General features: G+C 38.5%; 2 protein-coding genes across 2 annotated transcripts in view; both read right to left on the bottom strand.

The window, feature by feature from the left end:
* DNAH11 (dynein axonemal heavy chain 11) overlaps positions 1-30,176 on the bottom strand; it is a 360,125-nt gene extending 329,949 nt beyond the window's left edge. The window contains exons 1-8 of the mRNA XM_040260639.1: positions 29,841-30,176; positions 28,440-28,583; positions 20,894-21,090; positions 20,480-20,678; positions 19,626-19,725; positions 16,189-16,400; positions 8,433-8,666; positions 6,121-6,288 (exon numbers count right to left, since the gene is read on the bottom strand). Of these exons, the coding sequence (XP_040116573.1) occupies positions 6,121-6,288; positions 8,433-8,666; positions 16,189-16,400; positions 19,626-19,725; positions 20,480-20,678; positions 20,894-21,090; positions 28,440-28,583; positions 29,841-30,176 (1,590 nt within the window). The remainder of the gene's footprint in view (positions 1-6,120; positions 6,289-8,432; positions 8,667-16,188; positions 16,401-19,625; positions 19,726-20,479; positions 20,679-20,893; positions 21,091-28,439; positions 28,584-29,840) is intronic.
* A 15,362-nt stretch (positions 30,177-45,538) lies between these two features.
* SP4 (Sp4 transcription factor) lies at positions 45,539-123,402 on the bottom strand. Its single transcript, XM_040260636.1, has 6 exons — positions 122,661-123,402; positions 122,130-122,245; positions 120,072-121,623; positions 80,557-80,785; positions 71,730-71,929; positions 45,539-48,971 (listed from the first exon to the last, which is right to left on the bottom strand). The coding sequence occupies exons 1-6, from the start codon at positions 122,665-122,667 to the stop codon at positions 48,724-48,726; spliced, it is 2,352 nt and encodes a 783-aa protein (XP_040116570.1). The 5' UTR covers positions 122,668-123,402; the 3' UTR covers positions 45,539-48,723.
* Between the last annotated feature and the right edge of the window lie 20,777 nt (positions 123,403-144,179).

Here is a 144,179-nt window from a genome sequence, read left to right as displayed (position 1 = left end):
ATGGTAGCTCTTTTTCACTCCTGACATTGGTAATTTTTTTTTCTTTGTACTCTTACTAGAGTTTTGTCTTTTCAAAGAACTAACTCTTAGTTTTTCACTGACTTTATTATTTGTGCTCAATGTCATTGATTTCTGCTCTTCCCTTCTGATTTTTCCCTTCTTTCTGATTTGTATCTATTTGCTCTCATTTTTTTCTAGGTTCTTAGGGTAGAAACATTACTGATTTGATATTTTCCTCTTTTTTAATGTATGAATTTAGTGCTATAAATTTCCCTCATAACTGCTTTAGCTGTTCCTACAAATTTTGAAATACTGTATTTTCCTTTCATTCATTTTCTTTCAGTCCTCTATGTTTTGTTTCCCTTGAGACTACTACTCTGATTCACGGAATACTTAGAAATGTGATCTTTAGCTTTTAAGTGTTTAAAGCTTTCCCTGTCAGGTTTCTATTATTGATTTCTAGTTTGATTCCACTGTCATCTAAGAACACACCCTGTATGATTTCATTCCTCCCACAAGCAGTGAGTCAAATAAGAAATCACCTGGGAAATTAAGAATACTTTGACATAAATGGAGGAAAAAAAAAAAAAAGCCCAACAAAGTCAAACTTAAGGAATACATCAGAAACAGTATTAAGGAAAAAATTATCATTATAAACATTTACATTAAAACAGGAGGATCTTAACTGAATAACCTAATTTTACACATTACGTGAATTGAAAAAGAACAAACGAATACCAAAGCTAGCAGAGGAAAGGGAAAAGAAAATCAAGATTAAAGTGGAGATAAATGAAGTCAATAACAGAAAAACAGAAAAATCCACAAAACCAAAAAGTTTATTCTTTGAAAAAAAATGAAATTGACATTTAGACAGACTGACTAAAGAAAAGAGGGAAACTAAGATTACTAAAATGAAATCTGAGTAATTACTACCAATTTTATAGACATAAAAAGAATAATAAAAATGTTTTATGAACAATTGTATAACAAATTATATAACAGATGAAATGGACAAAGAAATACACAACCTACCATGACTGAATAATGAAGTAACAGAAAAACTAAATAGGCCTATAACTAGTAGAGAGACTGCTGCCAAGTCACTTCAGTCATGTTCGACTCTGTGCGACCCCACAGATGGCAGCCCACCAGGCTCCACCATCCCCGGGATTCTTCAGGCAAGAACACTGGAGTGGGTTGCCATTTCATTCTCCAATGCATGAAAGTGAAAAGTGAAAGTGAAGTTGCTCAGTAACTGTCCAACTCTTCGTGACCCCATGGACTACAGCCTACCAGGCTCCTCCGTCCATGGGATTTTCCAGGCAAGAGTACTGGAGTGGGGTGCCATTGCCTTCTCCGAGTACAGAGACTAGTCATCAAAAAACTTCCAAAAATAACAAATAAAGCCTAGGACCAGACAGCTTTCTGGTAAACATTACCAAACACTTAAAGAAGTATTGACACCAATCCTACTCAAAAATCCTCTTCCGAAAAAGTGCAGAGGAAACACTTCCTAACTCATCTTATAAAGCACGTATTGCCCTGATACCAAAGCCAAATAAAGACACGACAAGAATATTACAGACAGGGATCCCTTATAGATAATGATATAAACACTCTCAACAAAAGCTAGCAAACAGTATCCAGCAGCATATCAAAAGGATCACACACCATGACCAACTGGATCTATTTGCAGAATGCAAAGATGGCAAATAAAATCAATAACAGACCATATAAACGGAATGAAGGAAAAAGATCCCAGGATCATCTCAATTGATGCCGAAAAAAATGACAAAATTCAACACCCTTTAATGATAAAAACACTCAAACTAGAAATGCTACAGGTCACCAACATGATAAAAGGCCATCTATGAAGATCCCACAGTTAATACCACACTCGATGGTGAAAGGCATAGTAGTCCCGATAGGATCACGAGCGTGACAAGGATGTTTCACTTCCTCCACTTCTATTCAACAAAGCATGGGAAGCACTAGCTAGCGCAATTAGGTGAGAAAAAGAAAGGAAAAGTAATCAAACTGGAAAGGGATAAGTAAAATTGTCTCTGTTAACACATGACATGATTTGACATACAGAAAACTCTGAAGATTCTGCACTGAAGATAAAACATGCAGCAAAGATGCAGGGTGCAAAATCGACATGCAAAAATCAGTTGTACTTCTATATACTAGTTATGAACAACAAAGGTGTTCATATAGTTTTCTTCATATACCTTACAAGATACACAAAAAATAGCTCAGTATTTACCAAATACCTAAATGTAAGAGCTAAAAGTATAAAACTATGAGGAGAAAATATTGGAGAAAATCTTTAGGACATTGGATTTGGTAATCACTTCTTAGATATGACACTAAAAGCACAGACAACATAAGAAAAAAATTTGACTTCATCAAAATTAAAAACTTTTGTGCATGAAAGGACAGTTTCATGGGTATTAGTATCCAATAACCCATGGAATGGAAGAAAGCATTTTCAAATCATACATGGGATAAGGGATTAATGTCCAGTATTCTTTCACTTATTTTTTTTTTTTTGGCTCTAAAATTCCAATTTTTTTTTATATCTTCTATTTCTTTGGTGAAAATTTCTATTTCTTCACTGAGGTTATTTTTTATTTGTTTCTTTATGTTTCATCATAATTGCTTACCAAAGCATTTTTAGCATGGCTCTATAAAACCTTGTCAGATAATTCTAACATGTCTTAGCTTGATGCTGCCATCTATTAGTTGTCTCTTTTTGCTCAGTTGAGATCTTCCTGGTTCTTAGTATAATAAGAAATTTGTCATTGCGGGGAGCTCCTATTATGGCTGAGTGTACCAGTAGGCAAGACATGAATATCCTGTAGATGACTAAGAAGAAATTTATGTAATTAAAAATTTTAAATACTACATACTGTAATAGCAAAAGAACAAAGAGTTAAGGAGACGAGAACAGATCTGAGAACTAATTGTAGAAACTGGAACACAAACTAGTATAGATTAATAATTACTTTCAAAGTGAATTTTAGATCCTAGAGTAATGATGGGCTAGGCATCTGGAGCAACCTTCCTACTACAAACTAGCAGGTAGAAGGGACATAGCCACAGCATCACTCCACCTCAGGGTACAGGTCCCCAGCCTGAGCTCCCCCAGTTGCCCCAGATGAACTTATTGACTTCTTTTCTATGAGGATGCAATGAGAGAGACAAACACTAAAGAGCGAATATGGCACAGCAAAAACAGAAAATATGTTTTTGCTAAATATAGCAAAAACTCTCTCTAGGCTGAGAGTTCTGAGTTGGAACTTCTGTTTCACTCCCTGAGAACTGTGTAATCTTTGGTAATTTACTTGCCTGTGTGGTTACTCTCAGGGTTACAATAAGAATTGAGCAGGAATGTGTATAAAGGTTTGGCACGGTGTCTGGCATCCAACATTTGTTCAGTAAATATTAACAAACTCCAAATAATTGACTCTAGTGGAGGCAAGGGCTTACTTTCAAGAATATCCACCATCCTTGTGTAGCTATCTGGGGAATTTTATTTAATAAAGCCACACTTCAGAATGTTGGTTGAACCTAACCGTTGAACCTAAAGTCACCTGTCCATCAGTTAAACACAAACAGTTAAGAAAGCATTCCTCTTGTCAAGTTCAATTTAATACAGTATCACTATGTATACTCCCTAACATCAAACTTGCTAAGAGACTACAACTTAATGATTTCCACCACTAAAACTAAATGATAATTATGCAACATGATACGGGTGTTAATTATCATTACAATGGCTTTAAAAATATATAAATGCTTCCAATTAGCATGTTATATACCTTAAACATCTACAATATTCCATGTTTCAATTAATTAATTAAGAAAGCAAGTCTCTCCCCATAATTGCCTAGATCTCAATTAGTCCCATAGGAAGAAATCAAAGCAAATGCCTAAAGTGACCTTTATATTCTGTATTAATAATTCAGAAACCCAAGGACACGTTAATGGACACACCTGAGGCCCCCTCTTCTGTAAACAGACCACAGTGGCAGAACTTCTGATAAATAAAGGCTCAAAGCCTGCCTGATAGGCTTGAGATTAATGGAGAGAGAGAATTCAGTAACAGCATTTCTAAACACATTCTCTTTAATTTACTGGAACATATGTAAGCACTTCTACACCAAAGGGCAGGAAGGCTGGCATGACACACAGGACGGCTGCATCCGCACTGCTCGATGGGCAGCAGGGAGCACAGAGCGGGGTGCGCAGCGGGAGAGGAAGGGCGTGGGCTGGGCATGTGTCAAGGAATACAGCACTATGAATATGAGTTTGGAGGCAGTTTAGTGGCTACAGTATTGTCTCCTAAAAATTACCAACTGATTTCATTATCAAATTTCAGTGACTTCCCTGGTGGCTCAGACAGCAAAGCGTCTGCATACAATGCGGGAGACCTGGGTTCGATTCCTGGGTCGGGAAGATCTCCTGGAGAAGGAAATAGCAACTCACTCCAGTACTCTTGCCTGGAAAATCCCATGGACAGAGGAGCCTGCTGGGCTACAGTCCATGGGGTTGGGCAAAGAGTCGGACACGACTGAGCGACTTCACTTTATCATCAAAACCAGAACACAACGAACTCAGCTGTTCAACAAATGAACAGCTTAGTCAAGCCAAAATAAATAATCATTGGAATATTCTGAGGCAACACTGATAACCAAGACACATTAAACAAAAAGAAAGGTCATCTTTGACATAAGCACACCAATTAACTGAACTTTTAGTTAATTCACATTTTGATTTCATGGAATAACCAAAGTCAAGATAATCAGACCAGAGGTTGAAAGGGAACTTCGAGGGAAGGCTATACAGATGTCTCCAACCTTTGGCGATCTGAGGTAAGCCTTGCCCTTTTCAATTACAAAATAAACGGGGCTTCAAAACACTAAATACCAATACCAGGCAGATATACATACCTGAAATATATATAAAATATGTATTTGTATATATATTAATGGCATGCTGAAAACCTACCAGGATTTGTAATCGTGAGTAAATCAAGACCCTCCTGCAACTCGAAGGCACCTGAGGGTCTGCACACCATGGGTCTCACACTCCACTGCTCAGTTGCTCAAAAGAGCTAAACCAAGCCCCCCAAGAGTCTCATTCTGCCCACATTTCCTGAGTGCCTGCCACGTGCCAGGCATTTTACCAGGCTCTGGGGAAGAGCTCAGGCTATTTATCACCACAGATCTGGGTTTCTCTTGCTTTTCCACAAATTAGCAGGACACACAATGGCTATATCATTCTTATTATTAACTCCACTTTCCAAAAGCTGTCAACAGTTCAGAGGGATTCACTTTGCAGACCACGTTCTTACAAAGCTAACACACTGTACTTGTACATTTCAAAGACTCAATTATTTGACCAAATATAAACATAATAGTGAATAAATTCACATTCCACAAAAAACAGTGAGGGTGAGAGCTAATTGTTACTTTTTGTTTTTGGTACCTGGGGTTCACTATCATGGCAAAACACTAAAATGAAGCTATTTTTATCCCAGAGCTGCAGGGACATTCACAGGGAACTCCTGGCCCCTAACCTGCTGTCAGTAACAGAAAACAGAAGCAGCTTAAACCTGAAAAGCTTCCCTCTTTTCCCTGAGATTAGTAATATGAAATTAACAATTATCTCTTAAGAATAACAAAAAGGAGACTATGTAATATTAATAATATATGCAACAAATGAGGTGAAACTAAATATTCAAGTAGATGAAAAATATACTTAATGGTCCAAGAAAAGACTAAAATAAAACATGCCAGTTACACAGACACCAGATAATCAGATCAAGATGAGTTAATATGGTAAGTTTTCAATACACATCAATAAGAAACAAATCCAGATGGAGGTCCACTGTTCCATTATTAGAAATAGTTTAAAATATTCCCAACTGAAAATGCAAAGGCCTAAGTCTAATCCCTGATCTATCATGAAATAGACGAGAGAATCTAGGCAAGCCATTTTGCCTTTCATCCGAGAGAGGCTGGACTGGAGAGAACCTAATATTACTGTGACCTACTGTCCTTCCCAGCTTTAAAGTAAGATCTATGAAATGAAAACACCAAGCTACAACATTACCATATTATTGTAATCAGATGGGTCATACGTGCGCTGTTTAAAAATCTTCCAGTGTTTCATAAATTCTTCACTCATCTCATAGATCTGTCCATTTAAAATTGCTCCCTTGGTACCGCCAAATTCAAGCCTTTCCAGCTTTTCAAATTCCAATATGGTGACAAATATATCCTTTGAAAAAACACAGTAAAGATCTTTCCACCCTCTTGAGTAGGAGAAGAACATTTTAAAGATTCAAAGAAAGAAATTTTCCAGCATTCAAAATTGGTGAGTCAATAGATATTTCCGTGATGGAAAATGTTATTATGATTTAAATCAACAAAGTAACTGCCTACCTTTAAAATTATACTCCCATTTTCACATGGACTGAAAATTATTGAGCAGTATAGGTGACATCTAACTTAACCACAGCCAAACATTTAACTGTCTCATTTCACTTCCTTCTGATCCTAAGTCAGATGCCCAGGCATGATCCACCAACACTATGGTGAATGGGCTGTTAAGAAAGCGTGGTGCAAGCTGCCCAGTGTTATGCATTTGGCACTCAGACTTTAAAAGTCATTCAGAAGGACTTCTCTGGTGGTTCAGGGGTTAAGACTCTGTGCACCCAGTGCAGGGGGCATGGGTTCAATCCCTGGTCAGGGAACTAAGATCCCACACACTGCATGGTGCAGCCAAAAATTAAAAGGCATCTGGGCTGCTTAAATGATGAGAATTTTCAAGACATAAAACTGTGATTTTGAATGAAATTTGACAAATCTAACAACAAAAAAGCCCAAACTTGGTAGAAAGAGTTTCATAAAGAAAATAAGGCAGTTCAAAACTTAAAAAAAAAAAAATCGTGGCCAGTTGGCTCCATAGAAACTGGTGTTTAAATGTGTTTACATGTATGCATTCATTCAATGGCTTCCCAGGTGGCGCCAGTGGTAAAGAAGCCTCCTGCCAATGCAGGAGACTAAGTCACCCTGGTTCCATCCCTGGGTCCAGAAGATCCTCTGGAGAATGGCACGGCAACCTGCTCCAATATTCTTGCCTGGAGAATCCATGGACCCTGCAGTCCATACGGTCGAAAAGAGGACCCAACTGAAGTGACTTGGCACACAGCAGTTCATTCAGTGTTTGACATTTTGGTATTTAAAACATGTATACAGAGCACATGTTTTCTCATTCTTTTCACCTATTTTCACGGATAGCTTTAATATTTTAATAGTGAAAGTGAAGTCTCTCAGTTGTGTCCAACTCTTTGCAACCCGTGGACTCTAGCCCACCAAGCTCCTCCGGGAAAGTGAAGTCTCTCAGTCGTGTCCGACACTTTGCGACCCACGGACTCTAGCCCACCAAGCCAAGCTGCTTCATCTTGGTGGGCTAGAGTCCACGGGTCCCAAAGAGTCGGACACGACTGAGAGACTTCACTTTCACTGTTAAAATATTAAAGCTATCCGTGAAAATAGGTGAAAAGAATGAGAAAACATGTGCTCTGTATACATGTTTTAAATACCAAAAAGTCAAACACTGAATGAACTGCTGTGTGCCAAGTCACTTCAGTTGGGTCCTACTCTTTTCGACCGTATGGACTGTCGAGCATATTTATTTATATACTAAAAGTTACCATAATATTTAGATGATCAAATGGGTTTTCAGGTATGGAATCCCAATAAAAACATCAAACATGTAAAAGGGAAAAAGGGATTATTTTATAGCTTCCCAATTTACAACTGTCTTCTAGGAACTTAGTATGTTGTAGGGCAAAGGTCAATTCAATTCAGATCAGTCGCTCAGTTGTGTCTGACTTTGTGACCACATGGACTGCAGCACACCAGGCTTCCCTGTCCATCACCAACTCCCAGAGTTTGCTCAAACTCATATCCATTGAGCTGGTGATGCCATCCAACCGTCTCATTCCGTCATCCCTTTCTCTTCCTGCCTTGAAACTTTCCCAGCATCAGGGGCTTTTCCAATGAGTCAATTCTTTGCATCAGGTGGCCAAAGTATTGGAGTTTCATCTTCAGCATCAGTCCTTCCAATGAATATTGACTTATTTCCTTTAGGATTGACTGGTTTGATCACAAGGGTCACAAAGGTCACTGATACCTAAAGATTAATGAAGTTTTGAAAAAAGAAACCAAAGCTCTGTAACTAAAACTTTTACTGTATCTTGACAGCACTGGCCTTGTAAGCTCCTCATGAAAATCACCAAGGAAGCAAACTTCTCACCTCCTACTCAAATAGAATAAATTATCTGTTCCCTGAATCATATTATAGGGCTTTTGAATTAACGTACAATATAAATCAATTAGAAGCCAGTAAGTAATTACCTCTATTTTCATGAAACGATCAAGAAATTTGTCAAATCTATGAAACACCAGATAAGACTGGAAATCCCATGGTTTCAGTTCCTTATTTCCCATAAAATAGCTTGCCAATCCTCTTCTATAGTTGAAGAAACAATTTTTGAAAGTCTTTAAGATGTTAATGGTCACTTGAACCTTTTCCAAACTGTCTTCAATTTCCCCTTTCAAGAGATCTTCAGGTGAAAGGTAAGCTATTGCCTAGAAATCAAAGAAAGAATGATAAAAAAATATGTTTAATAGTTTTCCTGAAAACATCCGTTTCAATGAAATGTTTTATTTTTCAGTGAGTGAAGTGAAATCAGTCAGTCGTGTCCAACTCTTTGCAACCCCATGGACTGTAGCCTACCAGGCTCCTCAGTCCATAGTATTTTCCAGGCAAGAATACTGGAGAGGGTTGCCATTTCCTTCTCCAGGGATCGAACCTGGTTATCCTGCATTGCAGGCAGACGCTTTACCGTCTGAGCCACCAGGGATTTTCAAATAACAATGTCTAGAATTGGGCCAGCGATGCTGTGAAACAGAAGACACAAATTCTAGAAATTCAGGTAACTAGGTTTTAATGACATACATGTATACATTAAAGAAATCTACAGAAGATGCTGTAATTACTGGAATCAAACATTTAACCATGACTGTTTTTGCTAAGCTTCAAAGATAAAACAATGTGTAATCAGAATTTGCATGGCTATTTGAGCAGCAAATACTCTGTACAATTTTTTTTTTTCATATAAACAAATGTAGCAGCCAGGAGGGAAACCTATGAGATCATGTATTTTAAAAATATGGTCATGTTACCTGGCAGCACAGGGTCACTTGCAAAGGTGAGGAAGAGCTGACAGAGGTGATTATACCACTGGCAATTCTTTTAGGTTAACAAACTTCTCTTCTGGGAGCTCATTACAGGACATAAAATCTAGCTAAGATAAGCAGCTTGAACTGGTTCTCAATAGTTGAAATGCAAAGGTGAGAACGATTAAAGAGAAACCAGCAGATTCATGTAGCAGCTCTCATAGTACCATCATTCAGTTCTTCCCTTTCCCCTGTTTGTTACGAATCTTCACAATTTCCCTGTTTAGGGACCTCAAGAACCTATAAATTCTAATCCTGATGCATCTTCACAGCATATAAATTAAAGGTAAAATTGCATGCCTTTAATTCTACAGTTGTTTAGAAAGCTGTAACAGATCTCAATAGAGAATGTAATAAAAGCCATTAGGTTCAACAGTCAATTGAAGGAATGATTTCTAAATGCAGATGTATTATCCTCCTTCTCCCATAAAATGGCTAGAGTTTTACATGCAGTGGCTACAGTTTTACCAGAAATATAGACTCTGAGACATAAATGTATAAAGTAGTAAGAATATCATTCACTTGGTGTCTAAAAAGCCTACTGACTAATTCCTTCAACTCTGGCTAGATTCCCAATCTATACTCATTTCTCACTCAGGCTGGATGGAAAATTAATCTCTCCCCAAAGGTTGCTAAATTTCACACAGAACAGGGATGAGAACTCCCAGGAATCCCTCAGTAATTTGAGTTTTGTAAGAGTCTTCTCATTGGTATGGATTAGGGATTCCATCAGAGAAGGCAATGGCACCCTGTTCACTCCAGCACTCTTGCCTGGAAAATCCCATGGACGGAGGAGCCTAGTAGGCTGCAGTCCATGGGGTCATTAAGAGTCGGCCACAACTGAGCGACTTCCCTTTCACTTTTTACTTTCATGCACTGGAGAAGGAAATGGCAACACACTCCAGTGTTCTTGCCTGGAGAATCCCAGGGACGGGGGAGTCTGGTGGGCTGCCGTCTATGGGGTCGCACAGAGTTGGACACGACTGAAGCGACGCAGCAGCAGCAGCAGGTCCCATGTCCAAAGCCTTATAAAATAAAAAATGACTAACCAGTTTATTTTATCAATAAGCCAATCAATTAATGAATTTATCAATGATAGCATTTTTAAAATTTTTATTTTACATTGGAGTATTGTTGCTTTACAATGTTGTATTAGTTTGATGCCCGTCTCCCAGCTTTTTCATCTTATTTATGTGATTTTATGGACTCTTGCTTAATTCTACCATCCCTTTTCCAAGCTCAACCTTGCAGACTTAAACTCTTTGTCATCTAGAATCTTGTGAATAAGAATATCCCCGAGAGAGACACTAAGCAAGCTGTAGAACAGAGTGGAGGCCTAGAGTGGTAATGACTCACAGTGAACAGGGAGCAGAGTTTGGTAACCATGGAAGAAAAGCAAGGCACTAAAATAAGACACCATTACTGTGCCATTATCCAAAGTGTGCCATTATCCAAGGTGGTCAGATGATGCCTTTTATATGCCTGGCCTAAATGACTATGTTAACAGCCACTGTTAGAAAACAAGTAAAGAGAAACACATTTGCTTTTAAAGTAACCAAGGATTTCTGACCATGCCGGGAATGCCTAGAAAGATCGGGCAGACAAGGAAAATGAGTGAAGCAGATCAGGAACAACAGCGGGATGGTGGAGACCAAGGTCACCTGGACAGCACGTGGCCCATCTAAAGGTGGGAGCTGAAGCTCTAGCAGCTGACTGTGTCAGTGGGGATGGAAGAACCAACATAGCGAGACCTGACTTTTCAGTGGAGGCTAGAATGCTGGAATTTAAATAAGACCTAATTAATTTAAGCATTAGCAACATTTTTAATAAAAAATTCCAAAATACTATGCAAAATAAAAAGACTGCATTGATCCATTGGCCAAACACAGTCAACAGAATGCCAGCTTATGACTTCTGATAATAAGCTAAGGGTTCAAGGGTTCCAATGTTTCATAAACACAATGAAGTCTATAGATTCACAGAAACAGAGTACGTAAAAACTACGTAAGGAAATTATAAAAGACACATAAAATGTGTAACTACACAAACTGTGCAAAGTACAAAATTAAAAGAACAACATGGTATAATTCTATTCTATACCTACAAATCACAGCAAAATTTTAAAAAATGGTAATGCTAAAAGCTGGTGAATTACAGTAAAACTTGTTACACATAATAATAGCAATGCACTTAACATAAACCTTTTAAAATAATTTGTATATATCAAATATTGTTCAAGAGTCATGAAAAGATCATACTCCTTAATCAATATCAGGAATTTATATTAAGCTGATTATCCAAGTTAAGGAAAAAGGATTTTTGTATAAAGTTGTTGTCTACATATTGTTTAAAATACAAGTGGCTGGAAGCAATCTACATATCCATTAAAAATAAATTAACTTTTCAAGAAGACAGTTTAAAAAATTATATGATAAAATGTATTAATAAGTATAAGTTTTAGAGGAAGGAAAATTCTTTCAATGCTGAATTTGAGAGGGATGGAATTATAGGACTACTTCCATTATTATAAACGTCATACAATATTTTACAGATATCACTGCTGCTGCTGCTGCTAAGTCACTTCAGTCATGTCCAACTCTCTGCAGCCCCAGAGACAGCAGCCTACCAAGCTCCTCTGTTCCTGTGATTCTCCGAGCAAGAACACTGGAGTGGGTTGCCATTTCCTTCTCCAATGCATGAGAGTGAAAAGGGAAAGTGAAGTCGCTCAGTCATGTCCAATTCGTGACCCCATGGACTGTAGCCCACCAGGCTCCTCCGTCCATGGGATTTTTCAGGCAAGAGTACTACAAGTGCAAAATAAATATATAAAATGAACAGATAAAATCCAGATGTCAAAATCTCCTCAAAAGTCACTACACATAATAGGTCCAAGGTTTGTGAAGCCTGGTTTGTACTACCTCACAACATCCATGGGAAGAGGGCTCGGTCAGACCCACCGTGACCAGGCCTGGCTGCCCTAGGTGGGGACAGCGGGAGGTCAGTCACCTGCAGACAAGCGGGTCTCTGACCAGACCAGGGAGCTTGAACAGGTGGCCTGGGTCACGGCCCCATATTTTACAGATATCACTAGTATACCACATATTACATGGTAATTAGAAATAAAAACTTATTTTAAACTATGGAGCGTAACATAATGGGTAAGAGCTCTTTCTTACAAGCTGGATGACCTTGGGCATGCTATTTATCCTTTCTGGACTTTGGGTGTCTTTTTTTTTTAAATATAAGCTGGATCTACTAATAAATAGTACCTATATCATAGTGCCACTAGAAGATTAAATTCATAGATTTTTGTAAAGGGCTTAGAAGAATTCTGGCAAATAAAAGAAACTACACAGTGCACGCTGGGGCTTCCCAGGTGGTACAGGAGTAAAGAATCCACCTGCCAGTGAGAGAGACACAGGAGACACAGGTTTGACTCCTGGGTTGGGAGGATCCCCTGGTGGAGAAAATGGCAACCCATTCCAGTATTCTCGCCTGGGAAATCTCGCGGACAGAGGAGCCTAGTGGGCTACAGTCTGTGGGGTTGCACAAAGTCGCACATGGCTAACTGGCCATGCACATAGACACTGTGCGTTAAAAAGGCGTTAAAAATCAACTGCACAACAAACATCTGGAGGTGGTGATGGGTGTGGCAGAGTTTAGCTCTTCAGAGAACCCAGGTATGAAAGTTTACTCATTGCCCATTTTTGATTCCTTCCATGTTAGGACAGATTTACTACAAAGTCTACTTGGAGAATCTAGGAAATTGGGTCAACTAAACCTTTGGACATAAGCCAGGAATAGTAACTAAGGAACAAGGGAAGCAAGGTTATTTCCTCAGGAGTTTGGCAAACTTTGACCATGGACACTGACCAGGGGCCAGGGATAACAGGTTAACAGGCTTACAGGTAACCAGGGCTCTTTGCAAGCCATCTATAAAAATGAATGACAATCCAATCTTTGAGCTTTCTACACTAACAGGGCTTTGCAGTAAAAGTTTGGATCATTCTCAAAATGAGATGACGATCCTCAAAAGGGGTTTGGGAGCAGCTGTGGTCACAGTTGTTAAAACCGCAGTAGGGATCAAAGCCTTTCACATGAGATATGTCCATTAGGGCCCAGTGCGCTCACTTAACAAAAGGGCAAAACTGAGTTTGCACAACAGAGAAACAGAAATAGAATGAAGCGAGAGGAAACACTAAAATAGAGCAAGGAACTGATCTGTTATCTCCAATCAAAAGCTGAAACTAGTTTGTAAGTCAACAGTGTGGAACTTTTACTGATTTCTATTAAATGTTGCACTGAGCATTTCATTTAGGTTCTCTCCTTTGATCCTTACAACAGCCCATGAACTAGGCACTTACAAGGGCAGAAATTGAGGCTCTAAAAAGTGATTTAACTCCACTGTGTGCTGAGTCATGTCTGACTCTTCTGCGACCCCATGGACTATAGCCTGCCAGGCTCCTCTGTCCCTGGAATTCTCCAGGCAAGAAAACTGGAATGGGTAGCATTCCCTTCTCCTCTAAAATGGTTCAATTAGATTTGAATCTTGGTCTGAGTCCAAAGCACTTTGCATATATTCTGTCTCGTCAGAAGCAGAGAGAACAACACACACACCCACACCTCTACCTCAATCTTATACTCCCCAAACTCTAAACTGCAGGTCAGAAGACCTGTACTTTAATTTGTCCCCCTAAATTCTCAAGGAAATTGAGCAAATGATATCTTTCAAGTTTCAGTTAATTCATCTGAAAAAGTATCAGGGATTGGAATGGAACCCAGTTCCCCAGCCAGTTTCTCCTACAACACCCTTCTCTTGAATGCTTGGGACAGCAAAGTGCTGGGGCCTAGGGCAGCAGAACTCCGAGCTGCTTGCCTTGACTATGAGCAGATTTTCAGGGTTCCCAATTTCCTCCAATTTACCCCACTGTGCAATAAAATTTTTTAATTTTCAATATGAGTCATGAGGTGAGAAGCATTAGACTAGATTGGGGATTTATTTAGGTCAATCATAGTTGTCCACCCTTCCCTGAGCTAGTGATCCAGATCTGTCTAAAATATCCTATTTTCCTGGCCACAGAATTGCTCCAGGAGAGAAAATAAAATGCTTTCAGTTCAGTTCAGTCGCTCAGTCGTGTCCGACTCTTTGTGACCCCGTGGACTGCAGCATGCCAGGATTCCCTGTCCATCATAAAACCCATCGGTCCAGAACTAAAAACAAAGTCAGTCTCTTTCCAGGGAAGTTCTAGTAGCAGAATATCCCTCTAGTGCTACCAAAAGCCACCTTACTTACATGTGATGAGAGGCTAAGAATCAAGTCAATCGAACAGACACGAGCAAAGTGGAGTTTTGAAATTATCATCTGATTCTCCTGGAGAATGCTAATCCTCAAGTCTCTGCACACTGAGACTTTCCAGTTAATGTGAACTTAGGCCCTTCTTTCTGTTCCAGTTTGCCAGTTACAGGTAGAAGTGATGCAACTCTCGTAAGAGGAGGTCTTAGCAACACAAAGGCTAAGCCACACGCACAGATTCTGATTCTCCGGCATCCATTTTACAAAAACCCCTTAGGGGTTCAGACCCCCACCCTGATACAGACCCTGCTATGGGCTGAACTGTGCCATACCCTCTGAACCAGCGCCTGTGTTAGAGGCCTAACCACCAATGTGACTGCCCAGAGACGGAGTCTTTAGCAGGCAGTTCAGGTTCAATGAGGACAGGAGGGTGGACGCGGAGGGTGGACGCCGATCTGACAGGACTGTGGTTTTGTAAGAGGAGGAGGAAGATCTTTCTCTCCACCACATGAGAGCACAGAGAGAAGGCAGCTATCTGCAAGCCAGAAAGAACACTGGCCAGAATACACCAATGCAGGAACCTGGACTGGTCTGCCAGCCTCCAAAACTGTGAGAAAGCAATTTCTGAAAATAAAGCCACACAACCTGTGGAATTCTGTTATAGCAACTCAAGCAGGCTTACACACACACACACAGACACACACACACGCACCCTTAGAGAATCACTAGATGATACGCCCTTCTAGTATCTTTTAGCTCTGAGATTATGAAATACTCTCTGATATTACGGACACAAGAGGAATTACAACTTTCCACTGGATGAGGAAGCAATCTAATTTTTTAAAGTACTTTGTAATGTAAGTAAAGAGTAGAGAAACAATTATAAGCAAGAGATTTTTAAAGATCACCCATGAATCAAAATTTTTTTTAATTCGACTATTTTTTAAATTCAACTACTATTTTTTTTATTCGACTACTATTTTTTGAGGATCATTCTTGCTTCTACCCAGTTCTCTACTTTTCAAAAGTCTTCCCTCAGCCTGCATTTCCATGGAAACCAAAAGGAAAGATACAAAGAAAGTAACTACACACGTGCGCCCTGTATTAGAAGCTACCTTAAATCTCTGAAGAAAAGTAGGGTATTAAACAGAATCCAGTAATACCCTGCCCTATGATTGTATTTAAGTTAATTCTAGTGCTCCTTTGCCATTTAGGATAGAAAATCACCTGGTCTTTGTTACCATAAAAGTCCTCTCTGAAAAAAGAGGGATAAAGTGATCTCTAACTGGATTTATTCATTCCTCATTGATTTAATAAAGCGATAGTTTTGCCCAGTTGTGTTGGACTCTCTGTAACCCCATGGACTATAGCCCGCCAGGCTCCTCTGTCCATGGAATTCTCCAGGCAAGAACACTGGAGTGGGTTGCCATTCCCATCTCCAGGGGATCTTCCCAAGGATCAAATCCGGGTCTCCTGCATTGCAGGCAGATTCTTTACTGCTGAGCCACCAGAGAAACCGCAATAAAACCTACCACATGGCAATAATTCTCACTGACTCTATTTTTTCATGCTACATACCTGGTCAATGAAGAGATTACAAAACTCCTGCAATAAAACTATAACCCGAGCAGGGGTATTATAAAACTTGGAATGAGTCCAGATCAGACAGATGGTATGAAATAACGGGGCAATTAATACACCAGTCTGTGGGAATTCCGTCTCCTGCAGACACTGAATGTGTCTCCTCAGGGGTCTCAGGTAAAGTTCCACATCTTGGGCTTCGAGCAGAGCTGAAAGGAAACCACCATTACTGTGAGGCAGTCTCTTCTATCTAAATTCGCTTCACAAGTTCAAGACAACAATGCAAAACAACATGGTTATACTTAAATGTTGCCTCTTTTTGGATTATTTATCCTACAATTGACACATGACAGGTTAGGAAAAGCTTCACATATTGTCTGGCTGTAAGAATCCTTCAAAAGAGCCCGGCCATATTCACCCTTACAGCACAAGTAAATTGTAAATGAAGACGCATAAGCTTCATCAGCAGAATGCTGATTCCTCCTAGGTACTTGCTACCAGCACAATTTAATCATTTATTGCTTCATTCTTCTATCCTAGGAAAGTAACTTATACAATGACTGAAAAATTTTCTACTACATTATTATTCAAAATATAACTACTGGAATTTTTAAGCATGGGTAATGAAAATATTTTGGACACAGACGGAGGCAACAGCTACAGAATACTGTGAATACACTAAACGCCACGGAACTGCGCTCTTTAAAATTTTACGTGACGTGAATTTTACCCCAAGTTTAAGCATATCATATTGATGTTTGGTAGAAACCAACACAACACTGTAAAGCAATTATCCTTCAATTAAAAATACAGAAAATTTTAAAAATTGTTACGCATGGTAGGAATAAGGTATATTTTTTAAAGCTATATAAAAAAAATTTAAACAGTTAACTATTAACTCATTACTGCTTCATCTAATTCAAATTTTCTCTTAAAACTGGCCCTTTTGATGGCCCTAAAAAGATTTCCTTCAGACTCCATTTTACTCCTGAGGCTACAAATACTTTTACTTAACTGAAAGGCATCTCCTATGAAAGCAGGATACGAAGGAAACTAAATTCTTGTTTTCTTGTGTATCCCCAAATACTCCTGTTAGAGATTAAAAACAAAATAACCTGCTACACTTTTTTTTGGCTGTTGGAATCAGATCTCTACCCACCCAAAGTACTCTACTTGACAAGTAACTCATATATCTGTCCACCTAATAATAAAGACCTGGGAAGAAAGAGAGGGTCCAGGAACCATTTTTATCCCAGATGCACTCATGTTCTGAAATGAGTGTGTTTTCAATATTAATTTCAAAATCAAATAACTCCATGTAATAGGTAAAGTGCCCTTAAAATGTGATAAGTGTATCTAGTGACTTTACAGAGCCTTCAGTAAATCTTTGGGAGGGCCTTCTAACTCTAACTAACAATAGCTTTGGGCCACTTGCTCTACTCAAAGTGTTTTTTCCCCTCAATCTCTAGGCTGTATGCTCATAAGCCTCTAAGGATCCCTGGATTTATTCCTGCAGACCTTGTATCCAAAGAAAATGTTAAATCTTACTAACGGAAAAAAACACAAGCAGCTTCTATTTGTGGAGGGTATACTTACTGTGTGCCTAGTATTTTGTACTTGTTGCTTAGTTGCTGAGTCATGTCAGACTCTTTAGCGGCCCCATGGACTGTAGCCCACCGAGGCTCCTCTGTCCATGGGATTTCCCAGGCAGGAATACTGGATTGCCATATCCTTTCCCAGGAGATCTTCCCAACCCAGGAATTGAACCCATGTCCCCTGAATTTCCCGCATTGGCAGGCGGACACTTTACCACTGAGCCACCAGGGAAGCCTGGTACTTTGTACCTTATATATTAAATCTTCAGTTCAGTGGTTCTCAGCCAGGGGAGGTCTTCCCCACTGAGGGTCATCTCCTGCTGCTGCTGCTAAGTCACTTCAGTCGTGTCCGACTCTGTGCGACCCCATAGACGGCAGCTCACCAGGCTCCCCCGTCCCTGGGATTCTCCAGGCAAGAACCCTGGAGTGGGTTGTCATTTCCTTCTCCAATGCAGGAAAGTGAAAAGTGAAAGTGAAGTCGCTCAGTCGTGTCTGACCCTCAGAGACCCCATGGACTGCAGCCTACCAGGCTCCTCCGTCCATGGGATTTTCCAGGCAAGAGTACTGGAGTGGGGTGCCATTGCCTTCTCCCGGAGGGTTATCTAGCAACGTCGTAAGTTTTTTTGTCATAATGGGCATGGGGGTAGTGGGTAGACTCCAGCAATGCTGCTAAATATGCTGCAATGCATAGGGCGGTTCCCTGCAACAAAGAATTATCCTGCCCAAAGTGTCAGTGGTGACAAGGTTGCAAAACAGTGTTTCAATCTTTGTAACAATTTGCAAAGTTTTAATGTACCAGTTTGGCCAATGGAAACCAGAGACTCAGCAAAAAGATGTACTGAGTGGATCTGCAGCAGAAACTCAGACCTAATTCCCTCTGTTTGAAAAGAGGCCTTAAGACAACAGTTTATGGAGAAAAGTCTAAAGAGTTGGCATAACTTTCTCAAAGTAAATTTTAAGTATTTTCTAACCTTCCATGTATTACACATTAAAAATTAAAAAATAATTTTCTAATGTCAGAAACAAAAACAGGAGTTCCCTGGTGGTCTGGAGGTTAGGACTCTGTGCTTTCACTGCCGGGGGTCTGGGTTCAGTCTCTGGTCTGGGAACTAACATCCCACAAGCTGTGCACATAGCCAAAAAAAAACAAAACAACCAGCTACTGGGCCATGCTATCTTACAATTTTTATCATTTAAAACTTTAGAATCATGGATCATATCCATATTTGCTTACACATGCCTAAAGAAACATGAACATCAAAAAACTATGGCGGGGGTTACTCCTGGTTGAGACTGAAACTGGGTACTGAAAAGATAAGGAGAATTTGCACTTTTATATTTTAAATTATAAATACCATCTTATAATTTCTGGCTTCAAACAATGTGCATGTATTATCTGTTGGAAATTCAACAAACAAACCCTCCTCTCTGTGTGTTAAATCTTCAATGATTATTTTGCATTCTTAGGAGTTAAATAAATGGCGGAACTTAAGCAAATTCCGAGATTCTACTGGGGAATAACTGAACTAATTGCAGCCCAACTGTTGATTAGAAAATCTCCATGCTGGGCATTCAATGACTTCCTGATAAATACCAAAAGCCTTTTCCCTCCACACAAGCACTCTCACTGAAAGTTCACTCGAGATCCTCTTTAGTAAGTACTTCAATGGTTTACTAATAGCTGAAGAATAAATTGTTGATGATTAAGATGGATTTACCATTAGAAGAGTCAAGTGCAACCATTTCAAGAGCATACTAAGGGTAGAAGGAGGCTGAGCAAACAGGCAGGAGTCAGATCAGGAGGGACCACTGATCCACGCCAAGGAACACAAGTCTTACCATTTTTCACAGCCATGAAAATGTTCTTCAATGTTGGAAAATAGCTGCTTTGCTTATTTTTCAGGATCTTAACCATTTTGAGGACAATAGGAGTCTGAAGCTAAATTGAAATATATATATAACCTAGATTAATGACTAAATAAATGCATTCTGCAAAAAATATTTAAATTATATTCCATTAATGCACAATACACACAGTATTTAATACTCAAAGATGTACCTGGTTTCACATTGAAAATAATTTTTAAAATTAACATTTTTTCCTTAAGCTTGTATTTCATTTTACATTTATAGGTCTTTATTTGACTTTTTAAAAAACCTAATTTACATTTTATTATATATGTAAGATAATAAATTTTCATATAAAATCTGTTTCAGAAAAATCTCTAAGAGACAGATGAACAAGTGAATGAATGTCTTAGTTTTTAGAACATTAAATTGAATAACTTCTAAGGCAAACATTAGCAGAGGAATCAGTTCTTCCAAAGTTGCATCTCTCCACTAAGCAAAGCCTACTCCTTTCCCAAATCAATTATATCAACTAGATTAATTAAATCATAAAAATCTTCAACATTTCCCTTGGGAGCTACATTTCCTAAGCCACAAAGTGCTTCCAATTACTTACATGCTGTCAAAATATTTTCAAAAAGGCAAATTCACCTTTAATACCCATTAATTAAATTCACCTTTAATACCCATACTATAGAGAATTTTGCAGTAAGAACTGAGTAAGTCATTCAAAGACAGTGTGTTAAATCTTTAAAGTTATTGGAAATCACTGCTTTGGGGCACCAAATTCAACAAGTGACTTTGCTAATTCAACTGACAAGCAATTTCTAGGGCTCTCTACTTACTTGATCATAAATGCATGATAGGTTCTCTCTTCTCATCGTCCAGAAATCCAGTTCAGTTTGAGGATTTGAGTGAAGACCATTTAGCAAAGGCTGCACTGAATCTTTCTCTACGATTTCTTGGATTTGATGTGACCATTTAATAACCACTGATTCAATTGCATGGAGTACTTTCCTTTCATTTGGCTCCAGTCTGCAAACACTGAAATGATTAATAATATAATACAAAAATGAATCATTTCATCCAACTAAGGAGAGGACTTAGTATTTTAATAACTTTTTTTTAATTTTTAAAATATGCTCTCATTACACTAATATTCCTATACTGCTAACATGGGGGTGTTACGGGGGTGTGATATTAAGTAGGTATATAAGCTCTCCATTTTGACATCTTGTGTAAACTGTATCATTACGTACTTGGTCTCTGAATATTTCTGATCCAGGTCAATGTTTCCTGCAATAGTGGGAATTGGTAGAAGAGTTCTTCTCAACATTTTGCCCCTAAAAATATGCATTTTACTTTTCATGACTTCTATATGATGTTCCATGTCTTGTGAAATAAAGCATGACCAGGATGCATGGTTGTTCTTATTAGAAATAATTGGCACTAAAATCTAGAGAAAGAAAAATATTTTAAGAAGCAGAAAAATTAATTTACAGACAATGTATTCCTTCAAAGATTTTCTTGTTACACAAGATCGGCAACTAAACCACTCAATTTCAATTTCATAAATGTCCTCCTGCGACATCAAATCTACAAACAGATGACAAAGTCAGTGACCCATTTAGACTTAATCAATTAGACAAATTCTTTCAAAGTGGAAGTACTATACTGCTTGTTCATTCATTTACATATTTATCAAACATTTATGGAGGCTCCCAGTAACTCAGACCCTGTATGAAATAAGCAAAATCATGTCAAGTAAGTAAACTGCTTTCTTAATGCAAATTGAACACATTGGCAGGTGTACTAATGGAAAAAATCTTCTTCAATCACATGGAGGCAAAAGCAAATTCATCTTGTCCAGCTCTGAGGGACATCCTAGTGGATTAAATTTTGATAGAAAGATATTTATTAAATCATATGAACCTTTTTTGGAACTCCTTCCACCATTAAGTTGGGAATATCAATGAAACTATATGTGTGGGAAACCTCCAAAATTATTTTTTGTGTTCCCAAAGCCCAGCATTATGTTAAGTAATTATAGTCTGTTGAGTTAGTGAAGTTAGTCTCTTCTTGCTTCCTCACTCTCTTCCAATATGTACTAATTGTAAACATTTTTTTCCTGACACAATCTGTCTAGACTTTCAGCATTAACCATAAAATTTCCATTAGCTAAAATGCTTAGAAAACAGCCTACCTTTTAAAAGTTGATTTTGAGAACTACAAACAAACTGAAAATTCATTTCATTTTCCAGTGGCGATAAAACAAATATTTCCAAATTGTATTATATTTTCCTGCTTTGTACCCACTACTTCTTGAGCTAGGAGATTAGTAAGAAATAGTATGTCTTTCAGTGACAACAATCTAAATGTCCATCCACAGATGAATGGATAAAGAAGATATGTATATACAATGGAATACTACTCAGCCATAAGAAAGAGTGAAATAAAGCCACTTGCAACATGAATGGACCTAGAGATTATCATACCGAGTGAATTAAGTCAGAAAGACAAATGCCATATAGTGTTACTTATATGTGGAATCCAAAATATAAGGCACATGAACTTATGTATGAAACAGAAATAGACTCCCAGGCAGAGAACAGGCTTGTGGTTGCCAAGGGCTGGGGAGGAAGGTACTGGGAGGGCTGGGGAGGAAGGTACTGGGAGGTGGAGATCAGCAGATGTCAACTATTCCTTAAACAATGCATAAGCAATCAAGTCCTACTGTTCAGCACAGGGAACTACACTCAATATCCTGAGATAAACCATAATGGGAAAGAATATATATATCTGAATCTTGCTCTCTCTATATATCTGAATATATATATATCTGAATTTGCTCTATAGCAGAAACTAATACAACACTATAAATCAACTATACTTCAATAAAAACAAACAAAAAAACTAGCTTGTCGAGCTCTGTGGGTCAGAACTGCCATGAGAGGCACATTTTCCTGTCATGTGGAAAACACAGGAAAAACACCCATCTCTGACTGGGAGGGGGATTAGGGAAGACTCACCAGGAAAGTTGATACTTGGTTTAAACCTTAAAGATGAACAAGTAGGGCAGCTAGAAGCCTGAACACTGATGCAAAATCACTGAAGGCTAAAGGACTACATTGCTTCTGAGAAAGTTCCAGTCTGGCCTGCCTGAAACTGGAGCCAGCACCCCTAAGGAGAGGAGCTCTGAGGAAAGCACAGGGGGAGGTTCATGAAGAGCTTTGGAAACGAGACTGAAGACTTAGGCTTGCTGGGCTGCCCATGCACTGACCCACTGAACAACTGCTTTCTAGATTAAATTCCTAGTAACAACAGCTTTTTCTAAAAGTCAGGGATAGGGATAATTCTGGTTCTTCAACATTGCCAGTTTACTGGATACTGCTTCAAACTTTCACTTTATTTACTGTTCTGTGACAAGACCAACTTCTTTCAAAATTAAGTATTTGTGTCATAAGCGATAGATAAAACTGTTATGCAGTTCTGAGCCACATGCTTGGTAGAGCAGTTAAGCAGAGGGCTAGAGTATCTCCATGAACATCATTTCAAACAAGTTGACCTGGGATGTGCTCTGTAGTGAAAATAAACCTCGTTAGCAACAAACATATACAAAGGTTCAATTAATCTTCGGTTTTGTTTTTAGCTGGAAGTTTTTTGTCTAGGTTTTATGCTTTATAAGAAAAATCCCCAAACTTTCTCTGAACCAAAATAATTTGGACATGTTTACTAGTGGATATATAATTACAGGTAAAAAAGTCTCTGCTAGCATTCTCAATGGCACACCACTCCAGTACCGTTGCCTGGAAAATCCCATGGACGGAGAGGCCTGGCAGGCTGCAGTCCATGGGGTAGTGAAGAGTCGGACACGACTGAACGACTTCACTTTCACTTTTCCTTTTCATGCACTGGAGAAGGAAATGGCAACCCACTCCAGTGTTTTTGCCTGGAGAATCTCACGGACGGGGGAGCCTGGTGGGCTGCTGTCTCTGGGGTCGCACAGAGTCGGACACAGCTGAAGTGACTTAGCCACATTCACTTTATCCTGTTTGGAAACTTGGCATCTTCCTTTTAACAACAGTTCTTAAATCAGCAGAGACTATTATCTGGTCAACAATTTCAAAATACAGGAGTCTAGGTCTCTGCTAGACTTCTTAAATTGAAATATATAGGAATGTGGTCCAGATACTGATTGCAAGAACCAAATCATACTTTCATTCTGGCTTTAGAAACATTTACAGTTATTGTTTCTTTCAAGATATGGGTCAACATAATACTTAAATAACTGCATGACATTTTTAATACTTTTGCTAAATTATATAATATAGTCAAAATAACAGCATATAGGAACACATGATAATATTGAACAGTAGATCAGGAGTAAAATTTTGCACACGTTAAATCTGAGATGTCTATTACACAGCAAGTGTCAAGTCCAGAAGGGCAGTGGAAGTCCAAGCTTAAAGTTCAGGAGAAAGATCAGAGCTGGGAAGAGAAATTTGGGAAAGCCTAGCATATCAACATAAATTACTGTTCATCAGTGTATATCTGTGTCAAACTTCAAAGACTATACAACACTGAATATAAATGAGAGTATATTAGGTCATTAAATGAGAAAAAAATAAATATGAAGTCATAAATGACTTTTTCTCTTCTGTTCAAACACCTGGTCCATCCCTTTATTTTACTCCAGTATAAGAACCACAACACTGGAAAATTCCCTCAACACTTTTCAACCCAATCACTATTTCAGTAACATAGTCCCTCTTCGGTCCTTGATTGAGTTACGGATTCACCAATCCTTGCATTAAATGTTTTTCTTCTTAATGTACCAGAAAGTACCCAGAAAGATAGTAGTTAATTAGTTTGGAATGCAAGTCACAAATGGCCCATTTGATTTCAAACTTTTAAATGAAATCTGTCCTAATAAAAACCTTCAGAGAATGCACATAACCATTATCATCTTTCAATAAATACATGGATGCAGGTTTGACAACTGGCTTTGGTGGCAACCACCTGGATGAACAAGTTGCAGGGTGTCAGTTTTCTAATCAGCCTCTCCAGCTTTATTCCTCACCCCCCTCCAGCTCTTCTTCCCCGATCTAACTCTAGTAATGTACTTTGTTTTTAAAAATGCAATCGGCATTTCCTCACCTCTCCACACCTAGGTACTGCTCCTTGTCCTTTAACAAACAATTTACCAAATAATTTACAATGATTTACCTTCAATAAATAATTTACCATGCAACTGTGGATGCTTTGAGAGTCAAAACAAACAGTAAGAATTAGCAGATGTCATCCCATCTGTAACAGAGGAGACTAGATCCAACTCGGGCAAATCAAGACCTGTAACCTATTCGAGCTGAGACTTCCTACCTTCCCTGACAACTCTGTAAGATGTCACAGCATCCTGCTGAAACCACAATGCCCACCACGCTATATCCTTGTTGTTCAGCTGTCTGCCTCCCTAGTCAGACCGCATGCTTTCTGAGGACAGAAATGTCATCACTAACTGCCAGGTATGTCCTGTCAGTGGTACCAAGTAGGTATTAAAAAAGTATTGACTAAAGGAACAAATTCCAAGTGAAAAGCCCAAAGGGACACTTGGGAAATTGTATGGTAATAGGCCCACAGTTGTCATAAATGTCAAAAAAATTCAAATGGAGATATCAGAAGTCATACACCAAATGCTTTTCCTCTATAAAAATATCATGAGACTCTGTTGTTTTGTTCCTTAGAAGAGGATATCTTTAGCCCTTATTTAACTTTCATTCATTTAACAAGTACTTACTTAACTGTTACTATGTGTCAGGCAGAATCTTGGGGGTTCGGGACTCATCGCTGGTGGCTCAACTGGTAAAGAACCTGCCTGCCAATTACAGGAGATGCAAGAGTCGTGGGTTCAGTTCCTGGGTTGGGAAGATCCCCTAGAGAAAGAAATGGCAACCCACTCCAGTATTCTTGCCTGGGGAACAGGAGCCTGGCAGGCTATGGCCCATGGGCTCGCAGAGAGTCGGATATGACTGAGTACGCAAGCACACAGTGAGGAAAGATTAAGAGCTGGGATGAGGGTAAGGCAAGTAAGGCGCTCACCATGGAACAAAACAGAAGAGGACACAAAAGAACCCCACAAACAGCAGCAGCTTGATGTGTTGTTTAGTCACCAAGTTGTGTCCGAATCTTTGCAACCTCATGGACAATAGCCTACCAGGCTCCTCTTTTTCATGGGGTTTTCCAGGCAAGAATACTGGAGAGGGTTGCCATTTCCTTCTCCAGGGGATCTTCCCAACCCAGGGACAGAACCTGAGTCTTCTGCATTCCAGGTGGATTCTCCACCCCTGAGTTACCAGGAAAGCTCAACAACTCAGTAAGATGAATTATATTTTAAAATATTTTTTAAATAAAAATTAACCCAAAACTGATGAACAAAAGAGACATTTTTTTAATAAAGATGAGTGTTACTGACATTTTAGCTTAGGCTCCAATATGACTTGGCATGGCACTGTTAGTGATCCTATTTTTAAAGTGATTTATTTGCATTAATTTTTATTTTTAAAAATATTGCCTTAGGGAATTCCCTGGTAGTCAGTGGTTAAGACTCCATGCTTTCACCGCTAGCACCTGAGTTCAATCCCTGCTCAGGGAACTAAGATCTTATAAGTCTTGTGGTACAGGCAAAGAAAAAAACAAAACACAAAAAAACTGTCTTAAACTATTATTCATCTTGATTAATGAGTTGTTTTTGGTTCTCATCTCCCTGGAAGTTCTCCTCTTGAGCTGGGTGCCTCACTTGCCTGACCCTAGGTCCGGGCCCTTCAAAGATCCCTGTTTACCAGGAGGGTGGCTTCACAGACAAGAGATATTTGAGCAAAAAGACTTCAAAGACATGAATGGGTTGGCTGAGTGGATTCTGGGGAAGATGAGGAAACAAGAGCAAAGGCCCCAGGGCAGCAGTGTGCCTGAAATAATTAAGGAACCACCACAAGGAAGCCAGGAGTTAGCAACTGAAATAAGTTGAGAGGTCACAGGGAGGTCAGACCACAGAGAATATGGACTCTGACCAGGCCTTAGGGCCTCTTCATTCCGAATTTAAGTCTTGTCCACAAAGAAACCCAAGGGACAAATGTGATGTCATCAATTTTTTCGTCTCAATGCTCATATCCTCAAGCATATTTAAATAAATTAGAATCTTCCAAAACCAGCTACACGCATGAGCTTCTGAATGTTTTATGTCTTCTATAGATATACTCATGGACAGTTTACTCTTTCACTTGAACTTCTCAGAGGGCTATGCAGAGAAAGGTCAGAGAAACCGGATAGGGTTTTATATCTTTTGTCACAGACGGTAGAGAAAGCATTCCAACAAGGAGTGTAACTTTGCACTTCTAAGTCCAGTTGATGGCAGCCTGGATTCCCATGACCAAAGGTTATTTACACTCCATGAGAAACCCTTTCATCAGATTCAGTTCAGTGAAAATCTCCTGGACACCTGTGACATAACAAAAACTGTCTCAAGTGCTTAAGATAGAAAACTCTCTTCCTAGTGTCTTCTGGAAATCAACTAACACTACAGAAACTCAACAGAGCGAAACCATGGTAGAACTGAAGTTGGGGGAGAGAAGCCCTAGCTAATCCAGAGACGGCAAGAAAATACTTTTCAAGAAGAAGAGCCTCAGGAAGTAGAAGAGGTGTGAAAGACGGAGGCTGACCAATCTTCAGTAAGAAATACGTACGTTGGCAATTACTTCTACATTAAATATCGGTCTTGGCAAGACTGTTTTGAGGACTTGGACCTAGTTTAGTGATACTAACCCAGTTTCCCCCCAATTTGGTGTGCATTAGAGTCACCTGGACCTCCCGGGAAGCTCAGAATGCAGGAAACCTGGGTTGGATTCCTCAGTCGGGAAGATCCCCTGGAGAAGGGAATGACAACCTACTCCAGTATTCTTGCCTGGAGAATTCCATGGACAAAGGAGCCTTTCATGGTCCATGGGGGGTCGAAAAGAGTCAAACACGACTGAGTGACTAACACAACCCCACAGAGACACAGAATCACTTGAGAATCTTTAACCACTACTGCAGCCTGGCTTCCACCCCAATGATTGGTATTATGTGTCACCTGGGCAGAGTTACATTAGCTCCCCAGGCGATGCTAATCTTCAGCAAACAACTTCAGTTGAAAACAACTGCTCTGGTTCTTCCAAATTCAGTCATTTTGTATCTTATTCCTCAAAGCTGGTTTGTGAACAAACAGCATCAGCTCCACTACAGACCTACTACATCAGTTTGCCTTTACCAAAATCCCTAAGTGGTCTTAGGAACATGAGAATGCCAGTAACATGGGTTTGGAGAGTAGTTCTCTGATTGAAGGGGAGAGAAAAGGAATTTTAAGGCACTAATTCCTAATACTTTGTGTCTGTTATCTTTTTCCATTATCTCACAGGAGTGCACTTAGAAACAAACAGGAATCTTAAAAACTGATAACACACTTTCAAAGTGTGTATATCTATCTTTACTCTAAACAGGAAGTTTAATACTGTAGCTAAGTGCAGAAGCCTATTCCAGTTGCTTTTTAATTTCCTTCCATTATTTAGAAAGAAAGAGGTATAGGATGATCCTACAAATTACCACCTGTTGAATGTCAGGGTCAGCTCATTTCAGGAACAATCTAAATGCTATCATTTTCCATCCACCTGGCTAATGAGATGACGAGCTGCTACATTCTTTTTAATAGCCAGTTATCCTGAATTAATTTCAAGTGTCATGAAGATAAATATTAAAATATTAAGGATAGACCAGTACCTCGTCTAGGAAAGCAGTTACGTGTCCAAGAGATGAGGCAGGTAACTCTCCAAATAAAACTATCTGAGAGAAGTCATTTACTCCAATGTTTTCAGTAGTCTTCTTGGCAATATAAACAAGTTTATGTTTTACATCTCTCGGAATCTGAAACAAGAGCAACATAATTAAGTCCACAATGTAACTTCCATGTTAACAAGCAAGATGTACTATATCTAACTTGTAACTGGATTACAAGCATGAGAAACAAAATCTGGCATCCTGCCCACCTTTATAAATAAGATTGTTCCACTGCTCCTCTGCAACGTGTATACAGTTTTCTTTGTTCTTTTCTAAAGCTAATTTCACAGTATTATTGGTGTGAAATATCACCTTTCAGAAGATTATATACCATAAAGTCTCATAATTAAAAACAAATACAGGGAGAAATTAGTAATGTTTCCATCTCAGCAAAGGTTATTCTTTTGTATAACCTTTTCCTGTTAGAAATAAGCCCAACTGAGATAAAGACCAAGAGGTTACATTTGATTATTATCCTCAAAGCAAAAAAACAGATGTTTAAACAAGATACTCTAGCATTTTCATGACTACCAAGTCATTTCTTCAGATGATATGACTACCCTAACACTAAAGTGTTCTCTTTGCCTACTCTGACAAACTTTAAAAACTAGAAGAGTAGCAAAAGAAACAAAATTCGGAACTTGTCAAACTCCAGTTATTTTTTCATCTGTGGGATCCCCGCCATTATAATCGACCACATCTCGCGATGATGGTACCACTTTACAACGTAACAGCAAAGCATCTCAAGACTATAAATCTTGCTCCAAAGTCTAGAAGTACAAATGCTGTATTCGTAGAAGTACAAATACTGAACTCGTTAAGGTTCAAGTGTACTAGAAGTCAAATTGAAAAAGGAAAAAGAAACACTGTTCTGAGCGCAGAGTGCCGGCAATCCTTTTTTTTTTTTTTAAAAAAAAAAAACTAAGTATCAGTATTATTCCCTGGGATGAAGTGTGGTTGACAGGCAGCCGGAGCCATGACAAGCTTTTTGGGCTCTGCCAAACACATGTGGCTCCAGAGTGACCCAAGAACAATTTAAAGTAAAGTAATCTGGCACAGAGAATTCACCTTGCGCCTAACAACCAGGCAGCTAAAGAACGCGCGGCTTTTGCAAGCTCAAAGGCTGACCTTCTAGAAAACTAACCAACAGCCGCTCAACAGCAGAGTGGAAGCACCTGGGGGATTCTGTGGACTCCGGGGGCAGGCACGTGATAGAAGTTATTTATTTATTTTAAAAAGCCCTAATACCTGTCCCGAAGGAACCCAAGGAGGCGCGACTGGCCAGTCCCGCCCGGGTGTCCTTAGGCTGGACGCGAGGTGTGGCCGGGTCCCCTCACCCCTTACCTGGTGGGACGCCTCGAGCTGCCCCTCAGTGGCGACGCTGAACAAAAGGCAGCAGGCTGGGCTGGGGCTCTCCAGAAACTCCCCCAGAACCTGCCGGTTGTCTTCACTCTCCAAATGCCGGCTCCATTTCTCTTCCGGGAGGCCCAGAAACTGCTCCAGGCGGCCGCCGACGAAGCGCACCCGCGCGTCCCGGGCAAAACTCCGCGCTCTCCTGGCCGCCGCCACCTCCTCGTCTTCGTCTTCCTCCTCCAATTCCACCAGGCCCGCCGCCTCCGGGCCGGCGCCCGGGGTGAGGCGAAGAGTCGGGGCTTCTCGAGCTGCCACCTGGGCTGCCATCCGGCACGTCCGAGTAGGCGCGAGACCGGCCGGCTCCTCCTGCGCGTCCCTCCCCAGCCCGGGGTAGGCTAGGCCACCTCCACACGCGCGCCCCGGGAGGCGCCCACCTCCTCCCGCGATCACTGCGAGCGCAGCCGCTCGTCCCACACCTGCTCCCACCCGGCCTCCCGCGTCTGCTCTAGGAGCTACGGCGCAGCGGGACGGAGTTCCCGAGGGTCTTTAGCAGCGCGTCCCGTTTCCAGGGGAACGGCGTCCCCGCCCCGGCCGGCTGAGGGCGGAGCGAGCGCCAAGCAGAGCGGCTTTCCGCAGGGGAGGGGCTTGCCCTCCGCCGGTGTGAGCTCGGTGGCCTCTCCGCTTCCTGGCACACAGGGCATCTCCGTGGGGGCTCCCGGGGAGGGAGTCCAGTATTGATTAATTGCTGTGTTTTGAGCAATGCTGCCGTGTGCTGAACACCATGCTAAGTCCATCCTCTTGATTAATTTAATACCTGGAAAGGCAGGGCTTCAATTGGTCAGCTTATCTAACGAGCAAAGAAATGTCACAAAATGACTAAGCAACAAGATGATGGATTCATGTCTCGCACCCAGGGCTTTTAATTCACCTTGCCCACAGTGGTTAGGTGATTCCAGAAAACCAACACTGCAATTCAGCTTTCTTAGTTGTGGGAATCCCAAGACCTAGGTATTCAAAATCCTGATTCCGAAATTCACCTGCCACTTACAGGGATGTTAATACACACAGTGAAAAAATGAATGACGCTCTTTGGAAATTTCAAAGTGCTCTGAAATATATAGAGAATTATTATTCAATCCAAGAGTAAAAGGTCACAGGAGAAAAGTTCCAGATTAGTAGCAGTCTCCCTCATGTTGAAATGGGATTTCAGTACAGTCTGTTAATGACATTTGTTAAGACTGAAGGAGCCAGAATTTTAAGAGGCAGTCCTCGAGTTAAACCTTTTTTAGTCCTTTCCATTTAATTGTTCATTTGAAAATAACAACTTCAAACTTCGTGTTTCCCAAGGAAACATGAGTGAGTGTTGCCCTTAATAATCCATTGTAGTAACTGATTATTGATAAATAGGTTGTTTCCAGCAAGACTTGGTGCCTCAACAGTTTTTTTTTTTTTTTTCTTCAGGATATCTGCGATGTCTGATAACCACTGTAGGTTTTTCTAGTTGTATCATCAGAATCTTGAATGCCCACAGGCTCCTGGAAAGTCTTTATAATGACTTCAAACTGCAAGGCTGCTTTGTACTGGCCAGGGCAATCCTTAGGGTACCCAGGAGCTGCTAAGAAAGCCTAGAAATCACTGAAAATACTGTGTGATGCTTTCTTAGTCTTTCCTCTCATCCCTGTGTTCTACCTTTGCATCCTCTACCACAGGGAAACAGGAATTCTGTAAATAAAAGAGTTGAATTAAATTCAAGTGGAAAACCACTTTAAAATTCAGTAGAAAATTTGAAATCATAATGTTATTTAACTACACTTTTCAAAAAGGTACATGTGTAACTTATAGAATGAAAACACATCAAAGATGTATTAACTTATTAATGAGGAAATTGAAAAAATGGTGAAGTTGGTTCCAGGAGAATCAAAGAAAAAAAGATTCACAGGCAGCAGAGACTGTTGAAATAAGGTTGTTAGATACAGTACTCCCTACTGTCCTACAGAGCAATATAATCATGACTTTTATCTTAGGGTTTTAACAAAATAATTTGTATATTTCAAAAATAATTTACATCAGTAGTGAAAAAAAATTGTGATTAACCACGATTAACAGAAAGCCCAAGTAATAGTGGCAAACAATAAAAATATTTATAACCTCACCCAAGAAGTCTAGTTGTAGGAAAGCCGTGGGTTGGTTAACAAAATGACTCTGGGATGAAACTGTTGTGTGTCTCTCTTTTCTGTGGTCTCCAGTTATTCTCCCGTCACGAATCCTAAGTGGTAGTGACGGTTTCTAGCATTCCTTGTAGGTGATGATGCAAGAAAACAGCATTTTCATTTTTGAGTAAAGAAAACTTTAGGAAGCTGTTCAGAAGATGTTCCCTTTCATCTGATTTGCCAGTATTTCATCATGTCTGTATCTAAACTTTGTGTTCATCGCGTCAAGATCCACCTCCAGCCTCCTCTTAAGGATATGTCCACTAGGAGGAGCCTGAGCAAAATCTGGATTCTGCTAGTGAAGAAAGAGAGAAAAAAAATGTCCATTTGGTAGTCAACCGAGACAGGACTGAACGTGCTTTTGTTCTCAGATGTCCCTCAGTTCAGTTCAGTCGCTCAGTCGTGTCCAACTCTTTGCGACCCCATGAATCGCGGCACGCCAGGCCTCCCTGTCCATCACCAACTCCCGGACTTCACTCAAATTCACATCCATCCAGTCAGTGATGCCATCCAGCCATCTCATCCTCTGTCGTCCCCTTCTCCTCCTGCCCCCAATCCCTCCCAGCATCAGAGTCTTTTCATTGCATGAGGTGGCCAAAGTACTGGAGTTTCAGCTTTAGCATCATTCCTTCCAAAGAAATCCCAGGGCTGGTATCCTTCAGAATGGACTGGTTGGATCTCCTTGCAGTCCAAGGGACTCTCAAGAGTCTTCTCCAACACCACAGTTCAAAAGCATCAATTCTTTGGCACTCAGCTTTCTTCACAGTCCAACTCTCACATCCATACATGACCACAGGAAAAACCATAGCCTTGACTAGACAGACCTTTGTTGGCAAAGTAACGTCTCTGCTTTTGAATATGCTATCTAGGTTGGTCATAACTTTCCTTCCGAGGAGTAAGCGTCTTTTAATTTCATGGCTGCAGTCACCATTTGCAGTGATTTTGGAGCCCAAGAAAATAAAGTCTGATGCTGTTTCCCCATCTATTTCCCATGAAGTGATGGGACCGGATGCCATGATCTTCATTTTCTGAATGTTGAGCTTTAAGCCAACTTTTTCGCTCTCCTCTTTCACTTTCATCAAGAGGCTTTTTAGTTATTCACTTTCTGCCATAAGGGTGGTGTCATCTGCATATCTGAGGTTATTGATATTTCTCCTGGCAATCTTGATTCCAGCTTGTGTTTCTTCCAGCCCAGCGTTTCTCATGATGTACTCTGCATATAAGTTAAATAAGCAGAGTGACAATATGCAGCCTTGATGTACTCCTTTTCCTATTTGGAACCAGTCTGTTGTTCCTTGTCCAGTTCTAACTGTTGCTTCCTGACCTGCATATAGGTTTATCAAGAGGCAGGTCAGGTGGTCTGGTATTCCCATCTCTTTCAGAATTTTACACAGTTTATTGTGATCCACACAGTCAAAGGCTTTGGCATAGTCAATAAAGCAGAAATAGATGTTTTTCTGGAACTCTCTTGCTTTTTCCATGATCCAGCAGATGTTGGCAATTTGATCTCTGGTTCCTCTGCCTTTTCTAAAACCAGCTTGAACATCTGGAAGTTCACAGTTCATGTACTGCTGAAGCCTGGCTTGGAGAATTTTGAGCATTACTTTACTAGCGTGTGAGATGAGTGCAGTCGTGCAGTAGTTTGAGCATTCTTTTACATTGCCTTTCTTTGGGATTGGAATGAAAACTGACCTTTTCCAGTCCTGTGGCCACTGCTGAGTTTTCCAAATTTGCTGGCAGATTGAGTGCAGCTTTCATAGCATCATCTTTCAGGATTTGAAACAGCTCAACTGGAATTCCATCACCTCCACTAGCTTTGTTTGGAGTGATGCTTTCTAAGGCCCACTTGACTTCACATTCCAGGATGTCTGGCTCTAGGTGAGTGATCACACCATCATGATTATCTTGGTCGTGAAGATCTTTTTTGTACAGTTCTTCCGTGTATTTTTGCCTTCTCTTCTTAATATCTTCTGCTTCTGTTAGGTCCATACCATTTCTGTCCTTTATCAAGCCCATCTTTGCATGAAGTGTTCGCTTGGTATCTCTAATTTTCTTTAAGAGATCTCTAGTCTTTCCCATTCTGTTGTTTTCCTCTATTTCTTTTCATTGATCACTGAGGACGGCTTTCTTATCTCTTCTTGCTAGTCTTTGGAACTCTGCATTCAGATGTTTATATCTTTCCTTTTCTCCTTTGCTTTCTTTTCACAGCTATTTGTAAGGCCTTCCCAGACAGCCATTTTGCTTTTTTGCATTGCTTTTCCATGGGGATCATCTTGATCCCTGTCTCCTGTACAATGTCACGAACCTCATTCCATAGTTCATCAGGCACTCTATCTATAAGATCTAGTCCCTCAAATAAATCTATTTCTCACTTCCACTATATAATCATAAGGGATTTGATTTAGGTCATACCTGAATGGTCTAGTGGTTTTCCCTACTTTCTTCAATTTAAGTCTGCATTTAGCAATAAGGAGTTCATGATCTGAGCCACAGTCAGCTCCTGGTCTTGTTTTTGTTGACTGTATAGGGCTTCTCCATCTTTGGCTGCAAAGAGTATAATCAATCTGATTTCAGCATTGGCCATCTGCTGATGCCCATGTGTAGAGTCTTCTCTTGTGTTGTTGGAAGAGGGTGTTTGCTATGACCAGTGCATTTTCTTGGCAAAAGTCTATTAGTCTTTGCCCTGCTTCACTCTGTATTCCAAGGCCAAATTTGCCTGTTACCCCAGGTGTTTCTTGACTTCCTACTTTTGCATTCCAGTCCCCTCTAATGAAAAGGACATCTTTTTTGGGTAGTTTTCCACTTGAATTTAATTCAACTCTTTTATTTACAGAATTCCTGTTTCCCTGTGGTAGAGGATGCAAAGGTAGAACACAGGGATGAGAGGAAAGACTAAGAAAGCATCACACAGTATTTTCAGTGATTTCTAGGCTTTCTTAGGAGCTCCTGCGTACCCTAAGGATTGCCCTGGCCAGTACAAAGCAGCCTTGCAGTTTGAAGTCATTATAAAGACTTTCCAGGAGCCTGTGGGCATTCAAGATTCTGATGATACAACTAGAAAAACCTACAGTGGGCATCAGACATAGCAGATATCTATTCATGGTGAATAGATGGGGAAACAATGGAAACAGTGAGAGACTTTATTTTTTTGGACTCCAAAATCACTGCAGATGGTGACTGCAGCCATGAAATTAAAAGATGCTTGCTCGTTGGAAGAAAAGCTATGACCAACCTAGACAGCATCTTAAAAAGCAGAGACATTACTTTGCCAACAAAGGTCCAACTAATCAAAGCTATGGTTTTTCAAGTAGTCATGTATGTATGTGAGAGTTGGACTATAGAGAAAGCTGAGCACCAAAGAACTGGTGGTGTTGGAGAAGTCTTTTGAGAGTCCCTTGGATTGCAAGGAGATCCAACCAGTCCATCCTCAAGGAGATCAATCCTGAATATTCACTGGAAGGACTGATGCTGAAGCTGAAACTCCAATACTTTGGTCACCTGATGTGAAGAACTGACCCATTTGAAAAGACCCTAATGCTGGGAAAGATTGAAGGTGGGAGAAGAAGGGGATGGCAGAGGATGAGATGGTTGCATGGCATCACCAACTTGATGGACGTGAGTTTGAGCAAGCTCTGGGAGTTGGAGATGGACAGGGAAGCCTGGTGCTACAGTCCATGGTGTCACAAAGAGTCAGACATGATTGAGCGACTGAACTGACAGCTCGTGTACAAAACAAAAAGAAAAAAAAAACAAACAGAGTTATTTGATATTTTTAGAGAGACCATAATTACTTTGAGGGTATTCTGAACAATGCCAGAGTTAAAGACATTTTATTTTTAGTAAGAAGCATAAATATTCAAATCACAAATCTAATCAGTATTTCTATTAGAACAAAATGTATAAACGGAAGGCAGATATTTTATTTAAATGTATTCACTAGTGATTACCACATCTTTTCTCACTGCATCAATTCTTCAGAGAATTTGTTAAGATCGTGGATTTTAATAAGAATAACACTTAAAGAAAATATTTTAAAAACATTTTGCAAACAAGGTATATTTTTCCTAATAATATAGAACAGTATATCTTAGATCTGCAAAATTATCAATTTAGTAAAATTCTCTAGGCAGGTTCACCCTTTCTCTTTTCCTATTTTATGTCAAAGTCTACATTACAATTGGACCCAAGAATAAAAATATTCCCAATTACTTATCTAATTGGTGAACACATTTACAGAGACTTTTTTCTCTCTATATTATTAAATATATATATATATATTTGAAATATAGTTGACTTACAATGCTTCAGGTGTACAGCAAAGTGATTCAGCTATACAGATACACATATATCATTTTTGAAAACATTATCCATCATAGGTTATCACAAGATATTGACTCTAGTTCCCTGTGCCATACAGTAAACCTTTGGTGCTTCTTGCATATCTATTTTTTAATTAGAAATCTAGGGTTCTATTCCTACTAAGTCAAACTAGTGGGATCAAAATATCATAATTTTTTTAGTTAAGCAAAAATTCATGTTTTCTAAAATATTTATATATTATACATATATATGTATACAAAAGCTTTTCTACTACACTTGCTAAAGGCTTGAGAAATAATATTTTAAAAAAGCAGAGACAGAGAAATTGGACAACATAAACTAAATGGAATGGGAGCCCTGAATATAAAATAGAAAAAGTGAAACAAACTAGATAAAAGACTACCATATAGTCCAGTTGTTTTTAAACATGACTACTCATTAGAAACATATCTGGAGGTCTGGAGGCAAAAAGCAGTATCTGAGCATTTGTAGTTTTCAAAACATTTCAAGATACTTCTGACATTCATCTGGATTTTAAAAAGTGATTACAGGTTTTTCTATTAGATCCTGGTTTGGGTGATAGTTTGATATTTGGTGATATTTTGATAGTCTGTAGTGCTTCAGTTGGTAAAGAAATCACCTGAAATTCAGGAAACCCAAGTTTGATTCCTGGGTTGGGAAGATCCCCTGGAGAAGCGAATGGCAACCCACTCCATCCTTGCCTGGATGAATTCCATGGACAGAGGAGTCTGGTGGACTACGATAGCCCATAGGGTCACAGAGAGTCAGACACACCTGAGTGACTAACACTTTCGGTAGTATAGAGGTTCTATTATTTTTCTGTTGACCAGTCCTGAGACAATGGTATTAAGTAATAGTTACCTAATAACAACAGTAAAAGATGTTTATCAGTTTTCACAATCAATAGCCAGACAAAAAACAAAAGATAATCACAACTGCAAGTTACAATGGGAACATGATTAACAATATAAAATAATTACATACAATTTGGGGGGGGGGATCAAGCAGAATGATATAACAAGAGGAAGTGCATACACGCACGTTTCCATCCACCCAGTCATTCTATGTCTTTTGGTTGGTACATTTAATCCATTTACATTTAAGGTAACTATGGATACATATGATCCTACTACCGTTTTTTTAATTATTCTGTTTATTTTCTGTAGGTCTTTTCCTTTTCTTGTGTTCCCTGCCTAAAGAAGTTCCTTTAGCATTTGTTGTAAAGCTGGTTTGGTATGCTGAATTCTCTTAACTTTTGCTTGGCTGGAAAGCTTTTGATTTCCCCATCAAATCTGAAGGAGAGTCTTGCTGGGTAGAGTATTCTTGGTTGTAGGTTCTTCCCTTTCATCAATTTAAATATATTATGCCATTCCCCTCTGGTTTGTAGAGTTTCTGTTGAGAAATCAGCTGATAGCCTGATGGGAGTTTCCTTGTATGTTATTTGTCACTTTTCTCTTGTTGCTTTTAATATTTTATCTTTCTTTAATTTTTGTCAGTTTGATTACTGTGTGTCTTGTTGTGCTCCTCCTTGGGTTTATCCTGCCTGGGACTCTCTGTGCTTCCTGGACTTGGTTGAATATTTCCTTTCCCATGTTTGAGAAGTTTTCAGGTATTATCTCTTCATATATTTTCTCAGGTCCTTTCTCTCTTCTCCTTCTGGGGCTCCTATAATGCAAGTGTTGGTGTGCTTAATGTTGTTCCAGAGGTCTCTTAGGCTGTCTTCATTTCATTTTTTTTTCTATATTCTGTTCTGTGGCAGTTATTTCCACCATTCTGTCCTCCAGGTCATTTATCTGTTCTTCTGCCGCAGTTATTCTGCTATGGATTCCTTCTAGTGTATTATTCATCTCTGTTTGTTCTTTAGTTCTTCTAGGTCTTCAGTAAACATTTCTTGCATCTTCTCTTTCTTTGCCTCCATTCTTTTCCCATGATTCTGGGACATCTTCACTATCATTATTCTGAGTTCTTTTTCTGGAAGGTTGCCTGTCTCCACTTCATTTTGTTGTTTTTCTTGGATTTTATCTTGTCCCATCATCTGGGACATAACTTTCTGCTTTTACATCCTAATTAACTTTCTGTAATATGGTTTTTGTTTTAACCACTGTGAGACTGTGCTTCTTGCTTCTTTTGTCTGTCCCCTGATGGATGAGTCTAAGAGGCTTGAATAAGTTTCTTAATGGGAGGGACTGGTGATGGGAAAAACTAGGTCTTGCTCTAGTGGGCAGTCTTGCTCAGTAAAGCTTTAATCCAATTATCTGCTGATGGGTGAGGTTGTACTCCCTGCCTGGTAGTTGTTTGGCCTGAGGTGACCCAGCCCTGGGGTCTACAAGTTTTAGGGTAGGATTAATGGTGAATTCCAAGAGGGTTTACACCAAGGGGAACCTTCCAGTGCTCCCTGCCCCCCACCAACCCACACCTCCACAGGAGGCTCTCCAACACTAGCAGGTAGTTCTGGTTCAGTCTCTGGGGTCACTGCTCCTCTCCTCTGGGTCTTGGTGTGTGCAAAATTTTGTATGTGCCCTCTAAGACTGGAGTCTCAGTTTCCTTCAGTCCTCTGGAAAGCCTATAATCAAATCCCTCTGGCCCTCAAAGCCAGATTCCTTGGGAATTTCCAGTCCTTTTGTTGGATCCCCAGACTGGGAAGCCTGATGTGGGGTTCAGAACCTTCACAAGAGTATGAGAACTTCTTTGGTATTATTGTTCTCCAGTCTGTAGGCCACCCACCTGGCAGGTATGGGATTTGATTCATCATGATGGCACCCCCTCCTACCATCTCACTGGGGCTTCTTCTTTGTCTTTGGATGTGGGGTACCCTTTTGTGTGTGTGTGAGTTTCATCGTCCTCTTGTCAATCATTGTTCAACAGCTAGTGGCAATTTTGACGCTCTCACTGGAAGAGATGAGTGCACGTCCTTCTGCTCTGCCGTCTTGAACCAGAAGCCCCTCTTTTGTTTTATTAGCTTGTCTGATAGATTTTTTTAAGCATACATGACCTACAACACTATGTAAGTTCTGTGTGCACAACACACTGATTTGATATTTCTATATGTAAAAAACGATCAGTGCTTACAAAGATTTTTAATGCAAACTGATGTCCCCAGTACAATTGGTATTAGCAACTGTAATTGGTAATTATGATTAGTACCAACATTGGTATTACCAATACCAATACAAATTGGTATTTTGAAAAACAAAACAGGAAAATAAATGAAAACCTGAAGCTCTTTCCATAGGACACACAACCCTGTACTAATCATGATTTACTCCATAAAGATGAGAATTAAAGGTTATATATCATCAGAATAGGGCTTAATTTTCTAACAATACTATCTTTCTATATAATTATAGAAAGTGAGAGGAAGCAACTCTAATACAAAACCACAGTAACTTATAAACTTGATTCTGACTTATAAACTGTAATTAGAAATATTATATATTAATATGATGCTTCACCAAACTTGCACACACATACTCACCACATATACCTATAAAAATCTGATAAAGAATAAGCTAACATAAAAGCTTTAAAGACATAAAAAAGTTAAAATTGTAACTATTTACAATATTGTTGAATTGCACTGGAATCGTTATTCAGTTAGCTTCCTCTTTGCCTTTATACTGTTCTCTTCAACACTGGTTTTCCAGACTTGCTATGGTACCCAGACACTTCAAAGCCATGTTGCCCTTTACACTGCACCATGAATCACTGATGTGTTTAATTCCAACATAAAATTATACAAGCTAGCAATGATTTTGCCAGCAGAAAATATAACTTTATTATGGCTTCCACATCTCAAAAATAATACTACCATCAATAAAATATTTATTAAACCACATTTCATAGCAAGATAATAAATAACACAATTTGAGCCAAGCTCACCATCTAGAAAGACATGATTCAAAGACGAATGAGTATATGAGACAACTGCTCAAGCTTAACTTCCTCCTCTTAACCTGTAATTTGCTTTTGTCTGATCTTAGCTCCCAGGGTCTGACTTCTTGGCTCTCTGACTCCAACTCGAGAGTTGTTTATCTTAACCTGGCCCAACATGATCTGAGTTGGCTCTTTCCCATACATGTGGGTTTACTGCACTCCCATCTCTGCAAGTGCTGGCCAGCCCATCTTAGGAGCAGGGGAAGGGGATTTTGAGGTGCTCAAGAAATCCAGCCAAGGAAGAGACTCAGGGAGGCAGGGTTACTACAGAAAAGAGGAACAGCACCCTTGTGCCTGAACCTGGTTAACACAGTGAGTGGTAAATGTACTAATCGATTGGAAAAAGTTGCTCTATAGATTAGCTTGGGAATGAAAGGGGCAAGTCAGAGTTAAGAACAGGATCTGTAGCCCAGTTAAGGTAGTAAAAAAATGCATGAGGTGCTGGAAGTGGAGGGCAGAAGCTAGTGGTGGGGCCTCCAAGCCTTGAAAGGAATGATGTCAGTTTGGACAATTTATTTATGTCTTATTCTACAAAGAATCTGAAGAGTTAAGTGAGAGTAGCTTAGAGCTCATTAATGTAGAGCACCTGATTCTTTTCTGAACCTTCTGACAGGAAGTTGTCTAGGATAAGAAAAGTTTTGGACACTAAATACGCTATTTTCTGTTCATGGCCCCAACTTAATAGGGAGCTGAAAACAGTACTGTTTGCCCTGTAAGTTCAGGTTCATTTTATTTTAGTGTATCTCTTTTTTGTTAAATTTTTAATTGGAGGATAATTGCTTTTTAATATCGTGTTGGTTTCTGCTGTATATCAACATGCATCGGCCATAGGTAAACAAATGACCCCTCCCTCTTACCAAGTGTATCTCTAAACACGGGAGATGATTTCAGATATAGAAAATTATCCACACACATCCCCCCCAAAATACTGAACAACGTATGAGAAGCCATTTCTGTTCTTAGTAGTCGATTTCCTTCTTGTTTGGTTGTCTGCTGTCAGCTATGTAAGTAGTCAAAATTAAAATTTAAAATTAGAAAATAACTAAGATTTGAAACTTTACCTTTGCTTAGCATTTGGAAAAGATGACCATCATAAAATACTCAGACAGAAACTAGCTTCATAGGTAGTCTGGGAAAAAAAATGTACACTTAAATTCTCACTGAAATTTCTTAATGGGATATTGAGCATTTTCAACCTATTGGTCCCTCAACTGGGAACTTCTCCATCCTCCCTGCCCCCTTTCAGGTTAACCTAAAATTAATAGTAACTTCTATCTATTGAACACTATTGTGTCAGGGGCTTGAGAGTTACCTTAGTTAATCCTCTTAACAGACCTGTGAGATACTATTTCCTTATTGCACAAGAGGAAAAGAGGATGCAGAAATGGTAGATAATTTGCCCAGGGGTGTGTATTAAGTGGCAGAACCAGGAATCAAGCTCACACTTCTCAGCCTCCCAGTGGATGATCTCTGTGTTACAGGCTTTACTTTCACCAGGATGCTTGACCCTCTGCATTGCAAGCAAGCCTTTATCTCCATGGCAAGGATGCACCACCAACTCTTACCTCTCTGCTGCAGTCCTCATTTTTGGTCCCTCCAGGCTAGTGTGCTTCAGCCCTGGTCCAGTCAGGCTTTAGGGTTCATCCGTTTCGCTGATTCCTCTTCCCTGTTTCTCCTGATACTGACTGGCACAGCTTGCTTCTTCACTTCGTTTTGCTCAGACATCCCTTCAGGAGGCTTCCTGAACCCCCTAATTATAATCACAGCCCCAGCATGCCTCACCTTTAGCTTACTTGTCCCCCTTGCCCTTAGCACTTTCAAATGTGCATGAACTCTGTGAAGGCAGGGGATAGGGCTCTTTGTCTTATTCTTGGTCTGACACTTGGATTAGCACCTGGTACAAAATAGAACCTCAGTACTCACCCAATGAGTGGAGACTCAAAATACAAGCCTATCATTCATGGCTATCATTAAGTCCTGAAGCAAATTAACATCCAGAAGTAGGAGGGCTAGATAAACATGTAGTTTTATGGAAACTATTGGTTCAGTTCAGTTCAGTTGCTCGGTCATGTCCAATTCTTTGCGACCCCATGGACTGCAGCATGCCAAGTTTCCCTGTCCATCACCAACTCCCGGAGTGTGCTCAAACTCATGACCATTGAGTCGGTGATGCCATCTAACCATCTTATCCTGTTGTCCTGTTCTCCTCCTGCCTTTAATCTTTCCCAGCATCAGGGTCTTTCCCAGTGTCAGTTTTTCCCATTAGGTGGCCAAAGTAGTGGAGCTTCAGTTTCAGCATCAGTCCTTCCGATAAATATTCAGGACTGATTTCCTTTAGTTTGGACTGGTTGGATCTCCTTGCAGTCCAAGGGACTCTCAAGAGTCTTCTAAAACACCACAGTCCAAAAGCATCAATTCTTTGGTGCTCAGCTTTCTTCATAGTCCAACTCTCACATCCATACACAACTACTGGAAAAATCATAGCTTTGACTAGACGGACCTTTGTCGGCAAAGTAACGTCTCTGCTTTTTAATATGCTGTCTAGGTTGGTCATAGCTTTTCTTCCAAGGAGCAAGCGTCTTTTAATTTCATGGCTGCAGTCACCATCTGCAGAGACTTGGGAGCCCCCCAAAATAAGGTCTCTCACTGTTGCCACTGTTTCTCCATCTATCTGCCATGAAGTGATGGGACCAGATGCCATGATCTTAGTTTTTTTAATGTTGAGTTTTAAGCCAACTTTTTTCACTCTCCTCTTTCACTTTTATCAAGAGGCTCTTCAGTTCTTCTTCACTTTCTGCCGTAATGGTGTCATCTGCATATCTGAGGCTATTATTTCTCCCGTCAACCTTACTTCCAGCTTGTGCTTCATCCAACCTGGCATTTCTGCATGTAAGTTAAATAAGCAGGGTGACAATATACAGCTTTGATGTAATCTTTCCCCAATTTGGAACCAGTCTGTTGGTACAAATCTTTTATACAGAATTTTAGGAAATGTGTGTATATTTATGCCTATCTGTATTTCTTGCAGTCTTTCAGCAACTTTAAAGACAAAATAGTTTTATGTGGAAGTTTGAACTTCCTAACCGAACCCAAATGTTATATATTAGTATATATCTAAAATTGTATTTTCTCTATATGTGCTCCTAATTTTATTAAAATGCATACAGGAAACAAAAATCCCATGGATTATGTTTTCACTGAACAAAAATTTTAAACAATGCCATAATTATGCAAAGGGATTATTGTTAATTGGAAATGCATCTCCTGTTTCATTGTGATACAATATCTTTTAATGAAATGTTTCAAACACTGCAAGCTCATGTGAAAATTTTGCTTAACTGTCACCAAATTTTCCTGGTTGAATTCACAAAAGAATGTACAATGTACTTAAGGCTTGAGCATTTGTACCTAGCTGTGGGCAGCATAGTGATGCATGATTTATCATGAAAATACCTTTCCTAGTTAAAAAAAATAGATTTTATGTCAGTACAATCCAATCCAATATATGTAATTTGCTAACTCATTTGCTAAATCAAATGCTTATTGTAAAAGCTGTTATATATATGTATACACATAAACTGCTTTTCTGGGCTAAAGTACTATAAATAGCATATTGATTCCTTTCTTTTTATACAGGAAAACTTGGTTACTAAAATTCTGAAATCCAGAAACTCTATTAATTGGAACATTTTCCTCCAGGAGAAATTATCCTAGCATTTGCCAAACTGTTACTTTAGACAAAAACAAAGATTTGTATGATCTTTCTTCCTTTCTTACTATTTGCACTTGAGATCAGCTTCAGGCATCCAAAAATAAATTCATTGTGACCTTCAAGGAAGAAGAATATAGCCTAAGACATACACTAATTAGCAACTTTTAGAAGCATCGAATACCCTGTCTAAAAAACCCTGCTACATAATTACAAGTTGGTTGTGTGTGAACTGGACATTAGCATTTGGGCAATAAATACAGTAATGAAAGTCAGATGTACTGAAGAATAAAGTATTTCATATGTTTTGCACATATCTGAAGTCTCTGCACCCTTTTAACCATCTTAAGTTTTAAATTAAAAAAAGCAAGCTATACAATCCTTTCTTTATATTTTGAAGTTATCATGAATAGCATTATAAACTATACCATATTATACAGTGTTATACTTAGAACGGCTTCAACTTTCCTAACTTATTATATCAACAGTTTTATGTAGGATAAGATAAAAAGCATTACTTTTTTTGGGTTCTGATTCAGTCTAGGTTCTTGGTTCCTGGTTGAGACTGAAGCTCCTAGTTCTGTCCAAGAATCAAACTGGTACTACCACATAAGAAGTTTACCACTTGCATTACCCCTTTAGTACAGTATCATCCTGATGCTTCCAAATGTGAATTTTTCAAATAATTGAAATACATTTCTAGTTTGATACAAATATTTTGAAAAATTTAGTAAGACCTCTTTACTGGTCATTTGGCAGAGTAAAATTTACCTGTTTTTTGATTCAGGAGCTGTTAATGAACATATATTATTACACTAGCCATGACTTTACCTTACAGTTTTACTATAGAAGGCATCTACCCAAACACAATGTAGGCCCTGTAATACAGATGTAAAAAGAATTTCTGGCATCCTGTGGACCAAAGTATTAATACTTACCTGCTGCCTAAAATTCTCTGCTCCTCACATGATGATATGTAATATAGCCTGGGTTTGGAAATCTGGTAACTAAAGTTGTTAAAGCAGTACATTTATTATGTTAGTTAAGATTCTGTATGAGATTTGCAGAGGTCTCCCAAGAGGAAAAGCAAATAGCTCTTGCTTTTAGACTGTGTCATCTACATGGCATGCATTGCTTCTTACTGCTTCTGTAAGCTTAAATAATATTTTAATTATGTTTTCATTTGCAGCTCTTCCTACAATTTCCTAACATTTACTGCTTAAAAATATCTAAGTAAAAAATGTACCTAAATCAAATTTTAATTTCCACAAATGTCTAGAGCAATGGCTACAAATTAACATGAAATTTGAATTGGTGTTCTTTGGTGATATGTTCAGAGAAATGGTGACCATATCTTAATACTAGGAATTATGAAGAGTTGCCAATACATTTTCTAGTGAGAACATTACTTTACAGTGTTCATCGTTATAAGAAGGTTGATAGTTCAAACAATTTATTGCTGCTTTATAGTATACATAATTAAATGAAGAAACATGTTAAACTCAAGAGAATTTTTAATAGGTTACTTGCAATTGTTATTGCAGGCAACAACTTGTACATGATTTTATTTCCAAATCCACAAAAAACAAATTTTATACAAATCAGCACTGTAAAAATGTCAATTACAGCCCCAGAGGCTTTGCTGGCAGAATAATTGTCTAAATTCTAGGATATGGGAAACAAGTTCCTTTCTGGATTCATCTTTTTTCTTTCTTTTTTTTTTTTTTTTTTTTACAAAAAAAAAAAATTTACAAGTGAAATGTTACTACAAAACTTTTTATAAGGAATTTTTGCAAAACATTTACATTTTACCATCAACTATTTCTGTTTTAAAATCATTATGTAGATTTAATACTCTATGCTGCACATCAATTTATGTGGGATGACAACTTAGTGACATGCATAAAAAAACACCACAAGGCATTAAAATGAAGACTTAAATACAAATATTGTTGCAATAAAACAGTTATAAAATTGAAAAATAGGATCTAAACATCATGCTTATCTAAGTTTGACAAATTAACTTTTTCTCCTAGATTACACACTTTTATTACTGCTCTCATGAGAGTGTGATAAATAATGACTTAACATCAAGTTCTAATGTAATCAGCAACACATACACAAACCTAACCAAAGAAAGTATACTGTAAGAAAAAACTATTCTAACACTGGAGTTCTACCATGATAAATACATAGCTTTGCACTGATAATTACAATAAAGAAAAGTTTCATAACAGTGGCAAAGGGAATGAACAGTGAAATGTCATTAAACAAGACTCTACTGCACATCTGTGCCCTATTACTTATAACAGCTATATCCCACTGAGTCAAATAAAGGACATTGAAATTTACGATTCTTATAAGACAGAAGAGTGGATTCAGAATGGTTTGCAGAACAGACTGTCAAAATATTTCTAATTTCAGTGGTGAAATGTGCACCTGCTAACACAAATTAATATACTTTATATGCTATAAAGCTATCCAGATTCAGTTTGTTAAATTTATAATAGGCCTCATTGTTGATTAAAAAATAACTTCCATTTCTGAGGCGCATACATAGGTATGCATTAAAAATGGTTCGTAGAATAATGGTGCAGAGAGCTCACACTCAGTATTAACAACAACAAAAAGTGTCACTCTGAGGAAACATGATTCAAACATTAGGAAAGTTTCTTTGCATAAAAAAATTTATAGCACTGATTGTGTAGCATAATGATAGATAAAATATATATTTGATGTTTCAGCTCCTATATAATAAAATTAAAATTAACACTACCAAATGCTCCTCTGTACCAAACAAAACAACAAACTGATTCTGATGTTTTAAAGCCAGATACATCAGTTGTTAAGAGTACATTAAATAAAATATACAAAACAATTTACAAAATCCAACTAAAATTTAAAGACTTTGTTACAAGTCTACAAAAGCTTTAAGAAACTTGAAATTTATAACCACAGTGTAAAAATTTTTTTTCCTTTAATCTCAAAGCTTTTTTATACAAACTGAAAGCACAAAAGACCTTCAGTTTTATATAACGCTACAAAGGGCTGGCCTAAAGTGTACATAGTGTAAACAGTGATCATTACAGTATTTCTCCTTCATCAAAAATACAAGAAACATCACAATTTCAGAAGAGAATTCTCATGAGTAGTACTTTTTCTGAAATAATAGACAATGTACAAGAAAATAACATACACCTATACTCAAACAGTCCCCAAACTAATGGTGTTAATTAACCAAGTAGTTAAAAACTTCAGTTTTCAAATGGTGAATTCCAACTGCATTATAATTCACTGTAAATATATTTTTAAATATGAAATATCTTACTAATATTTAAGCTACTGGCATAGTCCAAATTTTTTTATAGGAAACTTTTGGCCATCTTTCCTATTAAGATCCTTGTACAAACAATGAAATACATTTATTTCTTTAATCACTTATAACTGACTGATATTTTTAAAAAATACTTTTTGTTTCATACCATCACATCTGTTATACATTTGTTAGGATGTCTTCTTAAGGAATATTCAGTTACTGGTATAACATAAAGTCATTACTGTGTTGTAAATCCTTAATCAGCCTCTAAAACAGTGCTAGAAATAAAATGGGATTGGCTAATTTTCAGCAAAGAGGAAAACAGAAATTATAATGTAGTTAAAAGATAATTTTCTGCTGGCCTTAAAAAAAGTGTGATAATTCTTTCTTTGGCTACCATGTCAAAGCATAAAGAATTTTGCACATTGTCAATGTAACTCATATTTACAGACTATGAAACTACAGGATGATTTAAACTCTATGCAAATATTTCCAATATAAACATTTAAAATGAACTTTGTGGTTCAACCTAATGTTAGGAATATAATCAATCCTAACTTCAAAACCATACCTGTTAAGTTGCCTCATTTTATTTTTCTGAAGCTATTATGAGTTTTGTTTTAACCATTTTCCCCCCAGTATTTTCCTACAGTTTCAATCTAAAATTTAACCTAAGGTTTAGCTCTAAGTTCCTCTTGTGTCTCCAAATGGAGAAAGTAATTGGATTTCACTGATTGTCTGCATACGCACTACTACAATGTAGTGGTAATAAAGATCTGAGATGCCTCTCAGATTATGTTTTTGGAACTTACCTAATTTAACTGTTGAAGAATTTCTAATATTTAGAAAAGACGGCCAAACCTATTTTCAATTGATTTTCCAAAAATCAAGCTAAGGAAATAAAGCATTATCTCTATCATCAGTTAACTGTTTTCTGTGATTTTTGGGGAAAAAAATCCACATAAATATTATTGACTGAATTTATAACAAAGTACTTTCAAAGAAAACAAGTCCAATTAAGGTCCAGTCTGCAAACTACTGAGGTCTGTCTTTTTAAACATGTTAACACATGATGTTAAGAGAGGGGAAGATTCAGTTTAAAGATTATGTGATATATCTCCAAATAACTACAACGTACATAATATGGAGGAAATACTTTTCTATCTGTTTCCAGTATATCAGTTTGCTTTTGTATTTTTAAAAATTCAACACTTCATGTGCTGACCCAAAATCTTGGAATACTTAAAGAAGCCAAGAATGAAAACATGATTTCCTACTCTGTAATCCACTTGACCAGCCCATTTCCAGATTTTCAAAGGTGTGTAAACTTAAGTGCAGCACTAGAGGTCTCTATTATAAATAACTTCAGAATTCTTCCATGTTGGTTGAAACATTGGGAGTTGCTGGGTTTGAATCTTGAGAAATGGCTGCAACTGTGACAATTCTTGGGGAGCCAAGCACCTCTGTAACAGATGAGTCCAGTTCTCCGGAGGTAACAATGGCAAGAGCTGTCCCACCACCTTTTTTATTCTGGTGCGTTTTGACATGTTTGGAGAGATGATCACTCCGCATAAATCTTTTAGAACATTCTGGACATTCAAATCTCTTTTCACCTAAACAGAAAAATAGTAAATAAACAGCAATTCACTTTATCTAAATGAAATTATCATTTAAAATAATTTCTCTTCTTTTTCAACAGCTGCAAAATACTTTGTTTCTATTTCCAAATGCCAACAAACACACAGCGCAGTATAGGAGAAAGACAAGGTGACTGGGAATAAAAGAACTGTGCTAAAGTCCTGATTCTGCTAAGAACTGAAAATAAAACTGTTTCCTCAGCTTCCCTATCTACAAAATAAGAATGTTTCTAACACATGATCTCCAAGTCTCCTCCAGTTATAACTCTGCATAATATCAAAGCTCATATCTACTCTTCCTTAAAAACTATTGTCAAAGTTTTGGACATAATGACCAGAGGTAGGAAATACCTTGAAACTACTTCAAATAAAATCAGTTAATAATTTTACAGTGTACTGAGTTTCTTTACAAGGTAAAAAATGAGAGTGGGGCAAACACTACATTTCAAATTTAATACAGTTTTTAGATCTTGCAGAATTAGACTGTTAGGTTCTGGTAGACAGAGTGATCCTTAAATATTCTCTCTTTAAAAGTTATAAGATAGTTCTATTGGAAGTAACTACTTCTGTATTTTAGAAAAAAACGATTTTGTTTTTATGTATAATAGGCAGGGGCACATAAAAATTTAGTTAATTGATATATCATTACATTTATAATGGATAAACTATTAGCTTTATTTCTCTCCTTAAAATTATTATTTAGAGGAAAGAAGCACTATTTTCCCATAATAATAAAACTATTATCCCATAATAATAATAGAACTTAAGAAAATAAGAAAATTCAATTCAGCTTAATTCTTTTATCTGGCCCTCCTTTTGACTGACCAACAGAAAAATCTATAGGTTCAAGTGTCAGATATTATCCCCTCTTCTTTATGTGTTTGCTTTTATTTAAAAAAGAACTGCATGTGATTCACTGAAATTTCCTTTCTCTTTTCATAGAAAAATTAAATGAATGGATAAAATCCTTAAGGTATAAATAAAGCCAGTTAAGTTTTAAGGCAAAATGACTTGCATTTTATGAATGCTAACACTGAAACAAGGACCAAAAAAAAACAATTAAATGAGGGTTTATGTTTAGGATCAATCTTGAGCTCCTTTATCTTTCAGGCTTCCCGTTTTATTTCAAAAGAAAAATTCAAATGTACAAATTTAAAAGCTGGAAGAAATTTAAAGGATCTTATTTTACATTTTCATTTTATAGGTAAGTTGAGCCTCAGAAATTAATTTGCTTGGGAATCCCCCAATTAGCCATCCAATTAATTAATAAAAGAGCAGAATTCAAGACATCTAATCTCTAATTCAGGTATTATGTATTAACTCACCTGTAGTAGAGATCTCTGTTCTTTTATAGCAATGATAACCAAGAATAATCATAAAGATATCAGGTAGTGATGGTCTGAAGGCATGAGCTTTATTCAGTAAACACTGAATCAATGGGTGACCAACTTGTACACACTGGCTGTTTAATAAACATTTGTTAGCTGTGGTATTTAGTCACGAACTCAGTTATTTTTCAGTAAGTATTAGACTGGTGCAAAAGTAATCGTGGTTTTGCACTGCTGAACTTTGCCATTTGATACTAGAATACATTCTTAAATAAACGTAGTTGCATTATACATCATTTTAATGTGCATGTCTCGCTTTGTTTTCTTTTTGCTAATGTCTTGGTACTTACTGTTTATATTTTAGACTAGACAAATGATGTTTGACAAAAAGCAAATTTGAGCGATTTTCTTATTCTAGTTTAAATGGGTAGTAAAGCATCAGAGACAACTCATAACATTAACAACATGTCTGGCCCAGGAACTGCTAATGAATACATAGTACACTGGTGGTTCCAAGTTTTGTAAAGCAGAAGGGAGCCTTGAAGATGAGGGGTGCAGTGGCCGGCCATCGGAAATTGACAACAACCAATTAAGAGTAATCATCAAGCTCTTACAACTACATGAGAAGTTGCTGAAGGACTCAATGTCGATGTTTGAAACAAACTGGAAAGGAAAAAGGAAAAAGCTCGATAAGTGGGTGGGTGCTTCATGAGCTGACCGGAAATGAAAAAAATTGTCACTCTGAAGTGCCTGCAATGCAGGTGACCCTGGTTTGATTCCTGGGTGAAGAAGATCCCCTGGAGAAGGGTAAGCTACCCACTCCAGTACTGTTGAGCTTCTCTGGTGGCTCAGCTGGTAAAGAATCTGCTCGCAATGGGGGAGACCTGGGTTCCATTCCTGGGTTGGGAAGGTCCCCTGGAGAAGGGAACAGCTACCCACTCCAGTATTCTGCCCTGGAGAATTCCATGGACTGTATAACTTTCACTTCACTCTTCTTATTTTACAAAACAACAAGGAACCATTTCTTGATAGTATTGTGACATGCAACAAAAAATGGATTTTAGACAACTGGTGACAACCAGCTTAGTGGCTGGACTGAGATGCTCCAAAAGTACCTCCCAAAGCCAAATCTGCACCCACAAAAGGCCACGGTCACTGTTTGGTGGTCTGCTGTTAGTCTGACCAGTCACTACAGCTTTCTGAATCCCGGCAGAACCATTACATCTGAGAAATATACTCAGCAAATCTATCAGATGCACTGAACACTGCAATGCCTGCAGCCAGAACTGGTCAACAGAATGGGCCCAATTCTTCTCCAAGACAATGCCTGACTGCATGTTGCACAAACAATGCTTCAGAACTTGGGCAAACTGGGCTACAAAGTTCTGCCTCATCTGCCATTTTCACCTGAGTGCTCACCAACTGATGTTTCTTCAAGCACCTCAACAACTTTTTGCAGGGATAACGCTTCCACAACTAGCAGGAGGCACAATACTTTCTAAGAGTTTGCCAAATCCCGAAGCATGGATTTTTAAGCTACAGGAATAAACAAACTTACTTCTCCTTGGCAATAATGTGTTGACTGTAATGGTTCCAATTTTGTATAAAAAAGATGTGTTTGAGCCTAGTTATAATGATTTATAAAATTCAGGGTCTGAAACCACAAATATGTTTGTACCAACCTAATATTTGTGTTGCTCCAACACAATACCTGGAACAACTGCAGTATGACAGGTATTGGTGATACAAAAATGAACAAGTCAGAGTCTCCGACTTTAAGCATCCATTATCTTGAGAGAGTCATTTGTTAACCACATGAAACTATTGGTACGAAAAGAGAAAGGAATTCAAGTCCCCAGCTACTCAGTACCAAACTCTAAGCTAAATGAGAAATGATGGGGACATGGTTTTTGTGTGGACTTTCTGGTCTCCTCCCAAGTGGTATGGCTATCCAATTAATTTCAAGCAATAAAAGTTGGCTAGAATCGCAAAATAAGTAAATTATGTTGTACAATTAAACTATCATTAGGGGAATGACATTTTAGTTCATTATCCTTTTTCCACAGAGAAGTGTATCTTCTGTGGTGTAAGAAGACAATTTCCTAATTTCCTACCTCTCTGGCAAACATTATCATTATACTTTATAAAATATAAGGAGGCAGAGAGTTCTTATACTAACTATATATCCTACAGTATCTTTTTTTGTATTTATATTTAGAATTATTTCAATAATTATTTAGTAATTATTTTAACACTTTTTATACTTAATGCAACTAGTTATCAAAACTGTTGATATTAGTTAGTAATACTTACAGTGGGCAAAATGCCTCAACTCCCTAAAAAGATGCCCGTGTCCCAACCCCTGGAATTGTGTGTACATTTCTTTTTAACTGTAGGATAATTGCTTTACAGAATTTTGTTGTTTTCTGTCAAACCTCAACATGAATCAGCCATAGGTATATGTATGTCCTCTCCCTCTTGAATCCCCTACAAAGATGCCTGTGTCCCAATCCCTGGAATTGTGTATACATTTTATCACATGGCAAAAGGGATGTGACTAAGTTTAGAAAGGTTAATATAGAGAGCCTGTTCTTAATTATCTGGGTGGGCCCAATCTAATCACATGAGTTCTTAAAAGCAGACAGCTTTCTTCAGCTGGAGTCAGAAAAATGCAGCAGGAGAAATTAGAAGTGTGAGAAGAACTTGACCTGTTGCTGCTGGCTGGAAGTGGGGACAGTTTCCACATGGAAAATATGAGAAGGAATGTGGGGCACCTCCAGGAGCAAACATTAGCCCCCACTGATAGACAGCAAGGAAACAAGGACCAACATCCTACAACAGCGAACACTGAATTTGACTGTCAGTGTGAATATGTCTGGAAGCAGATGCTTCCCCAGAGACTTCAGTTGGGAACATGACCCAGACAATACCCTGATTCCAACTTATGAGATGTTAAGCAGAGGACTCAGGCTGAGCCTACTAAGACTTCGGACTTAAACAGCTATATAAAAAAGTGTGTTTTAAGCTGCTAAATTTGGGATAGCTTGTCTTGGGAGCAGTAGCAAACTAATAAAGATATCATCTTGTAAAGGTAAAGCATAATTCAAAAAGTAAATTACAGGTGATCTATATGGATCAAGATCTGTAAAATATCTTCAAGTTTCAAAAGCATGTCAAGAAGAAATTTCAATTTTTTTTTCCTCTAAGAAAATCTAAAGGATGTAACCAAAACGACTTTGGTTTAATAAACTGAATATTAAAAACTGCATATCTTATCTAGATTATTAATAAAATGCCATGCTGTATGACATGATTATTCAAATATAGTAGTATTTATATATACTATATATATTTATACATATAAAAAGGATGTAAGTAGAAGATGCAAACTTAGAAATTATGCAGATTATTTCCTAACATGATATAACAGCGTTTCTCTCAGAAAAAAATTAGCTGAGATTTTCAAATGGAATCATAGATTTGAAGGGATGAATGGAATAAAACATCTTTTAATTTTTATTTATTTGAGGTAATCCATCAAGAGCCAATTATTTAGCTGTCAGAGTCCTACCTATAATTTCATTTTCATGTTACACTTAAACCTAAGCTAATACAATGTAAAAAACACATCTATGAATATTTTTCAAAGCCTGCCATTTGATAACATATTTGCATATTTATCAACTAAAATAATTTCAAGAGTGACCCAAGAGATTTTATTAGTTTCCAAGGGCTACTATAAAAAACAAAACAAAAACAAAAAACCACAAACTGTGTGGCTTAAAGACAACAGATATTCACTCTCTCACAGTTATGGATGCCAAAAATCAAGGTGTCAGTAGCACAATTCTCCCATCAAAGGCTCTAGAGAAGAATCCTTCCTTGCCTTTTCCTAGCTGTGGGTGACTTCTGGCAATCCTTGGCATTGGTTGGCTTCTAGGTGCAGCTCTCCAATGTTTCCCTCTGCCTTCACATGGCCTTGCCCCTTGTGTATCATCTCTTTATTATATGGATGTCCGTCCTTGGATTTAACGTCCACTAGGTCCTAAATGCTACGCACTAGGAATAGTTATAACTTCCTCTTAATGCATCTCATCTGCAAAGAACTATCTCCCAATAAGGTCACATTCACAAATTCTATGGAGTAGAAACTGTCTCTCTTTCCGGGAGACACAATTCAACCCACTACAGGGACATTTTTAAATGTATGGCATTTGTTATAGCAAAACAAAAAACATACCCTTTGCTCAATGGATAACTTCGGTCAAACATCCATTTGTAGCATCTATACAATTTCTTTCCAGACTTTTATATATAATTCACTTTACAGAAATTATATATTGATTTGTTCTTAAAAACCTAATTATTCAAACTGAGAAACCTGTAGTCCCTGGATCCCTCCAATGCCTATTGGGACGGTCCTATCAGTCCCTCCTGGACACTTCTTCTTTTCATGAGTACACTTAATTCTTCCCTATCATTACCTGGGGATAAAAGTAAATTAATAGAGGGAGAAATGATAATTTGAGAGAAGTTGTATGGCATAAGTTTTCTTAAAGTAGAAGACAGATAAAGGAAAGTTAAGTGGGAGTAACGAGAAATAAGAAGACTTGAGGGTGCTAAAGTATGAGAGTGAAAATATTAAGAAACCTATGAGTCACATGGCTGTTATCATTATTATTGATGCTGAATATAATGACTTTATTTTTAAAATAAAACTGTTAAATAATGTGCTTTAAAAAAAAAAAAGACTTGAGAAGGTTTAGACAATTACTAAGGCAATGTGAAAGCTGAAGAAAAGAGTAAGATTGATAGGATGTTCTGAGAGACTGGCTGAGATTTGAGACCATAAAATTTGTAGACATCAATCTACATCATGAGAATTTTTTCATTTCCTCCTTCAGCAATTATCTGCTCAAACAGAGAAGCCCTTTTGGTCATTTTCTTATTAATACTTGTTTAAAAGGCAATCTTATCTACTCTAATGGTTTTAACTATCATTTATAAATTGATGGCTACATCAAGATACAGAGTCCTAAAATAGGAATTTGATCTCCCAGATATGCCATAGAAAGCATCATTCAACATGTCACAAAAAGAACTCATTAACTTTCCTATCCTTATAATTCTCAGAAATAAAAGGGGAATTCCTCTCCAAAATATGAAAGAGACAATATTAGTAAAGAGAGTGACCAAAACTTAACTCCTCTGTGAAAAGACTCAGAAAACTGGGGAAAAATGAAAACAATCAAATCAACTCATTTAGACTCTGTAAATTAATCAAGGGTTCCTGTAACTCAGGGGGTGTTTTATAAGGAAAATGGCTAATTCTCGATAAGAACAGCAAGTTTTGTGGTGTTCCCAGCAGCCTGGTAGCCACCAGAGGGAGCAGAACAAAGTGAGAGCCCTTTCAAAACTTCTTTCCCAAAGAATCATCATTGCTTCTTTGGAAGACTTAAAATATTGTTGCAGTCAACATTCCTTGGAAGTGCTCCAATGCAAAAAGTCTTCCTCCGGGAATAGAGAAGAGCATGTGTTTGTCTAAAACAATTATAGACAAGTATTTTAACTTCATGGATACCTGAAACAATGACTAATACTTGGGCCAAATAATAAACAGATAAAAAACTTGAAAAGCTCAGAGGTATGAGATAGCCGTAGGGTCTCTAAAAAGTTCTGACATACTCCTTGGAATGCAGAAGCCACATACATGCTTAGGGCTGTGAACATACTCAGGAGAAGGATTGAGAAGAACCAAACTCTCACTTATAAGGCCTACCTATCCTTTGAGGCTCCGTAAGAGAAGGAAGAGAACAAGCATCGTCTGGCTGAGAGCTGAGGGTCCCCCAACATGCACACAAAGCCTCTCAGAAAAGAGGGAGAGATTAATTGGTCTGAAAATTCCCCGAATTTGATGAAAAACATTAATATACACATGGAAGAACCACAACTAACTTTAAGCAGGTTAAATGAAAAGAAATTCACACTGAGACACATAATAATCGAACTGTTTGAAGTTAAAAAAAAAAAAGAATCTAGAAAGCAGCAAGAGAGAAGTGACTTATCATCTACAAAGGATCATCATAAAGAAAATCAGCTGATTTGTTTTTCATCAGAGATCATAGAGGTCTGAAAGCAATGGGATGATATATTCAATGAGGTGAAAGAAAAAAACCTATCAACCAAGAATTTTATATACATCAAAAACATCTTTCAAAACTAGGGAGAAACTAAGATGTTTCCAGATTGATAAAAAACAGAAGGAATCTGTCACACCTATAAGAAATGTTAAGGGGGGGTGGTCCTTCAGGCTGAAATGAAAAGATACTAAATGACAACTAGAATACACATGAGAAAATAAAGAATGCCAGGTGAAGTAACTAATACAGACAAACACGAAAGACAGCATAAATGCACTGTTTACTCATTTTCCCCCATCTAGTTTCAAACAAGACTGCATAAGACTTGTAAATCTGTGTTGAGGGTACACCATATACAAAGATGTAATTAGTGAAAATAACAGCATAAGTGGAGGCAGAACTATGTAGGAGAAAGTTTTTGCATGCTACTGAAATAAAGTTGGTATTAATCCAAATTAGACTGTTAAAAGATGTGAACTGTAATACCCAAAGCAGGAACCACTAAGAAAACTACATATATATAAAATATATATATATATTAATATATACACATACCTGTATACATACCTATACCTACATATATCAAAAAAATTACAAAGTAATTAAAATAACACATGAGCAGTATTTAATACAAAATGTCAACAATGGAGAAAATCAGGAACAAAAAAGAAGACATGAAGACAAATAGAAAACAAATACTAAAATGGCAGAAGTCTTTATCAGTAATTGCCTTAAATATGAATTAAACTCTCCAAAAGGCAGAAATTGACAGGATGGATTTTTAAAAAATGACACACCTTTATGCCATCTAAGAGAAACTATCTTTAAATTCAAAGACAGGAGGAGGCTAAAAGGATGGAAAACAGATATACTGTGCAAACAGAGAGTTTGAATAGCTATACTAAAAATTACTTATTAAAAATAAAAATTACTACTAGAGATAAGGAAGGGTACTTTATAATAATAAAAGTATCACTCCACCAAGAAGCTGTAACACTTAGAAACATGTAAGTACCTACACCAAAAGAGCTCCAAACCACAAGAAGCAAAATCAACAGAAGCGAAGGGAGACAGACATTCCACACTATACCAATCCTTTTCCTGAATTCTCCATTTCAACTGCAGTAGTCATCATTGATATCTTTCATTTCTCTTCTCACATTTAATCAGTCACCAACTACTGTTAATTTTATTACACAGACATCTCTTAAACTGGTCCCAAGTACACCTTACAAATTCTGTTTTATTAGGATCTTACCAAAAGTTCCTACTGTCTTTACTAATTGGTCTCAAAATTATTCCCTAGAAATCTGTCCTCCATACAAATATCAAATGGTTGAAAATGAAAAAGTGACCATCTGATTATTGAAAATTTCCAATGGTTCATTTCCTATAACTGCAGGAAAAAAAATCAAATATATGTAACATCCTATTGATCTCCGCCTACCTTTTTAAATCTATTGTCACAAACATCACGGTTCCCAAACACTGAACTGCTTGTACATCCTGACATCATGACTTCTTGTGTAAGTGGCTTCTAATTCAAGATGACAATTCTGACTCTGCTCCACTGACCAATCATGTAATTCCTGGCAACTTCTCTCTCCAATTCTCAGTTTCTTCATTTCTAACTGGGAATAGCAGAGATACCTATTTTATGTTACTGTTCAAAGGATGAAATGAGAAAGTGTACTTTAAAAAGCATTCAGAAACCCAGCACACTGAAGGAGATCAGTTCTGTTAACTACTACTGACTGTTACTGCTTGTCTGAATTTATTGCTTCCATGGCTCTTTCTAACTCATCACTATATAACTCAACTTGGCTCAAGGAACTAAGTTTCAAGCCTTGATAAAGAAGTCAATCAACCTCTTAAGACTTACGTTTAGTCCTTATTTATAAAATGGTGGAACTGCACAAAACTGTTTTCAGGAGTCGCTCTGGCTCCAGACACATTGCATGAGGCATATGTGTGAAGCTGAGCAAGAAATTCATTGGAACTGTTAAAATAAAAATTAACTAGAAAATCTCCCTCAATTTTTAGACTGCAATACTGTCTCATGCTTCTGAAAATGTTCCTATTTGCATACAGTTCTACATAGTTCTATGAATTTTGATAAACACATTAAGTCACGTAGCTATCACCAAAATTCCAATATAGAAGAACTGCTTTCACTTAATAAAATTTCTTCTTGATGTTTTTTCACAGTCAAACTCTCCTCCATCACACATTAGGAAACACTGATCTGTTCTCCATTTGTACAGTTTTGATTTTTTTATTACATCATGTAAATGGAATCATTCAATTGGTAGCCTTTTGAAGCTGGATGCTTTCACTTAGCATAATGCATCTAAATTTCATCCATGTGGTTTTGTGTAGTAATCATTCATTCCTCTACTCTGTGGAGTAGTACTCCAACACATGGATATACCACAACATTTCATTCATTTACCAGCTGAAGAATATTAGGGTTGTATACAGTTTGGGTGATTATACATAAATCTGTCATGTATATTCAAAGCTAGGATGAATACTTGGGAGTGGATATGGTTAAGTATATGTTTAACTTTTATAAGAAAATTCCAAAATGTTTTTCAAAAGTGCTGTGTCATTTTGCATTCCCACCAGCAATGAAGTTCCAGCTCTGTAATTTTGTCAGTACTTCTGTCAGGATGTTGATGTTCTTATTTTTTATTTTAGCCATTCTAATAAGTCACAGGTATCTTGTGGCAGTATTAATTTGCATTCCCCCAAATAAAGATGATGCTGAGCATCTTTTCATGTGCTTATCTGTCACATGTATATTCTCTTTAGTGAAGTGTCTAGATCCTTTGATAATTCTTAACAAGTCTTCATCTAATAATTCTAACATGTGGATCATCTTGCCATGGTGGATACATAGTATGCTGAGTAATTCTGGATTGCCTCCTGGACATTTTTTATATTATTTCATGGTGACTCTGGGTTCTATCACAAATCCTCTAGAGAACAGTTCTATTTTAGCAAAACAACCCCTTTAGGTTCATACTAAAAGTGACAGCTTACCTTCTTTGATCAGTAATTTCAATATTAATTTATTTTTAAAGACTTCATTATGCTCTTTGAGTATGCCTAACACATGTCAGAGATTAGGTGGTGGTTTATTTCAGTCTTTGAGGCCTCTGCTATGGTTCTTGGGGATTGTTCTGTGCATGTGCAGTACAGAGTTGAGTCCAGAACTTACTTTATTCTGTACAGAAAATAGGGGGTCACCTTTTATAGATCTCTACAAACTTATCCTCATACTCTCCAACCCCCAAGTGTCCGTCCTTTCTGGTTGCTCTGGCCAGAAAGCCAGTATTGTGGGGGGGGTTCCTTCATTGTCCTGCACATGCATCGTGGCTGGCATTACCTTCAGAGTGAAATGACAAAGAAAGAAAAAAGAAAAGTAATTCTCCTCATATTCACTGAAAAACAAGGGCCCGATATTTCCCGATTCCTCTAACCAAACATAAAGGTATTTTCTCAATATTTTAGCTGCTTATGCAGACACTACTACAGTGCAACCCACAAACAGGCTGGCCTTGGAGTCAAGCGCCCCTTTTCTCAGTTCTCTTGCCAGATATACATGGTTTCTCCTACAGTATTTGCTGTTTATACCTACTAATCAGGGCCCACAGGGCCAAAGTTGGTAGAACAAAAGGAAAAAAAGTCCTGTGAAACTCACTTCTATTATGCATTGTTATGTAAGTTTAACTGGATCACATTTCTGCAAATAATTATCAAGGAGGAGGATATGTTCTAGAAAAGAGCCAATTTGTCTTTTGTAGAACTCTGTAGAAGTATGCAACTAAAATAATGAGAGGGAGATATGGAGTATAAAACAGTAAACTGAAGCCTATACATGGAATATTAGCCCTACTGTTAAAAAATTGGGGCAAAATATTTGAGAATTTCTATCTAAAGACGTATGGTCCCACACTGTAGTACTGCATGTTGATAATTAGGTCCCTTTCAATGTACCACACAGTGCCCCTACTCAATTTCCTAAAAAGGCTACCAGTTAACAATGATTTCACATTCTTTCACTTAAACATACTTGTCAGTCACCGTCATCATCGTCATGATCATCATCGTCACCGTCTATTTAAACAAAAGCCTGGGATCACTGGACAATGCACCGTAAGCCTACCTTGGAAAAAGCGAAATACAGACAAAAAAATATGACCCTGGAGGAAACATGAGACTTCTAGTAAGCTCCTGTATTTATACAATAAGAACAAGATGCAATAAAAAAGAAACAAAAATCACTCTTGGAAATCAAAAAACAATTCAACAAAAATACCTGAAGCTAAAGTTATGGAATTTCACTGAAAATATAAGAAAAGGTAAAAAGACAAGTATAAGAAAAGGTGCAAAAAAAAAAAAAAATCAATATAGGGAGTCCAACGTACATCTAGTAGGAGTTCAAAATGAGCAAAAAATAAAAAAGGTGAAAGAGTGGATGTAGGGTGGTGGGGGAGGACCCAGAGTTGAAAATTCCATCCTGAACTATACCATAAATGAAAACCTATGCTTATATACATTTTATGAAATTCAGTTCAGTTCAGTCACTCAGTCGTGTCTGACTCTTTGCAACCCCATGAATCGCAGCATGCCAGGCCTCCCTGTCCATCACCAACTCCCGGAGTTCACTCAGATTCACGTCCATCGAGTCAGTGATGCCATCCAGCCATCTCATCCTCTGTCGTCCCCTTCTCCTCCTGCCCCTAATCCCTCCCAGCATCAGTCTTTTCCAATGAGTCAACACTTCGCATGAGGTGGCCAAAGTACTGGAGTTTCAGCTTTAGCATCATTCCTTCCAAAGAAATTCCAGGGCTGATCGCCTTCAGAATGGACTGGGTGGATCTCCTTGCAGTCCAAGGAACTCTCAAGAGTCTTCTCCAACACCACAGTTCAAAAACATCAATTCTTCGGCACTCAGCCTTCTTCACAGTCCAACTCTCACATCTATACATGACTACTGGAAAAACCATAGCCTTGACTAGACGGACTTTAGTTGGCAAAGTAATGTCTCTGCTTTTGAATATACTGTCTAGGTTGGTCATAACTTTTCTTCCAAGGAGTAAGCGTCTTTTAATTTCATGGCTGCAGTCACCATCTGCAGTGACTTTGGAGCCCCCCAAAATCAAGTCTGACACTGTTTCCACTGTTTCCCCATCTACTTCCCATGAAATTAACAGAATACTAAAGATTAAAAGAAAGCTTAGGATGAGGGCATATCAAAAGAATGGAGGAGCCAATCTGAAACAACTTTCAATGGCCAAAAATAGAACAAAGTGAGGAAGATAATGAACACAGAAATACCTGGTTTTATAACACTTTGCTTTACTGTGCTTTGCAAATAACTGTTTTTTAAAAATTAAATGTTAGTGGTAACCTGTATCCAGCAAGTCTATCAGCACCATTTTTTCCAACAGCATCTGCTCACTTCATATCTTTGAGTAACATTTTGGTAACTGCAATACTTCACATTTTTGCATTACTTTATATTTGTTAGGCTGATATGTGATCACTGATCTTTGATGTCACAACTCACTGAAGGCTCAGATGTCACTTGACTTATTCTTTTTTTTAGCAATAAAGCATTTTAAAATTAAGGTATGTACACTGTTTTTTTAGAATACTGCTGTTGTCAGTCACTAAGCTGTGTCTGACTCCTTTTGCAACTACAGGGACTACAGCCCACCACGCTTCTCTGTTCATAATTTCCCAGGCAAGAATAATGAAGTGCGTTGCCATTTCCTTCTCCAAGATGTAAAACTTCTGTATGCTTAAATAGACTGTAGTATTACGTAAACATAACTTTCACATGCACTGTGAGACCAAAAAATTAGTGCCACTGGCTTTACTGAGATATTCACTCTTCACTGAGGTCGTCTGGAACCAAACTGGGACTATCTCTGAGATGTGCTTGTAACGATGAAATTGGATGATAACTCAAAAACCAAATATTCATGAACAAATATAATCAGTTCAATTCAGTTGCCCATTTGTGTCTGACTCTTTGGGACCCCATGGACTGGTGCATGCCAGGCCTCCCTGTCCATCACCAACTCCCGGAGTTTACTCAAACTCATGTCCGTTGAGTTGGTGATGCCATCCAACCATCTTATCCTCTGTTGTCCCCTTCTCTTCCAGCCTTCAATCTTTCTCAGCATCAGGGTCTTTTCAAATGAGTCAGTTCTGCACATCAGGTGGCCAAGTGTTGGAGTTTCAATTTCAACATCAGTCCTTGCAATGAATATTCAGGACTGATTTCCTTTAGGATGGACTGGTTGGATCTCCTTGCAGTCCGAGGGACTCTCAAGAGTCTTCACCAACACCATAGTTCAAAAGCATCATCTCTTGTGCTCAGCTTTCTTTATAGTCCAACATCCATACACGACTACTGGAAAAAACCATAGCCTTGACGAGACAGACCTTACTTGGCAAAGTAACATCACATTTTAATATGCTGTCTAGGTTGGTCATAACTTTTCTTTCAAGGAGTATGTGTCTTTTAATTTCATGGCTGCAGTCACTATCAAGAGCAATTTTGGAGCCCAAGAAAATAAGGTATCTCATTGTTTCCCCGTCTATTTGCCATGAAGTGATGGGACCGGATGCCATGATCTTAAATTTTCTGAATGTTGAGCTTTGAGCCAATTTTTTCACTCTCCTCTTTCACCAGTTTAGTTCAGTCGCTCAGTCGTGTCCGACTCTTTGCAACCCCATGAACCGCAGCATGCCAGGCTTCCCTGTCCATCACCAACTCCCGGAGTCTACCCAAACCCATGTCCACTGAGTCAGTGATGCCATCCAAACATCTCATTCTCTGTCGTCCCCTTCTCCTCCTGCCCTCAATCTTTCCCAGCATCAGGGTCTTTTCAAATGAGTCAACTCTTCACATCAGATGGCCAAAGCTGGGGTTTCAGTTTCAACATCAGTCCTTCCAATGAACACACAGGACTGATTTCCTTTAGGATGGACTGGTTGGATCTCCTTGCAGTCCAGGGAGCTCCCAAGAGTCTTCTCCAACACCACAGTTCAAAAGCATCAGTTCTTTGATGCTCAGCTTTCTTTATAGTCCAACTCTCACACCCACACATGACTACTGGAAAAACCAAAGCTTTGATTAGATGGAACTTTGTTGGCAAAGTAATGTCTCTGCTTTTGAATATGCTGTCTACGTTGGTCATAACTTTCCTTCCAAGGAGTAGGTGTCTTTTAATTTCATGGCTGCAATCAACATCTGCAGTGATTTTGGAGCCCCCCAAAATAAAGTTTGCCACTGTTTCCACTGTTTCTCCATCTATTTGCCATGAAGTGATGGGACCGAATGTCATGATCTTCGTTTTCTGAATGTTGGAGCTTTAAGCCCACTTTTTCACTCTCCTCTTTCACTTTCATGAAGAGGCTCTTTAGTTCTTCTTCACTTTCTGCCATAAGGGTGGTGTCATCTGCATATCTCAGGTTATTGATATTTCTCCCGGCAATCTTGATTCCAGCTTGTGCTTCATCCAGCCTAGTGTTTCTCATGATGTAGTCTGCATGTAAGTTAAATAAGCAGAGTGACAATATACAGCCTTGATGTACTCCTTTTCCTATTTGGAACCAGTCTGTTCAATGTCCAGTTCTAACTGTTGCTTCCTGACCTGCATACAGGTTTCTCAAGAGGCAGGTCAGGTGGCCTGGTATTTCTATCTCTTTGAGAATCTTCCACAGTTTGTGGTGACCCACACAGTCAAAGGCTTTGGGATAGTCAATACAGCAGAAATACATGTGTTTCTGGAACGCTCTTTCTTTTTTGATGATCCAGCAGATGTTGGCAATTTGATCTCTGGTTCTTCTGCCTTTTCTAAAACCAGCATGAACATCTGGAAGTTCACGGTTCATGTACTGTTGAAGCCTGGATGGAGAATTTTGAGCACTACTTTACTAGTATGTGAAATGAGTGCAATTGTGTGGTAGTTACAGCATTCTTTGGCATTGCCTTTCTTTGGGATTGGAATGAAAACTGATCTTTTCCAGTCCTGTGGCCACTGCTGAGTTTTCCAAATTTGCTGGCATATTGAGTGAAGCACTTTCACAGCATCACCTTTTAGGATTTGAAATAGCTTACCTGGAATAGCTAGCTCCACTTGCTTTTTTCACAGTGATGGTTCCTGAGGCCCATCTGACTTCACATTCCAGGATGTCTGGCTCTAGGTGAGTGATCACATCATCATGATTATCTGGGTCGTGAAGATCTTTTTTGTACAGTTCTTCTGTTTATTCTTCCCACCTCTTCTTAATATCTTCTGCTTCTGTTAGGTCCATACCATTTCTGTCCTTTACTCAGCCCATCTTTGCATGAAATGTTCCCTTGGTATCTCTCATTTTCTTGAAGAGATCTCTAGTCTTTGCCATTCTATTGTTTTCCTCTATTTCTTTGCACTGATTACTGAGGATGGCTTTCTTATCTCTCCTTGCTATTCTTTGGAACTCTGCATTCAAATGGATATATCTTTCCTTTTCTCCTTTGCTTTTTGCTTCTCTTCTTTTCACATATTTTGGAAGGCCTCCCTAGCCAGCCATTTTGCTTGTTTGCATTTCTTTTTCTTGGGGATGGTCTTGCTCCCTGTCTCCTGTACAATGTCACAAACTTCCACCCATACCATAGTGGTGAAAATAAATGATGGAATAAACAAATCACTGGGGAAGAAAGTATAAATCTTCACTACACAAGAGGCCCAACTAAAAATTAGACCAACAGTGAGGGGAATAGAAAATAGTCTTTAGCACATCACAGTAACATCACACAGAACATTACATTGTATCTGCAAGATACAATGAGGAATGCTAAAAGTGAAAATAGTATTTTTTTTAAAGAAAAAAACAGGACATTTGTATAGACTCAAAGAATAGCCTCCAACATATTTACTAACTACTATGGTTAAGTCCACAAATTCTTTGATGCACTTCCCTCTAGGCTATGGAGCTGAATAAATTTTCCCCTTGAATACTGAATAGACTTAGTCACTTGCTTCTAATAAATAAAACACGGAAAGGAAAAAAGAAAAACTTTATAGTGGATATACCTAGCAAGTACTATCTTAACTAACTCATTAGTATTAACATCCCCAATAATAAGACATACTGACATCATGTACTCCCTGATATGATACAATTAAACACAGACAACTCATAACTTCAGTCTAATCATGAGAAAATATCAGGCAAACACAAAATGAGGGATATTCTACAAGATACCTCATCTTACTTTAAAGTGTCAAGGAAAGAAAAACATCAGGGGAAAAAAAATGAAATTTCACAGACTTCAGGAGTAAAGATCTATGACAAATACATGCAATGTGGTACTCTGGACTGAATCCTGCAAGAGACAAAGTATATTTGTGGGGAAGCCTGTAGTTTCATTGACAGACCTGTACCTATGTTAATTTCTTAACACTGTATTATGGTAGGCATTAGCAATAAAGGAAGCTAGATGATGCTGAAGCTGAAACTCCAATACTTTGGCCACCTCATGCGAAGAGTTGACTCATTGGAAAAGACCCTGATGCTGGGAGGGATTGGGGGCAGGAGGAAAAGGGGACGACAGAGGATGAGATGGCTGAATGGCATCACCAACTCGATGGACATGAGTTTAAGTGAACTCCGGGAGTTGGTGATGGACAGGGAGGCCTGGCATGCTGTCATTCATGGGGTTGCAAAAGTTGGTCACGACTAAGCAACTGAACTGAGATGAAGGGTATTTGTGAACTCTCTCTACTATTTTTGCAACTCCTCTGTAAATATAGAATTACTTCAAAATAAAAAGTTAAAATAAGCTCTTAAAAGCTAGTGGGCAAAAATTAGGTCACCTACCAAAAAATAAGAGTAACAGTAACTTATTATTAGTAAAACAGTTGCAAGAAGACAATAGAGCAGTGCCATTAATGCTTCAAGAAAATAGTTTTCAGCTTAGAATTCTGTGTTAGCCAAACTATCAGTTAAGCTGAAAAGCAAAAGTAAAGGCATTTTCAAACACATTTACTTCCCTATGCCTTTTTGTAGGAAGCATTTCAGAATGTTTTCCAGAAACAAAGGGAATAAACTGAGAAAACTGAGGATGTAAGATCTTGAGGATACTGGATCCAAACCAACAGAGCAGGGAAGAAAGGTTTCAGGATTATAGCTGTGCAGTAGTCCTAGAGAGAAATCAATCAGTGTTTGATCAGAAAGCTGGAGACCTCCAGGAATAAGGAGAAACTGGATGGAGTTGATACTTCTCTTGAAAAGTTAAAATAACAAGAGGAGGTGACAAAGTTAACCAATGCAAGGGGGAAGAAGGCAATGTGAATCTTTGGGGAAAAAAAAAATATACAGGAAACAACATGTAACCCACATAATCATAGTCCATTTCATAACCACAATTATTTATTAATTTTCAGCATTAAGAACTAAGCTATATAAAACAGGCTGCTGCTGAGTCACTTCAGTTGTGTCCGACCCTGTGCGACTCCATAGACGGCAGCCCACCAGGCTCCCCCGTCCCTGGGATTCTCCCGGCAAGAATGCTGGAGTGGGTTGCCATTTCCTTCTCCAATGCGTGAAAGTGAAAAGTGAAAGTGAAGTCGCTCAGTCATGTCGACCCTCAGCGACTCCATGGACTGCAGCCTTCCAGGATCCTCCATCCATGGGATTTTCCAGGCAAGAATACTGGAGTGGGGTGCCATTGCCTTCTCCGATATAAAATAGGCAGTGGCTATTAAAGAAAATGTAAGCATTTTAACATCAAGAGAGATGAGAGAGTAAAAGTCTAGGTGAGAGAAGTTAAAAGGCAGAAGAGATGGAAGCTGAAGGACAGACATGGCGACACGCTGTTACAGAGTGGTGTGCCGTGATACAACATGTGGCCTACACGCAGTCAAAGAGAAGACTCAGAGTCATGGTATGCGATGCAACATGTGGCTTACACGCAGTGAAAGAGAAGATTCAGAGTCGTTGCTGGTGTGAGGTGAGGTAAATTATTTTGGGAGGAGTGTTGAGTTCCGACAGTTTGTAACTTAGTGTCCCTTTTTTAAGACAGAAGTATACTGATGTACAATATTATATAAGTTATATAGGAGCATAATATAGTGATTCACTATTGTTAAGGTTATACTTCATTTATAGTTATCACAAAATATTGGTGATACTTCTTGTGTTGTACAGTATATTCCTGTAACTTATTTTATACCTAATAGTTTGTACCTCTTAATCTCCTACCCCTAAACTGTATCTACCCCCTTCCCTTTCCCTATTCTTAACCACTAGTTTGTTCTCTATACCTGTGAGTCTGTTTCTTTTTTAAAAAAATATTCACTAGTTTGTTGTATATTTTACATTTCACTTATAAGTGATATCATACAGTACTGATCTTTATTTCATGTCACGTATGATGGACAGTTAGGTTGCTTTCATTTCTAGGTAAGTGTAAATCATGCTGATCTGAACACTGGGGTGCATGCATCTTTTCAATTCTTTTCCCCAGAACCTATACCCAGGAGTGGAAGTGCTGAATCACATGGCAATTCTATTTCTAGTTTTTTGAAACCTCCATACTATTTTCCAGAGTGGCTGTACCAATTTACACTGCCATAAAGAGTATACAAAAGGGTTCCCTTTTCTCCACATCGTCACCAACATGTTTTCACTTGTGTTCTTTTAATGACAGCCACTCTCACAGTGAGGTGGTTTTGATTTGCATTTCCCTGATGATCAGCAACGTTGAGCAGTTTTTTATGTGCCTATTGGCCATCTGTGAGGTAAATTCTTAACTCTCACTGCACAAAGTCAGTAGTGTTTAATATTGATATCAATAAATAACAGTATAAGCATATTTTATAGATACATTGAGCCATCACAGGATTAATAAAAAAGAATGTAGAAACAGTTAAAACACATGATTTAATTTACTCCAGGGAGCAGAACAGGATGGGGGGAGAGACTTGGATTAACAATTGAAACTCTTCTACATGATTTCATTTTTTTTTAAGGTTTTTTTTGTGTTGATATAGCCAATTAACAATGTTCTGATAGTTTCAGGTGAACAGCAAAGGGACTCGGCCATACATACACACGTATCCATTCTCCCCCAATGATCTGATTTTTTAAAATACCATATGTATGAATCATTTGGAAAATTTTAAAATTTATTTTACAGAAAGCAAAAAGAAAACAAGCTTCATCACCTTACTTCATTTACAGTAAGGTGATGACTGAGTTTCTACTTAGTGCACTGGTTGGGTATTAAATAAAATACTGTTCTTGCCATGAAAAACCAAGGCTTTTAGCTTAACACATTAAATACTTAATCAATACTAATTTATTTCAAAAGATATTGTTTCATATTCTTTTCAACTTTAATAAACAGTGAAAATTACTGATATTATGTCCTTAAAAATAAGTATCTGATGCTAAGTCAAACATTTTTCAAAATAACATGTTTAAATAAAAAATATGAATGATGTATTCAAGATGTTTGAAATACTGAAAATAAACTTTAAGTACATTAAATTCTGAATTATTCAAGTTATTAGAAGATGATAATGATGGGGACCATTTAAAAACAGAAATTATGCCTCCAAAGAAGTAGGAAAAAAAAAGAAAGAAATTATGCCTCCAAATCATTAAATCTTTTGAAGTAAATGTTTAAATAAATTCTTCAATAAATTAATCTTGTGTAATCTGTATGAGTATGGAGGTACAATAGAAAGGAACTTGAGAAAATCACTGTTTCTCAAAGATGATGAAATCACAACGTGAGAAGTTCCAAATTTTCTCAGCTTCCCTAATCTGTCTCATTGCTAAGCCAGGGTGGAAATACTGTATCCAGTAATTCTGGCAGAGTATTTTTCTATATAGATATCAATACTGCTATGGGTTTAATTTTTAATCACAATACATTTGTCAATATGAAAGGTGAGGTGGCATTAGAAACCCCAGGGCAATACACTACAGAAAGCTTTTAAAACTTTAATTAAAAGTCTTATTTTTAATATAATGCTAACTCAGTGATTGAGCCATTACACTAAGATTCATCTGTATTACTAACTTGTGTGCATATCAAAATAACAATACTATATTTTAAACTACAATAAAAAATAAATAAAACAAACAAACAAACAAAATAAAAACAAAGAGATCTAACAATCATTATTTCTTCTCTGAGATTATATTCTAATGGTATGGGGAGGGAGGTGGGAGGGGGGTTCAGGATTGGGAACACGTGTACACCCATGGCGGATTCATGTTGATGTATGGCAAAACCAATACAGTATTGTAAAGTAAAATAAAAAAAAAAATATATATATATATATATATAAAATAGAGCCAACTTCTAGCTTACAATGCTTTTGTTAGAATCAAATGACATGATTTTTTTGAAACACCTGATATTCAGTAGCTGATCAATAAATGTCAGTTCCAGTTCCCCTTTCGTCCTTTATGTACCTTGATTCAAGTTAACCATTAACATCTAATTGAAAAAAACCTACGCAAATCATTGCTTTTTTAAATAATTAAAGAGTCCCCAAAATATAAACTATACATGTTCTAAATACAGCACATCACTGTTATATGCCCCAAAAAAGGGAAAACTGCCCAACATGATATCATGACTTAATACAAGCTTCTATTAAAACAGTACAGTATTGCTATAGGAAGAGACAAATAGATAAAACAGAGAATCCAGAAATTGAGCCATTCTTAAATGGAACATCAATATATGAGAGAAATTCCATTATAAATCAATGAAGAACGAACTGAACTATTCAAAAAATGGCTTTCCACATGAAATAAAAATAGAATTATATTTCCTTTTTAGGAAATCATCAAAAACACTCTGGGCTAATAAAAGATCAAACTTATGGAAAGAAAACCTTAAAGCCAGCAAGAAAAAAATGTTTTTAAAAACTTTATGATCTTGGGATATAAGAAAATCTCATAAAAAAAGTAAAAGGGATATATTTACATAGTTATATTTGACTAAATAAAAATGTAAAACTTCCATATGACAAAAGATGGCACCAAGATAATAACTAGCAGTATGTGAAAACCTTTTGCAAAATATAAATCAGTAAGAAAAAGGAAAACAATAAAAAAGAGCAGAAAACAAAAGATAAACGACCAATAAACATATGAAAAGATACTTCATCTCACTATAATCAGGAAGAATACTAATTTAAAAACTCGGAAACCATTTTAGACTAACAAAAAGTTTCAAAGCCTGAAGCTACTGAGTACTGGTGAACATACAGCACAGTGAAAACTGATCAATCCCTAGAATAACAGAGATGGTGATAGCCACTTTGGAGACGCTAGCGTTCATCTAGCAAAATCAAACATATACATTCTCTAAGATCCAGTAATTCTACTTCTTGTACATGTTCACTGTATGTTCAAAGCAGTAAAGTCCGTGACAGCAAAAAACAAACTGGAAGTCATCTAAAGAGTGTGGGGACTGGATTACACAGTGTAGTAAAGTTGTGATACAATGCTACACAGCAGTTAAAAGAAGCAGACATGTATTCAGACCACACGCATGTATGTGTGTTTGATATGAACTTGGATAGATTACAAAACATAAGTGAAATTATGATACAGTAATATATCATTTACATAAAGTTTTACAGAACACACAAAACAGTATTTCATATATATATATATATATATCCATGAACAAAATACGTAAGAGTAAATTCATGGCAGCTGTTGTCTTTGGGAAGTAGGAGGACAAAGATGATGTTAACTTTATATGACTTGTTTTATTAAAAAATAACATGTTAATAGCTGTCAGTTTTGGAAAAGAGTTTAGATAGGTATTTGTCATATGGTTCTTGATACTTCACTCAACTATCTGGATTATAAAAAAACTAATTAAGATCACCAATAAGATGGTAATTCAATTCTCTTTTAATTTAAACTAACAAAAAGTAATATATGTCAGTTCAACACACCAAGAAAAAAAGGAATAAATGGAATACAATTCCAAATGGAATAAATTCCAAGTCCTTTAAATTATGCTGATAAACCTTACAAAAAATAGAAAAAAATATATCTCAGAAATAAGGTAAAAGTTTTGATCTTAAAAATCTTTCATTTAATCACTAAAGTGAATAATCTCTAATTTTTGTATTTTCAATTTCATAGCTCACTATCACTAAAAGTATTATCTAAGCATTGAGAAAAGAAGTAACAAGACCTAAAATAAACCAACTAACCTGTATGAGTTCTTCTATGTCTCTGAAGCTCATCACTCCTTGTAAATCTTTTGCCACAAAACATCCAGTTGCATATAAAAGGTCTTTCTCCAGTATGCCAGCGAAGATGTGCTCGTAGGTGAGATGTTTTGCCATAAACTTTTCCACATCCTTCAATATGACAGATATGCTGTTTCTTTTTTCCTGGTTCATTACTGCCTCTGTCCAAAAAAAAAACAAAACATTAATTACACTTCCAAATGTCATGCTTATAATTAAGGAAAAATAAAAGGGAATTAAGGTTATTAAATGATGCTTTCTAAGTGGGTTTTTAAAATCATGATGTCACAACTACTGTTAAAAATCAGAAAAGTTTCAATTAATGAAAACAGGGCTGTGGAATAAACTCAAAAGTGCAATGAAAACACGTTAATTTTAGAAAATTCTATGTTCTGCCACAGAATTCCTGTTCATTTCCTAGCAGCTTCCTCCCCTGGGAAAAAATCTTCAAGCTTTTCAAGACATGTGAACATTCTTCTCTAAAACAGAAAAATATGGTAATCCTCATTTAAAAGTATAGAGTTTTACTTCCAACAAAAACAGCATGAAGACCTCTATGGACCTAATGCCCAATGAAACAAGTGAAAATGGTAACAAACAAATCAAATACTATTTACAATGTCTAGAAATGGCCCTATGAGTATACAACAAATAAAGAAACATTGATTCACGAAAACCAAATAGAATTTGGTACGAAGAGTGAGAGTCTGTTGTATCTGAACCAACACTCACGCTGTCTCTCCCTCCTCCTTCCACCTGCCTGGATACAGAAACACTACAGACTGGTGCAATCAACAACACTGTTCCCTCTGCTCCTACCTTCCAGTTGGTGGGTTATCACCTCAACACAGGCAGGTCATCAGTATTTCTCTATCTACCTGCTGCTGAGGCTAAGTTTCAGGTGAGTGTGGCTGACAGATGAGGAACAACCTTCTTCCACCCAATTTCAATTCCTGAGACACAGGCTGGACCTAAACACTGAAGTTCAGATTACACTAGACCCAGCTCATATGTAGTTCATAAATCAGAGGTTCCAAGCCTGGCAAGATATAAAATCTAAGGCTACTACTGATCTCCCTGTTTCCAAGTGCTCATCTCCTGGGGCATGGAATGCACAGGGAGAAATGTGCCACTGTCCCACTATCGCAGTTCAACAACCATGACACAGATTTTGGCCAGAAGGAGAGCATACCATAAAACATCAGGATCCAAATCTCTTCCCAAGAAACTGATTTCATTTGCAACTAAGTGTGGAAAGGTCTAAAGATTCTTTTAAAAACAGAATAGACAGGGAGGAAACTAATAGATATGTTGGTGAAGTAAGCTAAACTGCAGACTGTTATGCTGCCAGAAAACACTGAGGAATAGAGGTAGCTGGTAGTAGCCCTACAGGATCAAAATAAATTTCAGATAGAGACCTAATGCTTGCCCTTTTAAACTCTGACTGGATCAGTGTGTGCAGCAATATATGCTTCAGGGCATTATTAAAAACAACAATCAGTGGAGCTGAACAGCTGGGTGTGGTCAGAGAAGGAGACACCCCAAAAGACCCATACCCAAACCACTGTCATTCCAGGGTAACTAAGGAACAATAAGATTCATATTTGAGGGAGGGAGGTTTACAAGAATAATTCAGCTAGTCACTAAAGAAACAATCAAACAACAATAACAAGCCAGGGGCAGGAGGAGGACAGAGGGCAATACTAAAAGTTGCTACAATATATTATTTCAACTTTAAGTTTCCAACAAAAATTATGAGACTCCAAAAGTCACAAAGAAGGAAAACATGACCTGTACATGAGCAAAAAAGCAGGCAAAAGAAAGTGCCTGTGAGAGACACCAAATTTAATAAGACTTCAAAGTAGCCATTATGAATATGTTCAAAGAAGTAAAGGATATTACGATTAAAGCAGAAAAGCAAGGTATAATGACAATTTCACATCAAACAGAGAATATCAATAAAGAGCTAGAAATTATTTTTTAAAGAACCAATGAGAAATTCTTGAGATAAAAGGTAAAACTGAAATGAAAAATTCACAAGAGGGACTCAAAAGAAGGAAGAAATAGTGAAACTGAAGGCAGTTCACAGGAATTATGTAATCAATTCGAAAAGCAGACAAGAGACAGAACAAAGAATAAACAATGTCAGAGAAATGAGGAACACCAACATACCAATGAGAATACCAGGAGGAGAGAAGAGGGAAAAGGCGAACAGGTGATGAAGCAGAAAAAATACTCAAAGAAATAACAGCTGAAAACTTATGAAAAACATTAATCTATACTTTTAGGAAGCTCAACAAACTGCAGGTAGGATAAAGGTAGCGATCTACAAATATTGTACACTAAAAGCACTGAAACCTGAAGACAAGGACAAAATCTTGAACAGCAAGAAAGGTTAAATGCTGGCTTCTCAGCAGAAACAATGCAAGTCAGAAGATAGTGAGAAAACAGTCAAAGTATGAAAAACAAACACACATAAAACCAGAAAGCCTCAAATGAGAATTCTATATCCAGCAAAGTTATCTTTCAAAAATGAAGGTGAAATAAAGATATTCCCAGATAAACCAAAAACTAAGAGAATTTGTTGCCAACAGACTTGCTTTGCAAGAAATATTAAAAGAAATTCCTTAAGCTGAAAGCAAGTGAAACCAGAAAGTAATTCAAACATATATAAAGAAACAAAAGTGCTCTAGCAAAGGTAATTATGTAATTATAAAGGATAGTAAGTATTTCTTCTCACTTGATTTAAAAAGCAATTTTATAAAACAGTATGTATAAAATGTATTGTCAAGCCTATAGAGAAACGCAACATACATATGCAACACAGTTGCCAAACACAGCACAAAGGAGGTGGGTGGGAGCAAAGCCATATTGAACTATAAGGAAATGACCTCAAATTCAAGGGAATAAATAAAGAGAACCAGAAATGATAAAGTTAACACAGCAAAAGCAATATATACATGCTCATTTTTCTCCACTTCTTTAAGAGATAAATTTATATAAAGCAATAATTATAACAATGTATTGTAGACTATGTAACACTTGCAATATCTATGTATAATAAAAATACCACAAAGAGAAGCAGAGATCTACATAGGGGGAAAACTTCTATAACTCACTGGAATTAAGTTACTATAAATCTTAAACTGACTATGATAAATTAAGCTATACATGGTAAGGCCTACAGCAACCATTAATGACATGTAAGTACAATGAAAAAAATCATTAATGAAATTAAAATGCTGTATTACAAATTAAGATGATATATTATTAATTTAATTCAAAAGAAAGCAGTAAAGGAGGGATAAAGGATATGAGACAGAAAACAAAATGTAAAATGGCAGGCATAAATTTATTATATCAATAATAATATAAAATGTGAATGGATTATATATATATTCATCAAAAGGTAGGTTCTGTCAGATTACATTTAAAACAATACAAGAGCTATTATGCAATGTCTCTAGCTGACACACTTTACACTCAAAGATACAAAAATACAAAGAAATTGAAGGTAAAAAGGTGGAAAAGGTCTCATGCAAACAAACACCACAAGAAAGCCAGAGTGACTATACTAATATTAGACAAAATTAGCTTTAAAACAAAAGACGCTATTAGAAATAGAGAAATTTCTTAAGGATAAATGAGTCAATCCATTAGGAAGGTATAATAATTATAAACATACATTTACTTAAACAATAGAAACAAGAGAGGGCCAAAAGAGAAGTAAAAATGGACAGAAAATGAAAGGAGAAACAGATAATTCAATGCTAATAATTCCAAGTTTCAATTATCTTCAATATTTCCACAAAACAACCAGGAAGAAAATCAGTAAGGAAGTAAAAGACCTGAATAACACTATAAATGAATTAGATCTAACAGACATCCACAGAACACTTCATCCAACAGAAGCACTCTTCTCAAGTGCACATGGAATAAATACTCTTCATGATAGATCATACACTACGATGTGAAACAAATTTCAATAAATTAAAAAAGACAGAAATAACAAAATTTTCTGATCACAATGAACTGAAACAAGAAATCACTTATAGGAGTAAACTGGGAAGTTCATACATACCTGGAAATTAAACAACATACTCCTAAATAATCAGTAGGTCAAGGAAAAAATCAAAAGACACTGAGATGAAGGAAAACAAAAACACAACATACCAAAACTTGGGCCATACACATAAACTGATGCTCAGAGGGAAACTTATAGCTGTAAATACCTATATTTAAAAAGATCTTACCTCAAGCATGTCAGAATGGCTATCATCCAAAAGACAATAACAAATAACAAATGTGGAGAAAAAAGGAGCTTTCATGCACTGTTGTTGGGAATGTAAATTTGTATAGCTGTGATGGAAAACAGTGTGGATACTCCTCAAAAACTTAAAAATAGAATGACCCTAAGCCCTGGAATGCCACTCCTAGGTATTTAACCAAAGAGAATGAAACACTAATTAGAAAAGATACAAACACCCTATGTTAACTGTATCATTATTCACAACAGCCAAGATACAGAAGCCACCACAACGCCCACCAATAGATGAGTGGATAAAATCTATATATATATATATGAATATGTGTATACACACACACAATATAATATTACTCAGTCATCAAAAGGAATGAAATCTTGCCATTTGTGACAATCCAGATGGACCTCGGTGGTACCACGCTAAATGAAACAAGTCAGAAAAAGACAAATACTGAATGCTTTTACTTATATGAGGAATCAAAAAAAGTAAACAAATTAACAAACATAACAAAATAGAAACATAGTTATAGAGAACAAAGGGGTGGCTGCCAGAGTGGGAGAGGGGAAAATGAGGCAAGGGAGACTGAGAGGCACAAGCTTCCAGTTAAAAAAGTAAATGAGTCAAGGGGATGGAATACTCAATGTGAGGAATATGGTCAATAGCTATGCAATAATTTTGTACAGTGATATATCATAGAATTGTGATTATTGTGAAACGTACAGAAATTGTTCGGTCGCTAAGCCTCATCTGGCTCTCTGTAACCCTATGGACTATGCACACCAGGCTTCCCTGTCCTTCACCATTACCAGGAATTTACTCAAACTCATGTCCACTGAATTAGTGATGTCATCCAACCATCTCCTCCTCTGTCGCCCTCTTCTCTTCCTACCCTCAATTTTTCCCAGCACCAGGGTCTTTTCCAGTGAGTCAGCTCTTCACATCAGGTGGCCAAAGTATTGGTGCACCAGCATCAATCCTTTCAATGAATATTCAGGGTTGATTAACTTTAGGATTGAATGGTCTAATCTCCTTGCAGTCCAAGGCACAACCACAGTTAGAAAGCATCAATTCTTCGGCACTCAGACTTCTTTATGGTCCAACTCTCATATCCAAACATGACTACATGAAAAACCATAGCTTTGACTATACAGGCCTTGATTCACTCTATTGTAAAACAGGAACATATAGTGTTGTAGGTCAATTATACCTCAAAAGCAAACAAACTCACAGAAAAAAAGAGATCAAATTTGTGGTTATCAGAGGATGGGGAAATGGATTAAAGCAGTCAGAAGGTATAAACTACCAGTTCTAAGATAACTAAGTACACTAGGATGTAATACATGATAAATATAATTAACACTGCTACATGTTATATATGAAAATTGTTAAGACAGTAAATCCTAAGACTCCTCATTGCAAGGAAATTTTTTTTCCTATTTAATTTTACAGCTATACAAGATGATGTTCACTCAACTTATTATGATAACCTTTTCATGACATATTAAGCCTATTATTATGCTGTACACTTTATATTTACACAGTGCTGTATGTCAATTATATCTCAGCAAAACTGGAAGGAAAAAAGATCATAAATAACCTAACTTTTCATCTTAAGACAATGAAAACAGCAAATTAAATCTAAAATAAAGCAAGCAGAAGAAAGAAAATAATAAAGAAAAGAGCTGAAACTAATGAATTAGAGAATAAAGAAAAAATGAATGGAACCAAAAGCTAATTCTTTGAAAAGGTCAAGTAAACTTACAGCTTTTAGGGGGACTAACAAAGAAAAAGAGAGAGAGAGAGAGAAGACTCAAATTACTAGAATCAGAAATGAAAAAGGGAACATCACTACCAACCTCACAGAAATAAAAAGATTATATGGGAATACCAAGAACAATTGTATGCCAATTACTTAAAAAGTAGCAGATGAACAAGTTCTTAGAAATATACAAAGTACCAAGCTGACTCAAGAACAAGATACAATTCAAAACAAGTAAACAGGATGAATTAGCAGTCAAAAAAAAGTATTCACAAGAAAAGCCCAGGATCAGTGAGCTTCACAGGTTCATAAACACTTTTAAAAATTAATACCAGTTCTTCACACTCTTTCAAAAAAAATCAAATGGAGAGAAGACTTCCCAATGAATATCCTTCCAATAAATATCTGGGGTTGACTTCATGTCAATCCCCAAGGAAATCAACTCTGAATATTCAATGGAAGGACTGATGCTGAAGCTGAAGCTCCAAAACTTTGGCCATCTGATGCAAAAAGCTGACTTTTGAAAAGACCCTGATGCTGGGAAAGACTGAAGGCAAAAGGAGAAGACGGCAGCAGAGGATGATCTCTGTTGAGATACTATCACCAGTTCAATGGACATGAATTTGAGCAAACTCCAGGAGATAGTGAAGGACAGAGGAGTCTGGCATGCTGCAGTTCACAGGGTCGCAGAGTCAGACATGACTTAGTGACTGAACACCACCACAAAGTCTTTCAAAAAATGTTCTGGACAAGAAAACTTTCCAACTCATTCCAAGAAGCCAATAATACCCTTGCCAAAACCAAAGAAATTATAAGAAAACCATAAACTGATATCACTCATGGACATGGATGTAAAAATCCCCAACAAAATAGTGAAAAACCAAATCCAGGAACATATAAACAGAATTACATAGCATGACTAAGTTGTATTTATCCTGTAAATGCAAAAGTACTTTAACATCTGACAATCAGTTAATGTAATACAATATACTGATATAATAAACAAAACTACATGACCATCTCAACAGATGAAGAAAAGCATCTGACACAATCATAAATGCTTTCATACTGGGTGAGCTGGAAGACTCATATGCCCAAATGTTAAAAGTTACCACAAAGCCAAAGTCATCAACACAACGTGGTATTGGTATAGAGACAGACATACAGATCACTGAAATAGAACTGAGTCTAGAAATAAATCTATATGTCTGTGATCAACTGATTTTTGACAAGGGTGCCAAAACTACTCAATGAATGAGGAAGGAATAGTTTTCTAACAAATGGTGTTAGATGAACCCTTACCTCACATCATTTACAAAAATTAACCCCCAAGTGGACAAAAGACCTAAATGTAACAACGAAAACTATAAAACTCTCATAGGAAAACATCAGATTTGAGACATCAGATATGGCAATGGATTCTTAGATATGACACCAAAAGCAGAAGCATCCAAAAACAAGACTGGACTTCACAATTAAACACTTTTCTGCTTCAAAGGATACTAAAAAAAAAAGTGAAAAGACAACTCACAGACTGAAAAAAAAATTATTTCAAATCATATCTCTGATAAGGAACCTGTATCAAGAATATATAAAGAACTATTCATACTATAATTCAATAACAAAAACACACATAATTAAAATGAATGTGAGATCTTAATAGGTAATTCTCTGAGGAAGACACACAAATGGCCAACAGTACACACACAAAAGCATACTCTACATTATTTGTCATCATGGAAATGCAAATCAAAAACAAAAACTTGTGTAAGTATTTGCATGCGTGCATGCTTAGTTGCCAAGTTGCGTCTGATTCTTTGTGGCCCCATGGACTGTAGCCAGCCAGGATTCTCTGTCCAAGGGATTTTCCAGGCAAGAATACTGGAGTGGGATGCCATTTCATAACTCCAGGGGATCTTCCTGACCCAAGGATCACACCTGTGTCTCCTGTACTGCAGGCAGATTCTTTACAGCTGCTCAGCCATTGAGGAAGCCCATACATAACATATGTAAGAATATTTATAGCAGCATAACAGCCAACAGATGGAAAAATTCCAGTCCACCAACTGATGAATGGATAGGTAAAATCCTGTTTTATCTATAAAATGGAATATTTTGTTCAGTAAAAAGAATGAAATACAGACATATGCAATAGCACAGATAAACTTTGAAAACATACAAAGTGGATGAAATCAGTCACAAAAACCACATATTATGTGCTTCCCTTTACTTGAATGTCTAGAATAGGCAAAACTGTAGACAGAAATTAGTTCAGTGGTTGCCTTGAGCTGGGAGGGATGAGGGAGTGATGGCTAAAAAATACAGAATTTGTTGTCAGGGGAATAAAATTGTTCTAAAATTGTGGTGATGGATGTACAACTCTGTGAATACATTAAAAACCATTGAAATGTACAGCTTAAATGAGTGGATCATATGGTATGTAAGTTTTATATCAATATAGTTGTTTTAAAATTTTACAAAATAAATGAAAAAAGAAAACCATTAAGACAAAGTATAAGATACATGGTAAAGAACCACTGAAATCCCATTCCTAGAATAGCTCTATTCAATCCCTTTCATAACAATATTATATCTCAGCTCTTGGGTTATAAAGCTAGTGATGTTCCAACAGTCAAAGCACTCAGCCAATGGCTTGGTTCTAACTAGCATCCTATGTGCCTTCATTACATGTAACTGTTCATTACATCTTAGTTATTATTACACTAGTCTCCACGGAGTTGGGTGGTGGCAACAGACCATTTACCTTCCTTCTCCTTCCCTACAATTAGGACAGGAACAGGCAACTCTTCGAAGCCTCTTGCCAGGCTGCACTTCTTGATCAGAAGCCTGCTGGCCTTGCTGCAAATGCACTTGTGTGAGTTGGTCAGGACTAACAGCACCTATCGTTGCATTAGCAATTCCTCCAACTGCTACAGTTACAGGAGCTATGGTAGCTTGCTGGACTTTCACTCCATCTTGTCCTTGCTGCTGACCTAAAAATGAGAGGGGGAAAAAGAGTATTACAATGTTTTACATTCCTAAAAAAAGGATTAAAAAGATTTCCATATGGACACTTAAAAACTATGATATTTATTTTAACAGATAATCTGTGTCAAGTACAAAAGCAAAAGTGTTAATGATTTATACTATGTCAATCCCCCTAAAATATAATATTCTAACCTTAGCAGCTCAGGCTGCCTCTATATCTGGTTGATGGGACCATACATAAGTCATTAAATCCTCTTGTGGCTTAATTTCTCCATCTATAAAATGAAGACTAATAATCCTTGCAACTTACCTACCTCACAATTGTTATGAGGATCTATGAGACACTATTTAAGATCAATGGATGAAAGATGTTACATAAATAGAAAGTATTATTATTACCATTTTCACAGTCAGCAACATACCTCATTCACTCCATGAAATCACAAGAGTAAAAAGTAACTGAACAAAGGATTTAGTTTTATGGACATTTCTCACTCCTAAATACTTTAAATTAAGCAAACAACTCTTTATTGATGAGTCTTTTTATTAAGTAGCTATTAACTAAATGCAAAACCATGCATGATTATTAGATTCTGTCACTAAAACCACAGATTTTTCTCTGGTGCTCAAACAAACTGAGCTCATTCCCTTCTTAGGGCCTTTGCACACACTCTTCAGTCTGGGCCAAGATGCCTCTGCACCCAGATCTTTGCACAACTGACTCCTTAGTAACAGTCTGATCATAGTTCAAATCTCTCCTCTTTAGAAAATGCTATTCCTGACCACAACATCTAAAATAGCTTGACCTCAGTCTGTTTCTGTTTCATCATCAAGTTTTGTCTTATTTAAATTATCATGTCTTTTTATTATTTTTTCTGTCTTCACCTCACTCCTGGATGTTACAGGTCACGGGAACAGAAATCCTGCCTGTTATGTTCACTAATGTATCCTCAGATGTAGAACAGAGCCCAACACACAGCAGCCAGTCAACTGTTGTTCAGTCCCCGAGTTGTGTCTGACTCTTTGCGACCCCATGGACTGCAGCACGCCAGGCCTCTCTGTCCCTGACCATCTCCCCGAGTTTGCCCAGGTTCCTGTCCATTCCATCAGTGATGCCATCCAGCCATCTCATCCTCTGTCGTCCCCTTCTACTGCCCTCAATCTTTCCCAGCATCAGGGACTTTTCCAATAAGTCAGCTATTTGCATCAGATGACCAAAATACTGGTCAATTTAACATAAGCCACTCAATAACATAAGCTTAATGAAGAACATTTTAAAAGAAGAAAACATTTTAATGCCATTCTGATCATATCACTTCCATGCTCAATAAAACTTTCATTTATTCCCCACTGACCAGTCTTCCATTCAAAGGACTTTACCACAGGGACTTGGCTCCAGACTCACTAATTTCCTCCTAATGGCCAAATCCAAAGTGCATTGTCTCAATGCATGCAAGTAAGACTGCACTGCTGCACATTACACCACTGAGCACGCCATCCTTAAAACTTGGCTGTTGGAGCTAAGTCCCTACATCTTCAGAAGCTTGTCCTCTGTTAGCTCTCCCTATCAGCACTTAAACCTAAACTGACATCACATTCTTAACAGATTTACCTACACTCCTTTATTCCTCACTGCCCATTCTCTTCTAACTACTGAAATTAGGTGTCTGACCCATCACTCTGCTAAAATGATGATGGAACGAACAATTTCTCTGACGGTAAACCCCAAGTACTCTTCCCTTTGTTCTTATTTCACCACTGGAGCACCTGCAGCTGCTAATCCCACCCTCTTCTTGAAATGCTCTCCTCATGCTTCTCTGATTCTACTCACCACTGGTGTTCCTCCGACTTCTCTAACAATTCCCACATAATTCCAACTTCTCATTCTAACTTGCTCCTCTGGTTACTCACCCACTTTCATAATTTTTACTACTATCTATAAGCTAATGTCTCCCAAAACTGTACATTTATAATCAAATACCTCTCATGAGTATCATAATCTTCTTGTTATCTGCCAAGGAACATTTCCACCCAGATTTTTCACAGGCAATCTTTCTAGGAATGAGACAGGTTATCCCACAAAAATGGTGGTCCAATCTACCATTTTCTCTTGCTTGATTATTACAACAGCTTCCTAATTGCTCTCCTTATCACCACTGTCCTCTATAAGTGCATTCTTAACACAGTTTCCAGAACCATTCATTGTAATAGGAATACTCTGTAATAGTCAAAAAGAATGAAAGCAATCTTTATGTACTAACCCAAATAAACCTCTAAAATATATAGCTGAATTAAAGGAAGTTACTTGATTTTTACATTCAGGTCAGTTCAGTTGCTCAGTCGTGTCCGACTCTTTATTTCCTATACTGATTTTTACACTCACAAATAAATTGGAAAAAGTCTGAAAGGATATATAACAAATTGATTAAGAGTGCTTTCTTCTAAAAGGGCATCTGAGATTGGAGTGTAGTTAGCAGGAGTGCTGGTCTTACCTAAACTAGATACACTTTTTTTTAAACAAAGAAAATGTTACCATATATTACTAACATACTAAAGACTAATTTTAAAAGGAAAAATCCTGCTAATAATTAACAGACACAGTCTGGAACTTCATTATTGCTTTCATCTGCATTTATTTGATTCCCAATAGAACTGAACATGTTTTTCAAATACATATTGGACATCTGAATATCCTTTCTGAATTGTGTGTTCCTATCCTTTGCCGTTTATCTACTATGGCTTAGTTTTTTTCCTTTTGTGTAGCTTCTTAATAAAGGAGCCTCTTTGTTTTGCTTAAAATATTTTCTATGATGTATAAATTTTAATCACACGCAGTAAAAACAAAGGACTTAAGGCTTGGTCAAGCCTTGTGAAGTCAGCTATAAATGACATTTTAAAAAACACTGATGCCTTCACAACAGTTAAACACAATGGGAACACATGGGGGAAAGTAGAAATGGTAAAAGACGAGGTACAACCTTATTGCCCATTTCTTTGGACTGTACTGATTTGATTCTTTTAGTATTTCATACCATCCCTTTGAGGGAAAGAGGACAGAAAATATCTTTGTTTTATAAATGAGAGTATAATCTAATTGGTCCTTATTTCTTCTTAGGGGAAAAATAATGTCAACTTTTTTTTTTTTACAGTGAGTGATAGGTAACATTACTGTGTAGGTAAAATAGACCTATACTTTTGAAAAATAAAAGAAGTCCCAAATACTTTATCTGTAAAAAAAATTAACCCAACTACCAATACACTGAAAATGATCTATTTAATAGTTCAGTTCAGTTCAGTCGCTCAGTCATGTCCGACTCTTTGCAACCCCATGAATCGCAGCACGCCAGGCCTCCCTGTTCATCACCATCTCCCGGAGTTCACTCAGACTCATGTCCATCGAATCCGTGATGCCATCCAGCCATCTCATCCTCTGTCGTCCCCTTCTCCTCCTGCCCCCAATCCCTCCCAGCATCAGTCTTTTCCAATGAGTCAACACTTCACATGAGGTGGCCAAAGTACTGGAGTTTCAGCTTTAGCATCATTCCTTCCAAAGAAATCCCAGGGCTGATCTCCTTCAGAATGGACTGGTTGGATCTCCTTGCAGTCCAAGGGACTCTCAAGAGTCTCCTCCAACACCACAGTTCAAAAGCATCAATTCTTTGGCCCTCAGCCTTCTTCAGAGTCCAACTCTCACATCCATACATGACCACAGGAAAAACCATAGCCTTCACTAGACGGACCTTAGTCGGCAAAGTAACGTCTCTGCTTTTGAATATACTATCTAGGTTGGTCATAACTTTTCTTCCAAGGAGTAAGCGTCTTTTAATTTCATGGCTGCAGTCACCATCGGCAGTGATTTGGGAGCCCAAAAAATAAAGTCTGACACTGTTTCCACTGTTTTCCCCATCTATTTCCCATGAAGTGATGGGACCGGATGCCATGATCTTCGTTTTCTGAATGTTGAGCTTTAAGCCAACTTTTTCACTCTCCTCTTTCACTTTCATCAAGAGGCTTTTTAGTTCCTCTTCACTTTCTGCCATAAGGGTGGTGTCACCTGCATATCTGAGGTTACTGATATTTCTCCTGGCAATCTTGATTCCAGCTTGTGTTTCTTCCAGTCCAGCGTGTCATGATGCACTCTGCATATAAGTTAAATAAGCAGGGTGACAATATACAGCCTTCATGTACTCCTTTTCCTATTTGGAACCAGTCTGTTGTTCCATGTCCAGTTCTAACTGTTGCTTCCTGACCCACATACAGATTTCTCAAGAGGCAGGTTAGGTGGTCAGGGCGGCGGCAGAGAGGAGCTACCCTGCGTCCAAGGTCAGGGGCAGCCAGGAGGAGACACCCCGCATCCGAGGTCAGGGGCAGCCAGGAGGAGACACCCCGCGTCCGAGGTCAGGGGCGGCCGGGAGAAGCCACCTCACACCCGAGGCCAGGGGCGGTGACCCTGAGGAGCCACCCTGAGCTCGAGGCCAAGGGCGGCAGCTGGGAGAACCCACCCACGCCCGAGGCCAGGGCCTGAGGCTGGGAGGAGCAGTGGCTGCCCAGGCGCAGGAGGGCCTAGAGGAGCTATCCCATGTTGAAGGTCAGGAACGGCGGCAGTAAGGAGATACCCCTCGTCCAAGGTAAGGAGCAGAGGCTGTGCTTTGCTAGAGCAGCCGTGAAGAGATACCCCATGCCCAAGGTAAGAGAAACCCAAGTAAGATGGTAGGTGTTGCAAGAGGGCATCAGAGGGCAGACACACTGAAACCATACTCACAGAAAACTAGTCAATCTAATCACACTAGGACCACAGCCTTGTCTAACTCAATGAAACTAAGCCATGCCCAAGGGGCAACCCAAGACGGGTGGGTCATGGTGGAGAGGTCTGACAGAGCCTGGTCCACTGGAGAAGGGAATGGCAAGCCTCTTCAGTATTCTTGTCTATTTAATAGTAGTCAATAATAATTTAATAATAATGAAGAAGCAGGTTCAAAATACTATTCTAAGTACATGTGTCTCATAACTATGTTTTTACACATAGTCTAGGATATAAGATTATCTACTAGAATTGATCAGGAAAAATAAAAATTGTTGACTTCTGTACTATAAAACTTGCTGTGGAGGGCTAGATGGACTTCTTACTGTTCTGAATAACTTCAGAAAGTTTCTTAAATCAGCCTATTTGGGCTTATTTTCTCTACAAATTAAACTTACAGTCCGTCTAAACAAAAGCCTCTGAAGGAAAGGTGTGTCTCCTTACATTGATGCAAATAATTTTCAGCCACTACACTCTGAAACAGGGTTTATTATAATAAAACAGACAAGAAGGCTGTGCATTCCCAAACATAAAAAGATAACCAGGTATGTCTATGGTTGAGGAGGTGGGGTAGAGATGGAGAAAAGAAATGGGAAGTGACTGCTAATGTGTCACGGGTTTCTTTATGAGGTTATGAAAATGTCTAAAATTATATCACGGTGATGGATGCAATTCTTTGAATACACATACTAAAAGCCACTGAATGTAAACTTTAGATGCCTGTACTATACGATATATGAATCAAACATCAATAAAGCTGTTTAAAAATTAAAAATTCTACTATTGTTGGTTTTAAGTCTGTTTAAACTAGTTGATTCTCACTTGGGGGTATTTTTATCTTACAGGGGATATTTGGTAATGTCAAAAGATATTTTTAGGTGTCTCTCCCATCAGGAAGCTTCCACATGCCTCTTATCCATCAGAGGGCAGAATGAAAACCACAATCACAGAAAACTAACTAAACTGATCACAGCCTTGTCTAACTCAATAGAACTATGAGCCATGCCATGTAGGGCCATCCAAGACAGACGGGTCATGGTGGAGAGTTCTGACAAAACGTGGTCCACTGGAAAAGGGAATGGCAAACCACTTCAGTATTCTTGCCTTGCAAACCCCATGAATAGTATGAAAAGGCAAAAAGATATGACACTGAAAGATGAAGGTCGGAAGGTGCCCAATATGCTACTGGAGAAGAGTGGAGAAATAATTCCAGAAAGAATGAAGAGACGGAGCCAAAGTGAAAACAACACCCAGTTGTGGATGTGATTGGTGATGGAAGTTAATTCCAGTGCAGTAAAGAACAATACTGCTTAGGAACCTGGAGTGTTACATCCATGAATCAAGGTAAATTGGAAGTGGTCAAATAGGAGATGGCAAGAGAGAACATTGACATTCTAGGAATCAGTAAACTAAAATGGATTGGAACGGGCAAATTTAACTCAGATGACCATTATATCTACTACTGTGGGCAAGGATCCCTTAGAATAAATGGAGTAGTCCTCACAGTCAATAAGAGTTTGAAATGCAGTAATTGGGTACAATCTCAAAAATAACAGAACAATCTCTGTTGGTTTCCAATAGTATCACAGTAATCCAAGTCTATGCCCCAACCACTAATGCCAAAGAGGCTGAAGTGGTTGAAGGGTTCTATGATGACCTACAAGACCTTATGGAATTAACACCAAAAAAAGATGTCCTTTTCGTCACAGGGGACTGGAATGCAAAAGTAGGAAGTCAAGAGCTCATAACTGGAGTAATAGGCATGTTTGACCTTGGAGTACAAAATGAAGCAGGGCAAACGCTAACAAGAGTTTTGCCAAGAGCAAAAAAGTTATGACCAACCTATAGAGCATATTAAAAAGCAGAGACATTACTTTGTCAACAAAGGTCTATCTAGTCAAGGCTATGGTTTTTCCAGTGGTCAAGTATGGATATGAGAGTTGGACTATAAAGAAAGCTGAGCGCCAAAGAATTAATGCTTTTGAACTGTGGTATTGGAGAAGACTCTTGAGAGTCCCTTGGACTGCAAGGAGATGAAACCAGTCCATCCTAAAGGAGATCAGTCCTGGGTGTTCACTGGAAGGACTGATGTTGAAGGTGAAACTCCAGTACTCTGACCACCTGATGCGAAGAGCTGACTCATTTGAAAAGACCCTGATGCTGGGAAAGATTGAGGGCAGGAGGAGAAGGGGATGACAGAGGATGAGATGGTTGGATGGCATCACCGACTCAAGGGACATGGGTTTGGGTAAACTCTGGGAGTTGGTGATGGACATGGAGGCCTGGCATACTGGGGTTCATGGGGTGACAAAGAGTTGGACACATAAGTGACTGAATTGAATTGACACCAGGAAAAGAAGATGAAGAGTATTCTAGTAACTGGAAAGATTTCTCTCTTAGCGTATACTCAAAACAAAACAAAACAGTATTTGAGTTTTTAAATCAGTCCTGTGAATCCTAAGTTTACACATCAATTTCTCTAGAATCAGAACCTGAAAACCCTCCTGAAATTACAAAGCTATAAGCTAAGTCATAGATCTATTTTTCTATCAAAGAACACTTTAGGAAGCCCTACCCTGAAAGAGGAAAATTACTACACCATCTTCAATAAGTATATATACATACTTCAGTAATTCATTAATAATAAGTACATTTCTCTTTAAATATTAGTTATTTCTATGTATCCTGTCCCTTATCTAGACTAACAGGGCCACTCTTTCAACTCCTTGTCTGTATAAGGAAAAGTTTATGCTGTAGAAACCCTTCCCAGTAAGCAAGCAACTGACCCCAGAAGGAATGGAGTATTTTCTTTAAACAGAATCTATTTCTTTAAGAAAAATTCTCATTTTCCCTCATTCCACTCATTCTTTTTTGAACAATACTAACTTAAGAGGGTGGTGGAAAAAGTCAAAGGAAAACTGGACTACTTCTATATGGAATGTTAATAGTTTTTGAAGATGTAAAACTTTTTTCAGTTCTTCAGAGGTAACAGAGTCACTACAGGTAGGCCTGAACTGATAGGATCTCTATCACAAACTTTATCCCACATTAGGCTCTCACCTCCTGAAAACAAAACGTATTAGTCTTAATAACCTGAAAAATCTGCAACTGGAAACCTTTGAGGACAGGAAAAAGAGTGCACAATCAAATCTGAGTTTCGGGAAAACTCTGTAATGTCAAGTATGTGACAGAGAAGCTAGAGGCAGACAAGCCAGTTAAGAAGAACCTACTTTACCTTCTAGATGATGAACACAGAAAGAACTCAATATAAGAAAAATAATTATAAAATATAAAACATATAAAAATATATATACAAAATATTAAAAAATATAAAATATTTAAAAAATAGTAACAAAAAATGGTTGTTATCATTTAGTGAAAACTCTCCTGTGCTCTAAAGTGATAGTCGCTCAGTTGTGTCTGACTCTTTGCAACCCCATGGGCTGTATGGAGCCCGCCAGACTCCTCCAACCATGGGATTCTCCAGGCAAGAATACTGGAGTGGGTTGCCATTTCCTTCTCCAGGGGGTCTTCCCGACCCAGGGATCGAACGCAGGTCTCCCACAATGTAGACAGACGCTTTACCAACTGAGCCACCAGGGAAGCCTAAGGACTGTGCTCTCTCTAAGCACTGTGCAACCAGTTTATATTTATTATCTCATTAAAGTAACATGATTATTACCATTTTACAGATGTGGACATCATATCCAGAAAAACACTTGATTGGCATCTAGGTAGTAAAACCAAAATGTGAATCAATGTCTGTCTAATTCCAAAGTTCAGGCATAAAGCTACAAACCTTAGTGATTTTAGCCACACTACATCACTACAAACTCTGGCTAAGATTAAGTCGGTCCTTAAGAATCCTGGTCTGGGTCACAAGGAAGAGAATGAGCCCATCAACTGAGATAAAGGAATCAAGGAGGGAAGCAGGTCAGGAAAGGAAAATCAGTTCTATGCTCAAGGTATCTCCTACAAGCAGAACCTCAGCTCCAACTCTGTCATCAATTAGAACTGCTTTATGTCCAAGTCAAGTTCCATATGCTTCTTCTCTCATTGGTTAACCTGCCATTTTCAGTCCCCAAATTGTGAACTTCAACCTCATCCTCACCTTGTTTTCTAGTAATCTGACTGGAAAAAACACTGGAAAATTCAGCAACCTTTTCTGGCTTCATTTGGCATCCTTTGCCAATTATCTCTTGCCTCTTCAAACCTGTCATGTCCGTTGGTTATTCCTGTCAGAAATACCTCTGAAAACAATCTGGTGTTTTCTACTGCCTCAGAAATCCTATCTCTTCTCTCTCTCCAGGCTTTTTCTCTCCACTAGTTCTATGTTCCTATTGAACCAATCTCCTTGAAATCAGATTAGTCTCCTCCCATCCAAGTCCATAGTGTGCAACCTAAAATGTGTATTTGACCACAGTATTCTTCTTAAGGTCCCCTGAAAGCTCCTCCAGCTTTTAAATGCTGTATCATGACAAGGGAAGAATCTCCATGTCCTGGAATTTGCCACCATGACTACTGCACATAAACTCTTGGTATGAACACATAAAAACCACCTGTGGTTTCCTGGTCACATGACTCTGACCTTTTGCCTGGAATATCCTTTCTTTGCTAACCTGGCTACTTTCTTGTCATCCTATATCACTTCCTTGAGAAACATTTCTTGCAAATTCTCTCACTGGATTATACAGTACATTATCTGCAGGGGATGCTCCACAGTAAGAAAAGATACTGCGAGGAGGAGCCCAAGCACTGCAACGAACAGTAGCCCCTGCTCACCGCCATTAAAAGCACGAGCAGCAAGGAAGACCTAGCACAGCCAAATAAGAAAGGTAAAAAAAAGTTTCAAGCACGAAACCCAATGAACTTATATCAACACTCACTCTCCAAGTCACCTTTTCAATATTCAACATTCTGAGATTCCTCTTAGTTGCTGACATACAATCTTGTCCTCTTCCTATCTCCCTGACTGATCTCACTTCTCGACTCAACTTTCTTCTTTGTCCCCAGAAGACTGAGTGTAACCCTAAGGCTAGTTCTCATCCTACTGCACTTCAAACTCAAAACTGGTTCCCTCATCAATCTCACATATTGCCATAACTTCAACTACCATCTCTATGTAGAAGACTCTCCCCAAATCCAGAATGACAACTATAATCCCTCTTCTCAGATCCAATCTCCAAATATAAACTGGACATCTCCAATGGAATACTGTACTTTAACAAGCTTAACAAATAACAAAACTCAAGTTCATCACTTTGTTTTTCTCAATGTCACTTTCTTTTAATGGTGCAATCATTTTCATGGTCAACTGGGCTCAAATTCTCAAGAATTACCTTAAACTTATTATTTATTCTCTATATTCATGTATTACATCCTGTCAATTGTTCTCTTCAAGTCTCTTGAATCACATTTTACACCCAAGTTCAGATTTTCCATCACTGATATCAGAACTGCCTATATGGTCCCAAAATTGGCTTTCCTGTTTTTCCAATGTCTGCTAGATAATAAAACTAAAATAACTTCATAAATGAAACTTCCTCTATCCCTCCAAAAATTAACACATTCACACACTGTTTAGGTGACTTGTCCCCAGTCTTTGGTCTGACATTCTCAGTCTATACCAACCTTGCCAAGTGCACCTTCTACCATTTTCCTCAAAATCTTCACTAAGAAACTTTACCAATTCTTTCTTAAACAGGTAAATCACATTTCCGCTTCTTCTCTTCTGCCCCGGCTGTTTCTTTGGCCAATAATGCATTCCTTCATACCTCACACTTTTGGGAGAACTTTCCCTTGCTTCAAAAAACAGTTCAAGCTTCCTCGGCTTCAGTTCAGTTCAGTCGCTCAGTCATGTCTGACTCTTTGTGACCCATGGACTGCAGTACACCAGGCCTCCCTGTCTTCATCAACTTCCGGAGTTTACCCAAACTCATATCCATTAAGTTGGTGATGCCATCCAATCATCTCATCCTCTGTTGTCCCCTTCTCCTCCTGCCTTCAATCTTTCCCAGCATCAGGGTTTTTTCCAATCAGTCAGCTCTTCGCATCAGGTGGCCAAAGTACTGGAGTTTCAGCTTCAACATCAGTCCTTCCAATGAACATTCAGGACTGATTTCTTTTAGGATGGACTGGTTGGATCTCCTTGCAGTCCAAGGGACTCTCAAGAGTCTTCTCCAACGCCACAGTTTGAAAGCATCAATTCTCTGGTGCTCAGCTTTCTTTATAGTCCAACTCTCACATCCATACATGACCACTGGAAAAGCCATAGCTTTGACTAGACAGATCTTTATTGGCAAAGTAATGTCTCTGCTTTTTAATACGCTGTCTAGGTTGGTCATAGCTTTTCTTCCAAGGAGAAAGTGTCTTTTAATTTCATGGCTACAGCCACCATCCACAGTGATTTTGGAGTCCAAAAAAATAAAGTTTGCCACTGTTTCCCCATCTATTTCCCATGAAGTGATGGAACCAGATGCCATGATCCTGCTTTTCTGAATGTTGAGCTTTAAGCCAACTTTTTCACTCTCCTCTTTCATTTTCATCAAGAGGCTCTTTAGTTCCTCTTCACTTTCTGCCATAAGGGTGGTGTCATCTGCATATCTGAGGTTACTGATATTTCTCCTGGCAACCTTGATTCCAGCTTGTGCTTCATCCAGCCCAGCGTTTCTCTGCACATAAGTTAAATAAGCAGGGTGACAATAAACAGCCTTGACGTACTTCTTTTCCTATTTGGAACCAGTCTGTTGTTCCATGTCCAGTTCTAACTGTTGCTTCCTGACCTGCATACAGATTTCTCAAGAGGCAGATCAGGTGGTCTGGTATTCCCATCTCTTTCAGAATTTCCCACAGTTTGTGGTGATCCACACAGTCAAAGGCTTTGGCAGTCAATAAAGCAGAAAGAGATGTTTTTCTGGAACTCTCTTGCTTTTTAGATGATCCAGCAGATGTTGGCAATTTATCTCTGGTTCCTCTGCCTTTTCTAAAACCAGCTTGAACATCTGGAAGTTCCCAGTTCACGTATTGCTGAAGCCTGGCTTGGAGAACTTTGAGCATTACTTTACTAGCATGTGAGATGAGTGCAATTGTGCAGTAGTTTGAGCATTCTTTGCCTTTCTTTGGAATTGGAATGAAAACTGACCTTTTCCAGTCCTGTGGCCACTGCTGAGTTTCCCAGATTTGCTGGCATATTGAGTGCAGCACTTTCACAACATCATCTTCTAGTATTTGAAACAGTTCAACTGGAATTCCATCACCTCCACTAGTTTTCATAGTGAGGCTTAATAAGGCCCACTTGACTTCACATTCCAGGATGTCTGGCTCTAGGTGAGTGATAAAACCATCGAGATTATCTGGGTCATGAAGATCTTTTTTGTACAGTTCTTCTATGTATTCTTGTCACCTCTTCTTAATATCTTCTGCTTCTGTTAGGTCCATACCATTTCTGTCCTTTATTGCGTCCATCTTTGCATGAAAAATTCCCTTGAAAAGCCTTTATTTCCATCTTGTCTCTCAGTGACATCCTCAAACTTTTAATTTCAATTTAACTACCTCTTATCATTTAGCTTAATTTTACTATGTGCCACTATTTATTATTTCTATGCACCATCTATAATTTTAATAAATATTCTGTCTCCTCATAGAACAGAAGGTTTTTTGAAGGCAGGGACTATGTCTTATACCACCTTTGATGTTCTAGGAAATTAGCCCTGTGCCTACACTTAGTAATCACACAAAAAATATGTAGTTGAGAGATGATAATAAGAAAAAGAGCAATCAGCAACCAGGAATGCTAACAACTCAGTGATAGGAAATAGGAGAAAAAAGTTATCTGATTTGAGAGTGGAGAACATGTGCAAAGGCAATCACGGAATCAGGCATTAGTGCACTGGCATCCGAAAACAGCAAAATTTTCTAACAATGATCATCAAAGTATGGAATTTTTCTGTTTTACAGGCAGTTCATCCAAACAAACAATAAACAGGTATTAATAAAATATAGGGTTTAGATTTTAATTATTTTTCCCCACCAATGATATTTATTTTAATAAAATATGGTATGTCAAAGCAAACTAGCCTGTGTAGGTTGGTGTGGATTCCTAAAACTTTAGAATGGCAAGTCTTTAAAAAAAAATTTTTTTTTTCTTTATTTGGCTGCAAGGAGTCTTAGTTGTGGCAAGGGAGATACAGTTCTTGGACCCATGAATTGAACCTGAGGCCCCTGTAAGGGGAGCATGGAGTCTTAGCCATTGGACTACTAGGAAAGTCCCTTGAATGAGAGCCTTAAATGCACTGAAGTTTACAGTTGATCTGTCGAGGCTGGGAAATACAGAAGTGGCACTCAGCGCTAGCAGGGTACAGTATGCTCTGTCAGTTCTTAGGCTCCTGGCTTAAAATAGTTGAGCAGTTCAGGGCCAAAAGAGGCTAGGCCAACACTGTTAGACTGTCATGAATCAGCCTAATCCCATATAGACAGCTATTCTAAGATTCATCTCTAATAGGAAACTGAGCAACCAGGAAAGACTAGCTTTCTACTTCCAAGTGTACATAAACCTGCCACAGCTTCTCTAAAACCATAGAGCGGATCATTCTAACCAAGTAACAACCATCCTACGTCCTCTGAAATGTAATCCAGCCCCATCTTCAGTTGAGGGCAATTCTGTACTAGTTACCTCTTTTCACTTCCAATTAAGATGTGACAAATATGAGCACACCTTCAGAGGAGTAGGGGGAGAATTTTTAAAACTATATTGACTTTCTTGAACTGAAATAACATTTGGCATATTTGTGAGGGAATTAGAACATAGGCAAAGAAAAGGTTCTGTTCACTTACGAAAATTCAGAGTATGATTAACTTAAAAACTCATTTACAGAAATAAACCTTAAAAGACAGAACTGTTTGCTCATTTGATGGAAGAGACTAACTTAAATAATTTAAAGATGTGTGCAGACAAGGAAATGAATGAGCTCCACTGTAAAATTATAATCAAAGCCTAATTCTTAACAAATGATTTCTATGTTTCCTCTTCAAAATAGTTCTAAGAATTAAGTTTATATTGTCCTTTTAATTTCTTCACCACAATAAAGCTCCAAAAGGCCATGCATGAATTTACAAGATACCTGTATTTCATTTAAATATTCACAGCTAAGGTGCATCAAGATGATTTCTACACTTAACCATGATATACAGGAATAACTATGAAATAAATTATATAAAGTTAAAGAAAGAACTAATTTTAAAAAACCCAGTGGATCACATTCATATTCCTATCCCCTTTGTCACATTAGGGAGTTTAATTATTATTTTCTATTTCTACTTTGCCGTCTCTTGGAAAAATTCAATGTACTTTATCAGCTTGGGCAGACAATGATCTATTCATTACTAAGGAATACTGCCTGCTTACCTCTGATTTTGAAAAGGAAAGGAACATGCAAGTGTTCTTATTTCTAGACCTAGTAAATCCTCTAAAAACAAAGACAGCTTGGAAATAAAACCATATTTAGTTATATTCTTCCAAAGACTACTAGTAGTTTTGTATTGATTAAAATTTTTAGTTTTACTTAATAAACAAAGAATTATGAGTGATTTTAATATCCTAAACAACAAAGCGTAAAATTTGGCCAGATTTATCTTATCTGGACTATGGCTGTCCAACGTTTATCTAACATTTCAGTACAAAAAAGAACTATAATGCTAAAACACACAAAAAAACTGTTTAAGGTAACTTTTATTAGCAATTACAATAAATACAAAAACTCAATATAGAATGTCATTAAATAAAATCAAAAGATTTTACAGCAATACAGAATATTGAGATTTTCATACTACATGACATAATAAAGTATTTTATTCAGTTAACAAAAAAGGCAAAACATTCTAACAGGTGAAATCCAAAGTTTCTCTATGCTTATTTTTATTACAGTTAAAATGAATATCAGTCCTTGAAACAGTTGACAAATTTTGAAAAATGACCACGTACTATATAAAAAACAGAATCAAGTATTTTAAATACAATTTAGAAAAAAAACAGAGCTGCATCTACTGAGTCAAATATTTATTAAGTACCAACTATCAGCAGGGGCTTCCTTGGTGGCTCAATGGTAAAGAATCTGTCTGCAAAGCAGAAGATCTGGGTTTGATCCTTGGGTCAGGAAGATCCCTTAGAGAAGGAAATGGCTACCTGCTCCAATATTCTTGCCTGGAAAATCACATGGACAGAGAAGCCCGGCAGGCAACAGTTCTTGGGAGTTGCAAAGAGTCAGTCGGATACTACTGAGCAACTAACAAGTGGACATCTCAGGCTGTAACTATATACAAGGCACTGTCTATGCACAGAGGAGGAAGCAAAGGTAATCAGGTTACTATTAGAAGCAGTATAGACAACCATTACTTAGCTCCAACTTACAGCCACATTTTCAATTACAAAAGCTGAATGCTACGGCAATAACAGCATTTCAGAGCCTCTGGCAGATCAGGTGCAAGAGCTGGCAAGAAAAAAGGAGATGGGAAATCTGGTAGGAAGTGGGAACGAAATTTAAGTCCACGAGTTCCCCAAATGTATCAGGTTATTATTCAATATCATTCCTCCATGATTTAAGGTTGCAGTACATAGACGTTGCTAAGAGCTTTATTCTATGATCAAAAATTTTAATATTTCTTACTTTAGAAAATAAGAGGATCCCTGGGGAGCAGCTGACATGCAATTCTAGAACAATCTGACAGATGTGTGCGTGCTAAGTCACTTCAGTCGTGTCTGACTCTTCACAACCCCAAGAACTATAGCCCATCAGGCTTCTCAGTCCATGGGATTCTCCCAGCTAGAATACTGGAATGGCTGCCATTTCCTTCTCCAATCTGACAGGTAGTTAATACATAAAAAATTCTGAAGGGCAGAGGTTTAAATCCTCCCTCAATAGGCTGTGCCCTATTTAGTTATTTACATTATTACGAATCCATTTCTTTAAAGCTAAATTTTTCCTTTCAATGTAATTCTATCACATTTAGTTCCGTTTACTGAAGAAATGGAGAACTATCACTACTGTTTGTGTGGAGGACCAACTTAAAGCCGCCTCTTCTTTCTAATCCTAAAGGCACTACCAGAGAACTACCAGAGCTCACCAATTAATTCAGTAAGGTTGCAGGATATAAAATTAATACACAGAAATCGCTTGCATTTCCACACACTAACAATGAAAGATCAAAAAACAGAAATTAAGGAAACCACCCCACTTAACACTGCATCAAAAAGAATAAAATCATAGGAATAAACTTACCTAAAGAGGCAAAAGACCTGTACTCTGAAATCTGTAAGACACCGATGAAAGAAATCTAAGATACCACAAACAGATAATGACATACCATGTTCTTGGATTGGAAGAATCAGTATTGTCAAAATGTCAAAACTATACTACCCAAGGCAATCTATAGATTCAATGTAATCCCTATCCAATCAAATGGCATTTTTCACACAACTAGAACAAAAAATTTTAAAATTTGTATGGAAACCCAAAAGACTCCAAACAGCTAAAGCAGTCCTGAGAAAGCTGGAGGACTTCAAACTATATTGCAAAACTATAGTCATCAAAACAGTATGATATTTTCACCAAACACACAGAGATCAATGGAACAGGATACAGCGCCCAGAAATAAACCCATTCACTAACGGTCAATTAATCTGCAACAAAGGAGGCAAGACTATAAAAGGGAGAAGAGACAGTCTGTTCTGTAAGTGGTGCTGGGCAAACTGGACAGCTACAAGTAAAAGAATGAAACTAGAACATTCTATTAACACCATACACAAAAATAAACCAAACATGGATTAAAGATTAGATATTATAAAACTCTTAGAGGGAAACATAGGCAGGACACTTTTTGATATAAATTGCAGCAATATCTTTTGGGATTCACTTCCTAAAGAAAATAAACACAAAAATAAGCAAATGGATCCTAATTAAACTTCAAAGCTGTTGAACAGCAAAGTAAACCATAAGCAAAATGAAAAGACAATCCACAGAATGGGAGAAAATATTTGCAAATGAAATAACCAACAAGTGGTTAATCTCCAAAATATACGAAGAGCTCATGTACCTCAATATCAAAACAAAACAAACAGCCCAATCAATAAATAAATTGGCAGAAGATCTAAACAGACATTTTTCCAAAAAAGACATATAGATGACCAAAAGGCACATGAAAAGATGCTCAACATGCTAATTATTAGAGAAATGCAAACCAAATCCACAAGGAGGTTATCACCTCGCACCAGTCAGAATGCCCATCATTAGAGTCTACAAATAGTAAATGCTGTAGAGGGCAAAGAGAAAAGGGAACCATCCTACACTGTTGGTGAGAATCTAAAATTGGTACAGTCATTATGGAAAACAGTTATGGAGGTGACTCCTTAAAAAGCTAAACATAAAACTACCCAGTAATTCCACTCTTGGGCATATATCTGCAGATCACAATTTGAAAAGATACATGCACCTCAATATTCACCACAGCACTATATATGTTACAATAACCAAAACATGGAAGAAACCTACATGTCCATCAACAGAGGAATGGATAAGAAAGATGTGGTTACATACATCTCACACACACACACACACACACAATGGAATATTAGTCATAAAAATTAATGAAATTTTGCCACTTGCAGCAACATGGCTGGACCTGGAAATTATCATACTAGGCAAAGAAAAAAAAATTATATCATTTACATGTTTATTTACAAAACAGAAAGAGACTCATAGACTTCGAAAACAACCTTATTACCAAAGGGGAAAGGTAGGGGAAGGAATAAATTAGGAGTTTGGTATTAATATATATAGGCTTCCCTAGTGGCTCAGAAGGTAAAGAACATGCCTACAAAGCAGGAGACCCAGGTTCAATCCCTGGGTAGGGAAGATCCCCTGGAGAAGGAAATGGCAACCCACTCCAGTATTCTTGCCTGGAGAATCCCACGGATGGAGGAGCCTGGCAACTACTGTCCATGGAATTGCAAAGTGTCAGACAGAACTGAGTGACTAATACTTTTCTCTTTCACATTAACATATACACTCCACTATATATAAAATAGGTAACAAGAACCTACTCTATAACATAGGGAACTCTATTCAATATTCCATAATAAACTACATGGGAAAATAATCTGAAAAACAATGGATATATGAGTATATATAACCTAATAACTTTGCTGAACACCTAAAACTAACACAACATTGTGGATGAAGCATGCTCTTAATAGAAAGTAAAAATTAATTAAAAAAAAAAAAACACCTCTCCTTTCTATTTCAAATGTGATAAAGCCAAACTTGATTCAATATTTACATCAAGACCCAGCAGAACAGAACACTGCAGAAAGCTATTTCACCCCACATCTTGTATGTTTACCTCTTACCTTGTTAGCCAAGGTAGGGGGGAGGAGGGGGACTTAGAAAACTCACCAAAACTCCTAACTCATTTTTTGTCCATTATAAATTCACTGATCTCATAATTTCTCCTCATATTATCTCAGTTCATGAAATGATTATTTGGCCCAGTCAAATTTGTCATAAAAGTATAAACACTTTAGAAAAATGTTTACAACAACGTATCTAGCACAACAGCTGTTTCCAGTTTCTAAGTCTGACAATCTTAACAAAAGCAAGACAAGAGAAGAGGAACTCAGATACAAAATGAGTGAATTCTGGATACAAATATCTGGATTCTAGAATTTAAAATAGTTTATGAAGTAAAACTGAATAACTATATTCAATTTTAGTTCTGCTAAATGAAAAAATTGTAACAATTGGAAGTATTACTTAGCAACCAAACCACTGCCTCTTGGGACAGGAGAAAATAAAATTAACTTTAAGATCTTATTCCCTTGAGAAAGGGAAGAAGCAAGAAAAACCTGCCAACAATTTTCTTCCTAATAAAAATGCTTATGACACCTGCATTAGTCTATTTAAGCCTCAGGGAGTTAGACATGGGTTATCCTGACTTTGCCAATAACTAAAGATGTGATTTGGGTAAATTTACATATCCCTTTGGGTCTTAGTTTTTTCTCTTATAAACAAAAAGATGATCTGCAAAGGTCACTTACATATCAGAATTTCTATAATCTTCCAATATGGTTAAAAAAAAAATTTTATACACATGAACATATGTATGTATTCACCTGCACACATATGTATCTTGATACCAGTCCGAATCTCTGTTTTAGTTAGTTCTAAAGAAAACTTTAAAACTTTGTATTAAATACTATTTATTGGTAATCAGACTCGTAGTGTTAAGAATTTAAAAAAAATAAATCATCAGTCTACTATTTTAGATCTATTTTCAAATATAATTAATAGAAAATTCAAGGTATAGTAAGATGAGAAGACTGTCATTGAAAAGACAGTTACTCAGTTACCAAGAGAAAGGGGCACAGCATGCACCAGAAGGCCACACAGGGAAGCCCGGAGTGGGTGAGGAGGCAGAGGGACAGAGAGGAAATGTGGACAAGGGCCTTCATTGTGGTTTCCACAAAAAGGAAAAGGTGTGAGTCAGGAGAAACAGAGGCAGGGGAAACAGGCTTGGGATTGGTCAGTTTGAATAATTTCAAATGGCTCTGGGGCATAAGGGCGGTCCTTTATTGTCTGGTACCCAGCACTGTGACTAGAGTAGGTAGACAGTAGCCTGGCATGAGGGCCACAAAGATTGTGGTTGGTTGGGAATGGGCTCTGCAGTGGTTTGTATTTGAAAAGCACACTCAAGGTGGAGTTGTTTACTATCTCCAGGAACTTCTTAACCCTGGAAAGGGCAGTTCCTTCAAGATCAGTCAGGCCCCAGATGTCAAAGCATCAAAAAACAGAAAATAAAACCCACAGTTTATAGTCTCACTTCTTTCTGGCTGCTGCTAAGTCTCTTCAGTCGTGTCCGACTCTGTGTGACCCCATAGACGGCAGCCCACCAGGCTCCCCCGTCCCTGGGATTCTCCAGGCAAGAACACTGGAGTGGGTTGCCATTTCCTTCTCCAATGCATGAAAGTGAAAAGTGATAGTGAAGTTGCTCAGTCGTGTCCAACTCTTTGCGACCCATGGACTGCAGCCTACCAGGCTCCTCTGTCCATGGGATTTTCCAGGCAAGAGTACTGGAGTGGGGTGCCATTGCCTTCTCCGTCACTTCTTTCTATGGGGTATTTGTTGAATACTTACTATATTACCAGAACTGTGGTTTATGTTGCAGAAACAAAAATGAACATGTAATAGAAAATGAGACTGCAAAATGCTAAACACACACATATTGATTTTAGAAGAAAAGCGTTAAGGATAAACTTATAATAATAATAATTCACATCTAAATTTTTGGTATTTACCAAATATTTTGTGACAAATACAAATGTTTTGGTATTTACCAAACATTTTTACATGCTACTGCATTTAATTCTCAGGAAAACCCAGTGTAGTAAGCATTTTGTTGTCTTCATTTTACAGGTGATTACAACTACGGCTCAAAAACGCTGCAGGCCGTCCTTCAGCATTGTCATGTCACAGACAGTACCTGGCAGACCAGGGCACTGAGAGCAGGTCTTGACTCCTGTCTATTTCACCAGCACCACATCTCCTTCATTTTAAGTTAAACCTACAGTATTCTTATGCAGAAAGGAATAGTTAACTATGCCTAACAATGAGGATTGACTGCTTGATGGCCTTTACTATAACAACTGGGCTAACATACTGAAAAGCATGTAGGATTCTTAAGAACATAAAGCAAATAAATAAATCTTTTACTAGTGGTGCTTTTAAGTCATATCTAAAGGCACAATTTTTATTTTTTAACTTCGGTATAATCGCTGAGTGCCGATTTTCCACAACCTTTTAAAGACTTGATTATTGATTACCAAAACAACTCTTTCATTTCTCAGTAATATGGAGAATATAAGCTTTTAAAAGTGTTTCTACAAATTCAAATTAAATTTTTACCAAATGAAATCCAAGCAAATATTATATTAAAATTGCTTCTGAAATGCATTTGTTTTAAAAATCCTGTCTTGTTATATATTATTTAATTTTTAAAAATCCCTCATAGAAGTCATTCTACAAATGCATCTTGACATCAGCACAACCCACCATTTAAAGAAGCACTTTATTCCCAAGGTAGCAGCTGGAGTCTAAACTAAATTCCCCTTTAGTACCCTGGTGGCTCAGACGGTAAAGTATCTGCCTACAATGCGGGAGGACCCAGGTTCGATCCCTGGGTCAGGAAGATCCTCTGGAGAAGGAAATGGCAACCCACTCGAGTACTCTTGCCTGGAAAATCCCATGGACAGAGGAGTGTGGTATGCTACAGTTCATGGGGTCGCAAAGAGCTGGACACGACTGAGCGACTTCACTCACTTGCCAATAGTTGTGAGGCTGGAAATGGAGTTCTTCCTACTTTAATACTCCAAGCAGAAAAGTCTAAAGTTCAAGCAGATGAAAATACAAGTGCTCTTGTGAGATCTCTTTGGACTACAAATCAGATGTCATATTCTTCACCTTCTAGCATAAGTAGTAAGACATTTTCTCCTTTGAAACTGAGACAAAAAAGATCCACCTAATTCTTCTACTTCTAAATTTGTAGATTTTACACTATTTTCCATGAGGCAGGCTGACTAGAAACCTAAGGCATGAGGTGCTAAGGTAATAAAACGGTCAGGTCTGTCGGGATGGTTACCGTAAAGTTAGAAAGCAGGAAGGGAGCAAAAACAACAGTAAAATCTCTGGCCTGAATATCAGGAACTAGCTTTTGAAAGGTTAGGAGGTAACACCACCTAAGAGGGTTCTCAGCAGTATTTATTCTCACAAGGCTGTCTCTGCTGCTTGTCAGCTACTGAGAAGCTCAAGTCCAGGCAAGCACACTTCCTGTCTTAAAGGGCAGCTGGTCTCTGACCAGGCATCTTCAATGTCTGTATCCACTGGCAAGGGCATTCTGAGTAGTCATAGGAGGTCCCAGATGGCAATATGAATGCCCCAGGGTTTAGGGGCCTGGCTCTCATCTCTGCTGTTGCTGATGGCTAGGCATGTGTCTAGTTTAAAAAGACAGCAGCGAATCATTTTCTAAAAAAAATCTGCAAATCCTTAGTAATGACTCAAACTTAGATAAATGACCTTCTTTAAAGGGCAATAGCGTAGATTCAATATTAGATTTGATTTCAAAGATTTGCCAAAACAAGAACAAACTCCGACTTTTTTTGAAATACTGACATATTCAGAGTTTTACTCCAAAAAGTAATTAATTTGATTTAAAAACTAGAAATATTGTTAAATGATATTTTTCCTGAATTTTCCTCTTGGTTCACTGAAATAAAATTTAAGTGCAAATGTGTTTCCATACATTTGTGTTTAAAATGATAGAATTTTAATAATAAACAAAAATACCTCAAATATTTAATTTTACAAAATACATACATATACATATATTTCATTGTAACAAAAGGAAAAAAAAGACTTCTTAAATATATCATAGTTACCTCTACTCATCACAAACTGCTTATGGGATGAAACATGTTTGCCTTAAAGTTTGAAAATTATACACAGTTATCACTGCCAGCTCAGATAGCTGCCAAAGAATCCTTTTAAAAAGCACTGAGAGCTGTCTGAATACTTTCATTTCAACAATTAAGTTTTCTTTGTGACTTGGTTTGAGGGTGAAGTGTGAGGAGGCCTGCTAATTTTTTAGGATTACCCCCAGATGGGCTGGTATCCTTAATTACAGGGTAGAGTTAGGGAAACAAGGAAGGTGATGAACAGGTCCACAGGTATAGAATATGATCCCCTTATGCAAATGTGCATATATACAGACACAAACTCACAGACAGACAAAATGAACTCAATCACATCTTTTGAAAATAAACACTAAATTTACTCCATTCTCATACACTATAAATTTACTCTGGTGTATCAAACTCTTATAAAATGTAAATTAGCATTTAATTCTCTTTGGTACTTTGTTTCTTTAAAACTGAGGTGGGGGGGCACTTTTAAAACTTTTTCATGGTAACAACTCCCTTGTCCCTAAGAATTTAAACATGATTAACAATCAAACAATAATTTTGAGTCTAGGTGGAATCTGAATTCTTTCCCTAAAATCTCCATGTTAATTCTGTAACACTGGGCAAGTTCTTTACCATTTCTAAGCCTTAATTTTTCTCATCTCTAAAAAAAGCTACAGCACAAGATTGATACAAAACAAACCTCATGTAGCACAAAGTATAGGTTCCATGAGTAGAGAAGAATATGTCTGTTTTGTTTCCCCAGCACCTAGAACAATGTGCAGTACATAGAGGCAGATATTCAAAATATCTTGTTTATTATTCATCCACTAAACCACCATAATAAATTTATAGCATCACTCTTGTCAAATGAGTTAATGCTACATAAAAATGACATGCAGAATTATCTGAAGAATACACCTTCTATACACATAATTCCTACGATCTCTGGGTTTTTAAGTTATTTTTTAATGATATTTACTTCAGAAAGTGGATAAACTTGTATCTATACTGATACATCACATCCTGATCAAGAAGCAAGTCATGAAATACAGGCCTTATGGTATACCTTTCAGTATGTTTGATAACTTATTAATTTTGTATTAATTAAATATCAGTGTGTATAAATATAACAGACATTAATTATCAATATATGCCGATATTGGGTTGGTCAAAAAGTTCATTCAAGTTTTCCCATAACACTGTATAAAAAAGACCAAATGAATTTTGGCCTAACCTGTATTTAATAATATTGCTTAATACAAAACTAACATATTAAACACTAATAGTAATAGCTTACAAATATTAATGAAAATGAAATAAGACTCCTCTGTAGCTTATATTCTTAGAATCTGTTTTTCAAAATTCATTCAAAATTGGTTTATGGTACGTATATATTTACTAAAGGAAATGTTCTTATTAGTTCCAAATTCCCTATCAACACCAAATACCATAAAGCAATACATTTTTTAAAATTCTAATTTTCTCTGTGGCACATATGTCCTATGCCCCAAAGGCTGATAAACAGTAGAGGGCTCACCTAGAGGTAGAGGTATCAGTGGCGTATTGAACATACTATAACAATTACAGTAACATAACTTAAAATCACACTGTTTAGCTGTAAAGACAGTCCTGTTCACCTAGAACAGTCTTACGAAGTATTTCACTTACTAGCTGCCTAACATACTGGCTGTATGCCCTTGGCCAAGACACTAACCTCTGATAGCCTTGGTTTCCTGTGCTAAAAACTGAGGTCACCATCATTATCTGCTTCAGAGGACTGCCAAAATCAAATGAGTTAACATACATATAATGCTTAAGCACAATGTCTGACACTTTGAGACAATGAATTGTTTCCACAACTAATTACAGGAAATACACTGCCCAGTACATGGGGAGTTTATGGTGAGAGACAAGTGTAATGGTTACAGTGCCAGGGTTCTAGAGACAAAATGTGTATGGAGATCAGATGACCTTGAGTAAATTATTTACCACTCTAGGCCTCAGTTCTTACACCTGACAATACTTAACTTTTAGGGTGTTCTAAAGAATAAATGAGTTAACATGTCAAGTGCTGCATACAGTATCTGGGATACTCTAAACATGCAGTAAATGTGAGTTTAAATATGAAACAAACAATAAGGGTTAAAGAGCACTTTTACTTCTTGTTTCATTCATGAAAGGAAACAGAATTATTTCTTTTCCTATTAGAACATTATGAAAGTGGAAGTTCGGCCCCATATATCATTCAATCTCATAAGCAAGGTATCAAGCCTCATAATATGGACACTGGCTACATATTTGCTGACTGAATTTATGGATGCAGTCTGCCAGCAGGAAGTCCATGAAATGGATGAAAGTCTATCAAGAGGTTACTAAAACCATTTACTGCCCTATCATTAAGATCAATTTAACTACTGACATCCTACCAATGAGGACAAAAGGTGAAATTCTAGAAATAAAAACACAGTGTACTTTAACTTTATAAAACTATAAAAGAAGTAATCAATAGATTATTTATAAAATAAATTATTCCTTCAATAAGCATACTGTCATAGTTCCTAGTATTTATGACAAGTGTCTGTCAAATGTTAGAGTTTCAAATTTAAATGCAGATTTAACTATATGGGAAAATGGGTAAGATTTACAAACCACTTTAAGTGTAATTGTTTATCCTATATAAACTGTTAGTACATGTCATCATATGTATCTAATCTCTTCCCCTTTCTTCTTCTCCCTCAGGTCCCTGGCCTAGACACCCTCAACTATAACAAGGATTTCCCACCCTCCCGCCCAATCCCACACCAGGCACAGGAGGCACCCACTTACCACAGCACAGATCACTATCTGGTTCCTATACTTCTGTGCAAAAGCAGCTCCGCTTCTGTGAACAAAAAGCTGTGGTGACTTGACTCATTATTTACACAACTGGACTAAACTCTCTCGGGCCACATTATGAGGCACCTACATGATAACTTCTGAGGGACAGAAGCAACCTTGAGACTTTAAATATCTTTGACTTCGCCTTACAACTCTCCTTACTGCTAAGATTCTCATCTGCAACTGTCTCTCAAAACAATCAGATGACTGAAACAATTAGATATGCAAGTTCCTCTTTTAGTTCATTTTACTAAGCACTTTTTCTTTTATGATCATAAACTCATTCCTTTTCAAGTATGCATCCTGACTCTTATCCCAAGGATCTATCCATCCCATTCTTCTGTGAAATCAAAGCTTTCCTCCATCTGTATGCCTTCCCCAAGTTCAGTATCAGGATTGTATGTACAGAGCAATGTTCCCTGATGTGTGAAAAAGAAAAAAAATCATACACATAAGACACAGCTCCTGTCTACAGGAGGTTTACAATTCAACTTTAATGTATAATAATATTCCTTTATCTAAGACTAAATTCTGCATTGTTTATAGAAGACTCTTTAACTGCATTTCCAACATGAAAAATCCAGCATAACCTGAAATGACAGTCCTCATCCCAACCTTGCAAACTTTTTAGTCATCCTTTTAAGGTCCTGCTCAGTTGTTAACCCTCTCCATGAAAACACTCCCAGAACTCTACAATCAAGAGTCTTTCCTTCTGCTGGGCTTCTGGAACACCTCATTGACAGCCTTTACAAACCACATTGTACTTTAATAAACTATATATTCATCATATTCCATTAAGTTTGAGATGTAAATGATAAGAAAGAATAACAATTTTGCTAATTAAACTATGACATGCCTTTATAAGATGCATTTCAATTTCCAAGATGTTAAATTGTTAAAAAAAAAAAATTATGTCTTAGAAACAAAGTGATTCGGAAGGTTCCACAGTAGGGAATATACTGTTAGGGAGGCAAATTTCTCGCTTCATCTTTGGTGTCTCAATGTCTATTATCATACTTATTACAAAGTAGAGACAAGAAACCAGCAAACCTGATGTTTTTACATAATCCCTTCACACTTATTTCATGTTACCATTCTGTGTATTAAAGAGAGGTTCAACAAACTGTCTTTTCAACTTCATTGCCATAGCCTTTATCAACACCACTGTGAATTCACTGTTAAATTACCCCAATAACATCCTTTCTTCTGGGCTCCTAATTTCCAACTTCTTCACACTTTTATCTGTAGAGAAATGCTCTAACAGCATCACTTGCAAACCTTTCCATTCAATCCCTTCTATCCACTAGATTCATGTTTTTCAAAATTATTATTACTTTGGCAGAATCTCTTCTTCAAACAAAATGTTAAGTACACAATCCAAAAAAACAGAACTTCTCTGGCTGAAGCAGGGGTGGCAGGCTGTGCACTGGGCGTGCTCTGAGCTGTTCTGGGAGACCACTATGCCTCTATGAAGCACACAGATGAGAGAACACAACTCTCTCTGTTAGCTGTAAGCTTCCCTGTGAGTACTTTCCCCTTTTCATTCCAAGTTCAGCTGGCTTAACACATCCTCTCTCTTCACCTTTCTACCCTCGAAGTTTCAAATACTTACTTCCTAAACCAATCTTCACCACAGAAAGCATTCCTTGTTTACTGCAAACCTCTGATCTCACTTGTCTCTGAACTCTCCCAGTCATTCCCCTTACCTCAAAACCCAGCAGTTAAGGGTAAACTCTTATATGCAATTGCAGCAGTCATATAATTGTTTCATGTATCTAAGCTTTATCTCCCTAACATAAGTACCCTTTAAGACAAGTACTTTCAGAGCTTGCAGAGACAGCATGCAGCACACATTTAGTTCTTACTACACTGAAATACACTGCTTCTTTTCCACCTGCACATACACCCTTCCCCATATCCTTAGTTGCACTTCACCATGGCTTTCAGATAACCCTTTTATACAGATCTCTTTTAATTCTGATCTTTTAAAAATATTTATTTTTAATTGATTGAAGACTGCTTTATAATATTGGTTTGATTTCTGTCATAAATCAGTATGAATTAGCCATAGGTGTACATATGCCCCTCCCTCTTGAATCTCCCTTCTACCTCCCGTCCATTCCCACGCCTCTAGTTTATTACAGAGCTCCAGTTTGAGTTCCCTGAGTCATACAGCAAATTCCCACTGGTTATCTACTTCTGATGTTTAATTCAAGCTAATATCCATATTGAAAACTACTTATTCTCCAACTTTACTATCTCACATTCTTCTAGTGGGTGAGAGTTGCTATGTACAGGTTTTTGACTAGGTTACCAACTTGCATACACAGTTTTCTTTACAATATCCAAACCCTTCTTATACATTTTATCTGATCTGATCTTTGGAACTCTATGAGGTAAAAAGGGAAGGAATTAATTACACTGTTTTACAAATGAAAAACAGGATTAACGCTCCAATTATAACATGTTTGCCCTGGATGGAGCAGCTAACAGAGAGTAGTGCCCACCAATAAAAAAGTTCTACTTCCCAATTCTGTTGTATTATATGTTTTAAAGTATCATTTTCTACTGCTGCCTGAACATCCCCACAAGCAGGCTGTGAGCAACGCACCCAGGCAGTCAGGCGCACCAATGTGATAAGGGCGGCTACTGCCATGAGGTTCCCCCCTACATTCCCGTGACTGAGCAACGTTTAACCACAGCAATGAAATCCCCTCACACCCTGATCCCCCAATAAAGGCATCTGCCTATGGGTTCTTGTCCTCTCCTAGTTTGAGCCAGCTTCCTTGACATCACCTCCCATCTGACTCTCAGTGCACACTGACTGTTTCTCTAGGACCTGTGTGTATAATAAACTTTTTTCCCTGGGCCTCTCTTGTGCCTCTTCTGGCTGCAAATGACTGATGATCACCTTAAAGAACAACGTACCTGTGATCTAGGAAGCCTCCCAGTACATGTATCTGCAGTAACAATGAACCTACTCCCTGAACTCACCTCTGATCAAGCCCAGACAGTCTCCACTTATGCTTTACTGGGGCTTCCATGGCGGCACAGATAGTGAAGCAGCTGCCTGCAGCGTGGAAGACTTGGGCTCTGTGACTTGGTTGGGAAGATGCCCTGGAGAAGGGAGGGGCTGCCCCTCCAGTGTTCTTGGGCTTTCCTTGTGGCTCAGCTGGTAAAGAAACAGCCTGCAGTGAGGAAGACCTGGGTTCTAGGCCTTGTTTGGGAAGATTCCCCTGGAGAAGGGAATGGCTACCCACTCCAGTATTCTTACCTGGAAAATCCCATGGATAGAGGCTCCAGTCCACGGGGATGCAAAGAGTCGGACACAACTCAGTGACTAACAACACACCTGACTTGATTACCACACCTAAGGCAAAGAGAACCTTCATCTACCTCAATTATTGCTTTTTCTATTCAAAAGGGTCTAGGGCCTCAAATGGTTTTTAAGCACCTTTGAGCTAAATATTCTAAGCCAAAAAGAAAGACCTACTAGGTTTGCTTATTACACAGAGCACATTAACAGACTGCAAATTCTAAGCGCTTCCCAGAGTTTGAACTACATCAGGATCCTGGATTTTCCAACTGCTCTCCAAGTCCACTCAAGAAAAAGTAATCCCATTGTTCATACTAAAGTGACATTATCAGATATATGACTATGGTTAAAGTACTGAGATAAAATATCCTAACTATAAATTCAATGTTGGGCACTTCGGGGTATGTTTAAAACACTAATGCTTTGGTAGTCACCTAATAGAAGTACAAATAACAGAAAAAAGGCATCTAAGGGCACAATCACTAACTCTAACAAATAATGAAGAATGGAAAACTATTAATTTATGAACTAAAGCATTAGTTACTTAATAGAAATCACCTTAATCACACTGCCTTTGTACTAAGAAAAATGGTAAATGTGACTCTCAACCCCTACCTCCCCCAACCAAATCCCTACTTAATCAATCATGTAAGCTTAACAAGACTTATAGAGAGCTCTCACCATATGCTGGATGAAAGTGCCCAGAATAGACTATGTACTCAAATATTCATAGAATCCTAAATTTTAGAATTAGAAAACTCACAGATTATCTAGTCAAACCTTCTCTACAATATAGGAAATTCTTCTATATTTTAGGGTCTCTGATAGATGGGCACCCAGCCTCTAACACTAGGAAGATCACCACTTCATGAAACAAACTATTCCATTACCACACAGGATTGTGTGTATGTGTGAAAGTCACTCAGTCATGTCTGACTCTTTGTAACTCCAGGGACTATACAGTCCATGAAATTCTCCAGGCAGGAATACTGGAGTGGGTAGCATTTCCCTTCTCCAGGGGATCTTCCCAACCAGGGGATGGAACCCAGGTCTCCCACATTGCAGGCAGGCATGTGTACATACATATACTGATTCTATTGGTGTCCCAGGGACAAAACATAACAGAACTTCATCAATTAAAAACGCTCTTCACGTATCTAAAGAAGGTGTCACACTTTCTCTTTTAATAATAACCCCCCTCTCTGACTATTGTCAGTATGAAATGCTTTCCACACTTTTCCTGATATGCTTGCCAGTTTGTCACTGTCCCATTTAAAATGTGCCACATCCAGTCTTGTACAATATTGCATATGGTCTGCAAGTACAAAATACAGGAGCTTCACTCACTCTTGGTTTGTGTTAAGCCAATAAATCATCTTCATACGTCCTGCTGCCACACCATGTTTTCCACCTTGTAGGTATAAAATCATGCCCCCCAAACAGTCAACTTTAAATAGAGGATCCTAACTGTTACATTTCCAAATTTGCTGGCATATTGAGTGCAGCACTTTCACAGCATCATCTTCCAGGATTTGAAACAGCTCAACTGGAATTCCATCACCTCCACTAGCTTTGTTCATAGGGATGCTTTCTATGGCCCACTTGACTTCACATTACAGGATGTCTGGCTCTAGGTGAGTGATCACACCATCGTGATTATCTGGGTCGTGAAGATCTTTTTTGTACAGTTCTTCTGTGTATTCTTATCACCTCTCCTTAATATCTTCTGCTTCTGTTAGGTCCTCACCATTTCTGTCCTTTATCAAGCCCACCTTGGCATGAAATGTTCCCTTGGTATCTCTAATTTTCTTGAAGAGATATCTAGTTTTTCCCACTCTGTTGTTTTCCTCTGTTTCTTTGCACTGATCGCTGAAGAAGGCTTCCTTATCTCTCCTTGCTATTCTTTGAATGATGCTGCACTCAATATACCAGCAAATTAGGAAAACTCAGTAGTGGCCACAGGACTGGAAGAGGTCACTTTTCATTCCAATCCAAAAAAAAAAGGCAATGCCAAAGAATGCTCAAACTACCGTACAATTGCACTCATCTCACACGCTAGTAAAGCAACGCTCAAAATTCTCCAAGCCAGGCTTCAGCAATACGTGAACCATGAACTTCCTATGTCCAAGCTGGTTTTAGAAAAGGCAGAGGAACCAGAGATCAAATTGCCAACACCTGCTGGATCATGGAAAAAGTAAGAGTTCCAGAAAAACATCTATTTCTGCTTTACTGACTATGCCAAAGCCTTTGACCGTGTGGATCGTAAGAAACTGTGGAAAATTCTGAAAGAGATGGGAATACCAGACAACCTGATCTGCCTCTTGAGAAACCTATATGCAGGTCAGGAAGCAACAGTTAGAACTGGACATGGAACAACAGACTGGTTTCAAATAGGAAAAGGAGTACGTCAAGGCTGTTTATTGTCACCCTGCTTATGTAACTTATATGCAGAGTACATCATGAGAAATGCTGGGCTGGAAGAAGCACAAGCTGGAATCAAGATTGCCAGGAGAAATATCAATAACCTCAGATATGCAGATGACACCACCCTTATGGCAGAAAGTGAAGAGGAACTAAAAAGCCTCTTGATGAAAGTGAAAGAGGAGAGTGAAAAAGTTGGCTTAAAGCTCAACATTCAGAAAACAAAGATCATGGCATCTGGTCCCATCACTTCATGGGAAATAGATGGGGAAACAGTGTCAGACTTTATTTTGGGGGGCTTCAAAATCACTGCAGATGGTGACTGCAGCCATGAAATTAAAAGACGCTTACTCCTTGGAAAGAAAGTCATGACCAACCTAGAGAGCATATTAAAAAGCAGAGATGTTACTTTGCCAACAAAGGTCTGTCTACTCAAGGCTATAGTTTTCCCACTGATCATGTATGGATGTGAGAGTTTGACTGTGAAGAAAGCTGAGCGCTTAAGAATTGATGCTTTTGAACTGTGGTGTTGGAGAAGATTCTTGAGAGTCCCTTGGACTGCAGGGAGGTCCAATCAGTCCATTCTAAAGGAGACCAGTCCTGGGTGTTCATTGGAAGGATTGATGCTGAAGCTGAAACTCCAATACTTTGGCCATCTCATGGCAAGAGTTCTCATTGGAAAAGACCCTGATGTTGGGAGGGATTGGGGGCAGGAGGAGAAGCGGATGACAGAGGATGAGATGGCTGGATGGTATCACCGACTCAATGGACCTGAGTTTGGGTAAACTCCGGGAGTTGGTGGTGGACGGGGAAGCCTGCCGTGCTGTGATTCATGGGGTCACAAAGAGTCGGACACGACTGAGCGACTGAACTGAACTGAACTGTTACATTTACATTGCTAGTTCTGGTTCAGCATTCTAGTCTAGTAAGATCACTATCTTAAAGGAAATCAGTCCTGAATATTCACTGGAAGGACTGATGCTGAAACTCCAATACTTTGGCCACCTGATGTGAAGAACTGACTCATTTGGAAAGACTCTGATGCTGGGAAAGATTGAGGGCAGGAGGAGAATATGACAACAGAGGATGAGATGAGTGTATAGCATCACTGACTCAACGGACACGAGTTAAACGCCAGGAGTTGGTGATGGAGAGAGAAGCCTGGCATGCTGCAATCCATGGGGCTGCAAACAGTCAGACACAACTGAGCAACTGAACTGAACTGAAGATCATTTGGCATCTCAATTCTATGTCCTTTCATTACTATTAGGAATACCCCCTAGCTTTGTCTCATCTCTGAATTCAGTAAATAGGTAATCCTTAGGTATGAAATTTGAAAAAAAAAAAAAAAAGTTCAGCAGGACTGTATCAAGTACAGAACCCTATGCCACAATACCAGAGACCTTTACTGAGGAACAGAGCCAACATTTTTCACATAATCATCAAGTATGAGCCTTTAAAGAAATCATGACTATCAATGCTAAAATCAAGATACGTTGTGTTGATGTTATTTCCTTTGAATACTCATCCAGAAATTCTAAAGCACGAATTTGTGAACCTAGTTCTTTGGCGAACCCATACTGGCTCCCAATGATTTCTGAATTCTTTTCAATATTCAGAAGGCAACTATTCCATAATTCATTAAAGGACTCTGTTATGGGCAGTTATCAAGCTCATCTGTCTATTGTGTGGGGTGTTTTCAAAAAGTGAGGCACTTATCCATGCTCAATTTTTCCATGCTGTGTAACTTTTAAGTTATTGATATGGCCTGAGATGAAGCCTGAAAGTTCCTTCTGACCTTAGGATAGCATTCGTCTGGACCATACTGACTTCCAAACAGAAACTAAACGTCCCCTATCTCCTCACTTACCTTGGATAAATATCTCAGAGTGACTTAACAGCTCTAGTCATTTCCACTGGAACTGCATTTTCCTCACTGGTTAACAGAAGCCAGGTGGATGGAGAAGCTCTGCCTCTCCTTATTACACCAGTTTGGTCAAGCAATGACTGTGTGCTACACAACAGGTTCTCATCAGTTATCTATTTTATATATACTATTTCATATATAGTAGTATGTATATGTCAATTCCAAGCTCCCAATTTATCCTTCCCCCACTTTACCCGCTGGTCACCATAAGTTTCTTTTCCACATCATTTGTACTGTCTTTTAGATTCCATATATAAGTAAACCTCAATGAGATTATCTGTAAAATAAGCACAATAATCTCAAGGATACTATGGGATATACTGAGATAATATAAATACCTAGCATCTATCACATACTAGGAAAACATTGTTTCCCTCCTCAAATCTCATTTCAAAAAAAAAAAAAATTCGAGAGTTAGAACTTGCTTATCTACATATAGCATTTACTAATCTCTTTAGTTCTGAAATTGTTCTTTCAAGGGACAAAAAATTACTACTGAGGTTTCACCATTAAAAACAACAACAAAGAGACAGCAAATTGCGTTTTTCATCAATGCTGTATTCAATATACTAACACTGAGTATCAGGGATAATAGACACAGCCTATCTGGGAAGAAGACAAGGCAAGCTGGATTCTCTCCCTTTATGGTCCCTAAACCTCAGCTACATTTACTCATTACCAAGCGAAAGTTAACAAAGGCAGAAATACAGGAGAAAGACAACTCAAGCAGAAGCCAAGATTCTAATCCTCACTTTGCCACAAAATACAAGAAAGTCACTTAAGCTTTCTAAACTTCAGGCTCTTTTGTTCTAAAATACCACTAGGGGATGCGGGAGGAGGAAGAATGCTCAGTTATCTTTGAGTTGCCTGCCTTAACTAAAGCTTTAGTAAGGCTTTATCTCACCACACATACTTACACTAGCAACAGGTTTCCTTTGCCACAACTTGCTCATTCACTAGGTAACAAAATGACAAGCATAAGGAGTATCCAATCTTACTCAAACCTAGATCATAAGAGTACAGGAGAGCCCACATGGACATCTGGATATGGTCTGATATCAGGCCAGGTTGCCCCTTTTACTGTCAATCCTTACTACGTCATCCCTAAAAGTATGCAACGTAGCACTGCAAAATCTCTGACCCATGTTTCTGCTTTCACTTGTAACAGTAAAATCACAAAATTCCTTTATAAATAGACTTTAACAGCAGTAACCAAAGGCCAATTGGTGAGCAATAATCTCAAAGACCATTTCAAGCTAAAAGTTTATCATTTGCAAACCTGTGTTATTTGTACAACTTTTCCCCATCTTCCTGCTTAATCAAGCTTCTTTTCTCTTCAACTTGCTTTTATGCCAGCTCCAATATTTAAGTATTACTTGTTATATATTCCCTGATTTAGATTTGAAAAGCAGATGATTAACACTCTATTTTCCCTCACTCTATTATCTTGAAATCCCTCCCAAAGATGCCCTTTTAAAAAATTAATGTGGCTCTACACGAGTACTTTTTTATCTTCCATGAAAAACTTAAAAATAGGCAACGATATTGTTACATCATCATCAACAGATTTTAAAGGTCATGCTATACATCTTATAATGGGTAAAACTAACTTGGTAGTTCAGAATCCAAATCACTTGTACAGGACACAAGATGTAAGTTTCTTAATGAATGCCAATCTATAACAAAGAGTATTAGAAGATTTTACAAAAAGAAAATTACAGGAATAAACATGACTTCTCTGAAAAAGGAAATTACTAAACTTAGGAGACATATGCATACAAATAGATACATGTATGTTCATATATGTACATATACATATGTGTGTATATGTATATAACATATGTGTATACATTATTTAAGATGACTACTATGGAAATCCAAACTAATACAACATATGGCAGAGGCAAACCATATTTGTATTAAATATCCAGTCAATTTTCTACTTTTACTAGCTCTGGAAAAAAGTTTGGTGTAAGAAGTTGATTCTACTGGATTAAATTAGGTTTTTAAATTAAATATAAATGTCAACTATTTTGTTTGGCCTCTGTTTTCACCAATAATGACTCTTTTTGCCAAAACTGACTCTTCCATTCCTGGTTCTGTTAATCCCAAGGTTTTATATTTTAAATCTCCAAAGAAGTTAAGGAAGATAGAGAGTTCTTGAAGTGCAAACAACATTTCATGTCTGAACTACCTTTATGCAAGAATTTGCACAGAAATGTTAATTTCCACTAAAACTGACAAAGAAATATCCATCTATCAAGCAAAAGCATGATCTATTACCATATATGATCAGGGCCAAAAATAAATCAAATTGCTGGCCAGTGCAAGTTAATTACTAATTAATCAATGGTCCCTACATGTTCTAAATTCTTTAAAGAGAAATAACTCCTAAAGTTCATTTTATCTAGGACACTTTGGCTACCAGAACACACTGCAAAAGTAGGTAGTTCTTTTTTGAGGAAAACATCATCCATTATCCTCACTTAGTTAAAACAAAGGATATTCTTAAGCCAGCAGCTTAACTAGTTCTTACTGTTGTTTTAGTTGCTAAGCTGTGTTCCACTCTGCGATCCCATGGACTGCAGCCCACCAGACTCCTATGTTCATGGGATTCCCCAAGCAAGAAGACTAGAGTGGGTTGCCATTTCCTTCTCCAGGTGATATTCCCAACCCAAGGACTGAACCCATGTCTCCTGCGTTGGCAGGCAGATTCTTTACCACTGAGCCTGAGAAGCCCATGATTAGTTATTATATTTGCTATTACCTTTTCAAGAGGATTTCTCATCTTCTTGAAACTCCAAACTCTAACAAGGAAACAAACAATACGGTTCATAGTAGGAGCACAAGTATTTATTTCCCACAGTTCTAACTAGCTAGATGCTCAACCTGGAACTCAGGATTCAAGCTGAGATCAAATCACAGAAACACAATCTGAATAATTATCAAGGTAAGAGGCTTCCTGTAGCATATCATTAACATTGCTATTTCATAAAATCAAGTATGAAGCTCCTCAGCTTCTAATACTAGTTTCATTTGATTTATCTTGAATAATTTTTTTTTTTAATTTTCTGTCCATATCATCCAGAACCTTTCCTATACTTTCTGAAGAACATCAGGATGGATGGTGGAGAACTCTTAGCCCTTTGTCTCGAGCCAGCCAATACATTCTGTCAAAGCTAAGTCATTTTTTCAAGTCCTGGTAATAGCTGTTATGAATAATAAGAACAAAAATTTCCCATAAATTAAACAACACCACTGGAGGGGGGGAGGGGCATGAAATAATCAAAAAGTACTAAAAAGCAAATGAGAACACAAAGTAAAAATCTGAACTTTCAGGACTCATTTATAGAAGGGAAATATCAGGTCCTTGCTGCTCATTCCCCCCTTCCAGAGACGGGAAAGTACCTGGTGTACCACTCTTAATGTCTTAAATGCTCAAAGTCAAAACGAATGAAAACAGCCAATTCCTTAGCTTCATTAAGACCACTCCAGGGCTTCCCTGGTGGTTCAGCAGTAAAGAATCCGCCTGCGATGTAGGAGACACGGGTTCAATCCCTGGCCTGGGAGAATCCCACATGCTACAGAGCAACTAAGCCCGTGCACAACTACTGCACCTGCAGTCTAGAGCCCAGGGGGCCTCCACTACTGAAGTCTGCGAGCTCAGAGCCCATGCTCCACAATGAGAGAAGCTACCGCAACTAGAAGCCAGAGCACTCTAACTGGAGAGCAGCCTCCCACCCCCAACCAGAGAGGCCTGCTTGCAGCGATGAAGACCCAGCAGTCAAAACTAAACAAATAAAATTATAAAAAAAATTAAAAATGAGACCACTCCAGGGTGCTGCTCCCAATTCTAAATTGCTATCTTCTCTATCACTATTTATAACTTAATTCAGCAAATGTCTGTCAAACACCTATTATGCTAAGTAAAGCAAAATCTGCAAACGAGACTCAGATTAACTGCACAGACTTGTTGAAATCAGCATACATTTCTGGTCTTCACAGCATGGCTATCTTCTTAGAACAACACAGCATATCTATTAAAAATTAACAAAATTTAAGATATTTGATTTTAGGAGAAAAAAATCCAACTACATAAAGATCAAATTTTCTCATACACATGTATCCCTCAAATCATATACTCTTTAAATTAAAAAATTATCCCAGAAAATGCAAGATTTAACACATCTACTGAGAGTGCTCAACACATAGCTAGTCAATGTTTGTGGAATAAAAATTATGAATTGTACTTGCCACAGAAATCTATTCTCTGAGCCACTTATGAACTAGGCTCAATATCCATCTCCTCCATATTTTGCCTTATCAGTAGTTCACGGCTGACAACTTGATCCCTGGTTCTCAAACTTTAATGAGATTTACAACCACCTGGAAAGTTTGTTTGAAATCCTTGACCAAAGCCTTGATCATACTCCCTAAAAATCACAGTTTCAGAAAACAGATTCTGCATTTACAATAATGTATCATTCAAGTGGGCTTCCCTGGTGGCTCAGATGGTAAAGAATCGCCTGCAATGCAGGAAACCTGGGTTCGATCCCTGGGTTGGGAATGATCCCCTGGAAGAAGGCATGGCAACCCACTTCAGTATTCTTGCCTGGAGAATCCCCATGGACAGAGGAACCTGGCAGGCTACAGACCATGGTGTTGCAAAGAGTCCACACGACTGAGTGACTAAGCACAGCACAGCAAGCGCATCTGAGGCGGTCAGAAGATCCTACTCTCAGTTATGCTGGTTTACCTTCACAAGAGGCGAAGAAAAAACTCTGGGTCATAATTGGTATCAATGAGGGAGCAGAAAAACTGAACATTTCTAGCCAAAACTAAAAATTATTCAATTCTCTTAATTAATCATAATTCACTAACTATATGCTTAATAGGCAAGATGAAATATAACTGAAACAACCTTTGCTTTGACCTACCCAAAACAAACATTTTTCTGAAATAACGTATTGTCAATGTTCAGAAAAAGAGTAGAAACAAAGGAAGCTGAGGACTGTAATTCATAGAAACAGGCATGAAATTGTGCTGTAATAGTTTTAGGGGAAAACGTACCACACTCAAAACACTCTGTGATTAGTTACTGTTCTGTCAATATAAAAGCCACTAGTCATGTGTTACTATTTAAATTAAAATTAAATAAAATCAAGTAAAATTAAAAATTCTTCTATCGCATTAGTCATAATGTAAATACTCAATAGCCACATGTGGCTAGTGGCTAAATACTGGATAGGAGAGACATAGAACGTTTCCCTTGTCACAGAAAATTCTCTTGGATAGCTCTGGCTTAGAGTCAATGGGTATCTAAATAAAACATGTAACCTCCATTCTCCTGAATCAGAGAGCTCTATTTGACAACTTCTAAATTTTAAATACATAATTCTACTTTAGGTAGTGACTGTAAAACAAGAACCCTAGCATAATTTATCTGCAACTTGTTTCAAGAAAAATTATTCAAAAGTGGTATGTTTATTCACTTCTGATTCTCAAAACAGAAATAATTTAACTAAAGAGGTCTTAAGTATCAGATACCAAACCCACAACTAGGTTTTCATAATCAAATGAAAAGTGTTTAATTACCAGAAAACAAAAGGCATTAGATGAAAAAAGACTGATCCCAAGATTAAAACACTTAATAAGATGGGTTTTCCAACTACTTCAAAAGTTTCTGTTCACATATGTAACAACTACTTTATAACTGGTTCTAAAACGACCTTACAACAAGTTCAAATTAGTGACACTTTACTGTCTATAGTTTAATTGCTTTCCACTCATTTCACACTAAAAACTCCTATAAATAATTTAACCACCATAGATTTAAAATGTAATTTTATAGGGGACTATTCACTGAAAGTCTCGAGCAAATCTTGGTTTTAGCAGAAAGGTGGACATAAAAGTTAATGAAACAATTTGCAACTCAAAATCATCTCTCTCAACTGCATGAACATCTAGTTTTGTATAATAAAATGCACAAGCACGGGCAACAAGATGCAGAAGCATGAGGAGTAACAGAATTCAAACTGCAGCAGATCTGTAACTGTATTATTTCAGCTTGAAATCGACTTTCCCTTAAATAACACATAAACATCACTTTGACTAGGGTTCTTTCAGAAAAGCTCAAGTATACACAAATTTGATCTCTAAAGTACAAAAAAAAATTCTTATCCAAAAGTCTGCTCTGCAGAAAAGAAAGTTTAGAAACCTTAACACATAAAACCTAACGCTAAATACTGTAAACAGAAATGGGTCATATTGATGAATATGGAGTTATGGTAGTGAGTCTAATATTCCTGTGTACTTTAGCTTCTTTATGATCATCTGCTTACTTACAGGGTTACATCAAATCTAAGAGTCAGCAAACAAAAGCAGTAACTTGTTACTAAAAACAGTATAAGAGGATCTTTAAAGAGAAAGACTGTATAGTAACTTACCTGCCACACTGGTGATTGTAACTGGAACTCCTTGCACTTGAACGCCCGCAGCACCCAGGTTGGCAACACTCACTGTCTGAAGGTTAGGCACTGATGCAAGCTGGGCAGTATTCAAAGTTATTGGGGCACCAGCAACAGCCACAGGAGCAATCTGAGCAAGGGTTGTGCCACCACTTGAAGACACTGGGGTGATGGTTAATTGCTGGGATAACCCAGCATTCTGAACTTGCAAATTTGAAAGACTCTGAATATTCTGAACCTGTACAGTTTGCCAGCTGATTTGCCCTGAAGGTGTTAAAGTTGGAGCCCTGATAAGCACCTGAGTCGGATTTACTGCTTGAAGTTGAACATTCTGCAAAGGCTGCTGCTGGATGGTCTGAATCGTCTGCCCTGACTGGAGTTGAAAAGACTGGGGTGGAATAGCTTGAATTATCTGTTGCTGAGGCTGTTGGATCTGGATCTGTTGCAAGATAGGCTGGCCTACAATTTGCACCTGCTGAAGAGAATTTGATTGATCCTGTGTATTCTGTATTCCATTAGACTGAAGCTGGCTGGAGCTCTGGGCTTCAGACTCTGTAGCAGCAGGTGTCTGAGAATCTTCAATGGTGCGTTCAGAACTACTGGCTGATGTGCTTGCATACTGGCCCGTATCTGCTGAGCTCACTAACGTGTCACTGCTGGTCAGAGATGTTGATGCAGTGGTTGTACAGGTAGTGGAGGAGGAGGGAGATTCCGGCATACTGGCAGAAGCAGTGGTGGTGGTAGGTGTGGAAGCTAACTGACTCCCATTGGAAGTCCCACTATCAGTAGTAGTAGCAGGCTGGCCAACCTGTGCAGTTCCTCCTCCAGCAGCCACATTGTTTATCACTGGCAAAGCTAAAGTCACTCCTCCAATGTTAATTGGTAGGGTTGTTACAACTTGAGCCTGAGTACCAGGAAGGGTCTGTAACTGCAGTGGTATTGAAACACCAGGTCTAATTTGGACTGGAACTGTCTGATTTGCCAAGTTTTGAGCAAGAATATTCCCAGAAGCTGTCCTGTTAGCAGCTGTGAGTATAGCTTGATTATTACCTGCAGAAATAAGCTGAATTTGACCCTGCAAATCCTGTAGAGATGAACTACTACTTGGATTGATTTGAATTTGTTGACCTTCTACTGTTTGAAGTTGTGGAATCACTTGGTACTGTACACTACCACTTGGATTTTGTACTTGTATGACTTGAAACTGACCAGGGGAAGAAGAATTACCTGATTTAGTTTTTGTGGGAGATGCACTCCCATTATTACTGGTGGAAGAACTAGATGAACTAGAAGCTGGTTGAGAAATGTTATTTTCTTTTGAAGCAGGAGGAGTGGAGGCAACAAGTTGCCAAGCATTCCCAGCAAGTTGTGTTGTTACCAGTTCTAGCTGTTGTGGTTGATTTTGAAGTTGCACCAATCCTTGGCTTGGATCTATAATAATTTGTTGTTGTCCAGTTGCTTGATTTTCACCAGGAGTCCCTATTTTGCTGCAAGTAGCTGCCAGTAAAGCCAGAGGAGAGGGCTGAGAGTCCTACCCAAAATGGGATAGTAAAAGGGAGAAGGGAAAAAAAAAGTGGGAGGATTTAGTGAAGGCCAGTAGTTGGGAGGGGTTTATTTATTTATTTTGACAGCTCTACATTTCAAAACTTACTCAAGAAAAGGAAGAAATCTAAATATTAACAAAAGCAATAAGATACAGGAATAAGGAAGCAGGTCCCACAATATAAAGTATAAATAATAAGAAATTTCTAACAAACTTTCTTGAAGTGTTATTTTACTAAACTCAAAACGCCCTTGGGAGAACACACACCTTTCTCTTAGAGTCTGAGTTCCTGGTGGAATTTTAACCACGATATCCCAAACATGTGAAATCCGTATGAATTTACAATTTAACTTCCTCACTCTCAGAAAGATGTTTTGAGTGGATAAACATTTTTGTTCTGTTCTTCACTTCTGGGCATTTAAAGGGCACAACTCCCTCTTTCCCCTTACGTTTCGTGATGCTTTTTTTTTTTTTTTTTAAATGTTTGCCTTTACCTGGGAGCCTGAGGTTTTGGGTTTTTTATTGTTATTCTCTGGCTCAGAGGTTTTCCCTCCTTCTGTAGCCATCGCCGCTGCCTGTGCCGCCTCCTCCTCCTCCTCCTTCTTCTGATCTGCAACAAACCCCCCCCCCCCCGTACACGACAACAGGTTATTAGGATTATTATTATTCGTCTTCCCCTTCCCCTTTCCTCCCCCTCCCCCCGAACATTAATCTCCATAAACCCGCGATCCACGCACACCGGCAGGGGGTGGGGGAGAAGGAGGGAAGGGAGGAGGGGGATATCACAAAACGTGGTTTGAAACCCGACCCATCGGCTCCAGAGCAACACCCAGAAGGTTGTTCTCTCTCAGACATTAAGACAAAACACAACCCTCCTTCCCTCCCCTTGATTCCCTCCCTCCCTCTCCTCCTCCCCTTAAAGCATCTCAGCGGCCCCGGGGGAGGGGGGAGAACCGAGCAGGGTCTGGGGAGGGAGGGAGTGAGGGAGGTGGTGAAGGAGACCGAGGGGGGTGGAGAATACGTACCGCTCATCCCGCATTAACAGGACAAACCCTCAGATGGAGACACTGGGATAGAGGTGGGTGGGGGTGGGGGCGAGGCGGGAGGAGAGGCCGGTCCCGCCCGCCCGCGGTGGCTCGGAGGAGGCTGTAGCTGGCACAGGCTCTGCCTCTTTTTCCGCGAATGGCCGCCGCTGGGCTGTGGCGTAGCAGCTCCTCTCTCCGCCCGAGCCCTGCTGACTCGCCCTTGATTGACAGCGGCGGCGCGCGGCGCGGGCGGCGGTGCGGGCCGGGGGCGGGGCCAGGGCGGCGCAAGCAGGGCCGACTCCCCACCCCCCTCGGCCTCTCTCTGCCAGAGCCGCCGACTCTCCACCCCTTCCCCCAGCGGATTGGCCGCCGACCTGCCGGGGGCCGGGGCGTTGGGGCCGCCTTCTCTCCACCCCCTTTCTGGGGGTTATTCTTTCAGTAGCTTTTCTTTTCCTCCCGTGGCTCTTCTGGTGCTTGTTCTGTCGGCGTTCTAGCTCAGGCGCACTGCCGGTAGGCCTTTCATACAGCCAAACTTGTCGTCTCAGGATATCCCGCCCCCTACTCATTTCCCAGCGCCCTCCCCTCAAAAACCGGCTCCAGCATCCTTCGGAATTGTCACTAAAGAAAAAAAGTAAGGCTCTCATTCAACAAAAGCGAGAAGAGCGGACAGTGGGGCGCGCGAGCCACCGAAGTCTAGGCACAACCGGTGAACTGCCCGCTGCCCCCGCGCAGGGAGCATGGCTTTCCTGAGGCGCATCCGGACCCGGGCGCCCTTTTTCCCTGGCTCGGTCCCCATTGGTTGAGCGCCTGGGTGACGCGCGCTGAGTGGTGGGAGAAGTGGGGCGGGGCACTAACGCAGAGGCTGTCGGACCTTGTAGTTTCCGGTGGCCGCGACGGCCCCCTCCAAGACACCGCCTTCCTTCCCGCCCCCGACTGAGGCCCGGCCGCGGAGCGGAAAGCTGCCCGAGGGGGCGGTGGCAGCAGGGCGTGGCCGGGGCCGAGTGGGAGTTGAACTGAGCGAGGGGGAGGGGGAAGGGGTGTTGTTTGCCTGGGCCTATCCGCCGCGCAGGGCTGCCCAAACCACCTCTGCGGCCGCCTCCTCAGCTCCAAGCCGCTCCCCGCGGGGCGAGCTCACACCCGGAGCGCTCGGCGATTGAGCGGGCGGCGGCGTGGGGAGGCGGGGTTTGCTGTCCTCCGGGTTTGAATGAACCCGGCTTCTTGGAGCTGCGCCTTCGCCTTTGCTTTCTTTGCTCACCTCCCTAACTCAGATCCGAGGCCTGCTTTCCCTCGGAGAAAGATCTTCCATTTTGTTGTCTCTGGCTGGTTGCTGGAGCAAAGCAATGACCCGCCCTTTAAGGTTGCGTTGCGTCTTGCCGAATAGTCCGCGTGGTTGTCGGACTTCTCACTCTGTGAGTCTCAAAAGATTCTCGAGTGGAAGAAAAGCGCAGCTCTTTGGGTCAGCCCTGGTCACGGTTCTGCATAATCTTCTGGGCAGGTGAAATTCGTATCTGGCTGCACAAAGCATCTTGTTAAATTAACTTGAACAGCCTCCTGACCCAGCTTTCCTCCAAAGTCCTGAAGTCAGGATGATGCCATGCATTGTAATAATGCCTGATTAAATGTACCAAAGGTGGAAGTGAATCGCTAATATAAACACTGGCCTTGGGACTAGGCGCCCTTACATACCTAGACTCACAGCCACCCACTCCCTCTTTACCTGGGCTTCACACACAGCCTAGAGCATTTTTGTCTCCTGCCTGAGGCCTGACGTGTCACAAGAATGAGGAGGTCCCAGGTGCTTCGCTTGACCGGCATTTCCTTTGCTTGTTAAAGTTATTGCAACCCTGGCTGATGACAAAGCCAGCAGTGCAACAAGACAAAGAATTCAAGTAAAAAATTAAATAGTATTGTCTACCCCTTCCTAAAAATGAGCCTAAGATCCTTAAATCACCTGCCTTTCCCCCACCATATACAATCTAGAAAGCTCAAAAGTGCTGCTCGCGTTTACAGATACACCGTCTATCCTTCAGTCTTTTTTCCCCCAATTCACTGTGATGAATGAAGGAAGACATTTTGTAATCTTATGAATTAGGGCATTCCTTGTAGTTTTTCTTACTTTGCAAAACCTGCCTCAGAGGGGCAATGTCACTGGCTTTAAATATGAGTTAAATAATTGTTTATCCATTCAGTATAGATCTAAAAAGTGCCCTAAATATTCTGTGCCTAATAGATAAGTGGTAATGGTAATTCATGAAACATCGTGTAGGGGAAGAAAAATCATTTTCCCCCACCCTTGTTTTCTTAGCTGACACACAACTCCCGCCCCAAGTAAAAGATTAAGAAGAGAAAAACAGTATTATTAACATGTATGCCTCAAGTACACATGTGAGATACCCAACAGCAAAATGAATACTTACTCAAAGTGTCTAAGAATTCAAACTTAAATGTCATCTTAGCAGGGAAAAGGGAGAAGGAATGTAGACCTCTTAGGGGAGAATAATTTTTAGGAAAGATGAATGGGCTCATACCAAAATAGTCTATGACAAAGTTGTCTGGGTTTGGTTCTAGTCCCTGCGTTAAGAGTCAGTCTTGGGGACTTTCCTGGTAGTCTGGTGGTGAAGACTCCACACCCTCATATCAGGGGGCCCCATTGGATTCCTCGTTGGGGAACCAAGATCTCACATACGAAAACTAAGCACACGTGCCTTAACTACTGAGGCCTCATGCTCTAGAGACTGTGCAAAACACCTGTGCACCACAACCAAGACCCAGCCCAGTCAGATTTCTTTAAAAAGTCAGTCTTCCCTGGTTGATGAAACTAGGAGCAGGTGACCTACATTAATCACTTCTCAGGCACCATCATTTTATCTACATAATAGTTTAGCTAGATAACATAGTTCCCAAATTACACTCATTCGTACCCCCACCTTTCTAAGTTAAGCTATACACAATCTATATTGTGGTTAACTTAATGTTTTTCCTTTAAACCAATTGACTTCTAACATAATTAATTTCTAACATGATTATTTCTAACATAATTAATTTAAGAAGTTGATATTACCAAGGTAGTGCTTCCCAGGTGGCATTACTGGTAAAGAACCCACCTGCTAATTCAGGAGACGTAAGAGATGTGGGTTCTATCCCTCAGTCGGGAAAATCCCCTGGAGGAGGGCATGGCAACCGCTGCAGATTTCTTGCTTGGAGAATCCCACAGACAGAGGAGCCTGGCAGGCTACAGTCCATGTGATCGCAAAGAATCGGACACAACTGAAGCAACCACGCAGGCAACCATTGTCTGTTACTAAAAGTACATTCTTCTACAAGTGACTTTATCCCCCTGTGAACCTCATTCCTTCATCTATAAAACAGCAAAGGTGATAATATCACCATCTCAGTCTATGGCATGTGGTAAACTCTCATCTGTAACCTATGGTTTTTATTATTATTATTAATATTATTGCTAAGATACACTAGTTACAACAAGCCAAACTAGAGATATATAAGTGACTAAAAACTCTGTTTTAACTGACCTCTATTCCAAAGATTAAAGTTATTAATAATAACCGATGGGCAAATCCTTTCTCACTTTTATCTGACTCACACAAATTTATATATGTGTGTATAATTTGTTAAGGTAAAATTTTGTACACACTTGGACACACACATACGTGGACATACAGATGTATATATATGCAAACTTGCTTTTTTTTTAACCATAACATATAATAACCATGTCACCAGGTCAAAAAATATAAATCAAAGTCATTATTTTCATAGAATTTACTACATGGTATGAATATATTTTATTCAATAAAAATACCCCTATTATAGTCACTCAAGTTTGTATTGTTTTTCAGTTCAGTTCAGTTCAGTTCAGTTGCTCAGTCGTGTCTGACTCTTTGCGACCCCATGAATCGCAGCACACCAGGCCTCCTTGTCCATCACCATCTCCTGGAGTTCACTCAAACTCACCTCCATCAAGTTGGTGATGCCATCCAGCCATCTCATCCTCTGTCGTCCCCTTTTCCTTCTGCCTCCAATCCCTCCCAGCATCAGAGTCTTTTCCAATGAGTCAACTCTTCGCATGAGGTGGCCAAAGTACTGGAGTTTCAGCTTTAGCATCATTCCTTCCAAGGAACACCCAGGGCTGATCTCCTTTAGAATGGACTGGTTGGATCTCCTTGCAGTCCAAGGGATTCTCAAGAGTCTTCTCCAACACCACAGTTCAAAAGCATCAATTCTTCAGTGCTCAGTTTTCTTCACAGTCCAACTCTCGCATTGTTTTTACCCTACCATAAATAATTTGCAATAAACTTATTTGTACTGGTACTTGCAAATATATTCTTTTATGTTAGTATTTTTATTTTAGTAGAAGGATTTCCAACAGTGGGATTGCTGACACTAAGTGTGTGCATATTTAAAAATTTTAATGCATACAGTAAGATTACTATACAGAAAAGTAATTTTATTTTACATATTTTCCTGGTAGTATGAGTGCTCATTTCCCTATAATTTCACCAGCAGTGATTGTTCCTGACCTTGTAAATTATTGCAGATCTGATGGGTGAGGAGTGTATTTATCTGACTGCTAGCTTGAGCCTCTTTGCATTTGCTTAGTGGCAAGTGATTTCTACTGCAGCAAATTGCTTACTACTACCCCTGCCTCTAATTTCCTATAGTACTGTCTTTCACTTATCAATGAAGGAGCTCAGTGTACATGATAATGTTAATTCTTTGTCACTTGTATTGCCAAAATATTTTTTCAACCTATTCTCTTTGGTATTTTTCTTGTATTCTGTATAATATCCTCTGAACTCTATTTCATCAAGGATAATATCAACCTAAATGACTGCTTTTCATAGTTCATTAAAATATAGTTACATACAGGAATAAGGTACCTTTTGCACTATATAGGTAGAATTGTTCCCTTCACTAGACTAGGACAGAATTATTGTTTCCTTAACCAACCCTACTCCTCCACAACTCACCCTTCCCCTGTCCCTTACATACATAATCCTAAATACCTGGAAGGGTGCTTGGACCATTGGAAGCATTTAATACATATTTATTGAGTCAAAAAATATATATTGAAAGTTTTAGTACATAATCTATACAAATAAAATTACAAAAATACAAAATACAAATACACAAATATAAAATACAAATACAAATATACAAATACCAAAAAAATACAAAAATACAAAAAAAAAATCACAGCAAAATTTCTGGAATAATTTTTTAAATCAAATTTGGAAGATATTTCAAATTCACCAGAAGTGGGGATAGAGGCATGTATACCTAAGAGAGCACTCCATATATTATAAGCAGTTATTCTCCCTAGCACATGCAGGAATTGATTTGTAATGATGATTATGAAAAGTGAAAGTGTTTGTTGCTCAGTCTTGTCCAGCTCTTTGCAACCACTTGGGCTATATAGCCCACGAGGCTCCTCCGCCCATGGAATTCTCCAGGCAGAATATTGGGAGTGGGTTGCCATTTCCTTCTCCAGGGGATCTTCCCAACCCAGGGACTCTATTCAAGTCTCCTGTAGGCAGGCAGATTCTTTACTACCTGAGTCACCAGGGAAGCAACGATTGTTATAGATTCTCTCAAAGAACCTGAGGGCAGCTAATAATAATATTCAGGTCTATTTCCTTATTTACTTTAATTGATAACAATTTTCACAAGGACCTGAATCATATATAATAAAATGTGAAATTTAACTTTAAAAATGAAATGGTGAATACAAATATGACCACCAACAGTGTCAACAGATTATGTTTCATCTAAAGTTTAATTTTGATTCCAAAGTTCCTAGAGCAAGAGTAAATGAAGAAACATGATTGGTTCTATAAGTTCTCATTTTCAGAAAGTTGAAAAAAGACACTTTCTCCGGAAAAGCAAAACTCTTGCTAGCTCCCAAAACTAACAGGTATTTTGTTTTCTGGGTTTTTTTTTTTAAGCTATTTTGTAAATGCCACTTGCATATTAGGTCTATAATTCACCATTTTAGGCATTTTCAGTGTTTGGAAAAATAATTATGTTTAACAATATGGCTTGAAATATTTAATGAATTTAAATTAATTTACTCTGAGATTTTTATAAAATGTTAATGTGTTTATTTTGAGATTAATAGAGCATTAATAAAACATCAAGGAAAATTAATTTTCTTATTTTATTCAAATAATTTGAGAATTAAAAACTGGCCATGGAGATCTGAAAAGTGGATTTGAAGGCTTGAGGAAAAAAAATTGTTCTGAGTTTAATTAACTGAATGTTAACTGAAATTCCAAAAATCTGTACATTCATTGTTCCAAAATGTCAATAAGGGTCCTTTGGACATTTAAAACAATCATGCTAACAACCTTAAGATAACTAAATGAATCAACTCAAAATCAGATATCTAAGAATTTCTGTCAATGCCAAAGTTTTAGTTTTTAGATTTTAGTTTCCTTCTTTCTAATATTGAAGCAACTACCTGCTAGTGCTATTCTCTTTTGTGGTAACACCAAATCCTGAGTCTATCAGCCAAACAGGGCTCAGAGGAACAAATGGCCAGTTTATCTAAGAGTGAATTCAAAGTTTAAAGATACAGTATAAACCGAGTTCTTGGATTGGGAGAATAAATATTGTTAAAATGGCCATACTGTCCAAGGCAATCTACAGATTCAATGTAATCCCTATCAAAATACCAAGGGCATTTTTTGTAGAACTGAAACAAAAAACTTTAAAATTTATATGGAAACAATGAAGACATCAATAGCCAAAACAATCTTGAGAAAGAAGAACTGAGCTGGAGGAATTACATTCCCTGATTTCAGACTGTTCTATACTATAATCCAAAATTACTGTCATCAAAACACTATGGAACTGGCACAAAAACAGACACATAGGTCAATGGAACAGGATACAGAGCCCAGAAATAAACCCATGCACTTATGGTCAATTAATCTACAACAATGGAGACAAGAATATACAATGGAGAAAAGACATTTTCTTCAGTAAGTGGTGCTGGGAAAAATGGACAGCTACATGTAATATAATGAAACTAGAACATATTCTGGTATGAAACTATAGCATCTCTGGTAGCTCAGCTGGTAAAGAATCCACCTGCAATGCAGGAGACCCTGGTTTGATTCCTGGGTTGGGAAGTTCCCCTAGAGAAGGGATAGGCTACCCACTCCAGTATTCTTGGGCTTCTCTGTTGGCTCAGATGGTGGAGAATCTGCTTGCAATGCAGGAGACCTGGGTTTGATCCCTGGATTAGGAAGATTCCCCTGGAGGAGAGCATGATAATCCACTTCAATATTTTTGCCTGGAGCATCCCCATGAGCAGAGGAGCCTGGCGGGCTATAGTCCATGGAGTCACAAAGAGTTGGACACGACTGAACGACTGAACTGAAGTGACTGAGTGTACGAGCATGCGTGCACCTCCCCCCATTCCCCACCCCCGACCCCGCCACACTACCTACAAGACTGAATGAGGAGTTTGCCCAATACAGGGAAAGGACATAATGCAGATGTTAAGGGTCTCTTTGGTAGATACAAGGCAATGTGGAAGATGAGTATGGGGAGAGGCAGGGCAGAGAGAGTAATCAGGCTGAAACCTGCAAGGAAAACACAGTCTGGCTTCTTTCCAAAGGGGATATGCTCCTTTAGCATAACAGAGGCATGAGCTTTGGGATGCTTCTCTATCTCTACGTTGCTGGAGAATATGATGAGCTTTTAGACAGGACAAAGGGAATACCAGGGAAAACAAAGACAAAGCAAAAAGATTGAGAGGAAATTCATGTAGAAAAGAATATAAATAGCAAATGCAATGAAACAAAGAAAAAACATAATAATTATCCTGTTCAATGAGCTCTTCCCATGAAGATTTTTTTCCAAATGTGTAACTGTCTTGAGAAAACTTAGATTAAGAGCGTGATCATGGAGGGAGTAATGCCCGCCAAGGGATGTAGACATGGTGGTGTGTTGTATATAAGGATAGCTGCAGATGAGCTGTCTTCCTACAGAACTTGTCTGCAATGTGTAGGAAGCCTTCTTGCTAAGTCTCGACAAATCCACCTTCTAACAGATCATTTGATATCCATGACATCATCACATGAAGAGTAAAGAGCATCTCTCAGGACACTGAAGTCTGGGGCAGGAAAAATATGAGCACAACATGATTGGGCAAGCTGCAACAGTGAGTTAAATATAATAGCAACAATCAATTCCCACAGTGATAAATAAATGCAAAGTCCTCAACAAATAAATAGAGCAAATGAGTTGCTTTGCTGTCTGTCAGTCAAGTCAAACATGGAATACTATTTAAGAAGGACATCCACAACTAGTGGAGAAGGTGATCCAGGATGGAAGAGCTGAGGGATGGATATAAGCACTGTGATGATTTGGGAAAAGGTCCTGTAACAGCCTTCAAATACTTTCAGACCTGTTAGAGGAAGAGGGATTAGGTTTACTTTATGTGGTTTCAGAGGGCTGAACTATAATCAATAAGTGCATGTTGTTAGGAGGTAGATTTTGGCACAGTCTAAAAAGAACTTCTGAAGAATTAGAACTGTTTGACATGAAACAAACTCCCTGTGGGGTGGTGAGCTCTTCTTAAGTGGAGATTTTCAAGCACAGGCTGAACTACTCCTCATTGGGAATATTGGAAAAAAGGGTTTACATACCTGACAGCAACAGAAGCAGATCTAGATTTTGCAAAGCCCAAAGTTTTAAAATTTGGGGAGCTCCTTTTACGAACAAAGAATACACAATTATGAATAAAAATCAGAGCGCCTTTGGAAGGCACATTTATAAATAAGAAATCCTCTAAAACTTAGGCTTCGTTAGCTGTGTCATAAATACATGGCAAGGGAGTCAGTTGATATCAAATAAATGTGAGATTTGAATTTGTTTTTAAATAATGAATAATTTTTTTAATTTTAAAAATAGTCATTCTGTTATGTATGGCACAACATGAGGGAGTAGAAAGAGAAGTGAAATGAGATTCACATGGGTTCCTAGCTAGCCTCTGTTTTCATAGCTGGGTAACCTTGGGCAAATTACTTAACTTCTTTGAGTCCTAATTCCTTCATCTGTAAAATCGAGGTGATGATCTCTATATTGTTAGGGAAAATCTAAAAGAAAATGTATATAAAGCACTGGTATACAGAAATTATATACTTAATGACAGCTAATTTGAAGGACTAATAAAATTTGAGTAATCAAAAGGAAAAGGTTTTTAAAATGTCATATGGCATTATCTGTCATTATCTGAAGATAATAAATGACATTGTTCCACAATCCCTAATGTAAGGCATAAGGCAACAAGGTTCATGAAATGTTTGCAATATTCACATTAGGTTTATTTCAAACAATTCTTGCTTATGAACAGATGGGAAAAGTCTCTCACAGAACTAACTGACCAAGATAAACACCTTTATTCTCCTAGCCCCCTTTTCACTTACACAGAGTTTGCAGTCAGAATCAAGGACTAGGACGTTTCTTGTCACCCCACTTCCAAGAAGCAGGCTGGCCAAGTTTAAGTGTATGGAGATGGACTACATGGTCGAGAGGGGAGTAACTTAGCAGAATTCCTGTGCGTCACACAGCTCCCGGTCACCAATCATCTAGAAGGTTCTTGCTTCTCTAAGTGAGGTTCTAGCCAGCAGCATGGGATAGCCAGACAGCTTGTTAGAAATGCAGAATCCCAGACCTACCCTTGTATTTTAACAAGATTACTGGGTCATTTGATGCACAGCAAAGCTTGAGAAATGCTGATTAGATTACAATGTAACTCACTTTCCCACATGGTGCCCTGCAGTTGAGGTTCCTTCCTCTGGGCTCTTGGGATGCATTTTCTTTTATGAGAAAGGTAAAGAATGAGGGATCTGTCTGCTACTCCTTAAGAGAGGGCTCAGTCCACCTAATTCTCATTGATCTTTCATTCTCTGGCTTCTTTTCTTGTCATGTAACTCATGAGGACACTTCAAATTTGAGGCAAGTTAAACCTGGCAAAAGGTCCAGCCATCTTTCTCCAACTGCCCCATCTCTTTCTAAGAGGTGGAAGACAAAAGATGGGACCAGGGGTTGTACTGCACTCCAGAGAGAGACCGAGTTCTCTCTAAACCACTTCTCTCCCTCCTCCTTCCCTTCTCCTCCTGTCTGCCCTTGTCTTCCCATCACTCTTCTCTATTTGATGTACAAAATACGCCAAGTGGCAAATTCTACGGGAATGTCTCCTCTAGCACTAGGAAGACCCAGGCCCAACCAGCACTGGGACTCACTCTTTGCATTTTTTTCTATCTGACTGGTGTGTTCGGAACCCACCTTTCCTAGCCTTGACTGTGGCCTTACAGAAAAGGGTAAAGAGGACGAGAAATCTATTGAAGTGAAAAAATGAAAGTTTGAAAAAATGAAAGTTTTAGTTGCTCAGTCATGTCCGACTCTTTCCAACTCTTTGGGACCCCATGGACTGCAGCCCACCAACCTCCACTGTCCGTGGACTTCTCCAGGCAAGATTACTAAAGCAGGTTGCAATTCCCTTCTCGAGGGGATCTATCTTCCCGACCCAGGGATCAAACCCACATCTTCTGCACTGGCAGGCAGGTTCTTTACCATGGGAGCCACTAGGGAAGCCCTTACAGAAAAGGGCAGAGGAGAAACCTATTAGGCCTGTATTACTTTTAAATCTCTAGCCTAGGCAAAATGAGTCCTCCATCCGTCCCAGAGGTGCACTGGCTTTCGGGAAGGTTTACCTAGTACCTAATGATATGGCTTTGCTGGCAACGGCTCTATGCATATATTAATAGAAAGTAACTATTTAGCACTCTCAAAGACTAGAGATCTTGTCAGGAAAATTTGAGATATCAAGGGAACACTTTTCCCAAAGATGGGCAAAATAAAGGATATAAATGGTAGAGACCTAGTGGACACTGAAGAAATCAAGAAGAAATGGAAAGAATACATGGGAAAAACTGCATAACAAAGATCTAAATGGACCAGATTGCTATGATGGCGTCATCAGCCACCCAGAGCCAGACATTCTGGAGAGCAAAGTCAAGTGGGCCTTAGGAAACACTGCTGTTAAAAAAGCTCGTGGATGTAACGGAATTCCAGTAGAAATGTTTAAAGGAGGATGCCATCAAGGTGTTGCATTCATTGTATCAGCAAATCTGAAAGACCCAGCAGTGGCCACAGGACTGGAAAAGGTCAATCCTCATCTCGATTCCCAAGAAGGGTAGTACTAAAGAATGTGCTAACCATCAGACAGTTGCTCTCATCTCCCATGCTAGTAAGGTCATGCTTAAAATCTTGCATGCTAGGCTTCTGCATTATGCAAACCAAGAACCTCCAGATGTCCAAGATGGATTTAGACAAGAAAGAGGAACCAGAGATCAAATTGCCAACATTTGCTGGATCACAGAGAAAGCTAGGGAATTCCAGAGAGACATCTACCTCTGTTTCATCGACTAGGCCAAAGCCTTTGACTGTGTGGATCATAAAAAACTGTGAAAAGCTCTTGAAGAGAAGAGGACACCAGACTATCTTACCTGTCTCCTGAGAAACCTGTATGTGGGTCAAGAAGCAACAGTCAGAACCCAGTATGGAACAACTGACTGGCTCAAGATTGAGAAAGGAGTAGCGCTGTCTGCTGTTACCCTGTTTGCGTAATCTATATGCTGAGTACATCATGAGAAATGCCAGACTGGATGAGTAACAAGCTGGAATCAAGATAGGCAGGAGAAACATCAATGACCTCAGATATGTGAATGGCAGAAAGTGAAGAAGAACTAAAGAGCCTCTTGATGAGGGTGAAGGAGGAGAGTCAAAGAGCCGGCTTAAAACTAAATATTTTAAAAACTAAGATCATGGCATCCAGCCCCACTGCTTCATGGCAAATAGAGGGGTGGGAAAGGTGGAAGTAGTGACAGATTTCCTCTTGGGGTCTAAGATCACTGTGGATGGTGACTACAGCCATGAAATCAGAAGACATTCGCTTCTTGGCAGGAGAGCTATGACAAACCTAGACAATGTGTTAAAAAGCAGACATTACTCTGCTGACAAAGGTCCATATGGTCAAGGCAATGGTCTTGCCAGTGGTCATGTATGGTTGTGACAGCTGGACTGTAAAGAAGGTGGAGCATCAAAGAATTAATGTATTTGAACTGTGGTGCTGGAGAAGACTCCTGAGAGTCCCCTGGAAAGCAAGGAGATCAAACCAGTCAACCTTAAGGGAAATCAACCCTTCAATGCTGAAGCTGAAACTCCAGTATTTTGGTCATTTGATGCAAACAGGTGACTCATTGGAAAAGTCCCTGATGCTGGGCAAGACTGAAGGCAGAAGGAAAAGGGCGTCAGAGGATGAGATGGCTGGATGGCATCACCGGTGCAATGGATATGAACTTGGGCAAACTTTGGGAGATGGTGAGGGACAGAGAGGTCTGGTATGCTGCAGTCCACGGGGTCGCAAAGAGTCGGACATGACTGGGAGACTGAACAACAACAACAACAACGCTTGGTATAAGCATTTTACATGTATCAACTCATTCAATCCCCAGGTAACCTTATAAAGTAGGTATTATAGCAGGTATATATAGCAGGTATATTGTACTAATAGTACCTACTATAAGTAGGTACTATTCTCCTTTTAGAGATGTGGAATCAGCAGCACTCAGAGATGGGAAGTAATTTGCCCAGAAAAGAAGTGGTAAAGCTGGGGCTCGTATCCAGGCCACTCCCACCAGAGGCCTTGCTCTTAACCTGCCTCTGACACATTCCTTCAAGAACTCTGTAGGGAGGGATGTGTGTCTGGCTTGGGTGTCCCCACTCCCCCAGCCAGTTACCCTTCTAATCGCATTACCACTCCCTACACAGCTCCTTCGTCAAAGCCCAGCAACAGACTTTAGACCACAAAATCATGTCTGGCTGCGGTTGCTTGTTTAGTAGACCAACCAGATTTACGAGTGAGAAAAGGAAGCATATCCTGGGCTCAAGAAGACTTTCCATAGCACTAGGAATTAAAAATTAAAAAAAGAAGACCACATAAGATAAATAGATAATCCAATCAAAGCGAGACAAAGAGTTACTTTTTCCTGAAGTGAATTTTCTAAGGGTAAGATTTTCAAAACCAAGCCAATAAATTTGTTTCCTGTTCTCAACCACAGTTCCTTGCTTTGGGTGAAACAAGCATGCTGTTTACAAAGTACTTTCACAGATGTTTACTCCCAGATCTTTACAGCACCCCAAAGAGTCGAGCGTCTTGCCTAAAATAACACATAAATTAAGTGGTGGAATTTAGCCTGCAGCCTGGTCTCCTGACATAGATAGCAGAGCACCATAACCTCACTGCTTGCTCTCTGTTCCTCAGTGACTGGAGTAGAGTGAAAAGCATTCTGAGAACCTTATACTGTAAGTCTCGAAACTTCTGGTCACTCAGAAATAGCAGTGAGCGAACACTGAGGGCTTTATCATACACCCAAAGCTGACCTAAGAATGTTACATGGTATAATTTATTTAGTCCCCACAACAAATCAGTGAGAAGCAGGTTACTACAATCCCCATTTTGCAGATAAAGAAACCGAGTGTGGAAGAGTTTTACAGATCTTACTCAGACTCACCCTTCTAGGAAGTGGCAGAGCTTGTATCCAAACCCAGATATCTGATTTCAGAAGCTGTTCCTTCATCCACCAACCTCTCTGGCCTCTGCTAAAAAAGTAAAATTGAGTTATTCAACAGAGAACCCAACATATCAGTGCTTAGAAGAATCTGTGAATAGAAAAGGGAAAGTACACAATATTATAGCACTTTCATTACATTAAATAATCATTAGAAGGTAAACAGAACTATCCTCTGGATGTCGGCATAGAATATTAATGATTAACAAATTAAACTGTATCAATTTATGTGAATACCTTCCCTGAGTAAAGGTCTGTGTCAGGTAATGTGGCAGCTCCAAAGACAACCAAGCCTGCCCCTGCCTTCATGAAGCCTACAGGGAAGCTAGAGAGACAGCAAGGCTCCATCACACACATGTTATATATAACCCAGAAGGTATAACTACGAGTTTAGTGCAGTCACTGAACAGGGTGGTGAATCTATAGTCAATTACTGCAATAGGAGTTCAAAGCAAGGAAAAACCCCTCCAGGCTGGGGCTGTAGAGGAAAACTTTGTGGAGGATATAGCTGGATCTTAAAGAATGCCAAGAATAGGAAGAGTTCTAGGGGAGGGAAGGGTATTCCAGATTCCAGACAGAGGGAACAGTGTGAGCGTAGGTATGGAGGCAAGAAAGAAAGAGAAGTATAATCAGTCCAAAAGTACAATCCAAGGGATGTCAGCTCTAAGTTTTTGGAAACTTTAAAGCCAGCAAATGTTACTGCATCTCCCATCCCTGCCATTGTCTTTGGAGACTTCCTGAAAAGTAACTTCTTTCAGTCACCCCCTTGCTGTCATCGCGTCTCCAGACTATTTTGGGCTTCTTACCAATGACCTATGCCTAGTGTCCCCGCAATACCTCTGAGTGCTCACTGGAATGTCATTGCCTGCCAGCAGCTCCTCAACATGCGCACACTCTTCCCTCTCTCGCCCTTTCCCTGCAGTTGCTCACTAACTCCACATGGTTACGGTCAAGGTCTTTCTCAAAACCCACTGCTATGCTACTGCTACTGTGTTCATGCAAAAAAAAAAAAAAACAAAAACAACTTTTATTTATTTATTTATTTTAAACTATGCCTCCTATAGAATATAGCAGTGAGCAATGGCCAAAAATTGTACCTTCAGGTAGCTTCTATTCTTGGGAGGGGATTTCGAAGGGGAAAAAAAGGAAACATATGTATAGTTAGATGGTGATGACTGCCATTTGAGAAATGAAGCAGAGGTGGAGAACAGGGACTCCTATAGGAAAAGGCACAGAAGATGAGGAAGGCTAAGCAGAGACTGGAAGAAGATGAGGGAGGCCACGGAGGGAAGAGCTTTCCAGGCATAGCAAACGGCAAGTGCAAAGGCCCAGAGGTAGGGACAAGTAGGTCATGTTGAGGACAGTCAAGAAGCTGGTGTGGCTGGGAACAAATAGTTCAGTGGTAAGAGGAAAGGTAGGCAGGCCAGATAGTGAAGACCAGGGTATAAATACTGGAATTAATCCGAGGGAGGTGGGAAGACATGGGAGGGTTTTGAACACAATAACAAAAATAAGAAATACATTAAAAAAAATTAACCCAGCCATTATATGAAGAATAGACAACAGAATCAGGGAGATAGGTTCCAGAGCAATCTTCCATTCTTCTGAATGGTCTTCTCCATAAGACTTGCCATCAACTAGAGGAATTTAGTGTACACGTGGATGCTCCATTCATTCACTGGCTTCTCAATTCACTGACTCCCTTGATTCAAAGGTAAATAACTTCATTTTCCTAATTAGTCGCTCAGTCCCATGGCTAGGTCTCAATCTTATCATCACCTGGGCTTGATTTGCTTCTGAAATCACAAAATAGCACATTCTACGCTCAAATCTCAGTTTCCTATCTTTACAATTTTGTTATTTATACCTAGTTGAGCTGGTCTCAAATTCATGGAAAATACCAGTCTGTTTGCTGTTCAGTCCTTCTACAGTCATTATGGCTATTTCTAACATTGTTTATACTCTGCAAACCATCTATCCTCCTATTTGCCCTGTCATTGACTTTGAAAATGAAAACCATCAAATTCCTGCCAACCTCTCCTTCACACCCATCTTTGCTTCTTCCTTCTAATCCCACAGAATGAAGCTAAAACCTTCACCTTGTTCACCTTCTCCGTCTTTCCCACATTAGACATCTAATTCCAAAGCTCATCTTTCCAGCCAGTCGTGGCTCTGGCTTCTTCCTTCACTGTTTAAGTTTGCTCACATCTCTCTTATTTTGGAAACACACACGTAACAACCCTACACACTTCCCCCAGTACACATCCCCTTTCAGCGTCTTGCCTTATCTTTCTCTCCCTCTTGACAACCAAGTTTATGGGGAAAGTGTTCTATCTCTTCTCGTGTCCACTTCTTCACCCATCATCTAATGTGGCCCCTCCTCACTCAGATCTCTTTCTGCATTCACCAGATTCCCTTTCCAATCCTTATCTCTCTGTAGCCAACCTTACAGATCACAGATAGGCCAAACTCCTACTTGGGATACTCTTTTCTCCACTACACTTTTACTCATCCTATTTGTTTCAGAAACTTTTCTGGCCTCAGGAAAGCCATTTCTAACACATTCCAACCTCCTATCCCTAAATTACTGAAGAAGTTGCCCTACGTGCCAGCAGAGTATCTTGTGCTTAATCTTCATTTACATTTACCACATGTTTGGAAGTTTCTGGTTCACTCATGAGCCCCCCTTGCTAGATCATAACCACTTGAGGTCAAGGTCTATGTGTATACCACAATTTCTCAGTACTCTTTTTAATTAAATTTACAGAGAAAGCTGAATTATGAGTAATGGCATGTAGAATCTGGGTTTTCATCTTTGCACTCTAAAGATAATTGAAAGTTGTCAATCAAAGCTGTGACTTGGTCAGGAGGGTAATTTGTAAGAGTCTCTTCCACTTCCCAGTTCTTTTTGCATTCATAAACCTTCTCATTTCATTGGGCTCCAGGAAACCACTATTCTACTGTATGCAAAATTAAACTATCAAAGGATTTTTTTTTTCATTTTCCAAGATAGGGAGTAGAGGATGATAAGCTGGATGGAGAAGGAGTGGTGTTGGATAGCTGAGTTTGGGACATGTGTGGGACAATTATGTAGAGATGTCCAGTGGGCAGCTGAAGAATGGGTTGGTGCTCGGGCAAGGACTGAGCTGTGAACATGTATTTTGGTTTCAGCAGAATATACATACATGGCAGCTGAAACATGAGAGAGTGTGCACTCTCCAAGAGACAGCATGTAGCACAAGAAGAGTAGAGGGCTGGCATGTGGAGCACCTGAGGACACAGACATTTGATGGGTGGACAATGGAAGAAGGATGGTGAGAGAAAGACGACAGTGCAGGAATGGTCAGAGAACAAAGAAGCCCAGGCAGAACCTATGGTGACCAAGGTCCACACCCTGGCCTTCAGCCCTGTGTGCCAGTCCTCCAGCCTGTCCACTCCAGACTTCGAGCTGAAGATTTCTGCTCCTGCAGGCTTGATACTTCTGTATATGCTCACAATCCAATTTTAATCAGCTTTTCACCACTTGACAGAATGGTTTGTTATCTTTGGCCAGTTCCTACCATATTTACTCTAACAGCTATCCTAAACCATCACCTTCCCAAGGACTCTAATCATTCTCTACTCTCACTCTTTTTTTTTTTCAGCAACAGCTTTATTGAGATACAACCATTCAATTCACCCATTTAAAGTGTATAATTCAATATTAAAAACATGTATTCACAAAGTTGTACAACTGTCACCAGAATCCATTTTAGAACATTTTCTCACTCCCAGAAGAAATACTGTACCGTTGAACCATCACCACACAAACCCTATTCACTAGCACTCCAGTCCTAAAAAACCAATGATCTATTTTCTATCTCTATAAACTTGCCTGTTCAGAACATTACACATAAATGGAACTAGATAATATGTGGGTTTTGTGACAGGCTTCTTTCACTTTGTGTAATGTTTTCAAAATTCATCCACTTCATAGTAGGAATCAGAACTTGATTCCTTTTTATGAAGATATATATCTGAAAAATGCTCCACTGTGTGAACATACTACAGTTTTAAATCCATGTATCAGCTGATAGACATTTGGGTGTTTCTATCTTTTGGCTATTGTCAATAATGCTGCCATGAACATTTGTGTATAAATTTTTGTGTGGACATATGTTTTATTTCTCTTGGGCATATACCTAAGTGGAATTTCAAGGTTATTTGTTAACTCTATGTTTAATCATTTGAGGAACTGCCAGACTATTTGTCAAAGTGATTGCCCCATCTTAAATTCTCACCAACAGTATAGGATATGAGGGTTCCAGTTCTCTATATCCTTGCCAACTCCTGTTTTCTGTCTGTTTGATCTTAGACATCTTAGTATATATGAGTGGGCTTCCCAGGCGGCACTAGTTCTAAAGAAGCCACCTGCTAATGGGGGAGACGAGGGTTCAATCTCTGCGTCAGGAAGGTCCCCCGGAGGAGGGCATGGCAACCCTCGCTAGTATTCTTGCCTGGAGAATCCCAGGGACAGAGGAGCCTGGCAGATGAGGTGGTTCAGTTGTAAAGAATCTGCCTGCCAGTGCAGGAGATGCGAGTTTGATCGCTGCATCGGAAAGATCCCCTCGAGAAGGAAATGGAACCCACTCCGTATTCTTGCCTGGAAAATCCCATGGACGGAGGAGCCTGGCCGGCTACAGTCCATGGGGTCACAAAAGAGTCGGATATGACTTAGCGACTGAGTAACAAAAGTATACATGAAGAGACACCTCACTGGGATTTTTATTTCTAAGATGATTAATGATATTGAACATCTTTCATGTATTTGTTTGCCATCTGTACCTCTTTGGAAGATACATGCCCCTTTTATCAGATATATGGTTTTAAAATATTTTCTCCCATTCATTTGTTTTTTCACTTTCTTGATGATGTTCTTTGAAGCACAAAAAATTTTCAATTTCTATAAAGTCCAATTTATCTATTTTTTTGGTTGCTTGTGCTTTTCATGTCATATTTTTAAAATCATTATCTAATCCAAGGTCATGAAGATTACTGTTGTCTTCTCCTATGAGTTGTTTTACTATCATATTTTGGTACTTAGGAACACCTACTTTAAAGTACTGAAGCACTGGATTTGAGCCATGAGTTCCCATTTACCAGTTGTCTAACCTTAGGTAAACTGTATTCAACTTTTTCAAGCCTTGTTTCCTCTTCTCTAAAGTGGAATGAGTTAGTAAAAGCAATGTATGCCATAAGAAAATTTTTAGGCTCCAATCAATTAGTGTTTGTCCAAGCGCCTAACATAATGTCTGGCACCTATAAGTGCTCTATAAATGTTAGATACCACTGATGGGAGCTTCTCAGTGTTTACTCACCTGCATCTTCAAACATTTCTGTGTTTTTACCTTCACTTCTATATTAGAGCAAGAGTATAATTGACTTTCATGTTATTTATTTCTAATACTATATAATCACAATTGTACTGTTTAATGTACATTCCATTATCTAAAATTGTGATTCATACTTTCTAAGATCTAACTTTTGGGTGCATTCCTATATTTGTGTTATGCAGGATGTCATATTATATTGATCATTTTAGCATTACCATAACAAGCTGTGTTTTTCACAAAATGTAATTATGGCAATTTTACATTGCATTATATAAATCACAATGTATTACAACTATTAATCTGGATAATAACAACAGACTATTTATACAGAATAGATGAAAAAGGAAAAATCCACAAAAACACTTTGCTTCCATATAATTATACAATCTATTTATTCACAGAATAAATGACCAGCAACAGTGTAATCTACACTAAAGCTATTCTTCATGAACTTGGTTAAGAGTTCTTTTGGGAATTACTCTGAGAAACAATTCCATTTTCTTCTGACAGATCAATAATATGAACCATCATACAGGATATTTCAAGAGTCTGGCTAGTGAACTTCATTTCTAGTCATCTCTGGATTAGCAGTTTTCACACTTCAGTTGTGTGAGAATTACTTGGATAGTTTGTTAAAACACAGATGCTGGGACTCTCCCCAGAGTTTCTGCTTCAGTCATCTTGGGGTGGGATCTAGGAAGCTCCAGTTCTATAGTGCGTAAAGGTTGCTGATGCTGCTGGTTGAGTCCATGCTTTGAGAAACATTGTTCCAGGACCTAATTAATATGCATTGAGGATATAGGGTCTACATTTCTAAGTTGGTCAGAATCCAGGGAATTTCATGGGTCTTCCAAATTCCATCAACTCTACTGGAGCTCCCTAGAGATCCCATGAAGCTCCAGACATCTCAAAAATCTTTTGGACTTCTACATAAAGATGTAAACATTTGAAAACCTGTGGGGAGTTGAGGGTAGCAATGACTTGGGGTGGGGATCACACTTTTTAATTTCTAGGAAAGCTTCAGGCCCTTGGAGGACCTGCTGACTCTTGAGTCCAGACCATACGATTTTCCTGCAGTCTAACTAATTATGTGCTTGGTTTTCTTTGACTTATTCTCCTCTAATAGCACAGACCATGTAATAATTTTAGTGTCCCACCCCTGCCCAATTAAGCCTTCTTCATGTTACAGGTCTACTATGCACACTCCTAAATTCACAGTCATTTCAGTGAGTTTGATGATGATTATAATTTGCTTTCTGTTCCCTATTGTACTAACATTCTGAGTGACTAGCAAGTTGTCCTTCTTTTGCCCTCGTTCAATAGTTGGTTTTATTTTAGTCTGCCAGCAGAGGTAGGTTTGTGTGTGAGACTTGGGCAATTCCCTTGGTTATGTTTTGTGGTTGCTGTTAGAACCACCTCAAGCAAAAATCTGTGGGGAAAGTTTATCTTGCATATGGATGCACAGTGTGGAAAAGTATAAATCAAAGAATTATCTCTGGAACATGGAGAACATACAAAGAGATACATACAAAGAGAAACAGAACCAAGAGAAGAGAACCTGATAACATGTTTAAGGATTAAGTCATGTCCAATAACAGAAATATCCTAGTCTTTCTCAATTATTTGAGCTGACAAATTTCTATTTAAAGTTAGCTAGTTTAATTTGGGTTCCTATCATTACTAAAAAGTCCCAATTACATTACTCCTGAAGTTAACAACTCTATAGGAAAAAAAATTCCTGTATATCTCCTCTACTCTCAATTCAGTGCTCTAATCATGGAATACTTTACTTTTGACTCTTCCATTCACCAAATGTGTGTGGATTTCTCTCCCATACTAAGCAATTCTCTGGTTCTCCAGACACCATCTCACAGTTAAACTGACACTGTCTACCCGGAGTTACCATAAAACCCCACAGATTATGGCTTTAGTCCCCAGTACCGTTTCTAACCCCACTTTAGATATCAAACACAAAGCCAGGTTGTCATCTAGGCATCTGACCTTCTGACTGGCTATAACTCTGAGGTTTCCATGCCCTACTCTTCAGGTTCAATTATTTCCTAGAATGTCAACTATTTCCTAGAATGGCCCAAAGAACTCATGAAACAGTTTACTTACCATTGCTTATTTTAACAAAAGATACTTCAAAGGCTACGGATGAACATCCTGATGCAAGAGCTGCACAGGGCCAAGTACAGGGGAAGGGTTTAAAGGTGCTTTACCAGGCCAAATGCCAGTCAGGCTCCCCTAAGCTCTCCATCAAGGCCCATCCCTGTAGTTCCTTGCAGAATCCAGTTTCAGTAAGAATCCTGCTAAATCAGTTTAGCAAGAATTCCCACCTTTAATATCCCATCAAACTTCTCATTTCTGCCACCTCCCCCCCAGGTGGTATCTGATCAGCCTGGCTGCCCTCAGCAAGAATCCTGTTAAGTCATTTCAGCCAGATTTCCCCAGACTTGTCTCCTTGTAGTAATTTTCCATCT

This window comes from Oryx dammah, unplaced genomic scaffold (assembly GCF_014754425.2).
Source record: "Oryx dammah isolate SB20612 unplaced genomic scaffold, SCBI_Odam_1.1 HiC_scaffold_18, whole genome shotgun sequence".
Lineage (NCBI taxonomy): Eukaryota > Metazoa > Chordata > Mammalia > Artiodactyla > Bovidae > Oryx > Oryx dammah.
Note: the sequence above shows the minus strand (reverse complement) of the source record. Positions and strands in the feature narration are given on the sequence as shown.

Bases quoted from the DNA above. Each gene is read 5' to 3' on its own strand.
- SP4 (XM_040260636.1), bottom strand. The intron at 121,624-122,129 runs GTAAAGGCAAAC...CATTTTGGGTAG, and splicing joins CCAAAACCTCAGGCTCCCAG to GACTCTCAGCCCTCTCCTCT. The intron at 80,786-120,071 runs GTAAGTTACTAT...TCTCATTTTTAG, and splicing joins TACAATCACCAGTGTGGCAG to GTCAGCAGCAAGGACAAGAT.